At 36.4% G+C, this 113,765-nt stretch overlaps 10 protein-coding genes across 13 annotated transcripts; 5 read left to right on the plus strand and 5 right to left on the minus strand.

Annotated features, from left to right (window-relative positions):
• Positions 1–16,395: 16,395 nt before the first annotated feature.
• On the minus strand, positions 16,396–22,429 carry LOC140860415 (uncharacterized). The gene is made up of 6 exons (XM_073263432.1): positions 22,032–22,429; positions 20,282–21,938; positions 19,276–20,054; positions 18,877–19,180; positions 17,509–18,792; positions 16,396–16,527 (listed from the first exon to the last, which is right to left on the minus strand). The coding sequence occupies exons 1-6, from the start codon at positions 22,427–22,429 to the stop codon at positions 16,396–16,398; spliced, it is 4,554 nt and encodes a 1,517-aa protein (XP_073119533.1).
• Positions 22,430–25,603: 3,174 nt separating this feature from the next.
• Positions 25,604–30,962, plus strand: LOC140894316 (phosphoenolpyruvate carboxylase 1-like). Of its 2 annotated transcripts, XM_073302793.1 has the most exons (11): positions 25,604–26,096; positions 26,134–26,346; positions 26,739–27,130; positions 27,217–27,301; positions 27,567–27,789; positions 27,958–28,061; positions 28,141–28,228; positions 28,419–28,573; positions 28,827–29,825; positions 29,944–30,330; positions 30,437–30,962. In XM_073302793.1, the coding sequence occupies exons 2-11, from the start codon at positions 26,182–26,184 to the stop codon at positions 30,737–30,739; spliced, it is 2,901 nt and encodes a 966-aa protein (XP_073158894.1). In that variant the 5' UTR covers positions 25,604–26,096; positions 26,134–26,181; the 3' UTR covers positions 30,740–30,962. The 2 variants fall into 2 exon arrangements, with proteins under 2 accessions (XP_073158894.1, XP_073158893.1); XM_073302792.1 differs by having other exon boundaries at positions 25,604–26,346.
• A 1,255-nt stretch (positions 30,963–32,217) lies between these two features.
• Positions 32,218–36,034, minus strand: LOC140860156 (ketol-acid reductoisomerase, chloroplastic). The gene is made up of 10 exons (XM_073262994.1): positions 35,664–36,034; positions 35,048–35,140; positions 34,825–34,890; positions 34,594–34,734; positions 34,076–34,303; positions 33,855–33,972; positions 33,619–33,758; positions 33,298–33,465; positions 33,053–33,208; positions 32,218–32,893 (listed from the first exon to the last, which is right to left on the minus strand). The coding sequence occupies exons 1-10, from the start codon at positions 35,973–35,975 to the stop codon at positions 32,525–32,527; spliced, it is 1,791 nt and encodes a 596-aa protein (XP_073119095.1). The 5' UTR covers positions 35,976–36,034; the 3' UTR covers positions 32,218–32,524.
• A 9,125-nt stretch (positions 36,035–45,159) lies between these two features.
• Positions 45,160–47,018, plus strand: LOC140867235 (transcription factor bHLH30-like). Its single transcript, XM_073272310.1, has 2 exons — positions 45,160–45,820; positions 46,364–47,018. The coding sequence occupies exons 1-2, from the start codon at positions 45,560–45,562 to the stop codon at positions 46,841–46,843; spliced, it is 741 nt and encodes a 246-aa protein (XP_073128411.1). The 5' UTR covers positions 45,160–45,559; the 3' UTR covers positions 46,844–47,018.
• Positions 47,019–47,571: 553 nt separating this feature from the next.
• LOC140867846 (ABC transporter G family member 10-like) lies at positions 47,572–49,389 on the minus strand. Its single transcript, XM_073272895.1, has one exon. The coding sequence runs from the start codon at positions 49,387–49,389 to the stop codon at positions 47,572–47,574; it is 1,818 nt and encodes a 605-aa protein (XP_073128996.1).
• A 7,414-nt stretch (positions 49,390–56,803) lies between these two features.
• Positions 56,804–61,230, plus strand: LOC140864153 (uncharacterized). 3 transcript variants are annotated; one of them, XM_073268101.1, is made up of 7 exons: positions 56,804–56,960; positions 58,493–58,632; positions 59,372–60,017; positions 60,092–60,196; positions 60,297–60,401; positions 60,614–60,777; positions 60,852–61,230. In XM_073268101.1, exons 2-7 carry the CDS (start codon positions 58,546–58,548, stop codon positions 61,026–61,028), a joined length of 1,284 nt encoding a protein of 427 aa, XP_073124202.1. In that variant the 5' UTR covers positions 56,804–56,960; positions 58,493–58,545; the 3' UTR covers positions 61,029–61,230. The 3 variants fall into 3 exon arrangements, with proteins under 3 accessions (XP_073124202.1, XP_073124205.1, XP_073124203.1); XM_073268102.1 differs by lacking the exon at positions 56,804–56,960 and adding an exon at positions 57,147–57,258; XM_073268104.1 differs by lacking the exon at positions 60,092–60,196.
• Positions 61,231–66,294: 5,064 nt separating this feature from the next.
• LOC140863968 (protein trichome birefringence-like 39) lies at positions 66,295–70,361 on the plus strand. The gene is made up of 5 exons (XM_073267791.1): positions 66,295–66,688; positions 66,814–66,985; positions 69,113–69,288; positions 69,591–69,749; positions 69,915–70,361. Exons 1-5 carry the CDS (start codon positions 66,396–66,398, stop codon positions 70,201–70,203), a joined length of 1,089 nt encoding a protein of 362 aa, XP_073123892.1. The 5' UTR covers positions 66,295–66,395; the 3' UTR covers positions 70,204–70,361.
• A 403-nt stretch (positions 70,362–70,764) lies between these two features.
• On the plus strand, positions 70,765–72,535 carry LOC140864583 (uncharacterized). The gene is made up of 2 exons (XM_073268860.1): positions 70,765–72,088; positions 72,192–72,535. The coding sequence occupies exons 1-2, from the start codon at positions 70,814–70,816 to the stop codon at positions 72,444–72,446; spliced, it is 1,530 nt and encodes a 509-aa protein (XP_073124961.1). The 5' UTR covers positions 70,765–70,813; the 3' UTR covers positions 72,447–72,535.
• Positions 72,536–72,664: 129 nt separating this feature from the next.
• Positions 72,665–73,400, minus strand: LOC140864584 (signaling peptide TAXIMIN 1). Its single transcript, XM_073268861.1, has 2 exons — positions 73,090–73,400; positions 72,665–72,967 (listed from the first exon to the last, which is right to left on the minus strand). The coding sequence occupies exons 1-2, from the start codon at positions 73,194–73,196 to the stop codon at positions 72,844–72,846; spliced, it is 231 nt and encodes a 76-aa protein (XP_073124962.1). The 5' UTR covers positions 73,197–73,400; the 3' UTR covers positions 72,665–72,843.
• Positions 73,401–74,513: 1,113 nt separating this feature from the next.
• Positions 74,514–77,186, minus strand: LOC140864667 (uncharacterized). Its single transcript, XM_073268959.1, has 7 exons — positions 76,732–77,186; positions 75,980–76,221; positions 75,802–75,898; positions 75,385–75,568; positions 75,095–75,176; positions 74,920–74,974; positions 74,514–74,821 (listed from the first exon to the last, which is right to left on the minus strand). Exons 1-7 carry the CDS (start codon positions 77,125–77,127, stop codon positions 74,753–74,755), a joined length of 1,125 nt encoding a protein of 374 aa, XP_073125060.1. The 5' UTR covers positions 77,128–77,186; the 3' UTR covers positions 74,514–74,752.
• Positions 77,187–113,765: the final 36,579 nt, after the last annotated feature.

Here is a 113,765-nt window from a genome sequence, read left to right on the forward strand (position 1 = left end):
TTTGTATTCCTTTGTTAACTGTTAACCTAAGAGAGAACATTTATACAAGTGAATGTGATAGAAGGTTAAAGATATTAAATTTTTTTTTAAAAAAAATCATCACATATCACGATATTTAAGTTTAGTTAAAAAAATCATCAACATATCACGATATTTAAGTTTAGTTAATGATATTTATAATAGACAAACATTCCCATGAGACGGTCTCACGGGTTAATTATGTGAGACGGGTCTCCTATTGGGGTCACCCATTAAAAAGTACTATTTTTTATGCAAAAATATTACTTATTATTGTAAATATGGGTACGATTGACCCGTCTCACGTATGAGACGGTCTCATAAGAGTGTTACTCTTCATAATATAGATATTTAAAAAATGATGATTACTTTCAAGACTTGTAAAAATTCGATGATCAATTTGGGATGTATTTGAACTAAAAAACATAATGTAGTATTTTTTTTTTTTTATGATGGACAGATGAGGGGGACACTTGGTGATAAAAATAATGAGTGTTGGAAAAAAAAAGTTAAATGTCAGTTCTTTAAGGGTGGGGGGCTGCTCTTCTCAATTGAAAGTTGCCCTTTCTGCATCTTATCATTGCTTGTAAAGAGACCGCATTTGGTACAAAATCCTATATTTTTAAAAGTAATAATAATAAAATTGCAAGTTTTACCTCTAAAAAAAAAATTAATAAAAGGTGCTTAAGAAGACTACTTGTCTATTATTTTTTTTTTGAATCAGCCGACTTCAACTATGGCACAAATTGTACTAAAAAAAAACTATGGCACAAATTTTACACAATATTGAATTGTAATTTTCAAAAATAAAACATCAATTTTCATTAAAAAAAAAGATAATTATACTAATAGCCAAATGTTTTGCTAGTGACGAGAGAACACACAATCACCTTTTGATACATACTGACTAAAATTTCGTATTAATGTATTAGCCTACAAATCATGTTATCCGATTCGATTATATTAAACAAATCACGTATGACACATTGGTCGGTTACTGATAATTCCAACTTTTTTGGTTTGTGTTAAATGTTAGTATATGATTTTATATTATTCGTCAGACAAACTAAATGATCACAAATTTTTACAATTGGACAAGGCCCAAATTATCGTACTAACCCAAAAAGTGAATCTGGGCCGTGGATAGGAAAGTATATTGTTCCAGTTCACTTATTGGGTTTTATAGCCTATGAAAAAAAGACTCATATAGCTCAAGATTATCTAACCTAGCTCCACTACTAATATATTATTCTGCCGTTTTTAAATACTAAAATAAAAAAAAAAACTAAGCTTGATTTCCCCGCAAATATTAGACCTATTAAATATTATTTAGTTTAAATAAATATTAATTAATTCACCATACAATAATCATATTTTGTTTACATTTGTTCGGTTTTTCAGTTGCCCATCGCTTGAATCGCTTCCATACTTTACGCAGACTATATATTTTTTTGGAATGATCAGTTTTTTTCTTTTTCTTTTTAAATGTTGCAAAAACTTATTAATTATAATAGGTATTGATATACCTCAATAAAGTGATCTTCTTGGATGAGCTGAAGAAGCTCCTCCAAATAAAAGATGAACTGCTGCTGACCTGAAACCACTAACAAGAGTGTTAAGGGGGGCCGGAAGGTGTTCCGGAGTATCCCCTCCGACGCTCAAGTCAGATGCTAGGATAGCGAAAATATAGAGAGTGATGTGTGCACACGAGTGAAAAATTAGGATTCAAATAATGAAAGTGAACCTGGTATTTATAGGAGAGGGCTTCGGGTTTAGCGCCTACTTTCCTTATCAAGAATCCGCGAATCCCGGGATCACAATCCCGAATATTTAGGCTGAGATCTCGCCCGAATCTTATCTGACAAAGGAAATAACAATACACTTAATCTGAGCTGAACAGTCATCATGAGGATGCTATACTGCTGCTCTCCCTGAGGTTATATGGAAAAGGGGTGAGTGAGTTATTGCTGAACCCCTGAACTCCACCTGAACATTGATCCTAACATCTTAGCTAGCTCATCAAGGTTATTCAACCCCTCTACTAAGCTAACTCCCTACTGACATCGGGGCTGAGATGAACTCCAGAGCTCCCAACCCGAGTTGGAGAGGATGGTGAAGGAATTTGTCTGAGCTCCCGAGCTGAGCTCCCGAGCCGAGCTGGAGGTAATGGTGGAGGAGCTTGGCTGAGCTCCCGAGCTGAGCTGGACATTACAATGGGAGAGCTTGGCCGAGCTCCCGAGTTCCCAAACTCCCGACCCGAGCTGACCCCCCAGACGATTCTGGCTAGCTAAGGATTGATCTTTACCTTAGGGTCATCTATGAGCTGAGGTGATTTTCTCTTCCGGGTATCACAAGTCCCTCCCATAAAAGTCGAATTGAGGTTAAAGACTCGAAATTCGTTTTTATCTGAGATGACCCTAAATGGATGCCGAGCTAAGGTGCCTGGGTGAGGTTACCCTCGACTGTACTGAGCTGAGGCACATGAGTGAGGACAACTGTAATTCTAATAACACGTGTCATCATGTAACGGTAACTTTTCAAATTTCAGAAAATTCGAGCCGTCCATCTTCCAAAAAATCAACGGCCTGGATTCATTTGCTCCTTCTATAAATAGGTCTTGACTGTGAAAATTTATTTTCACCTTTTCCCTCACTTTGCTTCTCTTAATTTTCTTTCAGATTCCCTTTTCCGAGCTCCCGTGTTTTCTTGATTCTTCTGTTACCGAGCTCCCCGCCTAAGTATCCTTGTAAGTAATGGCCTCCTCCTCCCGAGCTAACTCTGGAAGCTCGGATGATATATTCCGAGAGGTGGATCGATTTGATTCCCTCGCACTTACCCCCGCAGGAGAGCCTACAGGCCAGGACCCTGCTCACCCCTCAACCTCGGCTCGGGATGATGACCTGGGCAATGACCCAGAAGCCTCTGTGGTGCCGTGGTTTGAGCAGTATCCCTCCGAGCTAGATGCCTCGGATGAGGAAAAGATAAGAGCTTTATCCCACGCCCCGAAGACTTATGAATTCATCATTCCTGACCCCACAGACCGAGCTAACCACCCTCCTCCAGGGTATTATACTTTTTATTTAGATCAGCTGGAGGCAGGTCTTAGATTTCCCCTCCCCTTACTTTTCCAACAGCTCAGCCGATACTATGAGCTTCACCTAGAACAGTTCACCCCCAACTCCTTCCGAACTCTCTGTAGTTTTGTAGTTCTTTTTAGGACTCTGGGCTTCGAAGTTAACTGTTTTACCATTTGTAACTTCTTGCTGCTCAAATGTTCTGAGGAGGGCCCCTTTTATTTTTCCTGCCGCCCCAACTGTAAATTTTTTAAGGGTTCTCCCAGCTCCAATAAAAATTGGAAAAATACTTTCTTTTTTGCATGTCCCTCCGACGATTGGGACATATGTTCATCTTGGAGGGATGTTCTCCCACTCCTACCTGTTCCCGCCCCGGGCTTCCGTCAAGGGGAATTGTTTACTGGAGCCCAAAGGGCTATAGGGGGAAGGTGCTTTGATGTCTCTGCCCTTTTGGCAGAGGACCTGCTCAGCCACCATGGGCTCAGCTCGGCAGATGTTTCTGTTCGAGGAAACTTAGGTACGGCCCTTCCCCCGCCCATGCTCCGCTTTACTAATGTTATGCTCTCTCATTTTCTGTCCTGACCTTCCCTATGTCTCGTGCAGAAAAAAGGGTTATGGATTCAGCCATGAAGAGAATGTTGGAAAAGAAGAAAGCAACTGCCCCATCAGGGGGCCGGGCTGAAGGGAGCTCAGCCAAGTCTAAAGCCCCTTCACCATGGGCCATTAGCAAGCCTGAGCCTTCTGCCACCCAGTCCAAAGGCTCGAAAAGGCGGGCACCGTCAAGCCCTCACCCTGAGGTAGTGGAGCTGTACTCAGGGAAATCTTCTATTCCGGAGGTGGCACCCCTTCATCAGTTTACGGCGGAGAAGCCTCAGACTCCCGTGGTCCGGTGCAGGACCAATTTCTTCGAAATGTACCACGATGCCCTGCGTATTGTGGGGGTCGGGCCTACTCCAACGGCTGGGTCAGTCCTCCGGGATATGATCTCCCAGGCTGACGCCGATTATGTGAAAAGCCTTGGATGGGCTGAGCTGATGCAACGTTCTAACACTGCCTCAGCTGAGGTAACCTTCCCTTATCCATTACTTTATGTTCCTCTTTTATATTCTCTTTTAATTGTTCTTTTCCTTTCCTAGGCTGCTGTCCTGAACGCCGAGATGTCCCTCCGAGCTTCCATGACTCGAAAGCAGCTTTCTAAGGATGCCCGAGGTTATGAAGCTCATTTTGCTGAGCTTAACCAGTTAGCGGAGGACGCGAAGCTTGGTTATGAGAAGGAGGTGGCCAATCTCCGAGCCCAGATGTAGGAAATGAGGATGGGCTTCCAAGCTGAATGGCTGAAGCATCAAAGTGACTTCTGGGTCTCCGAGGTGCAGAAGGAGAATCTTCAGAACGAACTCAAGGGGTCCCATGATCAACTTGCTCAGGCCCTTCAAGAACTGGAAGAGTCCCAAGCTGAGCTGTCCAAGGGAGCTGAGGGCTTCAAGGAGGCATTCTTGAAGTCCGATGAATATATGGATGAGGTGGCTGCCCAAGCCTATGGTTACCTGGCCAAAGGGTTCGACGGCTGCACTCAGCAGTTCAGGGCAGCAGGCTATCCTCCTGAAGGGACCCCTGTGGACTTCCTGGACCTAGACGGGTTTGCCCTCTCCCTTACCTCAGCAGAGGCAGCAAAAGAGGATGGGGGCGTAGATGAACAGGGTGAGGATGAGGGCGAGGGAGAGAATGAAAGTTAGTTTAGGGTTTTTGTGGATGTAAACATTTAAATTTTTGCCTTCTCACGCCAGTTTATTTGCTTTACATTTTCCTTAGTCTTCATAATTCAAACTGACCTCCTTAAATTCCCCGATGAGCTGAGATATTCTCCCTAAGGAAAGCGTAATAAATATTAAAAATAAAACCAACAATCGACGGTGAACTGAGCTGAGCTCCCTAAGAGGAGGTAAGATTAACTTTTCAAAATAGGCTCACCCGAAGGTGAGCTGAGCTGAGCTCCTTAAAGGGAGGTGAGATTATCATTTAAAAATAAACTAACACCCGGAGGCATCGAACTGAGCTGCGCTCCCCAAGGAGAGCAAAGTACGAATTCAAAAATAAACTAACATCCGGAGGCGTTGAACTGGGTTGAGCTCCTTAAGGGGAGCAAAGTACTTGTTTAAAAATAAACTAACACTCGGAGGCGTTGAACATAGCTGAGCTCCCTAAGGGGAGCAAAGTACTTATTTAAAAATAAACTAACACCCGGGGGCGTTAAATAGAGCTGAGCTCCCTAAGGGGAGCAAAGTACTTGTTTAAAAATAAACTAACACCCGGAGGCGTTGAACAGAGCTGAGCTCCCTAAGGGGAGCAAAATACTTGTTTAAAAATAAACTAACACCCGGAGGCGTTGAACAGAGCTGAGCTTCCTAAGGGGAGCAAAGTACTTGTTTAAAAATAAACTAACACCCGGAGGCGTTGAACAGAGGTGAGCTCCCTAAGGGGAGCAAAGTACTTGTTTAAAAATAAACTAACACTCGGAGGCGTTGAACAGAGCTGAGCTCCCTAAGGGGAGCAAAGTACATGTTTAAAAATAAACTAACACCCAGAGGCGTTGAACAGAGCTGAAATCAAAGTGTCGTAACTGAACTGAGCCCAAAAATCAGGGTCGAGGTGACTAGACTAAGGTAGAGAGCTGAGCCAAAGTCAGGGGCCTAAGAGGCATGACTAAGGTGATGAGCTGAACCAAAGTCAGGTGCCTAAAAGGCGTGACTAAGGCGATGAGCTAAACCAAAGTCAGGGGCCTAAGAGACGTGACTAAGGTAATGAGCTGAACCAAAGTCAGGGGCCTAAGAGGCGTGACTAAGGTGATGAGCTGAACCAAAGTCAGGGGCATAAGAGGCGTGACTAAGGTGATGAGCTGAACCAAAGTCAGAGGCCTAAGAGGCATGACTAAGGTGATGAGCTGAACCAAAGTCAGGGGCCTAAGAGGCATGACTAAGGTAATGAGCTGAACCAAAGTCAGGAGCCTAAGAGGCGTGACTAAGGGAATGAGCTTAACCAGAGTCAGGGGCCTAAAAGGCGTGACTGAGGTGATAAGCCGAACCAAAGTCAGGGGCCTAAGAGGCGTGACTAAGGTGATGAGTTGAACCAAAGTCAGGGGCCTAAGAGGCGTGACTAAGGTGATGAGCTGAACCAAAGTCAGGGGCCTAAGAGGCGTGACTAAGGTGATGAGCTAAACCAAAGTCAGGGGCCTAAGAGGCGTGACTAAGGTAATGAGCTGAACCAAAGTCAGGGGCCTAAGAGGCGTGACTAAGGTAATGAGCTTAACCAGAGTCAGGGGCCTAAAAGGCGTGACTGAGGTGATGAGCTAAACCAAAGTCAGGGGCCTAAGAGGCGTGACTAAGGTGATGAGCTGAACCAAATACAGGGGCCTAAGAGGCGTGACTAAGGTGATGAGCTGAACCAAAGTCAGGGGCCTAAGAGGCGTGACTAAGGTGATGAGCTGAACCAAAGTCAGGGGCCTAAGAGGCGTGACCAAGGTGATGAGCTGAACCAAAGTCAGGGGCCTAAGAGGCGTGACTGAGGTGATGAGCTGAGCCAAAGTCAGGGGCCTAAGAGGCGTGACTAAGGTAATGAGCTGAACCAAATTCAGGGGCCTAAGAGGCGTGACTAAGGGAATGAGCTTAACCAGAGTCAGGGGCCTAAAAGGCGTGACTGAGGTAATGAGCTGAACCAAATTCAGGGGTCTAAGAGGCGTGACTAAGGTGATGAGCTGAACCAAAGTCAGGGGCCTAAGAGGCGTGACTAAGGTGATGAGCTGAACCAAAGTCAGGGGATTAAGAGGCGTGTCTAAGGTGATGAGCTGAACCAAAGTCAGGGGCCTAAGAGGCGTGACCAAGGTGATAAGCTGAACCAAAGTCAGGGGCTTAAGAGGCGTGACTGAGGTGATGAGCTGAGGCATGTCTACATCAATATTTTCAAAAGAGCAACTGCTTATAGATAAAAGTAACATGTAGCCTGCATGAATTACAACTGAAAGGAAAATTGTTCTTGCAACATTTAAGAATAATATTTGCGTAAATTGTAAGCACTCCAAGGTCTCTTCAGCATCTTCCCCTTTGAATCTTCCAAGTAGTAAGCATCCGAACTGAGCCTGAAACGACCCTAACTCTATAATTAATAAATAAATATGCGAAATTTTTTTTTTTATACTTACTAAATAAAATATGTACATAAATGCCCATACATATATGCACTGAATAAAAAGATTTAAAAATAAATAAATAAATAAATAAACAATTAAATACTTAAATAAAAATGCATTCTTTAAAATAAATAAATATCTGAGTCAAACATTTACTTAAAAATACTGCATAAATAAAATGATTAAAATTTGCATGCACTGACAATATTCAATAAAATATTCAAAACTCACAACCACTGAAAAATAATATAAAATGTGTAACGTGCTGACATAATCAAAAACATGCATGTGACTCAGACATCTATCACGGTCACGGGGTCACTGCATGCCCGCTCATACATCCTCGCCTCCGGTGGGTACAACCTCATCCTCAACGTACTCACCTGCACCATACCAGTGTAGTGAGCCTAGAGGCCCAACATGCTAACATAACAAGGGTTTAAAATAATTTAAAACAATTAAATACTAATACATACATATACATGAATGAACATGCTTGAAAATTTCATAACATAACATAACTTAACTTAAATAACATAATACATAAACATTGTTGAGCAATTTATTTTCTAACATCGCATGGTTGTATCCGTAGTGTAACCTTAAATCATACATTAAATACTGATCAGCGTGGAAACCAACGTACGTGACGGTGACGAATCACCTCTTAAATTGGCAGTAAACTTCCCTTCAATAGTTCACATATGGGGACGAATCCCCCTTAAATTGTCACACTACTTCAACTTCCAACATAAAATATTTTATTATTGTTCAACCTTAAACATTTAATTATGCATAAAATTATTTCATGAATGCATGTACTTAATTAAAATGTGTGTCCTTCATATATATTTAATTTAAATTTCTTACTAACATATACATATTAAAATAACTTCAATGCATAAAAATAATTAAATATATAATCAGGACACATGCAATTTTTTCATGGATTGTCTTGGACTGCTGGCCCTATAAACTCAAGCCCATTTACTAAAATCTGGCCCATTAACACTGAGACTGACCCAATAACATACTTAAGCCCAATAAAAATTATTCTAAGTTCAATTAAATAATTAAAGCTCATTAAAGCATTCTAAGCCCAATAACAACTTAAACTGGCCCAATGGGCCCAAAAGCCCAAAGACTGGCCCACTAACTTTTATGAGCTCAAAAGCCCATAAAATTTATGGACTAACTTAATTAAAATTTTAAAAACCCAAATAAAATTATTTGGGAGTCCAAATAATTTTATTTCTAATTAATTGGCCCAAAAACCAATTAATTCATAAAATATTTTTAAAATAAAAAAACTCAAGCCCGGCTCACCAAACCTGGACCCGGACTCACTTAACCCGACCCACGACCCACTGACTTGACCCGGACCCAAGAACCCGACCCGGACCCAGCCCTAACCCTAAACCCGAACTCACCCTCTCCTCTTCTCCTCGGCCGCCGCGTGCAGCAGCCCTTCTAGGGCTGCTGCCGCCCTGCTCCGGCCACCCCTGGCCAGAGCCCCACCGCCCAGACGTAGCCCACGTCTGGGCGGTTCGAACCTAGCCACCGAACCACTCCCATGCAGACCACCAACCATCAGCCGAGCCCCCTTCCCCTAGAACCCTAATCTGCGCACATGGAGAGCAGCCCGACCTTTGTTGCTTTCCTGGGCTCGTTTGGCTCGAACCACTCGAGCCATTCGAGTCCAGGCCACACCAACACCCCCTTCTAGACCCTCGGCCAGAATCTAGACACAACCAAGAGCAGAAAACGTGAACATGAACAAGCAAATCACACGGCCAAGCTCGATCTCCACGATAGCCGAAGAAATTTTCTGAAAATCTTTAAAAGTTATGATGCATACCTCATACACACACTATAATAACCGATAGGTACAAAAAAATTCAGAAGAAAACATGTCTTTCACCGAAAACGAAGAGAAAAACGAGCGTGGGACGATTCCGGGACGACGGGGGCGATGAAAACCGACTTGGACCTTCAAAACCGAGGCTATGGTGACTTCTTTGGGGTCTGCTCGATGAAGAAGATGAATGGAAGGGAGGGAGGCGGCTAAGAGGGTAATCGGTTAAGGGTTTGGGGTAGATTAGGTTAGAGTTTTTATTTTAATAAAAATAGGTTTTTAGGATAATTAAAATACATAAATAAGGGTTTTTAAATTCAAAATATATAACTTAAAACTCTAACTAACAATTAAAATCTGATAATAATTTACAAATCCCGAAATACATAATTAAGGGAATTTTAAAAATACTAAAAAGTCAATATTTTGGCTTATTTTGAATAAAAATGGACTCCTAAAATTATATAAAATTAAATAATAAAAATTTTGAGATAATAAAAATCAAAATAATATTTTAGGGCTCTAAAAAGGCTCATGAAATTTATTGGCTAGAAAGTTGTCATCTCGTCCGTCCACGGTCCCGTCTACGCGATAAAATAATTAAAATATTAAAAATCATAAAAATCGCTAATTATGGGTTAAATGCTTAAAAATGAATTTAAATCATGCACAAATAATTCACATAATTATTTAACCCATAAATCTAAAATTTAAATAATTAAATTTCCTAATTATGCATGCGGATTTACGTATTTAAAAATACTGGGTGTTACAATTCTCCCCCCTTTAAATTGAATTTCGTCCTCGAAATTAAAGTACTTACCCGAACAACTCCGGGTAGCGAGTCCTCATGTCTGCCTCGGTCTCCCAAGTATCTTCCTCCTCCGAGTGATTCAGCCACTGGACTCTGACCATCGGTATGACCCGCGTCCTAAGCCTCTGCTCCTCCCTTGCCAAGATCTGCACTGGCCTCTCCTCATACACTAGATCTGGTGGCAACTGTAAGGGCTCGAAATCCAACACATGCGACGGATTGGAGACATATCTCCGAAGCATGGATACATGAAAAACGTTGTGCACTGCCGCTAGCCCCGGTGGTAGAGCTAAGCGGTAGGCCAACGTGCCAACTCTCTCCAAGATCTCGAATGGCCCTATATACCTCGGATTAAGCTTGCCTTTCCGGCCAAAACGCACTACTCCCTTCATAGGTGACACCTTCAGGAATACGTGATCACCTACAGCGAATTCCAAATCTCTTCGTCTGACATCTGCATAACTCTTCTGCCGACTCTGAGCAGTCCTCATCCGATCTCGAATCTGAGTCACCATGTCAGCTGTCTGCTGCACAATCTCAAGACCCAGCAAAATCCGCTCACCAATCTCATCCCAATGCACAGGAGATCTACATCTCCTCCCATACAATGCTGCATCCCATACAATGCTGCATAAGGAGCCATACCTATAAACGACTGATAACTATTGTTATAGGTAAACTCCACTAATGGCAGTCTAGTCTCCCAAGAGCCCCGAAAATCAATGACACAAGCTCTCAGAAGATCCTCGAGAACCTGGATCACTCTCTCAGACTGACCATCTGTCTGGGGATGAAATGCTGTACTGAACAAAAGCCTCGTCCCCAAAGCTGTGTGCAGACTCTTCCAAAACGCAGATGTGAATCTCGGATCTCTGTCTGACACAATAGACACTGATATGCCATGCAGTCTAACAATCTCTTTGATGTAAAGCTCTGCATACTGTGTCAAAGTATAAGTAGTCCTCACCGGCAAGAAATGAGCTGACTTGGTGAGTCTATCCACAATCACCCAAATCGTTGTGCAACCTCTGGCACTCCTCGGTAAGCCAACCACAAAGTCCATCGTAATATTCTCCCATTTCCATTCCGGAATAGGAAGAGGTCTAAGAAGTCCTGCTGGACGCTGATGCTCTGCCTTGACTTGCTGACAAGTCAAGCACTCTGACACCACTCTCCCGATGTCACTCTTCATCCCGGGCCACCAATACAATAGCTGCAAATCTTTGTACATCTTCGTACTTCCGGGGTGAATGGAGTACGGAGATGTGTGAGCCTCTGCTAAAATCTCAGCTCTCAACTGATCGACGTTCGGTACCCACATCCTACCACGGTACTGAACGATACCATCCTCCACTGTATACAAGAGGTTACCTCTAGCCTCATCTCTCTGTCTCCATCGCTGCAGCTCCTCATCAGTAGACTGTCCCTCCCTAATCCGATCTCGCAGAACTGGCTGCACCGTCAACACTGACAAGCTTGGTGCACGACCACTCGGATAACACTCCAAGCCAAATCTCTGAATCTTGCTCTGTAGTGGTAACTGTACGGTCAAACATGATACCACTGACGACTTCCGACTCAAAGCATCGGCCACTACATTAGCTTTACCCGGATGGTAGCTAATGTCACAGTCATAGTCCTTCACCAACTCCAACCATCTGCGCTGTCTCATGTTCAACTCCTTCTGTGTGAAGAAGTACTTGAGACTCTTGTGGTCTGTGAAAATCTTGCACTTCTCGCCATACAGATAGTGCCTCCAGATTTTCAAAGCGAAGACCACTGCGGCCAACTCCAAGTCATGTGTCGGGTAGTTCTGCTCATGAATCTTCAGCTGCCTCGACGCATACGCAATAACCTTACCACACTACATAAGCACTGTGCCTAAACCTAGTTTAGATGTGTCGGTGTACACCACTAACTCCTCGTGTGGTACTGTCATCGCTAACACTGGTGCAGTAGTGAGTGCTTCCTTCAGCTGATCGAAGCTCCTCTGACAGTCTGAACTCCAGATAAACTTCGCATTCTTCTTGGTCAAGGAAGTCAAGGGTACTGCAATAGAGAAAAAACCCTTGATGAACTTCCTATAATATCCTGCCAAACCCAAGAAACTGCGAATCTCTGAAGCATTCTTCGGAATACCCCAATTCTGCACTGCCTCAACCTTAGACTGATCAACTGCAATCCCATCTCTCGAAATAATGTGGCCAAGAAATGCCACCTGCTCAAGCCAAAACTCGCACTTGCTAAACTTGGCATACAACCGATGCTCCCTCAAAGTCTGCAAGGCTGTATAAAGATGCTGTCTATGCTCCTCGATGCTCCTAGAATAGATCAAAATATCATCAATAAAGACTATGATGAACTGATCTAAATACGGCTGAAAGACTCGGTTCATGAGATCCATGAAAACCGCTGGAGCATTGGTCATCCCAAATGGCATCACTAAGAACTCGTAATGCCCATATCGTGTCCTGAAAGCAGTCTTGGACACATTTGTATCTCTGACACGCAACTGATGATAACCAGATCGCAGATCGATCTTGGAGAACACTGAAGCTCCCTGCAACTGGTCAAATAAATCATCTATCCTCGGCAGTGGATACTTTTTATTCACTGTGACCCTGTTGAGCTCTCGGTAATCGATCCACAGTCTCATACTGCCATCCTTCTTCTTCACAAATAACAGCGGAGCTCCCCACGGAGAAAAGCTAGGACGAACAAAACCTTTCTCTAACAACTCCTGAATCTGCTCCTTCAACTCTTTCATCTCGGTAGGAGCAAGTCTGTATGGTGCCTTAGAGATAGGCACGGTGTCTGGCACTAAGTCGATGCTGAACTCCACCTCTCTCACTGGTGGAATTCCTGCAACATCCTCCGGAAAGACATCCGGAAAGTCACGAACCACCTCTATCTCCGATAATGATCTGCTAGATGGATCTGAAGTCGTGACGATACTCGCTAAAAACCCCTGGCAACCCCGTCTCAACAACTTCCTCGCCTGAATATGAGATATCACTTGAGGAATATCATTGCTCTGAGATGCATGAAAAGTGAACGGGTCGCCTACTGTAGGTCTCACTGACACTGATCTCCGACAAAAATCAATCGAAGCTCCATTGACTGTCAACCAGTCCATGCCCAAAATCAAATCGAATCCACTCAATGACAAAACTACTACATCTGCTCGAATGGAGTGTCCCTGCAGCTCCAACTCCAGTCCTCGAATAACCTTCGAGGTAGAAATAATCTGCTCTGACGGCATAGTAACATCATACCCACTGTCACTACTCTCAGGTGTGATGCCTACCCGCCTGATAAACTCCAGGGAGAAAAACGAATGCGTAGCCCCTGAATCTAGCAACGCAAACGTGGAGTTGCCTCCAACTAGAATTCTCCCTGCACGCAAAAAATTCCCAACAGTTTCATACCACTACTAAATTTTTGCCAACGAGTCACTACTAATTCTTAATTCTAATCACAAGTAAAACATGCTTCCTATTCTAACATGCAGTTAAATAACCCAAATAACAACAAATTCCAAATTAAAGACTAAATTTTTAACCAAAGGAAAGTTATTAAAATGCTAGGGATAAGATATACCGGTGATCAAGGAGGTGTCTGGATCTACCTCCTCGGCCTGCATCACAAACACCCTACCAGCGGTATTCTTCTTCCTCGGGCAGTTAGCTATCTGATGCCCTGGCTCCCTACAGTGGTAGCAAACTCCTGCTCCCAATAGACAAGGTCCCGGATGCATTTTCTGGCACTTCGGGCAAGTAGGATAAGCTATGGCATTAGGGGCCCCGCCCCTCTGCTGCTGTGGCCTCTGCTGCTGATTCGGGCCCTTAGCCGGCCCTGTAAACTGCTTCTTCGCAGGAGGCTGCGAAGATGGTCGCTGATACCCAGCCTGATACTGCCTCTTCCCTTGCTGCTCTCTCTGAATCTCTCTCCGACCCTCCTCGGAACGCAAGGCTCTACTGACTGCAGACTCATAAGTAAGGACGTCTGCCATGCGAACATCATGCTTGATATCCGCCTTCAAACCCTCCACAAACTGCCTCAACTTCTCTGGTGGACTATCTGAAATCAGAGGCACAAAGTGACAGCCCCTCTCGAACTATCTCACATAATCAACCACTGTCTTGTCCCCCTGACGGAGACTCATAAACTCTCGGATCATGCAACTGCGCACATCCTCAGTGAAGTACTTGGCGTAGAAGATACGCCTAAACTCTGCCCAGGTCAGTGTAGGAAGGTGAACTCCCCTGGCTGCACCCTCCCACCAGAGCGCTGCATCGCCCCTCAGCATGTACGTCGCACAGTTTACCCTGTCGGTGTCTGTGATCCCCATATAAGCAAAGATGGACTCCAGAGAGCGAATCCATCCCTCCGCCACCAAAGGATCGGTGGTACCAACAAACTCCTTGGGTCCCTTCTTCTGGAACCTCTCAGCAACGTCCTCCTCATGGGACAACCTGGGACGAGTAGCCTGCTGCTCTAACAGAGCAGTAATCCCTGCCATCATATTCGCATTGGCCTGCTCCAATGCTGCTAGAGGGTTCTGCGGAGGTGGAGGTGGAGGTGTAGGTGGAGATCCCCCACGTCTGTTCATCGGTCTAGGAGGCATTCTGCACCACCACATATTTCTTTACGTAAATCGCCATGCATAACTAAGTTGTTTAAAATTAATGCTAACTTAAATTCTAAAAATTAAATCATGCTATAAACACTTAAAACTTACAGACCGGTAGCGTGGATTTCTGAGCTCGCATAGCAGTAATGACCCCTCCAAAAACCGTGCTCTGATACCAACTGAAACGACCCTAACTCTATAATTAATAAATAAATATGCGGAATTTTTTTTTTTTTATACTTACTAAATAAAATATGTACATATATGCCCATACATATATGCACTGAATAAAAAGATTTAAAAATAAATAAATAAATAAACAATTAAATACTTAAATAAAAATGCATTCTTTAAAATAAATAAATATTTGAGTCAAACATTTACTTAAAAATACTGCATAAATAAAATGATTAAAATTTGCATGCACTGACAATATTCAATAAAATATTCAAAACTCACAACCACTGAAAAATAATATAAAATGTGTAACGTGCTGACATAATCAAAAACATGCATGTGACTCAGAAATCTATCATGGTCACGGGGTCACTGCATGCCCGCTCATACATCCTCGCCTCCGGTGGGTACAACCTCATCCTCAACGTACTCACCTGCACCATACCAGTGTAGTGAGCCTAGAGGCCCAACATGCTAACATATAACAAGGGTTTAAAATAATTTAAAACAATTAAATACTAATACATACATATACATGAATGAGCATGCTTGAAAATTTCATAACATAACATAACTTAACTTAAATAACATAATACATAAACATTGTTGAGCAATTTATTTTCTAACATCGCATGGTTGTATCCGTAGTGTAACCTTAAATCATACATTAAATACTGATCAGCGTGGAAACCAACGTACGTGGCGGTGACGAATCACCTCTTAAATTGGCAGTAAACTGCCCTTCAATAGTTCACATATGGGGATGAATCCCCCTTAAATTGTCACACTACTTCAACTTCCAACATAAAATATTTTATTATTGCTCAACCTTAAACATTTAATTATGCATAAAATTATTTCATGAATGCATGTACTTAATTAAAATGTGTGTCCTTCATATATATTTAATTTAAATTTCTTACTAACATATACATATTAAAATAACTTCAATGCATAAAAATAATTAAATATATAATCAGGACACATGCAATTTTTTCATGGATTGTCCTGGACTGCTGGCCCTATAAACTCAAGCCCATTTACTTAAATCTGGCCCATTAATACTGAGACTGGCCCAATAAAAATTATTCTAAGCCCAATTAAATAATTAAAGCCCATTAAAGCATTCTAGGCCCAATAACAACTTAAACTGGCCCAATGGGACCAAAAGCCCAAAGACTGGCCCACTAACTTTTATGGGCTCAAAAGCCCATAAAATTTATGGACTAACTTAATTAAAATTTTAAAAACCCAAATAAAATTATTTGGGAGTCCAAATAATTTTATTTCTAATTAATTGGCTCAAAAACCAATTAATTCATAAAATATTTTAAAAATAAAAAGACTCGAGCCCGGCCCACCAAACCCGGACCCGGACTCACTTAACCCGACCCACGACCCACTGACTTGACCCGGACCCAAGAACCCGACCCGGACCCAGCCCTAACCCTAAACCCGAACTCACCCTCTCCTCTCCTCCTCGGCCGCCGCGTGCAGCAGCCCTTCTAGGGCTGCTGCCGCCCTGCTCCGGCCACCCCTGGCCGGAGCCCTGTCGCCCAGACGTAGCCCACGTCTGGGCGGTTTGAACCTAGCCACCGAACCACTCCCATGCAGACCACCAACCATCAGCCGAGCCCCCTTCCCCTAGAACCCTAATCTGCGCACATGGAGAGCAGCCCGACCTTTGTGGCTTTCCTGGGCTCTTTTGGCTCGAACCACTCGAGCCATTCGAGTCCAGGCCACACCAACACCCCCTTCTAGACCCTCGGCCAGCAGCTAGACACAACCAAGAGCAGAAAACGTGAACATGAACAAGCAAATCACACGGCCAAGCTCGATCTCCACGATAGCCGAAGAAATTTTCTGAAAATATTTAAAAGTTATGATGCATACCTCATACACACACTATAATAACCGATAGGTACAAAAAAATTCAGAAGAAAACATGCCTTTCACCGAAAACGAAGAGAAAAACGAGCGTGGGACGATTCCAGGACGACGGGGGCGATGACAACCGACTTGGACCTTCAAAACCGAGGCTATGGTGACTTCTTTGGGGTCTGCTCGATGAAGAAGATGAATGGAAGGGAGGGAGGCGGCTAAGAGGGTAATCGGTTAAGGGTTTGGGGTAGATTAGGTTAGAGTTTTTATTTTAATAAAAATAGGTTTTTAGGATAATTAAAATACATAAATAAGGGTTTTTAAATTCAAAATATATAACTTAAAACTCTAACTAACAATTAAAATCTGATAATAAATTTACAAATCCCGAAATACATAATTAAGGGAATTTTAAAAATACTAAAAAGTCAATATTTTGGCTTATTTTGAATAAAAATGAACTTCTAAAATTATATAAAATTAAATACTAAAAATTTTGAGATAATAAAACTCAATATAATATTTTAGGGCTCTAAAAAGGCTCATGAAATTTATTGGCTAGAAAGTTGTCATCTTGTCCGTCCACGGTCCCGTCTACGCGATAAAATAATTAAAATACTAAAAATCATAAAAATCGCTAATTATGGGTTAAATGCTTAAAAATGAATTTAAATCATGCACAAATAATTCACATAATTATTTAACCCATAAATCTAAAATTTAAATAATTAAATTTCCTAATTATGCATGCGGATTTACGTATTTAAAAATACCGGGTGTTACAGAGCCTCATCACCACCTTGTACGGTCCTTCCCATTTAGGATCGAGCTTCCCTATAGCCCCCTCCTGAACTTTTCTCAGCACCAAATCCCTACCTGGAAGCCCTTCCTGCGCACCCAACGATTATAGGATCGAGCTACCCTGTTCTTGTATGCCTTCATTCTGATGGCAGCAGCTTCTCTCTTCTCCTCCATAAAGTCTAAGTCTTCCATTCTCTTTTCTCCATTCTTCTCATCGTAGAAAATGATCCGAGCTGACTCTTCTCCAATTTCTGCTGGCAAGACCGCTTCATTTCCATAAACCAGACTAAATGGAGTCTCTCCTGTCCCAATTTTGGGTGTGGTACGATATGACCATAACACACTAGGGAGTTCCTCCACCCAATTTCCTTGGGCTTTTCCTAATCGGGTCTTCAAGCTTTGCACCAAAGATCTGTTAGTGACCTCCACCTGACCATTGCTTTGAGGATAATGGACAGATGTGAAGTGTTGTTGAATTTTCATCTCTTTGCACCAAGCTTGCACCCAGGCTCCCTGAAACTGCCTCCCATTGTCGGATATAATCTTCTGCGGTACTCCAAACCTACACACAATATTCTTCCACAGAAATTTCATAACTTCTCCTTCAGTAATTCGTGCCAAGGCCTCCGCCTCCACCCATTTAGAGAAGTAATCTATAGCGACCAACAATAATTTCTTCTGAGCTGGGGCTTGAGGGAAAGGACCCACAATATCCATTCCCCACTGATCGAAAGGACACGTTGCCACGATTCCTTTCATTAACGCCGCTGGCTGATGCTGAAGTCTGCTATGTCGTTGACAACTGTCACAAGAAGTCACCAAAGCTATGACACCTTTCAAAATAGTAGGCCAAAAATATCCTGCTAAAAGAACCTTACGGGCTAGAGAATAAGATCCCAAGTGATTGCCACAACACCCCTCGTGTATCTCCTTCAGGACATAATGAGCTTTCTTAAGACCCAAACACTTGAGAAGAGGTCCAGAAAATGACTTCTTATAAAGAACTCCCTCCACCATCACAAAGCGAAGACTCCTCTGTTTCAACCAATATGCCTTCTTTGGATCCTTTGGTAACTCGTCCTTCTCCATGTATTCCAAGAGCTCTTTTCTCCAGTCACTCTCTTCCGGAGCTAATGGTGTGAGCTCCGTAGAAGGTGTTAATTCCACTTGTACGACTACCTCTCTGTTTTTCCAGTTATGAAGTGAGCTAGCCATCTTGGCCAGAACATCCGCCTTTTCGTTGCTCTCTCTAGGGATCTGCTCAAACATTACCTCATCAAAGAGGCCCCGAGCTTCCTCTATTGCCTTCATGTACTCTTTTAACTTCTCACTTTTCACCTCGTAAGACCCATTCACTTGCTAAGCTACCAATTGCAAATCAGAATAGAGATGTATCCGGGCTGCCCCAACTTGCTTAGCTGCCCGAAGGCCAATTAACACGACCTCATATTCTGCCTCATTATTGGAAGCTCGAAAATCCAACCTGACTGCCAATCGGATCTCATCTCCCTGAGGGGATATCAGAAGCACCCCCACTCCACATCCTTCGCTGTTAGAAGAACCATCAACATACACTTTCCATAAGCCCTGCCCTTCCACATGTTTTGTTTCGGCTAAAAAATCAGCCAATGCTTGAGCTTTAATCGCTGCTCTTGGTTCATACTGAATATCATACTCACTGAGTTCAGTAGTCCACTTTACCAATCGTCCCGAAATTTCAGCGTGAGTTAATATCCTTCCCATGGGACTATTGGTTAACACCACAATAGGATGTGATAGAAAATAAGGTCTGAGCTTTCGGGCCGTCATAACACAAGTGCCAACTTCTCGACCTCTTAATACCGGAGCTCAGCACCCTTGAGAGCATGTAAGAAAAAGTAGATATGATGTTGAGCCGCTCCCTCCTGCCTAATGAGTACCGAACTGACCGCCCCCTCCAAAGCTGAGAGGTAGATGTATAACGGTTCACCCGGAACTGCCTTAGCCAATACAATAAGTTCGGCTAAATAATTTTTTAAGTCCTCGAACGCCTTCCCACATTCAGCATCCCACTCAAACTTCTTAGCTTTCCGAAGAACCTTAAAGAAAGGTAAACTTCTATGAGCTGATCTGGATATGAACCGAGATAGAGCTGCTATCCTTCCTGCCAACCTCTGAACTTCTTGCAGATTTCGAGGATGAGACATGGATTGGATAGCTTGCACTTTCTCGGGGTTAGCTTCAATCCCTCTCTCAGTCACCATATATCCCAAAAACTTGCCTCCTCTTACTCCAAACACACATTTTTCAGGATTGAGCTTTATTCCGTAGGACCTGAGCGTGGCAAAGGTCTCCCTCAAGTCGGTCATCAAACCTGCATCATCCTGGGATTTTACCAGGATATCATCCACATAAACCTCCACATTTCGGCCAATCTGGGAAGCAAACACCCTATCCATGAGCCTCTGATAAGTATCCCCTGCATTTTTCAAACCAAAAGGCATCACTCTGTAACAGAAAGTTCCATGAGAGGTAGTGAAACTTACTTTATCCTGATCTTCCTCTGCCAATGGAATTTGATGGTACCCTTGATAGGCATCCATGAAACACAAATACTGATGACCTGCCGTAGAATCAACCAACTGATCAATTCGAGGTAGTGGATAGCAATCTTTTGGGCATGCCTTATTTAAGTCCCGAAAATCAACACACATCCTCCATTTGCCTGAACTCTTAGGGACAAGGACCACATTTGACAACCAAGTAGGGAACTGAACTTCCCTAATATGACCTGCCTTAAGGAGTTCATTCACCTCTTTCTTAATAACCTTATCCTTTTCAGGCCCAAGTGTCTCCTTTTCTGTTTTACCTGCTTCGCTCCCGCGAAAATGTTGAGCCGATGAACCATAACGTCTGCACTAACCCCTGTGAGCTCTGAAACAGACCAAGCAAAAACATCTTTGTTCTCCTTCAAGCAATCAATCAAGCTTTGCCTCATTGAAGAACTGAGATCAGCGGCTAACTTCACCATCTGAGCTCCAGGACTTAGCTCTACTTTCTCATGATCTTCTTCAGAAATTAAAAATACCTTTTGACCCAACACCCTTGGTGCTCGGCCTATCAAAACCATTCCTACTTCCCTCCTACTTCTCTTTGCATCAACCTTCACTTCATTCACATAACACAAACGTGCTACCTTTTGATCACCCCTAACAACCCCCACTTCTTTTCCACTTGGGAACTTCAATTTCTGGTGGTAGGTGGAAGCCACAGCTCGGAAATCACTCAGGGCAGGGCGTCCCAATATTCCATTGAAAGAAGATGGGGCATCCACCACTGTAAAGCAAGTCATTTTGTTTACTCTCTGCTCTCCACTCCCAAGGGACAAGGGGAGCACTATCTGTCCCAACGGTTGCAGAGCATGACCCGTGAACCCATACAACTCTGTGGTGATTGGATCCAACTCAAATCCTTCCAATTTCATTTGGTCCAGAGTTTCTTTAAAGATAATTTTTACTGAACTCCCAGTATCCACAAAGATACGAGCCACGTCATAATTGGCTATAGTCAAGGTGACCAGTAGGGGATCATTATGAGGTAGCACCACATCCTTTAAATCTTTCCTTCCAAAACTGATGTTCGGATCAGTGGGACAGCTGAGCTGAGAATTTACCTCAAAATTTTCCAACCTACGCCCGTGAGCTTTGCGAGCCCTTCCCGAATCTTCATCCGTACTACCCCCTGAGATCATATGGATAACACCCCAATTGGGATGATTTGCAATTTTCTGCACCCTATCTCCTTGACCGTTTTGAGGAGCTCTTCCGTGATGATCACCTTGATTCTCTCTAACTTCATTCCTTTGATTCCTCCATTGGGGAGCTCGGCCTTGGCGAGGAGGATTTGCCCTTCGAGTCAGCTCAGCTCTTATTGGAGGGTCATCATACATGATCCTTTGAACCTCCTCACCTAGCCTCTGACAATCATTGGTGATATGCTCATACTCCTGATAAAAATCGCAAAACTTGTCAGATGGCGGTAACCGCGGGCCTTTCTCAGCATTACGAGGCCTCACAAGTGCTCGCCTATCCTCACATACTTGCATTGCCTTCTCCAATATTACCGAGAGTGGTACATAGGGGTAGGGTCCTTTGACCCTGTTCATCTCTTCTGCAACCCTCTTCCTTCCTCCTTCTGTCTTCCCCTCTGCCTTTGCTCCCACCTTGGCACTGGGCTTACTCCCAGACGTTCCTTCCTGTCTCCTCTGCCTCTGTGCATCCTCCAAATTCACGTACTTCTCAGCTCGACTAAGGAGCTCATCATAAGTCAAAGGAGGCTTCTTGACCAAGGATCTGAAAAACTCTCCTCCTCTCAACCCTTGAGTGAAAGAGTTGACCAAGGTGTCAGCAGTGGCAGCAGGTACTTCCAGAGCTGCTGTATTGAAGCGCTGAACATACTCCCGCAACGGTTCCACCTCAGATTGCTTCATATTGAACAAATTGAGAGAAGTCTTCAAATATCTCTTGCTACTCGCATATTGGTGTAGAAAAGCTGAGCTGAAGTCATTGAAACTCTGAATACTACCAGGCTGTAAAAGGTTGAACCATTGCTAGGCTGACCTTACCAGAGTAGTGAGGAAGACCCGACATTTAATTGCATCTGAATATCTATGCAACAAGGCTGCATTTTCAAATCTCCCCAAATGTTCCTCCGGATCTGAGCTCCTGTCATATTCCCCTAAAGTAGGCTGCTTAAAATTTGCAGGGAGTTCTTCATCTAGAATAGCCCGAGCAAAAGGACTTTCCCTCTGTATAGGCCCAGGCCGACCTCCGACTTGCCGACCTAGTCTCCTGATCTCTTCCCACACCGCATCCATTGGGTTTGGCTGACCCACGGGAGGAGGTGGTGGATTTTGACCCATGGCCGCTTGCACCGTTTGAGTGATGAACTGGCTGAGCTGATCTACAGTCATATCCGCCACATTTCCTCTTCCCCTTCCTCTTCCTCTTCCTGCCATATCTACATCTTAGCTTGAATTTCTCACGGACGGCGCCAATTGATATACCTCAATAAAGTGATCTCCTTGGATGAGCTGAAGAAGCTCCTCCAAATAAAATATGAACTGCTGTTGACCTGAAACCACTAAAACAAGAGTGTTAAGGGGGGCCGGAAGGTGTTCCGGCGTATCCCCTCCGACGCTCAAGTCAGATGCTAGGATAGCGAAAATATAGAGAGTGGTGTGTGCACACGAGTGAAAAATTAGGATCCAAATAATGAAAGTGAACCTGGTATTTATAGGAGAGGGCTCCGGGTTTAGCGCCTACTTTCCTTATCAAGAATCCGCGAATTCCGGGATCACAATCCCGAATATTTAGGCTGAGATCTGGCCCGAATCTTATGTGCCAAAGGAAATAACAATACACTTAATCTGAGCTGAACAGTCATCATAAGGATGCTATACTGCTGCTCTCCCTGAGGTTATATGGAAAAGGGGTGAGTGAGTTACTGTTGAACCCCTGAACTCCACCTGAACATTGATCCTAACATCTTAGCTAGCTCATCAAGGTTATTCAACCCCTCTACTAAGCTAACTCCCTACTGACATCGAGACTGAGATGAACTCCAGAGCTCCCAACCCGAGTTGGAGAGGATGGTGAAGGAATTTGTCTGAGCTCCCGAGCTCCCAAGCTGAGCTCCCGAGCCGAGCTGGAGGTAATGGTGGAGGAGCTTGGCTGAGCTCCTGAGCTGAGCTGGACATTACAATGGGAGAGCTTGGTCGAGCTCCCGAGTTCCCAAACTCCCGACCCGAGCTGACCCTCCAGACGATTCTGGCTAGCTAAGGATTGATCTTTACCTTATGGTCATCTATGAGCTGAGGTGATTTCCTCTTCCGGGTATCAGGTACGAAAGTGTTATGTAAGAACACTCAATAATACTTTTTAAATGGTTCACCGTTTTCTCCGTTGCTATGCAAGAAATTAAGAATGTGTATTATTGCACCTTTATAGAATAATAATAATAATTTCGTAGCATGGTTAAAGTCGATATTTATCTTATAAATTTCATATATTCGAATGAATTTTTGTTGTTTAAATTAGTAATATTAAAAATTTCAAATGTTTATATAGTATTCCACGATATTTATGATATATTTCAAATCCATCTAAAAATTATGACATTTGAATTTCATTTTACTTTATATAGATTTGATATCTTTCCCATTTTTTTTGTTGTTGAGATGTTCATATCAACAATTTTTTTTAAAAAAAATACAAGTGGGGCGTTAGCTCAGCTGACTGTCACAAAACGACATCTTCTCGCGCATTCCGGAAGATTCTAAAACATGGTGCTAGGTAAAGGTTGTGCATATTTTAGAAGTTTCTACATTATTTATGACATAGACTTATATAGAACTATCTAGAATACACTTGTACATATGCACTTGCATAGAATCATGTAGAAGGAAACATCTAGAGTTGTGTAGAAGCTAGAAACTTATGGAGAATTAATCTCCACCGTCGAATCAAAACGATCTTGATCATTCATTGTAGGAAGCCACCATTATAACAGGGTGGATCCATCATTTGTAACTTACCAAGTTTGAAAGCAATACAAAGCATTCTCCAAGCTCTCTTGTGTTCTTACTCAAACACTTACACACACTTGCGCAACAAAGGCTACCTTGCTAGTACTCGCGAGGGGCGTAGTCAAGTAGCAAAGGCCGCACGTGATCTTAGAAGGGCTAAGTTCGTGACATGACGCTCATGATACCCTGCACACTAGTGTGCATGTTATCAAATATGTTATTTTATATACATGATGTGTAAATAATTAGTGCATAGATTTATTATTTGATCTATTGTTTTATTACTAACAATTAAATTATAATCGAAATTCATGAATTTGAATGCATTACATCAAAGCGCAACCTAAGATAAAACTATATGATTATGTTTTCATGCAAAGGGGATATCCGACGATTTCCTTAGAAAAATAAGGAAAATAGTTGTCCGTACAATTGCAGTAGTCATGAGACGGTTTCAAATGAGTTATAGTGTAATTAATTGGTCTACTCCATATGGTATCCCTCCTACCGACACAAATCAAATGAACATCATTCCTAGATACACTTTTATTAATTAATTTTTAATTAATTGATAAATCTTAAGAAAAAGCACGATTATACTATAACTTAATTTACAATAAAATCTAAAATTATTAGAAGAATTAGTCATTTTGCATGACTTTATCTTTTCACAGTCATTATATATATTTTTATTTATCAAAATGATATAAATTTTGTGACTTTTGATATTTTTTTTATTTACAAAAATGCCACTAAGTAAAATTGATGTGTTTTTACGTTTTATCGATGGTTTATTATGAAAACACTATATCTTTGTATATTTTAAATTTTAATTTTAACGTTTATTTTTTTGTCTTCTTTGCTTAAAAACATGACTTTATGCGTGCACGGGAATACTACTCTATTATTGGATCATTGGATGTATTATAAAAATTAATCATCGAAATACATGCGTTGCGTGTGTAATATAATCGTAAATCCGAAGCGACCACAAATGTATAGATTGAGAGAAAAATATTTACAAACTTACCTGTTCAGTATCTGAGCATGAGAATTTTGGGAAGAGAAACCATGAGTTGAGTAGAAAGAGAGAAAACATGGGGCAGTTTTCTTGAGACGTGAAGTAGAAGAAATGAATAAAATACTAAAGAAAATAGAAAATTAATTGTGAAGAAAAAAGGGTAAAATTAGAAGAAAATATGGTGTCCTTACACCATTATATAAAATAGTAAAAATATGAATTTTTTAAGTCGACAATAAGGATAATATATTAATTAAATATCGAATAATTTGAATTAAACAACTAGATAAGGATTTGCAAATATCGTGCTACATTTTTTGATAGAACGAAGATGTGAGAAATTTCTTATTATCCAATATATGAGATTTGAAACCTCACTCAATGTGATTTCCTTAAAAAACTAAAATACAAAATAGTCGCAACAGCATGTTATTGTCTGTTGAATATCTTATCGGAGAAAAGACATGTTGATTCACACACGCTAAATATTTTAGAAATTTCAAGAATCAATCTTCCCCTTCGTAAAAACTAATAAAAAACACAAGGCATATGATGCTTCTAGCCACAGTTCCAAAAAAAAAATGGGGAATAGTAGTTATAGATTCTTCTTTAATCCTTAATCTACGGAATTCAAATTACCGTAAAAAAAATGTTAATATCCAAATTTTAGTCAGATTCCTTAAACCATGGCATATTCCTAGTATAACACAATAGCAGACTCCTGATCATACACAAATATAGAAGAATTAGAATATGAGTCCTATTACAACAAAAAAAAATATCTTTCTCCTATAAAATTACCCAAAAAACAAACACAATCCGTGTCTAATCATCTTTCTTTTTTGTCTCTCGCGTTGCACGTTATTTCTTGAATTCTGCTTTTCTGTTTAGTTTTTGGCTTCTAGGATCGTCTTTTGTTTGTTCTTCGACCGATTTAAAGAACCATTTTTACCCGTGATTTGATTTGGTTAGCTAAAGCCTCCGAAAATCTCGTGTGCCTTTTGTTTATCTTTTTCCTAGAACTGTTGTGAAAGGTCTCGAACACTGAGGATAAGGGGAAAAAGAGAGAAAGAAAAGAAAAGGGCCACCTTTTTTCTGTTTTCTTTTTTTCTTTTACCAATATTTGGAGGGGTATTTATAGTGGGTTTGGGAGAGAAGAAAAATGAGCACGAAGCTAGAAAAAATGGCATCAATTGATGCACAGTTAAGGCTATTGGCACCTGCGAAGGTTTCAGAGGATGATAAGCTGGTGGAGTATGATGCTCTGCTTTTGGATCATTTTCTTGATATTCTTCAAGGCTTGCATGGGGAGGAGATCAGAGAGAAGGTGCGGAATTTTATTTATTTATTATTATTATTTTTTTCTAAATTTATTTTTTTCTTTTATTTTTCATGATTTTTCAATCGTGGGGTCTGCGCGAACTTGTGTTTTGACTGTGAAATCTTGTCTGATTTGGTGATGTTACTTTTTGATAATTTTATATATGTTTGACCTATTGGAATTCTATAGATGTGTATATGGACAATTCTATTTGACTTGTCGAGTTTATGCTTTTGGTTGTTGCTCTCTTTTGCTTAGCCCATGATTAGCCAAGATAGATTTATACTTCAAAACTAAAAGTTTTTAATTTTATAATCCAACATTCTTAAAGTTCTTGTGCCGTATGACAATTGAATCTGTTATAGAACTCACAGTTACAATGTTAAAATATGGACTAGGTCCAAGAATGTTACGAGATTTCTGCGGATTATATGGCGAAAAGTGATCCAATGAAACTTGAAGAACTAGGGAGAGTTCTAACTGGATTGGATGCTGGGGACTCTATTGTGCTGGCAAAATCTTTTGCTAACATGTTGAATTTAGCCAATCTTGCCGAGGAGGTTCAGATTGCATACAGACGCCGGATCAAGTTAAAAAAGAAGGACTTGTCTGCTGAGGCCTCGGCACCCACTGAATCAAACCTCGAAGAGACTATACAACGGCTTGTGGGACAACTGGGGAAGTCGCCTGAGGAAGTTTTCAATGCGTTGAAGAACCAAACTATAGATTTAGTGTTGACGGCGCATCCTACTCAGTCTGTCCGTAGATCTTTGCTTCAAAAACACGCGAGGTTTGTATTGTTCGGCTTTTTTTAATGTAACCAAGGCTTGTGAGATTGAATAGGACTTATCTTTAATCTACTTGTATATTTTCCAGGATTCGGAATTGTTTAACTCAGCTAAATGCCAAGGATATTACTCCCGACGATAAGCAGGAGCTTGATGAGGCCTTGCAAAGAGAGGTGTGCTTTCAGGATATTCATTGTCTTTTTGTTAGTCGATATCACTGATTTTTCTGTTTTTATCATTTTTGTTTCATTGTCACAACTGGTAAAACGAAGTTCAGATTTTCTTGGTAAATACTTATCATTGAGCTTATAAACAAATGTTTTTATAAGATTAATTAAAGTAAGGACATGCTGTGAAAATATATGAGATTGCCTTTTTGTTAACGATTTTTTTTTGGTCTATTATGCAATTTTCTTAATATATATCTGGTCCATGCAGATTCAAGCTGCATTTCGAACAGATGAAATTAGGAGAAATCCTCCGGCCCCCCAAGATGAGACGAGAGCAGGATTAAGTTACTTTCATGAAACGATTTGGAAGGGAGTGCCAAAATTCTTACGGCGTGTGGATACTGCTTTGAAAAATATCGGAATAAATGAACGTGTTCCCTACAATGCTCCTCTTATCCAGTTCTCTTCCTGGATGGGTGGGGATCGTGATGGTATTTCCTTCTTTAATTGCATTTTAATAGCTGTTGGGATACTTTTTTGCAACTTCTTTTGGTTGCTTGATAATTTGATAGAACAAGATTTTTTCATTTTGCAATATTTCTATCTCGATTTAATTATTTTATGCGATTGGAGCTGAGATGTGTTGTGTCTGATGGCAGGAAATCCAAGGGTAACTCCTGAAGTTACAAGAGATGTATGTTTGCTGGCTAGAATGATGGCTGCAAATTTGTACTTCTCGCAGATAGAGGATCTCATGTTCGAGGTAAGAAAGTGAATTTTTCTGGCATTCGGGATTTTCTTGCAAAATAGTCTTGCTTAGTAATGTATATATTCACTGGCAGCTTTCCATGTGGCGCTGCAACGAAGAACTCGGTGCACGCGCAGATAAACTGCAAAGATCATCAAAGAGAGATTCAAAACATTACATTGGTATGTGAAAATATGTTCAATTTTATTTTGAGTATCCTTAATTCCCGTGAATCAATTTTATCTGCTGTAGTACTCATTGTTGGTAGTGTCGTGATACAATCAGGGTGATCATTTGTCTTCATATGTTCCAAAAATGTCAAATTTTTATGTTATTTTTCTCATTTTGTTTCACTCCCCAATTTGTTGACAGAGTTTTGGAAAAAAATTCCACCAAATGAGCCGTATCGTGTTATCCTTGGTGATGTGAGGGACAAGCTCTATAATACGCGTGAACATGCTCGTCAATTACTATCAGATGGAACCTCTGATATTCATGTGGAATCAACCTTCACCAATGTTGAAGAGGTCTGTACATCTCGAACACTCTCTTTTGTCACTTTCTTCTTCTTGACTCGTAGTAAGTTCCGGGTACTGCACTAAAAAAGTTGCAGTTTCGCATGATGTAGAGTAGTCCATGAAATTCCATTAAATTCCCTGGAGTGAAACATGGGTGTAGTTTTTTGAAAAATGGAACTTCATTCTTGTTCTTTGTTGTATTTCCTTTTGGTATTTGATCTTGGTACGTGAATGAAATAACAAAACTTTTATCCTTGATTAGTTTCTGGAGCCTCTGGAGCTTTGCTATAGATCTCTTTGTGATAGTGGCGATCGACCGATTGCTGATGGGAGTCTTCTTGATTTTCTGAGACAAGTGTGCACATTTGGGCTTTCACTGGTTAGACTTGATATCAGGCAAGAGTCAGATAGGCACACGGATGTTTTAGATGCAATTACCACGCACCTACAAGTTGGATCCTACAAGGAATGGTTGGAGGAGAAAAGACAAGAATGGCTATTATCTGAACTTAGAAGCAAGCGGCCGTTGTTCGGGTATGATCTTCCCAAAACTGAGGAAATTGCTGATGTTTTGGAGACATTTAAAGTCATTGCTGAGCTCCCCCCTGATAATTTCGGTGCGTACATAATTTCAATGGCGACTGCCCCATCTGATGTGCTAGCTGTGGAGCTTTTGCAACATGCGTTGCATGTCCAAAACCCATTAAGGGTCGTTCCGTTGTTTGAAAAGCTTGCCGATCTTGAAGCTGCACCTGCTGCGATGGCTCGACTTTTCTCGATAGATTGGTACCGTAATAGGATCAAGGGGAAACAAGAAGTCATGATTGGATACTCGGACTCAGGAAAGGATGCAGGACGCCTTTCTGCAGCATGGCAACTATACAAGGCCCAAGAAGAACTTGTGAGCGTAGCCAAACAATATGGAGTGAAGCTCACCATGTTCCATGGAAGAGGTGGCACAGTTGGAAGAGGAGGAGGTCCGACACATCTTGCCATTTTGTCGCAGCCACCAGACACTATTAATGGATCTCTGCGTGTCACTGTTCAAGGGGAAGTAATCGAAAGATCATTTGCAGAGGAGCATTTATGTTTCCGGACTCTTCAACGTTTTACTGCAGCTACACTGGAGCACGGAATGCACGCCCCTATTGCGCCTAAGCCAGAATGGCGATCCCTCATGGAGGAGATGGCTGTCGTTGCCACAAAAGAGTATCGGTCTGTGGTTTTCCAAGAACCTCGATTCGTTGAATACTTTCGCCATGTGAGTATCTCGTTGCTTTGTCATATATCGTGTTCATCTTCTGTGAGTTGCCTTTTCCTTGTACTCTCTGATTCTTGTTTTCCTAATGATCTTTTGTTTCCATTTCTGAATATTACAGGCAACGCCTGAATTGGAGTATGGCAGGATGAACATCGGGAGCCGTCCATCAAAAAGAAAGCCTAGTGGTGGAATAGAGTCACTCCGAGCAATCCCATGGATATTTGCATGGACACAAACAAGATTTCATCTCCCAGTGTGGCTCGGGTTCGGGTCTGCGTTGAAGCACGTAATTGACAAGCACTCAAGGAATCTTCAAGTGCTTAAGGATATGTACAAAGAATGGCCTTTCTTCAGAGTGACTATCGATTTGATCGAAATGGTGCTGGCCAAGGGAGACCCAAGAATCGCCGCATTGTATGACAAACTCTTGGTTTCAGAAGATCTGTGGCCATTCGGGGAGCAGTTGCGTGCCAACTATGAAGCTACTAAACTCTTGATTCTTCAAGTAAGTCCCTTCAATTCACGTTTCTTCAACTATTAAGCATTATCTAGTAGCATTATGTCATTTGAAATGCATTTCTGATCTGCCAACTCGTTCATGTTCTCCTCAGGTTGCTGGGCATACCGAACTTCTTCAAGGAGACCCTTACTTGAGGCAACGACTGAGGCTTCGGGAGCCATACATCACTGTCCTCAATGTCTGCCAAATTTACACTCTGAAGCGAGTTCGCGACCCAAGTTACAACGTAGAAGTTGGCCGGCACCTGTCGAAAGAGATCACAGAGGTGAAAACAAGCAAGCCAGCTTCAGAATTAGTTAAGCTTAACCCAAAGAGCGAATACGCGCCAGGTTTGGAGGACACTCTCATCTTGACGATGAAAGGTATCGCAGCAGGATTGCAGAACACTGGTTAGAAGCACCGTGAACGACACGTATTAGCGTCCCTTGTATGTGATGTTAGGCTAGTTAATCATAGCAAACTATGTAGCTGATAAGAAGCGTATATGGAAGTTGAGACTTACATGTACTTGAAATTGTGAATTTTCAGTATTTCTAAGTTCTAGGTTTTAAAAATGTGTCTTTATAACTATTCGACATCAGTTGAGATAAATAAAACTATGTCACGCTGCGTTTGGTACCCAAGATTAAACAGGATTGTGGGTAAGTTTTCGCATTATCCTGTTTGGTAGCTTTTTTGTTAAATCAGCTTAATCTACCCAAAAAAGGAATAAGGTGTATTAAAGTATGTTAAATAAATCTCACTTTAGTATTACTCGTCTATTTTTGGTAAAAAAAAAAAACTTTAAACCATTATTTTCTTAAAAATCAAACCAAGAACAATACTATTTTTATTACAAATTACCAATTTTTTTTTATCGTATTTTTTATCATTCATTTACTAATTATTCAATAATCCTATCATTTGAACTAAACACTGCGTCGGTAATGATCTATCGAATACATTTTTAATTAAAAAAAATGATTTTTGACTCTTACTATAAAATAATGTTGTTGGTATTGTATTTGTCTCTCTTTTATATATAAAATATTATAGTGAATTTAAAGATAACCAGTTTTTTTTTCTGTGTCGTACTGAAAACTTTAGAGATGTGAAACAAAAGATTTTATTTTGGTTTTTCGTTAATGCTGTTGAGTTTATTGAATTAATTTTAAAGTGCAACAAACGTACGTAGACTACTCAAATAAATGTTTTATCGAGGTTAAATATTTTTTTTATTATTGAAAATATATGTTTATACCTTTTCTTGTAAACTTAATTATTATTTTAAGAAAAATAATGCTAGAGGTACAACATATATCGTGTACAACGATATTTACAATAAATATATCGTAAGATTTTATTATTATGTCGCAATATTTTACATTCAATTTATCATAGATTTTGATAAATGAAATTTTTGTATTGATTTTTTTGTGTTGTACAAATTGATATATAAATTTGGTTGTAGCATTGCACATTTTAAAAATACACAATCTAAAAGTATCCATGTCATAAGATGAGAAAAAAGAAGGTTAAAATAGCAAGAGACGGTATTTTATACATGGGTCGACCAGCCTAATAAAAAGCCTAGCCAAATATCATATGATGTGCCACTACCTATATACATGTATTAAAATATATTAGTACATATTGTAATGTTGTAATTTTTTATTTGTGCGTTAATATTGATTAAAACAATAATTTCGAAAAATAATGCTTTCGAATAACATAGCTATCAACAAAGAATACTAGAACCGCTACGAGTTCTTACGTCACAAAAAAATAAATAATAAATAAATAAATACTAGAACCCTTCGTACTCGACACTAGTTTTTTTTGAACTTGTGAGTTGTGATTGACTCATCTTACTTGATTATTGAACAATCAAAATTTAAGACGTACTGTACTTTGTTGTGAACTCTCAGAAACAAACTTCCAAACGTTGATAGGAACACTTATTTCATACATAATAATTACCATACCTAAAGATCAACCAAACTTACTAACGTCAACAACACATAACTCACCAAAACTTCAGAACACAAACCCGTCCACAGAAAACGATGAAATCATAGCATACTACTAGTACACAGCTTAATGACTCGAAAGTTACCAGTTTCAAGAAAAGTAGCCGCCCGGAACAGTGCATTTCTTAAGATCTAACAGCACCACGAACATGGAGAACACTTCGAAACCTTCAGTTGCTCGACTGACGAAGCTCCGGACGAACAAAGTCAGCATCTGGGGGTACTGAAATGTCCACTGTAGGTCGCAACGAGGCACATACTTCAATGGCTCCATGCACTGGATCTGACAGGAAGTTGCTAATGAGATCCTGATTGATGGGTGCCCCGTTGTCAACTGCAACCATTGCCTGCTGAGTAAGAATGTAATCGAATCTGGGTGCCCACTTCCTTGATCCCAGCCTTGCTGTGGTTGAGCAGTTGTCAACCATGAATGAAACCCCTCGAGCATGCATGAATGGGTTCAATGAATCCACGGCCTCGATCACACTCTCGTTTATGATCTCTGAGTAGGAGTGTCCCTTCTTCCTCAGAATCTCGATCTGGAATTAACACAAAGCAAAGTCAAGAAACTCATTATTTACGGAGTCAATCAACATATATGTTGTTCTTGCACAAAAAGCAGCAACCAATTTTGCTGGATCGATAAGTTAAATACGAGTGAAGTTCCCAAAAGAAAAAAATAACACACACACACAAACCTGTGCCATCATCAATGCAACAAAGACACCTGCGGTGAAAGGATACAGGGGTCCCAAGTCTCCTGGTGGACGAACGGCTCGTACACGTTCACCAACTTTCCACATACGTGTTTGGTCAATCTTGCCCATTGGGAAAGAGGGTAAACCATCCTTCTCCTGTGAGATATAGAGATATACGTAAACGTTAGGAACAGAAATGCAAATGATAATTGCACTTTGTCATAGCAGATGCTAGACCAACATACATAGAATCGCCGCCCAGCCAAGACAACACTCCTTATCTCACTGCCACTGGCTACGTCTTCATAGCACTCGTACAAGATGTCCATGCAGGGATAAAATGAGGCACTGTACGCACGCTCAAAGTCTCTTTTGTCATCTTCACTCAATGAATTGTAGACAGCTAGCATGCCCTGTGACAAGACACATTATCTAAATTCAAATGGCAGAAAACGAACAAAAATTCCAAGAAAATGGAACAGTCCATGGAGGCTGTAAACCTAAAATCAAACTGGAAAAAATTGGAAGGGTATAGTACAAAAGAACCTATATGTCCTTAACCTGACCTTTGTTGATATGGTCCTAGACACAGTTCCAGTAATGCACTCCACTGTATTCTTGTAAGCAAGATCCTCACTCATCCCATTCTCGGTGTAACGTCTGAACAAGGTTTCCACAACACCATGCACAGCACCAAGTAAAATGCCTATCAATCAAACGATTAAATCAGGAATCATTAAGTCTCACAGGAATTAATCAAGACAATCATACAGTGGCATGGTGAAAGGTTAAATCCTCTGACCTCGCTCCCCAAAAATGTCACTCTTGTACTCCTGCTCCAGCGTCGTTGCGAAAGTAAAAGGCGAACCAAGGGCAATAGACCATCCAAGGGCAACATCTGTAGCTCTTCCATCCACATCCTTCAGAAGCAAAGGTCATCAGCATCCACAAAACAAGAAATGAAAACCAAAACATGCCAGAAACCCACCAGTCCACACCCAAAAAACAGAGAGATGTACACACCTGGTGGACAGCGAAACTTGAATTTATACCAGCACCATTAATTTCCTTCCCTTGCACATACAACCTCCTGACAGAGGGTCCCATTCCCTTGGGGCACACAGCTATCACGCTAATGTTTTTAGGAAAATCAAGGCCCATTGACTGCAAATGACCCAAAAGGAATCCATGGGAAAGTCCAAGTATGCTTTTTGGTTTCATGTGGGAGAGCACTTTCTCATAATTATCAGCCTGCCATGAGAATGAAAAAGGAATGCAAAATCTCATATCAAACAAAGGATAAGTAGCAGAAAACATCTCGATTTATAATTTGTGTTGAAACAAAGTATTTCTAAGCTATCACAATGATGCCAGATGGATATTTCACTTTTTTCGCCTATGTTGTATGCGTAAGAATTCTTCTTGCACCACATAAATCAGTCATGTGCCTAAAGTTGCTTTAATACATTGAAGGTGAATATGCACAGAACTACGGAGCACAAAACCAAACCCTGACGTAAGAAAGAAAGGTCATTCAATACCTGGGCAGCATCTGATATCAATAGGAGCACCAAATCACTTCCAGACACAGTCTCCCAAATGTCTCCTAAGGTTCCATTTTCTTCAGTGAATCCAGCAGCACGGGCCTCATCAAATGAACGAGAACCCTTCCTTAATCCAATCTGCAAACAAACCCAATTAATATATCATACAAGACAAAAGTTCTAGTCTTTATTCATAAGCAATAATTACGAAAACGATAAAGATGCTACCTTGACCACTATATCGGACTTCACATCAGCAAGGGAATCTCTTAGATTCTGAGCTTGAGCTGGTCCCTGGAGAAATTGAAAGAACTACCATCGTAAGAACATAGAAGAAACCAAACCAACTATATAATTGAGTTGGCAGTCAGAAGACGATCTGAACTAAAATACTTATGTTACAGAAATGCAACCAATAAATCCCTATTACAACAGTAGCAAAGCAGTGTACCTGTGAACCCCAACCAATCACTCCAATCTGTTTTATACCCTTGAATGCATCCGGCAACAACTTGAACAAATTTCTCCCTCCTCTGACAATGTACTACGTATTGAAATGGACAATGTCAAACTAGCTTCACCAAACACATACTCAAGTTATGCTGTAAATAAATCTAAAATATTGAACCTTGCTACATCATAATACATATTTAAAGTAATCTAAAACACCGGAAAAACAACAAAAAACTTAGCAGGTACGCCAATAAAAAAAATTGAAGGCTAATCAGCTAATATCATGATTTTTCTCGGGTTTTTATGCCGTTAAAACTTTTGCCAAGGTTGGTGCAATTAGCGAACAACTTTGTAAAGATAAACAGCAAATGAAAAATAAATAAATAACACCATAGTCGATGACTCAATATATATGTAAATAAGGATAAATTATACCAAAAATATGATTTAATTCATCTAAAAGAAAAGCAAAGTCTTCTCACACCTCGAAAACCTTCCACCACGTTTCACAATCTTTTGAAAGCAGAAAGAGCAAACACGTAAACAAAAATTACATCAAAAAGAAAAATCCAAAACCCATTGTTAAGGTAATTTATACTTTTCGACACACAAACCTCATCGTGACCAGCGAGGTTGATTTTCTCCTTGGTGAAAACTGAGGAGTCGAAATCGAGAGAAGCAGGGGTTTTGAGGGGGGAAACCGAGACCATCCGAGCCGACATAGCCGATCCGGCGGCTGAAGCCTCGCCTACGGAAGCGGCGGCGGCGGCTCGGAGTGGCTTGAGGGACGGGGATGACGATGAAAGGAAGCTCAAGGACGTAGACGATAGCTTGGATGGCCCATTCGGAGATCCGTAGGGAGAGGAGGAGGAGGAGGAGGTGGTGGTTGTGGTGGTGGAAAAGCAGGTAGACGCCGCCGCCGCCATGAGTCACCGAGTTCAGAGTATACGGAGAGAACAGAAGAAGAAAAAAGGGCCACTGAAATGTGATATTGTTAAGCTGCCTATTTTAACCTATCTCTGATCCTTCCATTTTCGCCTTCTGAATTTTATTTTATTTTCTATATTCTTTATTTAATTATACTTTAAATCAGATTATCTTTTTTATTTATTTTCGGATTCGATTATCTTTTTTATTTATATAATAATTTTGGGTTTTTATAATTATCTTTTTTATTTACGTAATTTTGGGTTTTTTTATTTAATTTCTGATTTTATTATCTTTATAATATTTTACGAAATAATAGAAATGAAAATGTAAAAATTTAAATGATACAGCTATGAATGATTTTGATGTTTAGAGAGGTTGGTGGAATTTTAATGCTTTGGGTAGGCTGAGGCTGAGGCTATTTAAATCTGTTTTTTGTTTTTGTTTTTCGTTTTCCACAATAAACATACGAAAAAGGAAATGCAAACATATCTGAAAACACTTATTTCTTAAAGAGCGATAAATAAGAATAGGATCACCGAATTCATGGTTTTAGCAAAACATTTCTCTCTTTTACTTTAGTTCAAATAAAAATACACTTTTTTATATCTCATGTATCTTTTTGCTGCGTAAAATGATTTTTTTTTAAAAAAAATAATTTGATTTAAAAGATATTACGCAAATATGAGATTAATTAAGTTAACTGTAAAAATATCAGAATAATTTAGAGTACTGATAGCAGTTATTGGATGGAAATGGAAGACTCGATTGTAAATTGTAGCCTGTAGGCGCCAAACCAAGGAACTCGATTTTAATAATCTATATTATATTATTAAACTTGAGATAATTTACTGTCATTATTCGTCATCATCATGTCAAATTTATCATAAATCAATTTAATATTTTTTTGATAACTCTTTAATTAAGAAAATGTTATATTCTTTTAATGGATATTTATATATGGTAATGTCATTTTTTGTATTTTTATTTAATCTTTTTTTTATTTTCATTAAAAAAATGATTTATATAAAGACGCGTACATCTAAGTACTAGTTTATTATAATACCCATGTAATCTGGTTTCATTTAATTTTTATTTAATCTTTTGTTAAGTAAGATAAGGGAGTGTTTGCAATAGATTGTGCTTTTGTAGAAGTAATTAATTTATAGATTATAAAAAAGTTAAGAAAAATCAAAAGTTGATAGTGTTTGAAAACAAATGTGAAAATCTAAAAATCAAATTTTGGTAGTGTTTGATAAATAAGTTATTAGAGTGATTTTAACAATGACTTTCTTATTATAATTACTTTTGGAAAATCATAATCACCACATGACTAGCTTTTATATTTCAATTAAGTTAAATATAAGCTAACACATAATCTAGGTTTAAAAAACACATAAAAATATTTTTTTTAAGTCAAAAACTAATAAACATTTTTTTTTAGTGACTGCAAAAACTTTTTAAGATAAAATTGATAGTTGATGGACAGGGACTAGGGAGTAAAATTGGGCTTGGGGCAGAAAATGATGGTGGTTACTGGTTACAAGTGGCTTTCTAACAAGACGTCTAATTGTCCAAATCCAGCAGCTATCCATTACATCTTTATAATGGGCTTTCCCCAAAATGCTCATTTGTCGACTACATAATAAAATGCGAGTTACCTAAAAAGCTACGTATTTATATATTTATATTACTAGTAAAAGTTACGTGTGTTGCACGTGAGAATATTTTTTATTATCGATAAATATTGTTGAATAAATGAGTTGCGATGAGAAGAGATAAATATGCAATTAGTTAATAATCTTCATGATATTTTAGTAAATATTAAATTCAATGTAATATGATATTTACAACATTTTTTATAAAATGAGTATGAAGAATCTTTGTTTAAAAATTTTATATATTACAAATCTAATTAAATTTATAGACGTTATTGTAAATAATGGTTGTAACAAATACTATAATTTTGTATAAATTAGACATTGAGAAAAATATATAATTTGATTTCAAGAAATATTTAATAAATAAAATTTAATAAAAAAATATAACAAAAAATACATAGTGTTGAAAAATTATTTTACCACTACTGATTTTGAGAAAATAATAATAATACATATAATGCATTCTAAACTTTAAATTAAATTACAACGTTTTTTTCTTTCTTCACATAACCATTTTTTCTTCTTTCACGATTTTTTCGTTTGTCATCCATAATTTATTCTTAAAAAAATAATTTTCTCATCTTCTTCGATAATAATTCTTGTGATCATGTTTTTTCTATCAATTATTTTTATTTTTATATCTTTATTATTTGATTCTTTTGTTGGATCATGCTGAAATAATTCTTTGCAAGGCTATAAATAATTTCATTGTCTCCAACCTCCATTCTTGTGTTATTATCTTCGATTATTTGTAAGTCAATATCGTTAATAATCAATGTGTTATTGGACGGTTTTTCTATTTTTAATTTCATGCTAAGTTGTTCGAAATATACTATTGCAATAATTTTTGTTGCTAAATTTTTGCTTGAATTTTGAATGTTTTTTATTTAAAATGTTAACATTTCTTCTTGTATTTCAACCGTCTTATTCATTTTGAGAATAAATGTATATTTTTTTTATTTAGTGTCTCTAAAATCTTGTAATATATTGAAGTGATGTTGTCCTATAAATAAAGAAGATTTTATTAATAATTTGTAACAATATACAGGACCGAGCGCTTGCTGCTTTACCAAAAGTTATAACTGGCGGTAATAGTGCAACTCAAATCTTTTAAACCGCACATCAGTCAAGCGTCATGATTCGATTGTTTTACCCAGCAAAGACAATTATTGCACTCAACAATCTTCATTGAACTCCTTGTAATCAATGAGAATCAAACTCATAACCTTAGCTCTGATACCAATTGTAGGACCGATCGCTTATCACTTTATCAAAGCTTATAATTTCAATGTTCATCACTTACAGTCATCGTTAATTCGTTATTCTATAGCTATATATATTAACAGTTTAAAATAATATATTATCAACAACTCGTGTTAGCCTATAAATATAATGTTTAATATAGTTTTATTTTTGGCTCAATATTGATATTGATTCTTATGCAATTATTAACTCGAGTTTTCATCATTTGGTTGATTAATATTGAGCAAATATGACATGTTTGGTACCATGTATTTGTTTTATTTTCTTTCTTATGTATGTATGCTCTGAATCGATATGATTTATTATGTATTTGCTAATAAGTGAGATATGTTAATCAAATTAAATAAAATATTCATTTTGCATGTTCTAATTTATGTGTTAATTACTTGTTTTACTCGAATATTGATTTATGTTTATATAATAATAATAATAATAATAATAATAATAATATATAATGCATTCTAAACCCTAATTTAAATTATTAATAAATATTTTTTCCTCTATATGTTGAATTTTTATCTCTTTCACAATTTTTTTTTCAATTTATCATGCATTATTTTTCTCTATGAAAGTTAATATTCATATCATATTTATTAATAGAAATTTATATAGTGGGTCTAGCCAAACACGAAAACCCATCCGAACCTGTTTGTGAATACGTTTGGGCGAGTCTAAACTCGTCTCTTCGGGGCGGGTTTAATACAAAGCTAAGTTTAGACCCGTTCCATTATCATTCATTTATTAAAGTGTTGTCGTTCTTTAAATAAAATATATTTTATAATAATTGGTAATATATATACTATTTGAAAGAAAAACTATTACATGTTTAGTTATTGAATCAATATAATATTTAACACTGCAACTAATAAAAAAATTTGCAATATTTTTGAACAATATAACCCCACGAGTTTCAATATTTCTATCATTATGATCATCATTATTTTATATATATATATATATATATATATATGAGTTATTGATGATGTCTTATTCTAAACTGTTAATATAGATATATATATATATATATATATATATATATATATATATTAACAGTTTAGAATAAGACATCATCAATAACTCATGTAAGCTTATAAATATAGTATTTAATATAGTTTTATTTTGTCACAATGTTGATATTGAAACATATGCAATTATTACAGTTAGTACTTTCTATTGTTTTCTTGATTAATCTTGAGCAATTATAGTTTGTTTCGTATCTTGAATTCGTCTTATTTTCTAACTCATGTATGTATGCTTTCAAGCAATGTTATTTAGTTTGTATTTGTTAATAAGTGAGATAAGTTAATTAAATTAATTATTTATTTTGTAATTTCTTATATTTTGTGTTGATTATTTATTTTGTGTCTATTGATTTATGGAAAACAAATGTAATATGGATAATGCATTCTAAACCTTAATTTAAATTATTGCGCAATTATTTTTTCCGTTTATATTTTGAATTTTTCTCTCACTTTTTTTTTTTATATTTACCATAGGATTTTTATTTCTCTATGAAAGAATCAATTATTAACTTGAGTTCCCATCATTTGGTTGATTAATATTGAGCAAGTATTATGTTTGGTACCATGCATTTTTTTAATTTTATTTCTTATGTGTGTATGCTCTGAATCGATATGATTTATTATGCATTTGCTAATAAGTGAGATATATTAATCAAATTAAAATAAAATATTTATTTTGTAATGTTTTAATTTATGTGTTAATTACTTGTTTTACGAGTATTGATTTACGTAATAATAATAATAATAATAATAATAATAATAATAATAATGTGTTCTAAAACTTAATTTAAATTATTAATAAATATTTTTTCCTCTATATGTTGAATTTTTTTTATCTATTTCACGATTTTTTTTCTATTTATCATGCACTATTTTTTTTCTATGAAAAAATCAATATTCTTATCATCTTTATTAATATCAATTTCTATGGTTTGGCTCGGACCTGTTTGTGAACACGTTTGGGCGAGTCTAAACTCGTCTCTCCGGGACAGGTTTAATACAAGACTAAGTTTAGATCTGATCCATATCATCATTTTATTGAAGTGTTGTCGTTCTTTAAATAAAGTATATTTTATAATAATTAATAATATATATCATATTTGAAAGAAAAATTATTACATGTTTAGTTATGGAATCAATATATATATTCTTTAACATTGCAACTAATAAAAAAAATTTACAATATTTTCGAACAATGTAACCCTCGAGTTTCAACATTTTTATCATTTATGGTCATCATTATTTTATATCTACATTAACAGTTTAGAATAAGACATTATCGATAACTCATATAAGCTTATAAATATAGTATTTAATGTAGTTTTACCTTGTCACAATGTTGATATTGAAACCTATGAAATTATTACAGCTAGTTTTTATATTATTTTCTTGATTATTCTTGAGCAATTATGGTCTATTTTTTTATCATGAATTCGTCTTATTTTCTAACTCATGTATGTATTATTTCAAAATATTATTTATTTTTTATTTGTTAATAAGTGAGATAAATTAATTAAATTAAATATTTATTTTATAATTTCTTACCTTATGTGTTGATTATTTATTTTGTGACTATTGATTTATGAAAAACACATGTAATATAGATAATGCATTCTAAATCTTAATTTAAATTATTGCGCAATTATTTTTTTCTTTTATATTTTGAATTTTTTTCTCTCACTTTTTTTTTCCATTTACCATCCATTTTTACTTCTCTATGAAAGAATCAATATACACATCATATTAATAGAATTTTTGTAATTATGTCTTTTTCCATCAATCATTTACATTTTTATATCGTTATTATTTTTTTTTCGTTGGACATAATTTTTTTTATTACTAAAAATTTTTAGTTACAAAAATAACAATAATTTCATCGTTCCCAACTACATTCTGATATGTATAGTCTTATATTACTTGTATGTCAATATCTTTAATGATTGATGTAATTTTTGGACATCCTCTTTTTCTTTTAATTTATTGTTTTTCAAATTTTAATTATCTCATTTTGCTTTCAATATTTTTGTTGCTGAAATTTTTGATTGAATTTTAAATGTCATTAATTAAAAACGTTTACATTTCATCTTTTAATTCAATTTTTTTTTTCTATTTTGAGAGTGAATGCATGTTCTTATTTAATTTGATATATTTAATATTCCTTAATTAATTGCAAGACTATCTCATAATTTTTTTTAATGGTTTTAGCTTTTATGAGGAGGAAAATTAGTTAACTTTTTTTTTAATTTCAACTTATATATATATATATATCTATCTGTGTGTGTGTGTTGGTGTGTTTTTTATTTATTATTTTAGATTAAAACTTGAGTCTACTTGAATTGATTTATTTCAACATGAGTGTGTAATTTAATTAACATATATATATATATATATAATAAAGTATTTTGGCATTTCAATTTTTTTGAAAACTGAATCCTTATCTAATGCACACACTTTGAATTTTGACCTTATCATAAAGAAAATAAAAAATAAAGTATTTTGGTATTTTAATTTTTTTGAAAACTAAATCCTTATCTAATATGCACACACTTTGTCAATTTTGACCTTATCATAATAATCAATTTTACATATAATATATACTTTGTCAATTTTGACCTTATCATAATAATTAATTTTACATATAATATAAATATTGATTTACGTTTATGCTCTAACTAAAATGTTGTTTTTACTTTTATAACCCTATATATTTTTATATGGTTTTTCTTATAGTATAAATAAAAGGACAAAGTTGTTATTTTACAATTGTAAAACTTTGACCTTTTATTCACACTTTTATAATAGAAGAGAAGATAGAAGATATATATATATATATATATATATATAATATAATATAATATAATAATTAATAATATAATATAAAATCCGAAAAAAAATTCTCAAAAAAATTTACATTTGTTGCAACTTACGGTGAAATACAAACTTATTAGAAAATTATAAAATATTTAAAAATTTGTTTTAAGGATAAATATGTGTTTGAACTACTATTCTATAAAAAACATTTTAATATTTTAAAATTAGTGTTGTTCATCCTTGTTTTTCATATTTCTATTTTAAAAACATCTAAAAACACCTCTCAAGTGTTCTTTGAAAAAATATTTTACAAAAATTTTATTCAAACACATATTTTAAGTTTTTTCACTTATAAAACATTAAAAACGTTTCTAAATTACATGTTCAAACGGAACCTAATAATTATTTGGTTGGTTTTTTTTTAACGAATCCATTTTATCGATCGTCTCCATGATCACGTGGTGTTAAAATTTGTAAAATAAACCCACGTACCCCCTCCTATTACAGTCCACATCCAAAATGAGTCCATCCATATTGCATAAACACCCTTTGCTTTACCCAAAAAAAATAAAAATCATTAATTGTTTCATTCACAAAAATCATACTAGATATAACATTGATTTATCACTCATTCAATTATCTCATTTTACGAACCAAATGTGGCCTAAAAATTTATTCGTTCATCATACTGAATGAAAAATTTATACGATGACAAATTATAATTATCGATACTTGGCCAATGTATATTACTCACGCATCTTAGAAGTAGTCAGTTTTGTTTTATATATATATATATATATATATATATATACACACGATGAAATCATCATGCATACTTGAACCTAATTTGTGAGCATAGAACCCGACATGTCACATTTCAATCTATATATTTTAAAATACGTAAATAATCAACTTCGAGGTTGACTCTTTTTTGCCATATAGTATTTGGTTAGGTAATTTATAGGTTTTCTTGTCCTCCGTATAATAATTAATCTCCATTTGGAAATATATGAATTAATCGACTTACGGGGTGGGGTTTCTTAGTACCTATTTGTGAGTAATATAATATATATTTAGTTGAGAGAAAATAGCTTCTTTTTTTTTATTAACTTTTTGCAATATTGGTTTCCGTCTATAAAGTTTTTAATTCGATTTTGATAAATTATTTATAAAATTTCTACTATTTTGGTTCAAACTGACATGACATAAAAAAAATAACATAAGAATCATTGACTTGTCAAATGACACGTTAGAAAGTGAGACCAAAATAATCGATAACTAAAAGTTAATGTATTAAAATCAAACACTGAAAATTTCATGGATCATACCCTAAAATAAGATATATTAACAACAACAAAAATTTCTCGATTGGTTAGACATATATATATATATATATATATATATATCAACACGGCGTGAAAGAAATTTATGATATATATATAACGTCCTATTTGTTTGCATATATATATATATATTATAGTTTGATATAATAGTTTTTTCCTATGGATATTTCATGAACACTTTTGAGATGTTTGCGCGAACATGTAGAAATAATTTAAATTTGAGGTGAAGTTCCACGAAATGTTCACATGAATATCTAACGGTTAGCCTAATTCATCTAGTTATACTCAGATAATATAACTCCATGTACACACAAATATATGTATATTTATATATATCAGTTTGAATGATGCCAAGTCAAATTATTGCAATGAGCATACTGTCCAATTAAACTTCAAGTCAATTGGAATCCTATGTGAGATGAGGTCACATTCACTAGTAAGTAGTAATCAATAAATTAAATTGGCAAATTATTTCGGATAGACGTCCGATTGACGAAGAGGAGTCAGCTGATTAATCATTTGTTAAATGAGTGCAGTTGACCATTTGGCTGTCTATCTTCTTTATATCAACTCATTTTAATTCAACGAGGGATTCCAATTTCCAAATCGAACGAATTCGGCCATTTGAACTACTTTGTTTTAAACTTGAAATGAAATTAGAATAATTTTAAAATTACTACCTAAACAATATTCATATGAATATAAAAAAAGAAAATTGTTATGCTGAGTGTAACGCAGCTAGAATGTATATTTCACAAGACTCGTAAAGCAATAAAAACAGCGGAAATTATTCTGGAAATTATATTTTTAATAAAAATATATTTGCATGAAATATATTTCATGCAAATTAAATATTATATAAATTTGGTATAGGGAGGGGTAATAGAAAATGACAGGTTCGAACAAGACGGCTTTGTATATTGATTGTTCTGGTGAAGTTGAATTTGGAGTTGGTAAAGAAATTACTGTATTTCTTGAAAGTTGATGAGCTGCCTAACTTTTGAAGAGAAATCCTTTAAATAGTTTGTATGCGCGCAAGCTTTTCTCCCAAGAACATGGCCTACAAGGACTCCAAAGGGCGCATAGAGTTAATGCAGCCTTCAAAAAGTAGCAGTCTGCGGGGACCCAAGTAAGGGATTCTAGTTGACATTTGAGTGGAAAATTTGCATCCATCATCTGTATTATTGTGCTTTTATAACGAAATCTTCGATTTGGTTTCCAAAAGATTTCGCCAGTATCCGATTTTATGAACAAAAGATCCAGCACAATTACCACGACTGATATGTATATAGTCGCGCTCCACTCGCCGACACACTTCTCATATCTATCATTGGTTTGTCCCATCAGGGAATTGAATTTGTAGAAGAGGACAAGCTCGGAAATCCCATTTCATGAATTCTCACCTCTTGTAATCTGGCCCAAGATTCCTTTTTTTACCTTTGCCTCGCAAACGGCTGTGATTTTTGATTAATTAATAAAAACGATGGATTTTTGCGACAACTTTGATGGTTTTTCTGACAGCTGTTTTGGGTTTCAAGAGTTTTCAAAAGAGGGGTCATCATTGGCTTTGGATGGTAAAAGAGGAGAGCTTGTGAAGGCTCTGGTTAAGCCTGGACGAAAGGTGAACGGTGCGGAGAAGGCATTGTTAGCTTTGAGGAACCATAGTGACGCTGAAAGGAGGAGAAGGGAAAGAATAAATGGTCATTTGTCCACTCTAAGGGGTTTAATTCCTGGCACAGCTAAGGTACATCAATTCTATATTCTTCCATTTTGATTTTTATTTGTGAAGTTTTCATTTATGTAGTTGTTTATCACTTCAACATATTATCAGCAGACCTCTTTGTAAGGAATTTATAGCTTCAAGGAGCTGGAGTTTTTGTGGTTAATATCAGTATTATCTCACAAATGTTGCCTAAGAACATTTTAAAAGTCACCGTATATTAAGAGAGTGTTTTGCACTTGTTGATATCATGATAGGCTGATAGGATTGAGAGAGAGCAGGTATCTACTTGTTATCATAATGAGATTACATATTCATGAACTATGGATGTCAAACATAAAAAAGGAGGAATATGCTATGTTCTTTTGTTTTATGAGGCGAAAGAGATGGAGGAAGGGATTAAAAGGCATGATGATCTAAATCATTCACCATTTTCAACTTTCAAACACACCCTTCTTTATCTTTTTCAAAATTTTTGATTTGCTTATTTCGTTTATATTTATATGATCAGTTCAATAGAATATTATTTTGTTGAATTGGTTCGATCATTTGCGCTTTCTTTGGCAGATGGACAAAGCAGCATTACTTGCCGAAGTAATCAATCGAGTAAAGGAACTAAGAGACCATGTAACTGAAGTTACCAAAGGTACGCTCGTGCCAACAGACATGGATGAATTGAAAGTAGAGCAAGAAGGCGAGAACGATGAAAATTCCTTTTCTATCCGAGCATCCCTATGTTGTGATTTCAAAACTGAGCTTCTCTCCGACATAAAAGAAGCCATTGAAGCTCTCCCTTTAAAAACAGTAAGAGCAGAGATTGCTACCTTGGGAAGTAGAATGGTGAATGTCTTTGTGATTTCTGGATGCGACGCTGATGAGGAAGGATCCCAATTTCTTGTCGATTCTGTTCGCAAGGCTTTGAGGTCTGTGCTTGATAAATTTTATGCATCAGAAGAATTCGCAACAAACAATACTATGTCTGGTAAAAGGAGGAGAGTTTCATTGTTCAGTTCTTTGAACTCAACTTCTTACGGAGATATATGGTGATATGATGGTTTTAATATAGGTTCTTCTGTTCGTTTTTTTTTTTTAAATTATGCTTTGGTGAAATAGTTGGGAATTTGTAATCTGCTGGCATAAGCCTTGGCATGCATATCTTCTGCTTTTTTGTGGAAAGGGATGTGCATGCCTCGTCTTATGCCTACTTTTATAGTGATATATATGTTGCACTCTGTAAGTATTTCTTGTTTTTAAATGTCATCTTTATAGTGAATTCTGCTGATGCTAATGTCGAGCTCTTTTTCCTGCTGTGCTTTATATAACGTTGTTTTTTGATCAAAACGGTGTAACCCAAGCGAGGAAGCCTGAATCCACTAGATTGAAGTAACCTGCCAAAATAGATCATATACGTCCATCCTCGTTCTTGTCGAGTGTTGTTGGCTTGTGATGTGTAATGTAGAAGTAGTTGGAAAATCTTTAAAATTTGTTCTTTTCGTTCATGTATGCCCGACGTTGTCTGCGTATCCATGCAACCGGTGAATTCTAGAGAAAACACGAAAATACAATAAAATTCTGTTGATGTAGTTTTAAGACAATGAAATGAGACGAGCATAAATGAATCCGAGTTGTATCTCTCTATCTTAAAGCATCACTGCTAATGTTTCTGGGATTCTCTTAAAGAGCAAACCATGCACTAGTCATAGCAAAATGATTTTGTGCTTGTTGCATACTGACAAGTAAACATGAACTTAAAAAAAAAAAGGACTTGAAAGTACTTAACTTGTGGGCTTGTAGGACCTGTACCAAAGAATCAGAAAACCTACGAATCTGTAACCAAAAATGAAACACAGCATCATGCCCAAATTATTCCATTTCTGCGACTCCTTCAAACCTTGCCTCATCAAGAATTGATCCCCATAAATTATACACTGGCCTTCTATTATGTCTAAGCACCTCAGCTTCCCCTGTTCTCCTCCATACTCATTGATCATAAAGCATTCAAATGGATACTTGAACAGGCTCAGGTACTGCATGAATTTCCAATACTTTGGTATTGCATCCTTTGATAAAAAGTATCCCGAGAACAGGAAAAATGACCCCATAATACCTGAGACCAGAGACATTCCCATGATGAAATTTGGCACCAATGCGCTGAAGCACGCTACAAAAGAGTTCGACATCAAGACAACCATCCAAACCACTAGAAAGAAGTAGAGGAATCCATCAAGTTCTCGCCTCAACCCAACGAGCCAATACACGGGAGTTGCGTAGAGAATAGAGACTAATAGCAGGAACTGGAAATACACCATGGTGTTTGCTATGATGTAAGAAGATACTCTGTATGCTCCTCTTGAAGTCTCTCTCATTAGAATTCTTTTTTCTAGCAAGAAAATCGGAAGTGCTTCTGTTGTTGATGACATCAAGAATGTAAGACTAAAGGCAAAGAATCCCAATTGGTTTTGCACCTTCGTTTTCTTGGAGGCACCGAAGGCATCGATGAAAATCGTCCCTAACACGATTCCCGCCAGTGACGCTTGAATCGTCCTTGCTGCGAAAAGCTGCGTGGTTCTTAAAATGTTCTTTGAGAATCTCTGGCTGAGAATCAGCACCTCTTTGAAAGGGGAATTGCAGTAAGACATTCGATTTCCTTCCGTAGTATTGGAGATACAATCACTTTCGTCCTGCATTTCATATGGTTTGACGTCATTTTCTTCTTGTTTTAGGCTTCCAATCATATCAACTGCAAATTCAAGCACATTGACATGCCGAGGGATGAAATGGCCCGCGGAGTTAAACCGTTCCTCTAGGAGATGTAAAGAACCATCATGAAGAACCAAGCCATCGGACAACAGAATAACTTTCTCGAACAATTCAAGAATACGAAATCCAGGTTGATGGATGGTTAGTATTATGGTCTTATGTTGGTTCTTGGCCATGGATTTGAGAAGCATCATGACATGAAGTGCAGAGGCCGAGTCGAGCCCTGAAGTAGGCTCATCAAGCAGAAGAACCGCAGGGTTATGCACTAAATCAACCCCAATCGACACTCTACGCTTCTCACCCCCCGAAATCCCACGGCTCGATTCACTCCCAACTCGCACACCAGCAATGTGCTCCAGTCCCAGTTCCTTCAGCAGCCTTTGGACTCGAGTCCTGACCTTATCAGCACCCGCTTTCAGCCTCAGACGTGCACTGTATGTTAGCGTCTCCTCAACCGTCAGGAGTGGAAAGAGAGCTTCATTTTGAGTCACATAACCCGACACTCGACGAAAATGTTCCACGTCCATAGGCAGGTCATTGACAAGAACCTGACCTGATACCCTGAGCGGGACGACTATCATCCCGGCCAGGATTTCGAGCAACGTGGTTTTTCCAGCTCCACTTGGACCAGTAATCGCTGTAAGTTCTCCCGGTTTGGCTTCGCAATTTACGTTCTTCAAAACGTGCTTAGCATTGCAGCTTGAGCCCTCTTTCCACCCAAGCCAATTACCATATCTTGGAAACAAGGTGAATGACAAATTTTTAGTCCTTATTTTATAGTGACTAGTTTCTTGGTGAACAGAATATGGTTTCTTCACAGGCAGCAACTCCATAGCCGAAACTGAAAAGGTCAAAGAAAATGTATATGAAGGGATCAATATGGGCTAAATCTCGAAACTAGCTAGCGTTTATTTACACCATCAAGTCACAAAGGTGATGATATATATATACATATAGTGATCATCACATGCATCAATATTCACGCATGTATTTATTTCGTGTTGAATTAAAAGAAATGCATGTGAGAGTTAATTTCACGTTGTGGCAGCCATTGTTGTCGACTCTTGTAGGCTCCTACATGGAAGAAACAAAAAGAAAGGTGCCGTCATATTTGATATCTACGAGGAGCTGAAGTGGATCCATGCAACCTCCATGTTCACGTTTTTTTGGGAGTTTTGAGATATCTTCCCTAATTTGTATGTCACTTGAAGAATTCAAGTGTACTGTAGGCCCACACTTTTGCAGAAGGAAAATTCTTTCTTGCAAAAACACAAGAAAAGTGTCACCATTATTGTTGAGTTGAGTGGCATTATTGTTGTGATATATAATTGTTGACGGTTTCAAAAGTTGTAATAGTAAAGTGTTTTTCATGTGTGCTTAAACAAAACAAACTCAAGTACAGGTAATGAGATCCTATATTAAGGGTAATATCCATATCATGGGTCCAATGGTTCGTATTTTTATACATTGGCGTAATTAATGATATATTGTTGACCTGAAAAATCATGGAACATTAGATCTATCATCTATCATTGAGGTAATACCATATGCTAGGTTGAACTCTACTATCAAGTACTTACGTATATATAATTGAAGGGTACTGATGCTACATGTACACTATTACATATTAGATTATATATTGTACTTGAAATTATATAATCATCTTTAATGTATTTTTGAAAGAGTTTTTTCAAACAAAATGAATAGATTAATTTTGTAAATTCAAATACAATATGTAACCCAGTGCGTCCATGTATATGTAGCATTGTCCACCGCAATGAACTTGTATCCTTGGCACGTTATAACAGCATTATAATGTTGAACGACGAATGTTAAATCAAATCAGAGTAAATTTGACATTGAATAAAATAACATATCACGTATAACACTAAAGATCGTTTGAAATTTAATGATATAGTATAGATTAGTGATATTGTACGAGCAAAATAATCGTATATATATATATATATAATCTATTGATTTTTTAGATATCAAAATAAATAAATAATATCGATGCTAAACGAAATAACATAATAGGAAAATTTGAAATACATACATGCCAATATATTAATATACTAATAATAATATTACAGGTTTTATCTGTCAAAAAAAATACTAATAATAATAATAATAGTAATATAATAAATACTAGTCGCATCTGTACACGCGTTACGTGTGTGATTAAAATATAAATATTATTTATTTATACATATAATACTTTTTTGTTTCAAACAAATTTAATTTGAAAAAAAAAATGAAGACACAAAAATGGAGAAAATCATGGACAAATAAAATTTAAAATGAAGATATAGATTTTATTCCTTTTTTTAAGGATATTTAGATGTTTTCGTCTTAGACTTAACCAAATTAATTTTAATTCGATTACTATTCTTAAATAATAAAATATAAATATGATTTATTTTATACATATAATACTTTTTTGTTTCAAACCAATTTAAATTTGAAAAAAAAAAAGATGAAGGTACAAAATTGGAGAAAATCACGGACAAATAAAATTTAAAATATAGATAGAGATTTTATTTCATTTTTAATGGTATTTTAGATATTTTGTATTTGGCTTCACCAGATTAATTTTAATTCGATTACTAAGTGATGCTCATCTGTAGAGCTGTCAAACGAGCCAACCCATGGCGGGGCGGGTCGGCCCACCAAAAACCCATATTTTGGCGGGTTGATGGCGGGCCGACCCACCATCCTGGCGGGCTGAAAATCCTCAACCCAACCCAACCCAAGTTGAGTTGCGGGTTAGGCGGACTGGCCCGCGGGTTGGCTCATAACAAATAAAAATAAATAAAAATTATTATAATTAATTATAAATATCATTTCATAAATAAATATTAATAGAAACATATTAATAAAAATTTTAATTATTGATTTTATGTGTGTAAATTTTATATAAAGTAATTAATACAAAAAAAAATTCACAAATTTTATTAAAAAATACATATATCACAATAAAAATAAAAATAAATTATTAATTCTACAGGCTCGCGGACCGCGGGGCCTAGGCGGGTTGGCCCATCTAGACCCACCTTTTGTTGGGTTGAAAAAATTTCAACCCAACCCACTTAAATTATGTGGCGGGCCGGGACGACCCGACGGGCCTAACCCAAATTGACGGTTTTACTCATCTATAATAATATAGTAAGATTAATTAATGTTAATCACTATAAGGACATTTAGGGAGTATTTGCAATAGATTGTGCTTTGTAAAAGTGATTAATTTATAGATTATAAAAATTTAAAGAAAAATCAAAATTTGGTAGTGTTTGAAAACAAATGTGAAAATCTAAAAATCAAAGTTTGGTAGTGTTTGATAAATAAGTGATTAGAGTGATTTTAACAATGACCTTTTTATTAGAATTACTTTTGGAGAATCATAATCACCACATGACTAGCTTTTGGATTTCAATTAAGTTAAGCATAAGCTAACACATAATCTAGGTTTAAAAAACACACAAAAATAATTTTTTTAAGCCAAAAGCTAACAATCACTTTTTTTTAGTAATTGCAAACACTTCACATTGAGCCCCGCTTCATTCATGTCCAAATTGACAGATAATTATTTGTTTTCGTTAATAACTACTGAACATGTATTTTTGGTCTGCAATAAAAATAACTAATTAATTAAACTGGTTTAATATTGGATAAATCTTTTATTTTCTCAAACATATATATTTCATAAATAGATAATATTAGGGCAAAAGGTGGGGCTTAACTTGGTTATGTTTTCGAAAGTTTGTTTTTAAAAGTGGATGATTTTGGTAGTGATTCCGTGTGATTTGAGAAATTGTTTTGAAAGAATCTGTGTTAGACTGTTGGTAAGTTATGTCGACGAATGCATGTGATTGCTGAATGTTATATTATTTAGGGTATTAAAGAAGATATTTTTAATTTTATTAAATATTTTTAGGTCAATTTTATCAATTTATTTTAGATGCAATTATGTCATATAAAAATTTAGGGGAAGTATTTTGCTCATAGGACTTGACCTTTTTTCATTTTTAATCCGGTAAGTTTTCAAGTAATTATTACAATATGAATCTTGTAAGTTGGAATTCATTCTCAATTTTATTTTTCACTGGAATACTGACGTAATTTATGATTTCACCTTATTAATTTTTGGTATCACGTCATCATTTCGATGAAAAATGATTAAAATTAAAAATATGTATCAACTTACATGATTAAAACAATAATTTGAAAACTTATAGAACTAAAAATAGAAAATAATCAAGTTATGTGACCATAATTGTAATTGTCCAATAATTTATCGTGTAAGTGATGTCACAATTTATATTTAGATATTTTAATGATATATATATATATATATATATATATTAAAGCTTCAAAATAAAATTACTGAATTAAAAATTAATGTACTATTAGAATATTTTTTTTGGATTTATTAAATTTTAAAATAATGATTATGTTGGAAAAAAATATGAAGTTTTATATCTTTGTAAAAAGGAAGGAGAACATGGTTTATGCTTGTTTATATATATTTCGGGAGACTACAAATATTTTCCGAATGCTGACAAACCTCACCCAATCTTTTGAAAATGTGTTCGCAAATGAAATAAATGTTTGGTAATAAAAAATTGAGAAAAAAAAAACTATATAGTTTACTGCATGGTCAAAAGACTCAAATCCTGTAAGTTTATACGTGGTAGGTAATTTTATATTATTATTATATTTTAAAGAAAACTGAAGTTACACTATTACCTCATTTAAATATATTAATTTATTATCTTTATATTATATATACATATTCATCGTTGATTCACAATCCAAACAACATCGTACCAATTATATAGAAAATGTTTTTTTAAAAAAAGTTCAAATCAATTTTTGAAAGCAATCTCAAACATTACCTAAATTTTCTTATGCGGGTTGTTTTTTGACAACATTATAGTAATGGAGCCCAATCTCGTGCATTCGGGACGTGATAAAAATGGGCCTCAAGAAATGTCATAATTTGCTCTTAAAAAAAAATCGTTTGGAAGTTAGATTTCAAACTATTTATCTCGTACGTCTACCAGCTACATACTCAATGCGATCGCTTGAATGGGGTGCATGGTGGCCTTGTATATATAATTTATCTTATTTGAATTGATAAAAACATAAGATATTATATTAATTGAGAATGGATATCCAGAAGATACAATTTATATTACTAACTAATATTTCATATATACTAGCATGAACTCAACCGATCAATACTACGTACATCGGAAGCATAGTAAATATTCCGACTTGGAAAGTTGTGGAAAAAAAAATTAAAATCAAAATGAACGAGATCAATCCTATGCCCTTCCTTTTATTATAAACAGTCAAATTATTGAAATTAATTCGGAGTAATTTAAATATGAGCGAAGAAATAAACAGATGATTTCAAATGGATCCAATTTCATTTTGCAAGTGTTTCAAGTCTATTATGTTGTTACATAAAGCTATACAATGATAAAAGAGGAAAAATTATATCAAAAGCTTCCCTACAAATTATATGTATGATCAATTTATATATATGTATAGCCCTAATGATTGAAAAAAAATAATCAAAAGCTTCCATAATAAACATTATTATAAGTTTCACAAAATGAACATTACAATATATGATCTATTTGTAGCCCTAGTTCAAATGTTTCACACACCTAATTAAAATGTCAACATATTCATAGCCCTAGTTCAAATGTCACAATCATGTCTCAAATCTTAAAATACCAAAAATACATAGTAAAATCTAAGACACCACACTCGAAAATACATAGTATCCGAAAACTCCACGACCCCGAAGACTTCGGCGCTGAAATCGAATGAAAGGATGTACATATGCGATCGCAGACTTGCCAACCAATGGCATCGTCCATTGAACAAAACTTGGTAACAAGGGCCATGGATCAAGCTCGAGATTTCGTCGTCGGTTTCCCTCCAAGATTCGGTGGTCAGGTTATATATTCGAGCTCGGAAACGCCGGCGAGGGTTGATACAATCTATCTCGCCATATTCTCCCAATCTCTCGAGGCTCACCACTTTGTACTGATGGGTCTTTGGATCGAACCCGAATCCCACTTTCCCGTAAAAGGGCTTCGATGCATCGAAAGGGCGAGGGGGGATTCGTTTGAGTTCACGTAGAGCCGGGTTTAAAAGGAAGTAATTTTCGTGATCCGATGTGATGCAGATCAAGCCATTGCAAGAAGACTGCAAGATACTGTCGGAAACCACGAGATTCAAGCCGGGGATCTCGAGAGTCGTCTCTGCGTGTTTGATGAGTATGATTTCGTCTCTTTTTAACTAGTAATTGAGATGATGTGAAAATAGCTTTTTTGGTTTTATATGTTTGTCGCTTTGCGATTTCAGTCCTTTATATTTTAAGATTTCAGTTTTAGTCCGCTATCTTCATTTTTTTTTGACAATTTTAGTCATTTTTCTCACGTGGCGCTGATGTGGCACCAATTCAGTGCTGATGTGGAACTGACGTGTACAGTGTCACGTAAGCATTTTTGAATAAAAAGGACCAAAATTGCCAAAAATTAGAACATATAGGACTAAAACTGAAATGTGAAAACATAGAAGACCAAAATCGCAAAGAGACAAACATATATGACTAAATTTGCAATTTTTTCTTGCGATGCATGTTGATGAATCCCGGGCTTCTTATCAAATCGCACCAGTGTTTGGAGACACATCTGAATCGAACCAAGGATTTCACGGGCAAATTCAGAAGAATCCGGATCAGTAAATCTTCAGGCAAATCCGCCATTGCTTCTTTGGGAGAAGTTTAGAGCAATAGGGTTTAATTTGAATGTGGAGACGAAAGTTTGTGGAGATGTAATTAATAGGATCCACCTGCGTTATTAATACCATCTCTTTCTGTTGCACATTTATTGATATTCACTTTGCATTTTACTTACTAACATCGTTTACACAGTGCTCATCGAAATATAACAACAATATTAATTTATCGTCTTTTTCTGTTGCACAAAACCTCACTAACATGACTTGCAAAGTACCGTGTTAGTTAGGATTTATTCAGTGCACATCGAATACATGCTATCGTGTTAGTCAATGATTTATCGAGTGCACATTGGAAGACAGGTTCTATCTCATAAAAAAACAATATATATTAATACCACCTCATAAAGGAAACCTAAAAAATAAATAAATAGCAATATCAATATTAATAGCAATGATGATGATGATTATTATTAATACTGATATTAATAATGTAATAATAGTATTAATGATGATTATTGTGATCGTTATTATTAAAACATAAGTCAAAACATGTTCATTAGTTTATCCTTTTTGGTCCAAAGACAAATTTATTGTCTGTTATTTCTAATTTTGAATATGCGTGGAAGTTTACTTTTACAAAAAAATTGAATGCGTACTATGTATATATGTGTATAAATTAGTATTTTGTGTAGCTAGAAAATATGGAGATTATATTAAAATATTTAAAATTGCATATCATAAATTCGGATAATTAGATTTTTCCATGAATATATCATTAGTCCAAGTATTTACTCTATACATCACCTAATATTTATTCTACATACTATCGGGCGTAATCTAATATTTCTATACTATTTATATTATATTAGTAAGTTTGAGACACATAGATTAATTGAATCTGGTCATGGTTTATTTTTTGATTAAAAAATATAATTTTTTTAAAATTACAAGATATTCTATTTTTTAATAATGAAACTATCCATGTCAAAAAAAAATCATTAAATTAACAACTTTTTATTATATTTGTGTCTTATTTATATCTATCATATCTTAACAAAATACTTCTTTATATTTATTTAAACTTATATTTTATATAATATCTCAAATTTTAAAAAATACTTGATACATTAATGCTTAATATTTTTATTTTCTTATTTCGATTTAACTCGAAATCGTTGTATAACCATACACATTGAACAAACCCTATACAATAAATTTACTTAAAAAATGGTCAATCCTTCATTTATAATTATTCCATCCCTCGAACATCCCTCGAGAACAAAAAGATATTGGATATTCTACAAAATAGGCTAATATTTTATCTTATTTTAATTTATTTGGCTAAAGACAATGTTTACATGGTCAATTTACGAAAAATAAGAAAGAGTTAAGGAATATAAGACGAAGCAACGAGTCAAAGCTAATTCTGGTACACGTGTCAAGATCGCATGCCAAAATCCAACAGGATGCACTCCACCTCTACGTCTCTCTCTTCCTTCTACTCAACCCCTTCACAATCTCTCTCTATCTTCATTCTATTTTATTTTTTTAAATTTATTTTTTTTTCCATTTTGTTCTTAATAATTATTTATCCTATGTTCATCATGCTTTTCTGCTTTTGAGGTTATTTTTCCTTCATCAGTTCGTAAGTTCTGCTGCTTTACCTTTTGCTGATTATGTTTTAAAATTTTCTTGTTGACTTGTATGCTTTTGATCGTCCGTTTACATATATGAAAGTGAGCTCTTCGCGTGTTTTTTGAGCTTTTCGTCTTGCTTATTAAATTTTTTGAGTTGGGTTTTTTTTTTTTTTTTTGTTGGGTTCGGTGGAGTGAAAATTTGGTTTTCGTGAAAAGTATGAAAATTGGGGTGCTGGCTTGGAGTATGGTGTTGTTTTCTGATCGATGGTTGACTTATGGGTTCGGATTACTTCTGCTTGAACTTTGGTATGATTACGGTTTAGGCTAGGTTAAAAACCTTAATTTGGGAAATAGAGGAAGAGTTAATGGCCTTTTCTGTATGGAAGTTTTATACTGTGTCAATCAAAGTTGAATTGTGAAAGCGAGAATATATTCCAATGACAGGAAAAGGGTTCTTAAAAAGTTCCCTTTTTGAATGGGAATTTTCGTCTGGGAGTGATTGTGTTTCGATGGTATGTAGGGATTTCTGAGTTTATACTCAACCTATTTGCCAAGGATTCTTGTCCAGAGTGTTCGGGTTATGTTTCTCATGTTTTAGTTTGCAGTTTCAAAAAAGTATAATCTTTCTCTTGGAATGTCTTGTTGTTCGTTTATGCGCCTATTGCAATAATTTTGCAGGAATATTTTCCACCATTGTTTTTATTTTTAATGAGAATTGCGATATTGATTTGCCGGGAATTTAGTTTTTCGTCTTTCTTAATCTGCATATTGGTGATTCTTTTCTTTTCTTTTTTTGTTTGCATTCTGGTTGATTTTCGCCTCTCCATTTTCTTCTTAGTAAAAGAGATCATGCAAGAGTGAATTTATGTTTAATCAGTTTGCTGAAAATAATTTTTGATTGGGTCTGGCGGAGTTAATACCATGTCACGTCATTTTTTCTGTTTGCACGCGAATGGCTTCTTGACACAATTTATACTCTTTTGTCCGATTAATTAAATTTTAAGATCGTTTGGGTCGAAACCAATTACATTTGATTTTGCGATCCAATCACGACAAAACATTTACCCTCTTCCTTAATTGTCAAAGGTCTGTATTTATTGAGCTTACTATAATTTCAAGTCCTTATCTGATGCCCAATCTTTGTTCTATAATAGTATTTGGAAAGTAGTTATCATGTCTTACAGTTGAATTCAATTAAAAAAACGTGATTAACTACGAACACAATGGGTAACTCATCCTTGTTTTGCATCAACAAAAGAGATGATTAACTAACTGAGCAGAAAACAATTAGCACCTTGTCTAAAAGAATATGCTTACTGGATATATCTATTGTGAGTTACTGTTTTACTTTTTTTATGCTCTGCTGTCCTACGAGTTACAAATTGTCCATCCTTCTTCTTTCTTTTTCCCCTAGCATCTGTATTATGTTGTTGAAAATTTGTTAAGATAATGATATGTATCTGCATTAGTGTTGAGTTTTCATATTTTTGCTGGAAATTGCAACAGACTATAATAGCTGATAGTTGTCAAATTCTTGCAGGTGAGTGCTGATAATCTTTGAACTTTGACTTTTACTTTGAAAATTGTTTCGCTATGGATTTCAAAGGTGTAGCCTGGGCTGGTGAAGTATACCAGAAATTTGAGGCTATGTGTTTGGAGGTAGAAGAGGTTATGTACCAGGTAAGTACTCCCGTTTCATCTTCTATCCTGTTGATTGTTATGTCCTAGATATAAAAGTTCTTGTCGGTGGTTCTGTTTAGTTCCTTCATATAGTTTCCTTTGTTTTTTCTAAAATGTCATATATACTTGATATCGAATTATGAGTTTATGATTTTGCTGTGAGGTTCATGGCAATTGCCTTCAAATGATCTTACGTGTCAAATTGCTTATGTCTAGACACTAGATGCATTGTCCTTCCACTAAATATAAATTGACTGAAAGTATTTTTCTTTGGATGCAGGTTGATTCTATATTGTACTTTTATCCTTGATCTGACAGATCTTTTGATTATCCAACAGTATTGATTTTTGTACAAAATAATTTAACCTGGGATTATGAAATTAATTTCGTTAAATTTACGATGTTGCTGTGGATATACTACATTGCACCTCTTTTGACATAATTACTTCTACTTTAAAAGTAGTTTTCAATAAATAAGCAGAACTACATCCGCCCATGAATAATGTGTCTACAAGTGGTTCTTTTTTCCCCTAGTATTTGATCATTATGCAAACACACACCTATTTCATTATATTTTGTTTGTGTTACCATAAAGCTGCATCTTTTTTATGCACAGCTGCAACTGTGTCTAGATATTAATTGCTTTTTTTTTTTAATTTTGCTTCTGCTTCAAATTCTCAATAAATATTGCTATTATGATATTTGATCGGACTGGAACTCTTTTTATCATTTTTTACAGGATACTGTCAAATATGTGGAAAATCAGGCACAGAAAGTCGGTGCGAGTGTAAAGAAATTCTACTCAGAAGTAATGCAAGATCTACTGCCACCATCTTGTGTAGATCCTGTGAAAGTTGCTGCTGGAGACTTATCTGTGAACCCTTATGCTCACACTGATCTTAGTAAGAAGCCAAAATCGTGCTTATTTGACGGCCCGAGAGAGCTAAAGAAGATAAAAATTGAAGATGAAATCATCTCTGATACAGTTTTGCCTCCTCTCTGCTCTGGAGTTTTGGTTCAGAATACATCCTCTGATTTGTGTTCTTCAAAAAGTAAGAAATTGGGAGTATACCGACGTCCCATTGGAATCAAAAGGATTTCACAGCTTGATCGGCCTTCAAAAGTAGCGAGTCCAGCAACTTCTTTGTTGGGACTTGGTAGCAGTGAGAGTGCATCACGTGGTGGTAGCGGAAGTCATATGAAGGCCTCCGTCGACATGACTTTAAAATCATCCTCAGACTCTGTCGAAAGATGTGATCCTGAACAAGTAAAAGAAAGTTCGACTTCTTCTGATGCTAAAATCAAGTCCTCTGTTGTGGACAAACTTATATCAGCTGGATCCGCTAGGCAGCAGAAAGACGAGTCCGAGTGTACCTCATCTCTTGGTACTTTGTCCTCATTTACATGTGATTTCTATGTTAAATCCTTCTTTCATGTACGGTGTATCGTTCCTTGGCAGGCACATCTGTGAACGGCACTTTAATTTCTCAAACGGGCTTGAATAATACAACTAATGACTGCAACACTGAATCAGTGGGCGAAAAAGTCACGACATCTGTTGAAGGCATAAAACACTTACATATATCAGAGAATGGCTAACTTCTATTATTGTGGTATTAGGGAAAGAACGCATGTTAATTCAACCTTTGATTTTATTGTTTCAGACACAACCATAAAGAATCACTTGTTTTTCGAGCCATCTCCAGATACAAGGATTAGTACTTGCAATCTTGGGTTTCCCGTCGAGGAAGTTGTGCTGTCTAACGAAGGTATGTGAATCTAATCATTCAGAGATGGGTATCATTATCTATATCTTTGACGTTCTCTACTGGTAGACAGAGCATTTAGAATCGACGACTAGTTTTATAACAGAGTTCAGATTCTTGGTAGCTAAATTGTAGCATTTCTGCTAGCAAAGTTGGTAGGTAGAACTTCTTATAAGGTAATTCTTTTACTGGAGTACTTTCTACCACGTGTTTAGATAACTTTGACATAGAAGTGATCCAGAATGAAGAAGTTGCTGAACCAAGCGCTGAAACTTTCGAGGCTTTTGAAGGGTCGAACTTGGCGGAAACATGCGTTTTCGTTGAAGGTGGCAATCTCGATTTCGTTTCACTAGGAAACAAAAAACACAAGTCGTACAAGGTCTCCTCCTCTCTGCCTGCACTGTTAGTTTCCTTTTCAATGAATGCGTGTTTGACAATCTTGATTTTTCGCAGAAAAAGATCCGCGACGTCCTTTCATCGAAACTGAGGTCGACGAAGAAAGAAGGGCATAAGGATTTTGGTGGGAAGCAAAATCCAGAGGAGACGATTCATGCTCTTTCTATGGAATCTGACCGGAAACAAAAGATGGCGGATCACGATTCTTTGGAATCTGAGTGGGAGCTCCTGTAGAAACATAAGTATCTGTAAGGTAATTAAGCTCTCTGTTTACTATTACTGAAGACAATGCCTATTATTGTGTCAATAACCGGCCTGCGTTGTAAGTAATGTCGCAATCTAACAACATCGAACATATATATGATCATGAGACGAGCAAGCTTATCCCGTTCGAAATCATCAACCACCATAATATGTAAAGGCTGTTTATATTTGATGATTGATGTGTATGTTTCCTTCCCAGTCGTCGCAATATATTTTGCAGGGGAGGACGTAATAGAATTTGAGGTCTACATACAAATTACTTTTGGTAGGTTTTTTTTTTTGACATTGGGGGTGGGGGTTGTAGGGTCTTGAACTCAAGACCTCTCCCATTTTTGGGAGGTTGATGCCACTTAGGCTAGAAGCCTTGGGCAATTACTTTTAGTAGGTTATATACACGCATCGTGTGTATATATTTACTAGTATTAAATAAAAAATCGGTTTTTATGATTTTTTTATTAAATAAAAATAAAATTATTTTTTAAATTTGAGAAAGGTGTATTTTTATATGTAAAAAAAATATAAGAAAAACTTTTTGAAAATCATAAAATTTTAAATTTTAGTTTCCACTGCTTTTAAAATAACAATACCTATATATATATATATAAATATAGACTGGACATGAATACGATGCGCGTCACATAAAATTTATATGTTAAAACATTTTCTTGTTGTCTAGAAAAAAAAAATCAAATTGTCTTTTTAAAATTTTTTTTTATTAGTGATATGATCATTTAAAAATTTTAAAATATAAATACGGATTAAAAAATTATTTTATTGAGGTATGGTAGCTAGAAATTTTCTTAATGCTACCAACTTAGTGCTACCAGAAGCCAAGCCATTCCTTTATTTATCAAAGATGCTGTATTAAGGGACTCTTTCACTTCTTAATGAAATGGTGTTTAGTTCAAAAAAAAAAAATTATGGTGAGGATTGTATTTTTTTTTTTTTTTTTGAAGATTCTACATTTGTACGTTCTACGGTAGAAGAAAACGAAGGAAGCATTTTTTTTTTAAAAAAAAAAAAAAGAAAGGAAAGGAAAAAAAAGGGGAGAGACTATTAAATTGCTCTCGCCTAGACTTTTCTTTCTTTTTTTTTTTTTAAAACCATAACATTCATAAATCACAAAACGAAGTCACGAAGTATAACCTTAAAAAACCAAGCAGGTATAACCAAGGTTCTAAAAAACATGAAGCGTGAGAGCCAAACTTTAAGCTTTTTAAGCGTATATTTAAGCGTAAAAAGGCGTTTTTAATTTAAATTATAACTTTAGTCATATCACAAAATTAACGGAGTAAATAATGAATAAATATAATAAGTTCAAGTGTTATGCATTAATTTTTTGTGATATTCTAATTCAATTTATTTCATCATTTATTTCATATCACGTGTCATCGAACATAAACTAAATTAATTGGTCTAATCCCTCAATATGTATTGTATTCACATCATCGCTACACTTAGTCATACAATATTGTACATTTCTAATATTGCTAACACTCACTAGTAAAATCGCTACTTTATGAATTATTTTCGTCTTATTAGTCGATTTTGGTTTTAGAAAAGTCAAATTTGCGTATTTAATGACACTTTACATAGTCAACTTATGTCTGACCGCTTTTTTACCGTTTTTGGACGAAACGAAGCGTGTTGGAGAAATTTCAAGCTTAAGCGAGACTTAATCAAGCTTCTTGAATATTACGTTCGTTTGTATTATAAATAACTAGTATAATTACACACACGTGTTGCGTGTGTATAAAATAATATAATATATTTAGTATTATATGTTATATACAAATAATATTTTTTTCCAATAATTTTTAAAATTATTATTTTTTCGGTTTCTAATATAAAAGTAAATTTAAAAGTTACTTATCATTTTATACTATCTATAATGCCATAATGGTTAGTTGAGAAAAATATAAAAAAATATATAAATAAAATCAAAATTTTTTATTTATATTGTGTAAGGACAGTTTTGAAAAAAAAAGTTGGTGTCCTCACTTTAATTTCCTCAATTATTATATATATGGTATAAATAATAAATTTAAAAAAATGAAGGTCATTCCATATCGTATCAGCAGTTATTTATTTATTTATTATTATTAATTTATTTTTTTATTTCAAAAAATTTCAAGATTTTCAATTGCTTTCAAAAGTTAACATAAACATTAAATGAGGTGCAAGCCCATATATATATAATAGGGGTGTCAATTCGGGTGAGTCGGGTGGGTTCGGGTCGGGTTGACAAAAATAATTCTAAAAAAATCGTCAACCCGAACCCGGCCCAACCCAAAAATTTCCAACCTGAACCCGAACCCGAACCCGACTAACCCGCCTAACCCGATAAACCCTAACCAACTTGATTTTATTTTTTCATTTTTAACAAAATAATTAAATAAAAATTCAAAACACATAATAATAATATTAATATTTAATTTAATCCTATAATTACAAAATCTAAGCTTATATCTTTCTATATTATAATAGCTCCATGTCTTAGAATAACTGTTTGGTTTTTTATATGTTAGGACTGAATTACCCATAAGCCACTTTCACCCATTTTCTCCCCCCAATCCCCCCACTGCACGTTATATTTGCTTCTTATATATTTTTAAAAAAATCAAATATTTAAAAATAAAATTTAAAGATACGTATGTTACACACGCAAAGCATGTGCCAGATGGCTAGTATAATTTAAATTTGAACTTTTAGTTAAAGAAAATTTAAAGTATACTTATTACAAAAAATAAAAAAATAATTTTAAAAAATAAAAATTATACAAAATAAACATTAAATGACGAAAATCTATTATATCAATATACAATAATTTTTTTTCAAACATACAACGTATAAAATTAAAATGTAATAAATCTATCTTAATTTTATATAAATGATATTTTTCAGGTCGACTCATATCGAGTTAATGGATTGGGTTAAGTTTTGACACCCCTAATATATATGATTGTGCTCTAATTTACTTTAGTATAACAAGAAAGCTATACCTAAGTGACACTCCATGTCTCCACCCAATTTCAGTATTATTTTTGCCTATTACATCCATTTGTGTGGATTTTTCTTTTAAACCACCAAAAATAAAAAAATCTCAATAGATAATATAAATGTAAATTTTTTTTTAAAATTCAATATACTAATAATAATAAAAGTTCAAGAATAATGGAATAGAAATCTCGAATGCAAACTAAACGTGGAAGTCTATGATCAAATTTGCTTGGAATAGATGATCAATTTGTATTAATTAAAGTTAGGTGGGCGTAACCAATTTCTTTTAGGGTTTCTATATTCCATTATCATTATACTAATAATTGACACATATGAGGTGACAAAAGTATAATTCCAAATTACAATTATGTTATGAAAGTGAAATATAATATGCTTCCTCTCACTCGAAGAAATTTAATCCGATCCACACCACGCAAGTGGGCTATTGTCTTTCCATTAAATCAATATCTCATTATAACATATGAATTGAATTATTCATATCTTAATCAAAAAAATTTAATTAAATTATCCATATTCAATACGAGATCTTAATCAAAATCCTTGAAAGATTTGGTATCTTTTTTGGAAGGCATTTAAAAAAAAATAAAAAACGTTCGAGAAAAATAGGCGTAAACTTTCCTGTAATTTAGGGGGATTTTTGCGTTTTGCGCCTATTTCATGTAAAAAAAAAAATTAATAAAATGTAATTAAAAAAATAAATAAAAGGGGGAAATACGCCTCGTATACTGAGAATTAGGTGGGGGAGTGAAGTGTATGTTTTGGATTCTAATTCTCCTCCATATATAAAGGTTTACCGAAGTTTCTAAAGTGGTAGACCCTACAATAAACAAACCTTATCGATATTGGAAATGCCAAACATGTCACTATTTATTATTTATATATAAACTTCATTTATTAACTATTATTTTTGTAATAAAATGACGATATACTCATATGGTTAAACTATTATTTTATCCATGATAATAAATGTGATTTTAAATCAAGATCATTTAGATTCTGAAGTTTCGTTTTTGTCCATACTGGACAAAATAAATAAATATAGTGTTTATTATTGAAGCATTTTCTAAATAGTACTACTCAGAAATGAATGGTTTTACTCAAAGTTGTAAATATTATTGTTAATTTATAGATTTTAATAAAATATTGTGTATTTAAAGTTAACTACAAATTAAATTTTATAAATGTTTAACGAGCATGCGAAGGTCATATGGAATGGCACATGGAAGATGGTAAGATCCACCACAAGATGTCTGCCATTTTCGATTTATGAAACTACAAACCAAGTCGATTATTCATGTTCTATTGTCCCATTCGTTGACTATACCAAACATATGTCATTTTAACATACAACTATACTTAGTAAATATATTAAGAATTGACATGAAATTAATTTATAGCTGATTTATTTAGATACACCATGGTTTATTTTTTTTTAAAAAAAAAATAATTGATTTCAATTTGGTCTCAATCCGATCCATTCCGATTTCAGAATTTGACACTTGTATATATCTAATCAATTTCCGTTTTGGATTGGGTTGCACTTCTAATCCGAAACTAATCTGATATCACTTGTATAAATAATTCGTTTTTTTTTCCATTTAAAATCACTAAATCAATAAACTATTATTTATTTGACATAAATTAATACTCGTCAATGTGACTCAAGAGATAAAAGTCTATATCCACACGTTAAAATCTACTCATGCGTTTTTTTTTAAAAAAAAAACACTACAAATATTTTTCTACTCTATAATTTAAAATTATAACAAAATGATTACAAATGCTTGCAATACAAATTGTCCGTAATTTAAATATTACCTTAACATTAATATTATTACTAAAAAAAATTAACTCTAATATTGTAAAGAGAAAATATTTTTTTTGGTCTATTAACTTGTTCAATTTTTTATTTTGGTCAATTAACTTTTCAAATTTTGTTTTTAGTACACTAACTTATAGTTTTCGGGTATTTTGGTCCAACTACTGAGTGACATCGAAAAATGCTGATGTGATATCGGAAAGTGATGACGTAACACCGAAAAATGATGACATGTCTAATTGTCACATCAGCAATTGGATTAAAATCACTGAAAATTAAAAGTCAATGCACCAAAACAAAAAAGTAGACAAGTTATTAGATAAAAAAAACATTTACCCTATCTTAAATAATAATATTTATACAAGCATGCGATTCTTGCATAAAGTTACTAGTATCAGTATGTATATATATATTCCCCTGTTCCACATCGCCTTTAAAGTTTAAGCAAATATATATAGTTCAAATTTGAAGCCACAACTTCAAATTTAAGATTCGACATGGTCTTGTTTCTACTAAAAGCCCTGTTGGTAGCAGCTTTCTTGTTTCCACATGAGACAGCGGCGGAGCAATACCTCAACACCACCACCACCTCCGCCGCCGGAGTGGGCAGAAAGCTGGCCGGAGGGTGCAACATATTCCAGGGAAAATGGGTTTACGATGCCTCCTATCCTCTCTATGACTTCTCCACTTGTCCATTTATAGACGACGAATTCAACTGCCTCAAGTACAAGAGACCTGATCGCGCCTACCTCAAATATAGATGGCAGCCCTTCTCCTGCAACTTACCCAAGTACGTATAATAATAATTCTATATAACAAAGGACTTTTGCTTTGTTTTTTTTTTTAAATATATTTTGCCATGTTCTTGAATTCATGTGGTGAATAAATAAATGAGTTGAATGTAATGAATTTCAGTTTTAATGGGGTGAGTTTCTTGGAGAAATGGAGGGGGAAGAAGATCATGTTTGTTGGGGATTCACTGAGCTTCAATATGTGGCAGTCTTTGAGTTGCATGATTCATTCATGGCTACCTAATGCTAAGACATCACTCATCAGAAGAGAAGCCCTCACTCAGCTCACTTTTCTGGTAAGTTTTGATTCTGATATATGCTAACTTTTTTGTATTATATTTTCAGATCTTTCTCATAATTTGGATGGATTCATTGCATTTATTAGATCATGATTTAGTACTAATTAACTTATTCATTCAGACAATCAAAATTCAAAAACAGGGGTTTATATAAGTCAGTGGTGTAGTTAACGGAACGCATCGAAAGATAGCGGCTGCGGGTTCCCAAGTCAAAAAAAAAAAAATTAAAAATTCCAACTCCGTAATAATAAAATAAAACGAGGGTTCGGGTGATTGCGAACCTAACTGGACATCACAATTACAAACCAGTATGTAGAAGAATAGTTATGAATCAATAGAAAATATATAATATTATGTTTCCAAAAATGAGAGATCCTTTATATCCTCTTTTGCTTATTCTTTGCTACTTTAGAGAACATTTATCTTCTTAGGGGTGGTAGGGGGTAAGAAAAAATCTTTCTGTTATCCACTGGTCCACTTACAGTCGAAATACCTTTTCAGATTGAATCAAATTATCCAAAAAAAAAAAAATAAAGAAAGAAAGAAAGAAAATATTAATGACTTAGCTTTTGAATAGTGCATGCATGTGTTTTACTTTTGGTTCTCTTTAGAACCTTTTGGCATGGTAAAGTTACCAACTTGTATTATGAATATGATGTTGCTTTTTGATTCCTTCAATCATGGTATCATAACTTGCAAGAAACATAATCATAAAGTAACACAAAAAATAATACCCATCATTAGGTGAAAACTCATGATTAATTCTGAAATCGAGTCTGAATTTATTGGTGACCTGTGATATTCTGACTTTTGTCTCAAGGGAGTACCAAAGGGATGATAATTGGATTACTGCCGAATTAATGGGGGTTGTGTGCCTTTATCGGGTGATAAATAATTATTTCTGCAACTACGATTTGAAATTTCTTGCCACTTTTAGCACCCTTTTGAATTTTGATTTAAAGTTTTTTAACCACAAAATAAATTAGCCGCAAAAAAATATGGTAATTTAGTTTTATATGAAAAGGTAAGATTTAAGCTGTCTATGCACCTGCTGTGGCATAAATTAATTCCTCAGGTGGGGACAAATTGTGTAATTCAAAAAATTATATATCGTTTTAGATTATCGTATGATTAAATTTATATAACATAAAATAGTACTCGGGGGAGTGTGATTTGAGACGCCAATTTTGACTTTAGATTGATAAATTATTTTTTTTTTCAAAGACTGGCCTTCGTCAGTGATCGTTGGAAAAACCGTGCATGATTCATCAAGCCATCAAAGGAAACGTAATATGAACCACTTACTAAAATAAATATAAAAAAGACTTTAGGGGTTCAATCAATCAACTATGTTGTAGGTTTTCTACATAGGAAGACAACCGAGCACTTACATTAAGTCCAATAATTGTTGATACATTTTTGTCACACGGGGAAAATGAGATCAAATATCGTATGGAAACAAAAATCCCACAAGTTAGGCAAATATTTGCAATCTTCTTGTTGTGCATTGATAAACCTTTTAATTAACGTAATAGCATGCAAATCAAACTAATTAGTCAAATAAACTATATTAAACAAGTCGATATTAATAAAAAAAATCGAACTTTTGATCATTAACCAAATACTCACCAATCCTACGTACCAACCACTTGGAGGATAACATATTGGCTTTATTGTCATATGTACATCTATATTTCCCGCTCCTATCCATTAGTTGGTCTAGTTATCTCGTGAATGGTCCATTACATTTGTACTATAAACCCAATATTTAATATTGAACTTACCACAGACGAGCTAAATCACGAGAGCAACACGTGGTTAGGATGTAGGAGCGGGAAAGCCGAGCCACGAAGCTAGCTAGGGACCGATACGTGGAGTGGGGGTTTGGTCCAAATTAGAATGAATTTGACTATGGGACACGTTGATTGAATTTTGGAAGTATTAATACATTAATGGTCCATACCCCTCTCTCTGTTTAGTGTTTCGTCTTGCTTTTGGGTGTTCACTGAAAAAGACAATTAATGCTACCTAATTCTCTCGATCCGAATTTAATATATTAATTAATTTCAAATTTCGTTTCATATTAACATCTTATGTATGGACTAGATTTAAATTTATATACAGGATTATGGGGTAAATCTGCTAATTTATCGGACTCAATACCTAGTAGACTTGGAGAGCCAACAAGTGGGTCTTGTTCTGAAGCTTGATTCGATTAAAAATGGCGACGCATGGAGAGGTATGGACGTTTTGATTTTCAACTCCTGGCATTGGTGGACTCACACCGGAAGTTCTCAGCCGTAAGATCTTATCATTGCGTTGTATGCATATATAAAGTGTTCGTCTGTTTGCGATTTTAGTTATCTATGTTATTAAATTACATTTTGTATACGTCTTCTTTAATATGTGCAATTTTATTCTCTTTTAGTGCTTGAAGAAGACTACACTGACCCAACTCGTAAAAGCAGCACATATATTCTTAATTACCGATGAATATGTTGTATAAAAGCATAAATAGCCAACTAGTTAATATTTGTGCATTTCTTTAATGTACACTTGGTTTGGGCAACAAATATATAAAGTTTGCTCTTGAATATTGCAGATGGGATTATATGGAAGAGGGAGGGAAATATGTCAAAGATATGAACCGTTTGATTGCGTATTATAAAGGGATGACAACTTGGGCAAGATGGATCAACAAAAACATTGATCCTTCTAAAACCAAAGTCTTCTTCCAGGGAATTTCCCCCGTGCATTATGTGTGAGCATTCCTCTCTCAAAATGACTCGCAAAATCATGTATATTTGAGAAATTTCGATGCTAGCATATGAACAGTGAAAGTAGTACTCCCACATCAACGACCCATTTATTTTTTACGCTTGAGTGAATCTGGATCACATAGATAACGAAAGTCGAAAAATTGCAGGGGAAAGGATTGGAACGAGCCATCGAAGACGTGTGTAGGGCAAACACAACCATTTTTCGGGGTAAAATACCCAGCAGGAACCCCGATGGCTGCAGTAGTATTGAACAAAGTGCTGAGCCGAATCAAGAAACCTGTGTATTTACTCGATATTACACTACTGTCGCAGTATCGAAAAGACGCGCACCCCGTTTACTATGGGCTGCACAATGGCTTGGATTGCAGCCACTGGTGCGTGCCTGGATTGCCGGATACTTGGAATCTGCTGCTCTACACTGCCCTCTTCACTTGAACACATCGTATTATTGTTCATTAAGTGGAAATTTTTATCACAGGGATTTTATTTTTCTCATTTACATTTTTCATGTGTTTTGTGTTGTAATAATCTCTGAATTAATTTGGTTTTGCCCGAGTCGTCACATGAAATCATTGATATGAATAGTTGGCTTTCGGATATGGAATGGTTGATCTTACCTAGAAATTCATGTCGGATAATACCAATGTGATAAAACATTGAGTTACTGACCGAGCCATGATTACTCAAGCATATTGATACTTAATTGTAATTTGAATTCTATTAACTGAGTTTAATTTAATAAGATGATGTTCAATATGTAACGGTTCAGCTGCTTAAACGTGGATGGATGAAAATATATATAAATAAAATAATAGTTGGACTTACATAAAAAAATTAAATTAAATTTACCCTTTAATGCTACCCCATAGAATCAGGGTTGAGGATAAAATTATTTACCATCGTGGGATAGGAACATGGAAACCCATGCTTCAATCATTGGGGCACGTGTCATTAATAAAGGACATTTTGATTGCTGACTCAGTTTCGTTGCTTAATATGTCAACACCTGTCAATCTACTGTTTAATTTTATCAAAGCAACCGCCAATGTTCATCCCCTTCCTTCGCTTTATAAAGCAGCAACAGTCTTTTCTCCATTCACCACTCGCAAGAAAAACTACGCAAAAAGCAAAGATAATATTTGATCGTTTGACTTTGACTATGGCTTCGGAGCAAGTGAGAAGGGAAAATGTCGCCGATAAGCGCAACACGGAGGTGGAGAAGGTTGTGGTTCCAAAAATGAGAACCCATTTCGAGTCTCTTGCTGAGAAGGCCAAATCGCCGCAAGGGTCTCCGGGTTCTGTTGGATCAGCGGGAAAAGTGCACCAGTACGAGACTCTTCCTGTTGGAGTTGAGGAAACCAAGGTTGAAGAAGGCAAGAAATGGGGACGTGAAAGGAGGGATTGGGAAGATGTGGAAAGGGAAGGAGAAGGGAGACAAGAGCCGTCGTTGGAGGATATCTCGCAATTGAGGGCTACGGCTCAGCAGAATTCCATGGAGGCGATCAGGGCCGCGGAGGAGCGATATGAGATGGCTAAGGAATCAGGGGCCGCGGCTGTGCAGAAGACCAAAGAATCGGCAATTCAAGGAAAGGACAATGCTCTTCAAGGAATTCAGAGGGGAGGTCAGTATATTGCGGACCAGAGTAGAGCTTTGAAGGACACTTCATTCGAAAAGGGCCAGCAGGCCAAGGATTACACCGCGCAGAGGGCAGTGGAGGCAAAGGATTCTGTCTCAGCAAAAGGTGGTGCTTTGAAGGACACTGCAATCGAAAAGGGCCAGCAGGCTAAGGATTATACAGTGGAAAAGATGGTGGGAGCAAAGGATACTGTTGCCTCGACGGGCCAGTCTGCTGCTGGATACACCGCTGATAAAGCCAAGATGGCAAAAGATACGACAATGGATACCACTAGAAATGTTGCAAGCTATGTTGGAGACAGAGCAGTGGCTGCGAAAGACGCTACAATGGAAGGTGGAAAAGGTGCTGCAGGATATGTTGGGAAAGTAGCCGCAGAGGCAAAGGATCAGACCGTTGCGGCTGGTTGGGGAGCAACCCATTATACTCTGGAGAAGGTGGCGGATGCCACCAAAGCAGTGGCTGGTGTAACATCTAGCGTGGCAGGGTACACAGGGGAGAAAACGGTGGCTGCTAAGGATAAGGTTGTTGGTGCTGGACAGACAGTGATGGACTATGCTGCGGAGAAACTGGCGGCTGCTAAGGAGACGGTGGTGACAAGTGAAGACAAAGCGGCAGAGTATGCTGGTGGAAAGAAGGTAGATGCCCAGAAAGATTTGGAAGAAAAGAAAGCCTCGCACGAGATGGTAAACCAGTTTCTCTATTCTAACTTGATGCATTTGAGTTTTTCATTGTTATTATTCATTTATTTGTGTGTATGATGCTTAATTGACGTTTGGTTTCACATAGGGAGAGAGGGGAGAAAGGGAAGCGCCAACAGAAAAGTTCTTTCATGGGGGAGCTGAAGATGAACAAATGCCAAGGCCGAGGAACGGCGGTGGCGGTGGCGTCTTTCAGGCCATTGGCGAAACTTTAATGGAAATTGGGCAGACAACTAAGGACCTACTTGTCGGCCAGTACCCAATGCAAGCTCTGGAACAGAAGGATCGTGGATCCAAGGATAGAGAAGGTGAGCCATATCGTGGAGCTGGAGAAGAGATTTAGATCAAGAGTCCTCCTTTCGGATGCTTTTGGTGTTGGTGTAAAATAACGTGCTGCTGAATAGTGAATAATCTCGTTTTGTATAAAGCATAGCGTCCAAAGTTTGGTTCTTTTGTTGATCAAGAAATGTTTCAAGTTAATTTCAAAGAATAATGAAGAATCCATGATTGTTCTCCTCTCTCTCTCTCTCTCTCTCTCGAAAAACAAGAAAGTACAGGAAAGACCAACAAATTATGCACGCATATACCATTTCAAGGGGGAAGAATACAAGTAGAAAATCGAATACTGTCACTAGAACAAACAGATGATCGGCTAAAAAAATCAACAGAATAAACAAGAAATCAATAATAAGAAGAGGATCCAGGTATAAGGAAAAAAAAGAAAAAAAACGAAAAACCTATCAGCAAGGGATTTTAGAAGTGAACCACTCCATCACATGAATGGGAGCTTTGATGAGCTCCAGCGCCAGCTCCACCAGCAACGTCACGCACAGGCAACACGGGCATATGCAGCTCAAAGTCAACCTATTTTCACGATCAACACACCAAATCCCGCATCAATAAATATAATTTGGTATTTACAAAACAAAAACAGAGCATGATACAGTTGATTATCAAAGAAATTTTCGGAACGAATGGACTCTCACCCGACAATCCAGACGAGTATACCGACGAGGGAGACGAGCAGGGAAAGAAACGCAAAGGGCAGACCCAATAAGAAGCCCAAAGGCCTGCAATCCCCATTGCAGCACATACTATGATCTTCTGGAGAGACGACAACTGAATTTCAAATTCCTTCCTGGCTTTTTGTTCTTAGTTCTTGATATTCCCATGGGGGAATTGAGGGGGCTTATATATTGGGAATGTGTTCTCGTTTTTGGTCATCTGTCGTATGCGTAAGAGCGATAATAAGAGGCCACGTTCAATGGCTTATCAATCACGCAACACTGAAAAATTTCATGTTACATTAACATGATGACATATCTAAGATTTAAAATTTTAATCTTGCATATAAATTTTCGACATCATGTGTACTGAATAAATTGTTCATATTTTTAGAGAGCGTAACATCTAAACACTTATTAAGTATTCATTCGAACAATTTATTTATATGAATCTAATTTCTCAAGTCTAAATATTATTTTTAAGTCTATTATAAAATATAGTTATAGCTAAAATTAAAAGCGTGTACTAATTAAAAACCTCAAATTAAAATTTATAATAAGTAAAAATAAAATAAAACTAAAGAGTCAACAGATGATGCTCGAGTCCCGATGGGCATAACATATATATTTTGAACAGCTCACCACATGTGATCACATTTAATTGTTATACATCGCCATTATTATCCAAACCTTACTTCTTCGTGTCAGCTTGGGGGCTGTTCCTCTGAATCATACATTGAATTCTATTAGTTTAACAGATGGACACGTAAATTGCATTTTTACATGGGAAAGAATTATATTTTTTAGGGCAAAATATCATTCAAGACGTAGACTAAAATTTTGAATGGTTCTCTATTGGGAAAGATGTATGGCTTAAGAAATTTGACTTTGTTGTTCCTAATCCTAATTTCCGTCTATGTAACAGATAAGGATTCAAGTACGATGATGATAAATAAGACAACTTGATTTAGATTATTTGAGTTATATATCATTACCAACTCTAATTTCAAAAGAATAATGGATTTGATAAAGTACGTACACATATTCAATCTTACACGACACTTTATCATTATTTTTTGAGAAAACTGTTTTTTCGTCATTTATATTTATTTTTTTATGATTTTTTTATTGAATTTCATTTTTAGTTTGTCATATTTGTTTTTGTTTTTGTAATTTTATTATTTTTTTGGCTTAACATTGACATAAAACCAACGCAGCATGTGACAATGACGTGTACGATATCACATCTATAAAAAAAAATAACTAAAATTGTCGAAAATTAAAATTACAAAACTAAAATCTGAAATAAGATAAACATACGAAATCAAAATTACAAAATAACAAAACTTCAACATATACCTTCGTCTTTTATAATTTTTTTTTTTATTGAGAGATATATCATTGAGTTCAAATTATTGATGTTGCAACTTGCAACCTCCCGTTGGTTTAGTCTTCTTCCAAAATAAGCGACGCCATTCTGCTTACTTGTAACATGTATCAGATAAATCCACAAAAAAAAAAAAAATAACACATAAAAATAAAAATTACGAGATCCTAGTAATATTTACATCACGTGCAAAAATAAACTTGAAATGCAGACAATCCATTCTTGCAATTTCAGAGTCCAATCCATCACAATCATTGTTCATATCTCTCTGTCCAAACTTGAATTTCTTTGTTCCATAGAAATTATGCAAGAAAGCCTGTCGTATACCTGCAATAATGTTTCGATAACTAAGGAATCACATGCTAGCCAAAGTTTGAAAAAGACCATCGAAAAATTGTTTCTTACTCCAGCTAAGAATGGCATACCTCAGAAAGCTTGCTGTTTTCCTCCACTTTCGTCGCAGTGGATGGCGGATCATACCTAGAAAACACGGTAACATTGTTAGTCTGTTGGATTTTTTTAAGTTCAGCAGTACTTGAAGAACCCAGAGATATTTTCCCAACTCATAGATATAGTTCATCCAAGTGTATTAATGTTTACCATTCCTGTGGAATACCGGCTTCCTCACGTGCTGAATGGTTGAAAGGACCTTTTAGCTCCACGTTATATTCATCCAGAATTTCTGTTAGATGATCGAGAGGAAGTTAACGAGAATGCCCTCAACATCTCTTGTTTTGCCACAAATAAGTGGCGAGTGCAATTGACTGTCTTTTGATAACGGATGAATCCATCAAGATTCATATAAAACCATCGATAACTATTACGACTCACCGGGTGAGGTATACCACAGAAAGTCCAGAATAAATAGTGTTTAGGGAGAATAGATGAACCTTTGAAAGTTGAGCAAGGGACGCGACCCATTCTTTCGCAGACTGAAACGAACCAATAAACACCTACTGCTACATGTGCGACTTCTTCATCCGCTATCTTTGCAACAATGTCTGAGGTCCTGTGATCTCCGAAGCCTATCAGCTTTTTGAAAAGTCGAGGCCCAGCATCTAGTCCTCTAGCCTCCTACAATGGAAACAAAACACTTGTTTATAAGTAAACAAAGGTAAGAATATTTGCTTCACTGTTTTAGCAAGTATCGACTATGAACAACATAAGTCAGCTGTAAAAGTTAGTTCTTTCAAGCACTAGCAAACTACTCCATGAAATTAAAACAGGCAGAATATTTATCAAGTGATTAAGCAAACCCATGTTATTGTTTCAGTTTTAACGATGCCGTTGAGGAACTACGAGAGAACCTGAACCAATGGAATCACTGCAAGCCGTGCAGTAACATCACCCGATGATTTCTCACACTCCCTCCATAGAAAACTATGTGCAGGCATGTCACCATAGCTACTCGAAGAAAGGGAAAATATAATCAAAGTTTAGTGAAATAACCAGAATCCTGATTTCCTGAGTTTGATTCATCACTACCTGAATCCAAGTTCTGCCAGTCTCTGTACACACCATGTGAAATGCCGGCTCTCGTCGTCAGCCACATGAGCAAAATCAGCAAAGAACCCTTCTCCAAGAAGCTCCATGAATGGAGAAAATCGAACAACAGTATCCCATGCCAAATCAATAGCATTTAGCTCCACATGAGCAAGATTATGAAGCATATATGCATTAAGAGGCAAACCCGAGCTTTTGGGGGGAGGAATTTCTTTAGGGGAAACCTGAATGAAAAACGTCCATCAATGGATGAAAGGAATGAGTGTGCCACCATATGCAAACCAAACACTTTATAGAAGCCAATCACATTTCAAATTACCAATCATTTGCGCAAGCACTGACCAAGTCAACATTAGCACTAAAAACATGAAACAAAAGAATTAAAGCAAAAGAATGATTATTGTGAATTATAACTGAAACTCTAAACTGGTTGGGAGTAAAATACGATTTGAAACCGCCCAAGTTAAATAATTTATGAACACTACCACAAGCTTAAAAAATAATACTATATTGGTGTGACTATAAAGGGTTTTAAGGATCCGAGAAATAGATGAATCAGCCACTCTCTGGGACCAATCTATAGTTCTGAAGCATCAATTCAAGTAGTACATGTAATGTCAAAAACAAAGGAATCCAGCAAGTGAAGCTAAACAACAACTTAGCCCCAAAAAAATAAAATTTTTAAAACATGGCATTTATTACAACAAGAAATAACAATGGAACAAAACAACTACCAGAAGTGGTCTTGAAGGACGGGCAGGCGCGAGGGGTGCATCGGAAACTCCAACGGGAAGACCCTTTTCTCTCCATTTCGCATAAGCCAAATGAGAAAGCTTAGCTTTCAGAAGGGGATTAGCAGTGGAAAGAACCGCCGCACCCATTTCCGCTAACGAAGCACATGAATCGATAGCGGGAAAAGAACGAGAGGCGGTTTCAGTTTCATGGGGTTCTTGAATTGGACCATTGGACCCCCAATAGCGGTGATCGTTGAGTGGGCTGCGCCGCCAGTGGTGGAGGCCGGACCACTGAGGGTGGCTGCGTAGTGGTGGGTATTCGATCCAAGTGGAAGAGGAGATGGCGCGGAAGAATTTGAGGGGTGGATTGATTTTTGGAGACACTATCAACTGCATTGCTCTCAGCTGAAGCGACCTCCTGCAAATTTGAGGTGTAGATTTAATTTGTATTGGAAATATAACATACGAAAAAATATATATAAATTTTGAAAGAGGTGAATATAAAATATCATACTTCTCTAAAATAATAATAATAAATTATTATTCCAAAACAAAACAACTATCGACATCTTCAGATTCAATTGATTTTAATATTTGTCCGATTTAATCATCATGAGAATATCTCACATGTATTAATCTATCTATATCTGTATATATCTATATCTATATTTATATCTATATCTACACCTATATAAAAGAGTGAATAAAAAATCAAAGTTTTACCATTATAAAATAACAACGTTTTTCTTTATTTATATTATATGTAAAATCATATAAAAATATATAGAGTTATAAAAATAAAAACAACACTTTAATTATAGGACATAAACGTAAATCAATATTATATTATATGTAAAATAGATTATTATGATAAGGTCAAAATATGACATAACTTAGAAAAAAATATTTGTTTTTACATAAAAAATATTAAATTTTACCTATACATAAAAATTATTGATCACAAAAGATATATATGTTAACGTAGCAGACAATGAGGTGATGTTTTTGATTTATTTTAATTATTAAAAATAAAATCAAGTATTAATTATGAGTTTTAATTTTTATTCTGAAAACATGTTTTCATAAATCACTTGAAAGCATCCGAAATAAATGTATATATTATCTAATTTGTTTTATGGATTGGTCTATAGAATTCATATCTTCAATTTATTTATCTTTAATTTATTCTTCCTGTTTATTACAAGTCTTTTATGTGAATTATTAGGTTGATGCATTTGATTTCGAACTAGAAATTTGATTGATAAATTTTAAATGTTGGGACGACCCCTCCCACCAAATGGTGGATAGCGGTAAGTTGCGGGCCACCCATATCTAAATCTGTCAAATTACACGTGAGTTCATCGGGTTGGTCATTCTCGCTACCTAAATTAGGTGAGCGGTCTAGGTCGATTCGCTCCGCCTAATGATAGATTTTGACAAATCATGAGTTTGTTAGGGGTGGGGAAAAATATCGAATTTTCGATATATCGAGGCTATCGTATCGAAAAAAATACTGAATTTACCGAATATTTCGGTACGGTAACGATACCGAATTTTTCGGTACGGTAACGGTATGAAATTTGAAAATTTAAAAATATATATATTTTTAAACAATAAATTTTCAAAATTTTAAAAATATAAGTTGTTTTTCGGTATAAATCGGTATATACCGATACCGTACCGAAATCTCGGTATACCATAAAATTTCAGTATAATTGGTATGCTAGTTATAGATATCGAAATTTTTGGTATATCGAAAATCGGTATATCGAAATTTTTGGTACGGTATCGATATAAAATATTCTTATATCGTAATTTTCGGTACGGTATATGGTATGCATTTTTCGATTTGGTACGGTATGGTATGGTACGGTATGTCACCCCTAAAGTCTGTCTCCTGTTAGTCCGTTTTGATATGAGTATAAAAATCATCAGATTGATGAATTTGATTTAGAGTAGGATATTTGATTTATGAATTTCAAATAACACTTATATTAGGTGTATTCATAATCTATTATAATGATTAGTTAAGAAATTTCAAATCGATGGATTTGAAAATCCTTCATCTCAAATCCATCAATTGAAGAGCAAATAATTCTAAAAACATATATTAATTGATAATCAACAAGGTCAATTTACAACAATCAGCTCCAAGATTTCTTTATACCAACTTTTATAGAACAAATTGGGACATTGGAAAGAGAGGAGGCACGGTACTATTTACGATGTACCACGTATGCACCAATGACCATCATACTAGAAGCGGTGATTGGGGTGAATCGGCGGACAATCGAGTTCAGAGTTGAGTCCAATCGGCTCTGGGTTGAGATAACTAGGATCACGATCGGGGTGAATCGGGGGATGATCGAGTTCAAAGTTGAGTCCAATCAACTCAGGGTTGAGATAACTAGGATCTCGGGGTGAATCAGTAACACCCGGTATTTTTAAATACGTAAATCCGCATGCATAATTAGGATATTTAATTATTTAAATTTATGATTTATGGGTTAAATAATTATGTGAACTATTTGTGCATGATTTAATTTATTTTTAAGCATTTAACCCATAATTAGTGATTTGTATGATTTTTAGTATTTTAATTATTTGATCGCGTAGACGGGACCATGGACGGACGAGATGACGACTTTCCACCCAAATTATTTTATGAGCCTTTTTAGAGCCTTAAAATATTATTTTGAGTTTTATTATCTCAAAATTTTAAGTATTTAATTTTATATAATTTTAGGAGTCCATTTTTATTCAAAATTAGCCAAAATATTGACTTTTTAGTATTTTTAAAATTCCTTTAATTCAATATTTCGGGATTTTCATATGTTTAACTTAATATTTCAGATTTCAACTTTTAATTAGAGTTTTTAAATTTTATATTTTATATTTAAACCTTTTTAATTATCTTAAAACCTATTTTAAATCAAAACCTAAACCTAATCTACCCCAAACCCCTTTAGCCGATCCCTCAACCCCTCCATCAGCCGCCACCCTCATAAATCTTCATCTTCTCCACCGAGCAAGCTCCAAGAACACCATAGCCTCGGTTTTTGAAGGTTCAAGTCGGTTGTCATCGCCCCGTCGTCCCGGACTCGTCGCCTTCTCGTTTTCTCTACTACTTCGGTGAAAGGCATGATTTTCTTCTTGTTTTTAACATCATATCAGTATGTATTATGTAGGTTAATGTAGGCATCGAAATTCCTTTAGTAATTTTTCAGAAAATCCATTCGGTTGTTCATGGTTTGCGCATCGTTCATGTATTTCATAAGCATGCTCACGTTTTTTCCTCTCCATGCTTGGTTCGGCTGATGGCTAGGGTTCCAGGGGTGTGTGTACGTGGTCTGGGTTCGGGTGGCTCGAGTGGTTCGAGCCAAACGAGCCCAGGTTGTCACCATGTTCAGCCGAGTGCTTGGCCGAAGCAGTTTAGGGTTTGGGAATTGGAGGCTTCGGGCTCGGTTATGGGAATGCATGGGGCTCGAACCATGGCATGGTTCGAACCGGCACGACCCTGGGGAGGTCCTGCCGGCGGCGCTTCGGCCGGTCGTGGCCGGAGCAGGGCGGCAGCAGGCGATGAAGGCCTGCTGCCCGAGCCCTCGGCGGCCGAGAGGGTAAGAATAGGTAAGGGTTCGGGTTCTAGGGTTTGAGGCATGGTCCGGGTCGGGTCAGGGGTCCGGGTCGGGTCAGTAAGTTAGTGGGTCGGGTTAAGTGAGTCCGGGTCCGGGTTAGGTGGGCCGGGCTCGAGTCTTTTTATTTTTAAAATATTTTATGAAATAATGGGTTTTTGAGTCAATTTAATTGAAATAAAATTATTTGGACTCCCAAATAATTTTATTTGGACTTTTAAAATTTTAATTAAGTTAGTCCATTAATTTTATGGGCTTTTGGGCCCATAAAATTTAATGGGCCAGTCTTTGGGTTTTTGGGCCCAATGGGCCAGTTTAAGTGTTATTGGGCTTAGTGTAATTTTAATGGGCTTAATTAATTTAATTGGGCTTAAATTAATTAATTGGGCTTAAAGTTTAAGATATTGGGCTTAAGTATGTTAATGGGCCAGATTTAAGTTAATGGGCTTGAGTGTAAGGCCAGCAGTCCAGGACCATCCATGAGAAAAATTGCATGTGTCCTGATTATATATTCAATTATTTTTATGCATTTAAGTTATTTTAATATTTATATGTTAGTAAGAAAATTAAATTAAATATATATGAAGGACACACAATTTATTTAAGTACATGCATTCATGAAATCAATTTTTATGCTATGATTGAAGTTCTATGGTTGAGCAAATAAAATATTTTAGGTGGAAATTGAAGTAGTATGGCCATTTATGTATGGGCAGTGAAACGACCCTAACTCTATAATAAATAAATATGCGGAATTTTTTTTTTTTTTATTTACTTACTAAATAAAATATGTACATATATGCCCATACATATATGCACAGAATAAAAATATTTAAAATGAATAAACAATTAAATACTTAAATAAAAATGCATTCTTAAAAATATAATAAATATCTGAGTCAAACATTAATTAAAAATATACTGCATAAGTAAATAAAAGTTTGCATGCACTGAAAAAATTAAATAAATATTCTAGACCCTCAATCACTGAAAATAATAAAAATGTATCATGCTGACAAGAACAATCACATGCATAGCGACTCAGAATATTTCACGGTCACGGGGCCACTGCATGCATGCTCATACGTCCTCGCCTCCGGTGGGTACAATGTCATCCTCAACGTACTCACCTGCACCATACCAGTGTAGTGAGCCTAGAGGCCCAACATGCTAACATAACAAGGGTTTAAAATAATTTAAACCAATTTAATACTAATACATACATATACATGAATGAGCATGCTTAAAAATTACATAACATAACTTAATTAAATAAACATAATACATAACATAATACATAACATTATTGAGCAATTTATTTTCTAACATAGCATGGTTGTATCCGTAGTGTAACCTTAAATCATACATTAAATACTGATCAGCGTGGAAACCTACGTACGTGGCCGGTGACGAATCACCTCTTAAATTGGCAGTAAACTGCCCTTCAATCATATGGGGACGAATCCCCCTTAAATTGTCACACTACTTCAACTTTCAACATAAAATATTTTTATTGCTCAACTTAAACATTAAATCATGTATAAAATATTATTTCATGAATGCATGTACTTGAATAAAATGTGTGTCCATCATATATTTAATTTAATTTCTTACTAACATATAAATATTAAAATAACTTAAATGCATATAAATAATTAAATATATATTCAGGACACATGCAAATTTTCTCATGGATGGTCCTGGACTGCTGGCCCTAACACTCAAGCCCATTAACTTAAAACTGGCCCAATAACATACTTAAGCCCATTATTTCAAACTTTAAGCCCAAATAATTATTCTAAGCCCAATTAAATTAAGAAAGCCCATTAAAATTACACTAAGCCCAATAACACTTAAACTGGCCCATTGGGCCCAAAAACCCAAAGACTGGCCCATTAAATTTTATGGGCCCAAAAGTCCATAAAATAAATGGACTAACTTAATTAAAATTTTAAAAGTCCAAATAAAATTATTTGGGAGTCCAAATAATTTTATTTCAATTTATTTGACCCAAAAACACATAAATTCGTAAAATACTTTAAAAATAAAAAAACTCGAGCCCGGCCCACCAAACTCGGACCCGAACTCACTAACCCGACCCACTACCTAACCGCCCCGACCCGGACCCAAGACCCGACCCGGAACCACTCCCAAAGCCCCAACTCAATCACCCTCTTCCCTGCACTGCTGCGGCCACGAGCAGTTGCAAAGAACGCCGGCTGCCGCCATGCTCCGGCCACCCACCGGCCGGAGCACCACCCCTAGGACTTAGCTCACATCCAGACCTTTCCAACAAGCCAAGAACCAGCCCAAACCGTCGACTATGGAGTGAGAACGAAGCCCTGCAACCCGGCCCTTCTGCACTGTCGCGCAGACCCGAGCAGCTGCGGGAAAACCCTTCGTCCTCGAAGCTCCGACCACGAAAGCCCATGCAACCTTCTGCAAAAACTTAGAAAACTCAAATGGGGTTCTAACCCAACCGGCCTTACCCTAAACCGTGGTCTGAGGAAGGAGAACGAAGCTCCCTTCCTTGAAACCCTGTTCTGCGCACTTGGAGAGGCAGAAACGAACCAGCTCAATTTCTGGGCTCTTTTGGCTCGAACCGTCCGAGCCAATCGAGCCTAGACTCTCCCTAGACATCCTAGGGACCCTGTCCAGCAGCCTAGACACACCCATGGCTAAGAAACATGAGCATGACAATCAAACTCACACTACAAGCCATAAATTTCATGATGGCCGAAACTTTTCTGAAAATTTTTGAAAGTTTTTTGATGCATACACAATACCCACATATTATACTGATATGGCACGAAATTAAGAGAAGGAATCATGCCTTTCACCGAAGATGACGAGAAAACACGAGCGTGGGGCGGTTCCGGGACGACGGGACGATGACTCGGCTTGAAAACCACACGAATTGAGGCTATGGAGTCCTTGGAGAATGCTATCTGATGAAGAATATGGAGAATGGAGGGGAGGTAGGCGGCTGATGCTAGGAGAATGGCGTAGGGTTTGGGGATTATTTTAGGTAGATAATGGTTTAATAATTAAAATAGGAAGATAATAACATAATTAAAATAATCCCAACTTTAAAAATAATAATACTAACATAAATATTATAAAATCTCGAAATAATAATTTTAGGGAATTTTAAAGATAATAAAAAGTCAATATTTTGGCTTAATTTGAATAAAAATGGACTCCTAAAATTAAATAAAATTAAATACTTAAAATTTTGAGATAATAAAACTCAAAATAATATTTTAAGGCTCTAAAAAGGCTCATAAAATAATTTGGGTGGAAAGTTGTCATCTCGTCCGTCCACGGTCCCGTCTACGCGATCAAATAATTAAAATACTAAAAATCATAAAAATTACTAATTATGGGTTAAATGCTTAAAAAAATAAATTAAATCATGCACAAATAATTCACATAATTATTTAACCCATAAATCATAAATTTAAATAATTAAATATCTTAATTATGCAGGCGGATTTATGTAATTAAAAATACCGGGTGTTACAGGCAGTTTCTGCCATTTATGTATGGGTGGTTCGCCACCAGCCTCGTACGATGGTTTCTTAGACTGATCAGTCGCACTATAAGTATGGGTCACACTTACGGATAGAACCATTCGATGTTAAGAAAATAAGTGCTCAACAACTCAAGTATGTATGATATTATGTATGTTATGTATAATTCAGTGATTTCTCTAAGTAACATTTATGTTATTATTTTTAAGGCATGCTCATGCATTTATAGTATAAGTATTATGTATGAAAGTGTATTAAATTATTTTAAACCCTTGTTAGTATGCATGTTGGGCCTCTAGGCTCACTACACTGATATGGTGCAGGTGAGTATATAGAGGAGCAGGTTACCCCTACCGGTGGTGAGGACGTATGAGCAGTGCTGCAGTAGCCCCGTGACCGTGATAGATTCTGAGTCTCTCTGCATGGTGTTATTTTTGTCAGCATGATACAGTTTATATTATTTTACAGCAGTTGGGAGTTTCGAATATTTTACTAAATATTTTCAGTGCATGCACACTTTTTTTTATTTATTTTATTTATGCAATATCTTTTTAATTATAGGGTTGACTCAGATATTTATTTAATTTAAAGAATGCAATTTTCTTAAGTATTTAATTATTGATTTATTTAGTCATGTATTTACTTTAAATATTTTATTCTGTGCATATATGTATGGGCATATATGTACACATTTTATTTAGTAGTATAAAAAAAAAAAAATTCCGCATATTTATTATAGAGTTAGGGTCGTTTCAGTTGGTATCAGAGCACGGTCCTTGGAGGGGTCACTACTGCTATGCTAGCTCAGAAATCCACGCTACCGGTCTGTAAGTTTTAATGTTTATAGTATGATTTAATTTCTAGAATTTAAAGTTAGCCTTAATTTTAAACACTTAGTTATGCATGGCGATTTACGTAAATAAATATGTGGTGGTGCAGAATGCCTCCCAGACAAGTGAACCGACGTGGGAGGCCTCCACATCCACCTCCACCTCCACCGCCACCTCAGCAGCACCCCATGACAGCACTGGAGCAGGCCAGTGCCACGATGATGGCGGGTATTACTGCTCTGTTGGAGCAGCAGGCTGCCCGTCCCAGACTGTCCCATGAGGAGGACGTCGCAGAGAGGTTCCAGAAGAAGGGGCCTAAGGAGTTTTTGGGGACCACCGATCCTTTGGTGGCTGAGGGATGGATTCGCTCTCTTGAGTCCATCTTCGACTATATGGGGATCACAGACATCGACAGGGTGAGCTGTGCGACGTACATGATGCGAGGCGATGCAGCCCTTTGGTGGGAGGGTGCAGTTAGAGGGGTCCATTTACCTACACTGACGTGGGCCGAGTTCAGGCGTATCTTCTACGCCAAGTACTTCACTGAGGATGTGCGCAGTCGCATGATCCGGGAGTTCATGAGTCTCCGTCAGGGGGACAGGTCTGTTGTGGAGTACGTGAGCCAGTTTGAGAGGGGCTGTCACTTTGTGCCCATGATTGCTGATAGTCCGCAGGAGAAGCTGCGGCAGTTTGTGGAGGGCCTGAAGGCTGAGATCAGGCATGACGTGCGTATGGCAGACGTCTTTACATATGAGGCTGCATTCAGCAGGGCCTTGCGTTCCGAGGAGGGACGGAGAGAGATACAGAGAGAGCAGCAGGGTAAGAGGCAGTTTCTGCAGACAGGGTATCAGCGACCATCTTCGCAGCCACCTGCAAAGAAGCAGTCTACAGGGCCATCTAAGGGCCCGAATCAGCAGAGGCCTCAGGGGAAGCCACAACAGCAGACTAGGGGCGGGGCCCCTACTCCAGGGAGATATCCAGTATGTCCGAAGTGTCAGAAGATGCATTCCGGGAAGTGTCTTATGGGAGCAGGAGTCTGCTATCGTTGCAAAGAGCCGGGGCATCAGATTGCCAACTGCCCGCAGAGACAGAACGTCAGTGGGCGAGTATATGTGATGCAGGCAGAGGAGGCTGACCCAGATACCTCCTTGATCACCGGTATACCTAACCCCTAGACCTTTTTCAATTCTTTGCTTTTGTTTAATTGCGATTATATCATAATGCCTGTTACATGAGTTTAACTATCAGCATGCTAGAATAAGAATATTGTTTCTTTGTGATTAGAATTAAGGATTTGTAGTGTTTTAACCTTGGGAGCATAGTGGTATGAATTGTTGGGAATCTTCTGCGTGCAGGGAGAATTCTAGTTGGAGGCAACTCTACGTTTGCGTTGCTAGATTCAGGAGCCACGCATTCGTTTATCTCCCGAGATTTTATCAGACGGATAGGCATTTCACCGGAGGTTGTAGACAGTGGTTACGATGTTACCATGCCATCCGGACAGATTATCACTACCACTAGTGTCATCAGGGATCTGGAATTGGAGCTGCAGGGGCACTCCATTCGAGCAGATCTAGTGGTTCTTCCATTGACTGGGTTTGACTTGATTTTGGGTATGGACTGGCTATCAGTTAATGGAGCTTCGATTGATTTCCGACGTAGGACAGTGTCAGTGAAGCCAGCAGGAGGTGAGATGTTTACTTTCTTTGCATCTAAGTCTAGCAGTATTCCTCAGATGATATCACTTGTTCGTGCGAGGAAACTGTTGCGCCATGGATGTCAGGGTTTTCTTGCTAGTGTGGTCACTACCTCAGATGTTTCTAGCAGATCTTTATCAGACATAGAGGTGGTACGTGACTATCCAGATGTTTTTCCTGACGATGTTGCAGGAGTTCCACCAGTGAGAGAGGTGGAGTTCAGTATTGAGTTGTTGCCGGATACTGTGCCTATCTCTAAGGCACCATATCGACTTGCTCCTACAGAGATGAGAGAGTTGAAGGAGCAGATTCAGGAGCTGTTGGAGAAGGGCTTTGTTCGTCCTAGCTTTTCTCCATGGGGAGCTCCAGTGTTGTTTGTGAAGAAGAAGGACGGCAGCATGAGATTGTGCATTGACTACCGAGAGCTCAACAGAGTCACAGTGAAGAATAAGTATCCACTACCGAGGATAGGGGATTTATTCGATCAGTTGCAGGGAGCTTCGGTATTCTCCAAGATCGATTTGCGATCTGGTTACCATCAGCTGAGAGTCAGAGATTCAGACGTGTCTAAGACTGCCTTTAGGACACGATATGGGCACTATGAGTTCTTGGTGATGCCCTTTGGGTTGACCAATGCTCCAGCAGTTTTTATGGATCTCATGCATCGTGTCTTCCAGCCGTATCTAGATCAGTTTGTCATTGTATTCATTGATGACATATTGATCTACTCGAGGAGCATTGAGGAGCATATACTGAAACGACCCTAACTCTATAATGAATATGCGGAATTTTTTTTTTTTATACTACTAAATAAAATGTGTACATATATGCCCATACATATATGCACAGAATAAAATATTTAAAATAAATACATGACTAAATAAATCAATAATTAAATACTTAAGAAAATTGCATTCTTTAAATTAAATAAATATCTGAGTCAACCCTATAATTAAAAAGATATTGCATAAATAAAATAAATAAAAAAAAGTGTGCATGCACTGAAAATATTTAGTAAAATATTCGAAACTCCCAACTGCTGTAAAATAATATAAACTGTATCATGCTGACAAAAATAACACCATGCAGAGAGACTCAGAATCTATCACGGTCACGGGGCTACTGCAGCACTGCTCATACGTCTTCACCACCGGTAGGGGTAACCTGCTCCTCTATATACTCACCTGCACCATATCAGTGTAGTGAGCCTAGAGGCCCAACATGCATACTAACAAGGGTTTAAAATAATTTAATACACTTTCATACATAATACTTATACTATAAATGCATGAGCATGCCTTAAAAATAATAACATAAATGTTACTTAGAGAAATCACTGAATTATACATAACATACATAATATCATACATACTTGAGTTGTTGAGCACTTATTTTCTTAACATCGAATGGTTCTATCCGTAAGTGTGACCCATACTTATAGTGCGACTGATCAGTCTAAGAAACCATCGTACGAGGCTGGTGGCGAACCACCCATACATAAATGGCAGAAACTGCCCATACATAAATGGCCACACTACTTCAATTTCCACCTAAAATATTTTATTTGCTCAACCATAGAACTTCAATCATAGCATAAAAATTGATTTCATGAATGCATGTACTTAAATAAATTGTGTGTCCTTCATATATATTTAATTTAATTTTCTTACTAACATATAAATATTAAAATAACTTAAATGCATAAAAATAATTGAATATATAATCAGGACACATGCAATTTTTCTCATGGATGGTCCTGGACTGCTGGCCTTACAGTCAAGCCCATTAACTTAAATCTGGCCCATTAACATACTTAAGCCCAATATCTTAAACTTTAAGCCCAATTAATTAATCTAAGCCCAATTAAATTAATTAAGCCCATTAAAATTACACTAAGCCCAATAACACTTAAACTGGCCCATTGGGCCCAAAAACCCAAAGACTGGCCCATTAACTTTTATGGGCCCAAAAGCCCATAAAATTAATGGACTAACTTAATTAAAATTTTAAAAGTCCAAATAAAATTATTTGGGAGTCCAAATAATTTTATTTCAATTAAATTGACTCAAAAACCCATTATTTCATAAAATATTTTAAAAATAAAAAGACTCGAGCCCGGCCCACCTAACCCGAACCCGGACTCACTTAACCCGACCCACTAACTTACTGACCCGACCCGGACCCCTGACCCGACCCGGACCATGCCTCAAACCCTAGAACCCGAACCCTTACCTATTCTTACCCTCTCGGCCGCCGAGGGCTCGGGCAGCAGGCCTTCATCGCCTGCTGCCGCCCTGCTCCGACCACGACCGGCCGGAGCGCCGCCGGCAGGACCTCCCCAGGGTCCTGCCGGTTCGAACCATGCCATTGTTCGAGCCCCATGCATTCCCATAACCGATCCCGAAGCCTCCAATTCCCAAACCCTAAACTGCTTCGGCCAAGCACTCGGCTGAACATGGTGACAACCTGGGCTCGTTTGGCTCGAACCACTCGAGCCACCCGAACCCAGACCACGTACACACACCCCTGGAACCCTAGCCATCAGCCGAACCAAGCATGGAGAGGAAAAAACGTGAGCATGCTTATGAAATACATGAACGATGCGCAAACCATGAACAACCGAATGGATTTTCTGAAAAATTACTAAAGGAATTTCGATGCCTACATTAACCTACATAATACATACTGATATGATGTTAAAAACAAGAAGAAAATCATGCCTTTCACCGAAGTAGTAGAGAAAACGAGAAGGCGACGAGTCCGGGACGACGGGGCGATGACAACCGACTTGAACCTTCAAAAACCAAGGCTATGGTGTTCTTGGAGCTTGCTCGGTGGAGAAGATGAAGATTTATGAGGGTGGCGGCTGATGGAGGGGTTGAGGGATCGGCTAAAGGGGTTTGGGGTAGATTAGGTTTAGGTTTTGATTTAAAATAGGTTTTAAGATAATTAAAAAGGTTTAAATATAAAATATAAAATTTAAAAACTCTAATTAAAAGTTGAAATCTGAAATATTAAGTTAAACATATGAAAATCCCGAAATATTGAATTAAAGGAATTTTAAAAATACTAAAAAGTCAATATTTTGGCTAATTTTGAATAAAAATGGACTCCTAAAATTATATAAAATTAAATACTTAAAATTTTGAGATAATAAAACTCAAAATAATATTTTAAGGCTCTAAAAAGGCTCATAAAATAATTTGGGTGGAAAGTCGTCATCTCGTCCGTCCATGGTCCCGTCTACGCGATCAAATAATTAAAATACTAAAAATCATACAAATCACTAATTATGGGTTAAATGCTTAAAAATAAATTAAATCATGCACAAATAGTTCACATAATTATTTAACCCATAAATCATAAATTTAAATAATTAAATATCCTAATTATGCATGCGGATTTACGTATTTAAAAATACCGGGTGTTACAATTCTCCCCCCCTTAAATTGAATTTCGTCCTCGAAATTAAAGTACTTACCCGAACAACTCCGGGTAGCGAGTCCTCATATCCTCCTCGGTCTCCCAAGTAGCTTCCTCCTCCGAGTGATTCAGCCATTGGACTCTGACCATCGGTATGACCCGCGTCCTAAGCCTCCGCTCCTCTCTAGCCAAGATCCGCACTGGTCTCTCCTCGTACACAAGATCTGGTGGCAACTGTAAGGGCTCGAAATCCAACACATGCGACGGGTTGGAGACATATCTCCGAAGCATGGATACATGGAAAACGTTGTGCACTGCCGCTAGCCCTGGAGGTAGAGCTAAACGATAGGCCAACGTGCCAACTCGCTCCAAGATCTCGAATGGCCCTATATATCTCGGATTAAGCTTGCCTCTCCGTCCAAAACGCGCTACTCCCTTCATAGGTGACACCTTCAAGAATACGTGATCACCTACTGCGAACTCCAAATCGCGTCGTCTGGCATCTGCATAACTCTTCTGCCGACTCTGCGCAGTCCTCATCCTATCTCGAATCTGCGTCACAATGTCAGCTGTCTGCTGCACAATCTCCGGACCCAACAAAATCCGCTCACCAACCTCATCCCAATGCACTGGAGATCTGCATCTCCTCCCATAAAGTGCTGCATATGGAGCCATACCTATAGACGACTGAAAGCTGTTGTTATAGGTAAACTCCACTAATGACAGTCTAGTCTCCCAAGATCCTCGAAAATCGATGACACAAGCTCTCAGAAGATCCTCGAGAATCTGGATCACTCTCTCGGACTGACCATCTGTCTGGGGATGAAATGTTGTACTAAACAAAAGCCTCGTCCCCAAAGCTGTGTGCAGACTCTTTCAAAACGCAGATGTGAATCTCGGATCTCTGTCTGACACAATAGACACTGGTATGCCATGCAGTCTAACAATCTCTCTGATGTAAAGCTCTGCATACTGTGTCAAAGTATAAGTAGTCTTCACCGGCAAGAAATGAGCTGACTTGGTGAGTCTATCTACAATCACCCAAATCGCTGTGCAACCTCTGGCACTCCTCGGTAAGCCAACCACAAAGTCCATCGTAATATTCTCCCATTTCCATTCCAGAATAGGAAGAGGTCTAAGAAGTCCTGCTGGACGCTGATGCTCTGCTTTGACTTGCTGACAAGTCAAGCACTCTGACACCACTCTCCCGATGTCACTCTTCATCCCAGGCCACCAATACAATAACTGCAAGTCTCGGTACATCTTCGTACTTCCGGGGTGAATGGAGTACGGAGATGCATGAGCCTCTGCTAGAATCTCGGCTCTCAACTGATCAACGTTCGGTACCCACATCCTCCCACGGTACTGAACGATGCCATCCTCCACTGTATACAAGAGATTACCTCTAGCCTCATCTCTCTGTCTCCATCGTTGTAACTCCTCATCAGTAGACTGTCCCTCTCTAATCCGATCTCGCAGAACTGGCTGCACCGTCAACACTGACAAGCTCGGTGCATGGCCACACGGATAACACTCCAAGCCAAATCTCTGAATCTCGCCCTGTAGTGGTAACTGTAAGGTCAAACATGATACCACTGACGACTTCCGACTCAAAGCATCGGCCACTACATTAGCTTTACCCGGATGGTAGCTAATGTCACAGTCATAGTCCTTCACCAACTCCAACCATCTGCGCTGTCTCATGTTCAACTCCTTCTGTGTGAAGAAGTACTTGAGACTCTTGTGGTCTGTGAAAATCTTGCACTTCTCGCCATACAGATAGTGCCTCCAGATTTTCAAAGCGAATACCACTGCTGCTAACTCCAAGTCATGCGTCGGATAATTCTTCTCATGAATCTTCAGCTGTCTCGACGCATACGCAATAACCTTACCACACTGCATAAGCACTGCACCTAAACCTAGTTTAGACGCGTCGGTGTACACCACTAACTCCTCGTGTGGTACTGTCATCGCTAACACTGGTGCTGAAGTAAGTGCATCCTTCAGTTGATCAAAACTCCTCTGACAATCTGGACTCCAAATATACTTCGCGTTCTTCTTGGTTAAGGAAGTCAAGGGTACTGCAATAGAGGAAAAACCCTTGATGAACTTCCTATAGTATCCTGCTAAACCCAAGAAGCTGCGAATCTCCGAAGCATTCTTTGGAATCCCCCAATCCCTCACTGCCTGCACCTTGGACTGATCCACTGCAATCCCATCCCTAGAAATAATGTGGCCTAGAAACGCCACCTGCTCCAACCAAAACTCACACTTACTGAACTTTGCAAACAGTCGATGCTCCCTCAAAGTCTGCAAGGCTGTATGCAAATGTTGTATATGCTCCTCAATGCTCCTCGAGTAGATCAATATGTCATCAATGAATACAATGACAAACTGATCTAGATACGGCTGGAAGACACGATGCATGAGATCCATAAAAACTGCTGGAGCATTGGTCAACCCAAAGGGCATCACCAAGAACTCATAGTGCCCATATCGTGTCCTAAAGGCAGTCTTAGACACGTCTGAATCTCTGACTCTCAGCTGATGGTAACCAGATCGCAAATCGATCTTGGAGAATACCGAAGCTCCCTGCAACTGATCGAATAAATCCTCTATCCTCGGTAGTGGATACTTATTCTTCACTGTGACTCTGTTGAGCTCTCGGTAGTCAATGCACAATCTCATGCTGCCGTCCTTCTTCTTCACAAACAACACTGGAGCTCCCCATGGAGAAAAGCTAGGACGAACAAAGCCCTTCTCCAACAGCTCCTGAATCTGCTCCTTCAACTCTCTCATCTCTGTAGGAGCAAGTCGATATGGTGCCTTAGAGATAGGCACAGTATCCGGCAACAACTCAATACTGAACTCCACCTCTCTCACTGGTGGAACTCCTGCAACATCGTCAGGAAAAACATCTGGATAGTCACGTACCACCTCTATGTCTGATAAAGATCTACTAGAAACATCTGAGGTAGTGACCACACTAGCAAGAAAACCCTGACATCCATGGCGCAACAGTTTCCTCGCACGAACAAGTGATATAATCTGAGGAATACTGCTAGACTGAGATGCAAAGAAAGTAAACATCTCACCTCCTGCTGGGAGAATTCTAGTTGGAGGCAACTCTACGTTTGCGTTGCTAGATTCAGGAGCCACGCATTCGTTTATCTCCCGAGATTTTATCAGACGGATAGGCATTTCACCGGAGGTTGTAGACAGTGGTTACGATGTTACCATGCCATCCGGACAGATTATCACTACCACTAGTGTCATCAGGGATCTGGAATTGGAGCTGCAGGGGCACTCCATTCGAGCAGATCTAGTGGTTCTTCCATTGACTGGGTTTGACTTGATTTTGGGTATGGACTGGCTATCAGTTAATGGAGCTTCGATTGATTTCCGACGTAGGACAGTGTCAGTGAAGCCAGCAGGAGGTGAGATGTTTACTTTCTTTGCATCTCAGTCTAGCAGTATTCCTCAGATGATATCACTTGTTCGTGCGAGGAAACTGTTGCGCCATGGATGTCAGGGTTTTCTTGCTAGTGTGGTCACTACCTCAGATGTTTCTAGCAGATCTTTATCAGACATAGAGGTGGTACGTGACTATCCAGATGTTTTTCCTGAAGATGTTGCAGGAGTTCCACCAGTGAGAGAGGTGGAGTTCAGTATTGAGTTGTTGCCGGATACTGTGCCTATCTCTAAGGCACCATATCGACTTGCTCCTACAGAGATGAGAGAGTTGAAGGAGCAGATTCAGGAGCTGTTGGAGAAGGGCTTTGTTCGTCCTAGCTTTTCTCCATGGGGAGCTCCAGTGTTGTTTGTGAAGAAGAAGGACGGCAGCATGAGATTGTGCATTGACTACCGAGAGCTCAACAGAGTCACAGTGAAGAATAAGTATCCACTACCGAGGATAGAGGATTTATTCGATCAGTTGCAGGGAGCTTCGGTATTCTCCAAGATCGATTTGCGATCTGGTTACCATCAGCTGAGAGTCAGAGATTCAGCCGTGTCTAAGACTGCCTTTAGGACACGATATGGGCACTATGAGTTCTTGGTGATGCCCTTTGGGTTGACCAATGCTCCAGCAGTTTTTATGGATCTCATGCATCGTGTCTTCCAGCCGTATCTAGATCAGTTTGTCATTGTATTCATTGATGACATATTGATCTACTCGAGGAGCATTGAGGAGCATATACAACATTTGCATACAGCCTTGCAGACTTTGAGGGAGCATCGACTGTTTGCAAAGTTCAGTAAGTGTGAGTTTTGGTTGGAGCAGGTGGCGTTTCTAGGCCACATTATTTCTAGGGATGGGATTGCAGTGGATCAGTCCAAGGTGCAGGCAGTGAGGGATTGGGGGATTCCAAAGAATGCTTCGGAGATTCGCAGCTTCTTGGGTTTAGCAGGATACTATAGGAAGTTCATCAAGGGTTTTTCCTCTATTGCAGTACCCTTGACTTCCTTAACCAAGAAGAACGCGAAGTATATTTGGAGTCCAGATTGTCAGAGGAGTTTTGATCAACTGAAGGATGCACTTACTTCAGCACCAGTGTTAGCGATGACAGTACCACACGAGGAGTTAGTGGTGTACACCGACGCGTCTAAACTAGGTTTAGGTGCAGTGCTTATGCAGTGTGGTAAGGTTATTGCGTATGCGTCGAGACAGCTGAAGATTCATGAGAAGAATTATCCGACGCATGACTTGGAGTTAGCAGCAGTGGTATTCGCTTTGAAAATCTGGAGGCACTATCTGTATGGCGAGAAGTGCAAGATTTTCACAGACCACAAGAGTCTCAAGTACTTCTTCACACAGAAGGAGTTGAACATGAGACAGCGCAGATGGTTGGAGTTGGTGAAGGACTATGACTGTGACATTAGCTACCATCCGGGTAAAGCTAATGTAGTGGCCGATGCTTTGAGTCGGAAGTCGTCAGTGGTATCATGTTTGACCTTACAGTTACCACTACAGGGCGAGATTCAGAGATTTGGCTTGGAGTGTTATCCGTGTGGCCATGCACCGAGCTTGTCAGTGTTGACGGTGCAGCCAGTTCTGCGAGATCGGATTAGAGAGGGACAGTCTACTGATGAGGAGTTACAACGATGGAGACAGAGAGATGAGGCTAGAGGTAATCTCTTGTATACAGTGGAGGATGGCATCGTTCAGTACCGTGGGAGGATGTGGGTACCGAACGTTGATCAGTTGAGAGCCGAGATTCTAGCAGAGGCTCATGCATCTCCGTACTCCATTCACCCCGGAAGTACGAAGATGTACCGAGACTTGCAGTTATTGTATTGGTGGCCTGGGATGAAGAGTGACATCGGGAGAGTGGTGTCAGAGTGCTTGACTTGTCAGCAAGTCAAAGCAGAGCATCAGCGTCCAGCAGGACTTCTTAGACCTCTTCCTATTCTGGAATGGAAATGGGAGAATATTACGATGGACTTTGTGGTTGGCTTACCGAGGAGTGCCAGAGGTTGCACAGCGATTTGGGTGATTGTAGATAGACTCACCAAGTCAGCTCATTTCTTGCCGGTGAAGACTACTTATACTTTGACACAGTATGCAGAGCTTTACATCAGAGAGATTGTTAGACTGCATGGCATACCAGTGTCTATTGTGTCAGACAGAGATCCGAGATTCACATCTGCGTTTTGAAAGAGTCTGCACACAGCTTTGGGGACGAGGCTTTTGTTTAGTACAACATTTCATCCCCAGACAGATGGTCAGTCCGAGAGAGTGATCCAGATTCTCGAGGATCTTCTGAGAGCTTGTGTCATCGATTTTCGAGGATCTTGGGAGACTAGACTGCCATTAGTGGAGTTTACCTATAACAACAGCTTTCAGTCGTCTATAGGTATGGCTCCATATGCAGCACTTTATGGGAGGAGATGCAGATCTCCAGTGCATTGGGATGAGGTTGGTGAGCGGATTTTGTTGGGTCCGGAGATTGTGCAGCAGACAGCTGACATTGTGACGCAGATTCGAGATAGGATGAGGACTGCGCAGAGTCGGCAGAAGAGTTATGCAGATGCCAGACGACGCGATTTGGAGTTCGCAGTAGGTGATCACGTATTCTTGAAGGTGTCACCTATGAAGGGAGTAGCGCGTTTTGGACGGAGAGGCAAACTTAATCCGAGATATATAGGGCCATTCGAGATCTTGGAGCGAGTTGGCACGTTGGCCTATCGTTTAGCTCTACCTCCAGGGCTAGCGGCAGTGCACAACGTTTTCCATGTATCCATGCTTCGGAGATATGTCTCCAACCCGTCGCATGTGTTGGATTTCGAGCCCTTACAGTTGCCACCAGATCTTGTGTACGAGGAGAGACCAGTGCGGATCTTGGCTAGAGAGGAGCGGAGGCTTAGGACGCGGGTCATACCGATGGTCAGAGTCCAATGGCTGAATCACTCGGAGGAGGAAGCTACTTGGGAGACCGAGGAGGATATGAGGACTCGCTACCCGGAGTTGTTCGGGTAAGTACTTTAATTTCGAGGACGAAATTCAATTTAAGGGGGGAGAATTGTAACACCCGGTATTTTTAAATACGTAAATCCGCATGCATAATTAGGATATTTAATTATTTAAATTTATGATTTATGGGTTAAATAATTATGTGAACTATTTGTGCATGATTTAATTTATTTTTAAGCATTTAACCCATAATTAGTGATTTGTATGATTTTTAGTATTTTAATTATTTGATCGCGTAGACGGGACCATGGACGGACGAGATGACGACTTTCCACCCAAATTATTTTATGAGCCTTTTTAGAGCCTTAAAATATTATTTTGAGTTTTATTATCTCAAAATTTTAAGTATTTAATTTTATATAATTTTAGGAGTCCATTTTTATTCAAAATTAGCCAAAATATTGACTTTTTAGTATTTTTAAAATTCCTTTAATTCAATATTTCGGGATTTTCATATGTTTAACTTAATATTTCAGATTTCAACTTTTAATTAGAGTTTTTAAATTTTATATTTTATATTTAAACCTTTTTAATTATCTTAAAACCTATTTTAAATCAAAACCTAAACCTAATCTACCCCAAACCCCTTTAGCCGATCCCTCAACCCCTCCATCAGCCGCCACCCTCATAAATCTTCATCTTCTCCACCGAGCAAGCTCCAAGAACACCATAGCCTCGGTTTTTGAAGGTTCAAGTCGGTTGTCATCGCCCCGTCGTCCCGGACTCGTCGCCTTCTCGTTTTCTCTACTACTTCGGTGAAAGGCATGATTTTCTTCTTGTTTTTAACATCATATCAGTATGTATTATGTAGGTTAATGTAGGCATCGAAATTCCTTTAGTAATTTTTCAGAAAATCCATTCGGTTGTTCATGGTTTGCGCATCGTTCATGTATTTCATAAGCATGCTCACGTTTTTTCCTCTCCATGCTTGGTTCGGCTGATGGCTAGGGTTCCAGGGGTGTGTGTACGTGGTCTGGGTTCGGGTGGCTCGAGTGGTTCGAGCCAAACGAGCCCAGGTTGTCACCATGTTCAGCCGAGTGCTTGGCCGAAGCAGTTTAGGGTTTGGGAATTGGAGGCTTCGGGCTCGGTTATGGGAATGCATGGGGCTCGAACCATGGCATGGTTCGAACCGGCAGGACCCTGGGGAGGTCCTGCCGGCGGCGCTCCGGCCGGTCGTGGCCGGAGCAGGGCGGCAGCAGGCGATGAAGGCCTGCTGCCCGAGCCCTCGGCGGCCGAGAGGGTAAGAATAGGTAAGGGTTCGGGTTCTAGGGTTTGAGGCATGGTCCGGGTCGGGTCAGGGGTCCGGGTCGGGTCAGTAAGTTAGTGGGTCGGGTTAAGTGAGTCCGGGTCCGGGTTAGGTGGGCCGGGCTCGAGTCTTTTTATTTTTAAAATATTTTATGAAATAATGGGTTTTTGAGTCAATTTATTTGAAATAAAATTATTTGGACTCCCAAATAATTTTATTTGGACTTTTAAAATTTTAATTAAGTTAGTCCATTAATTTTATGGGCTTTTGGGCCCATAAAATTTAATGGGCCAGTCTTTGGGTTTTTGGGCCCAATGGGCCAGTTTAAGTGTTATTGGGCTTAGTGTAATTTTAATGGGCTTAATTAATTTAATTGGGCTTAGATTAATTAATTGGGCTTAAAGTTTAAGATATTGGGCTTAAGTATGTTAATGGGCCAGATTTAAGTTAATGGGCTTGAGTGTAAGGCCAGCAGTCCAGGACCATCCATGAGAAAAATTGCATGTGTCCTGATTATATATTCAATTATTTTTATGCATTTAAGTTATTTTAATATTTATATGTTAGTAAGAAAATTAAATTAAATATATATGAAGGACACATAATTTATTTAAGTACATGCATTCATGAAATCAATTTTTATGCTATGATTGAAGTTCTATGGTTGAGCAAATAAAATATTTTAGGTGGAAATTGAAGTAGTGTGGCCATTTATGTATGGGCAGTTTCTGCCATTTATGTATGGGTGGTTCGCCACCAGCCTCGTACGATGGTTTCTTAGACTGATCAGTCGCACTATAAGTATGGGTCACACTTACGGATAGAACCATTCGATGTTAAGAAAATAAGTGCTCAACAACTCAAGTATGTATGATATTATGTATGTTATGTATAATTCAGTGATTTCTCTAAGTAACATTTATGTTATTATTTTTAAGGCATGCTCATGCATTTATAGTATAAGTATTATGTATGAAAGTGTATTAAATTATTTTAAACCCTTGTTAGTATGCATGTTGGGCCTCTAGGCTCACTACACTGATATGGTGCAGGTGAGTATATAGAGGAGCAGGTTACCCCTACCGGTGGTGAGGACGTATGAGCAGTGCTGCAGTAGCCCCGTGACCGTGATAGATTCTGAGTCTCTCTGCATGGTGTTATTTTTGTCAGCATGATACAGTTTATATTATTTTACAGCAGTTGGGAGTTTCGAATATTTTACTAAATATTTTCAGTGCATGCACACTTTTTTTTATTTATTTTATTTATGCAATATCTTTTTAATTATAGGGTTGACTCAGATATTTATTTAATTTAAAGAATGCAATTTTCTTAAGTATTTAATTATTGATTTATTTAGTCATGTATTTATTTTAAATATTTTATTCTGTGCATATATGTATGGGCATATATGTACACATTTTATTTAGTAGTATAAAAAAAAAAATTTCCGCATATTTATTATAGAGTTAGGGTCGTTTCAGAATCGGCGGACGATCGAGTTCAGAATTGTGTCTAATCGGCTTCTGGTTGAGATAACTAGGATCGCGTTCGGAGGGTACTGCTTTCAATAACTTAATTTTTTTACTTCATTCACATGTGAGATTGTTTTGACATTCGAGAAGTAAAATCGAAGTTTATGAAAAGGTTGTTGATTATCAACGAGTTCATTGTACAATAGGACATGAGATGACAAATTTATGGAAAGTGCGCAAAACAACATGAAGAACATTACAAACCCTTTGATTGTGGTCGAAGTAGCCATTTGATTTGCAATGGAGATTAGACAAGAAAAAGTATTGAAGGTGATGAAATTCTAAGCACGAGTGAACATAGATTTTATATACGAACCATGTTGAATGAGATCATAGGATCTTGAACATAATGGATTCTTTATAAAGTAATTTAATTTGTAGATTGCATGAAATGAATGAATCATGCATATTACATTATCTTGTTGACTTTTGAGTTTTGATTGCAAATGAAAATGAATGTGTTGAACAATTAAGCTTTGCAAGTTCGAAAATGGGATTTGAAGGAATTGAAAATGGGGGATAGATTAATATGCCTTACTTTCTTGAAATATTTGAAAAAAAAATTCAATAAACAAACACAAGGCAGTATTTTGTTGAAAAAATCTATAATTCATAAATATATATCGCAACAAAAATTTATGCAAAAGCAAAAGTGTAATCTCAAACATAATCCTAAATACGGAAGTCTCAATTAACCAAAACACCGCAAAATCAAAGTAAGTTTCGTACAAGTTCCGCATGCATCCATCTTTCCTCGAGTACGTTTTTCCATATTATTCAAACAATGTCATTAAATTATGATTATGAAATATAAATCTCCTTTGTTCATTTCATGTACTTACGCAACTTAGATTTTTATTTTTGCTTTTGTCACTTTCCATCAGCTTTTTTGTTCTTCTCTATTACTGAACAAATTCAAATCCTAGTTTGTTATTATTATTATTATTATTATTATTATTATTATTATTATTATTATTATTATTATTATTATTATTATTATTATTATTATTATTGTGTTCATTCGATCCAATATTATGTGACAAATATTAAATTTGAACTACACATATAAATTGATTGAAGAGTCTCACAAAAGATATACATTTTAAAATAGCTCAATGAAATGATGTTTATGATTTATTTTAGTTATTAAAAATAAAGTCTGGTATTAATTATGAGTTGTAATTTTTATTCTGAAAACATATTTTCATAAATCTCTTGAAAGCTTCCAAAATAAATGCATATATTATCTAATTTGTTTTCTAGATTGGTCTATAGAGTATAGAGTGCGTTCATATGTTCCATTTTGCCCTCTATAATTTATTATTCATGTTTATTACAAGTCATTATGTGAATCATTATATTGGTGCATTTGATTTCGAATGAGATTTTATTGATAGATTTCAAATGACGGACCGATCTCTCTCGTCAAATGGTGGATAGCGATGAGTTGCGGGCCCCCCAAAACCAAATCTGTCTGTCAAATTACACATGAGTCCATCGGGATGACCATCCCATCACCAAAAATAGGTGAGCACGCAGACCGACCCGCGCCGCCTAATGGTGAATTGCCACGAATCGTGAGCCGGTCGTCCGCTAGTTCGTTTTGACATCTTTATTAGGTGAATCCGTCACAATCATAAGTTTTATAAAAAAGTGAAATTAATGAATTTGTAATACATATATCAAATCCATCGATTTAAGTGCAAATTATTCTAAACATACATATTAACTTATTATCGGCCAAGTCAATTTACGGACTTAAAACCAACTTTTATTGAACAAACTGGGACATTGGAAGGATATGGTATGTATACTATTTTATGATCTTACATACATGCATGCACCAACGACCATTACACTAGAAACGTGGCGGGGGTAGAGCCAACACCGAGTCGTGACTCGTGATGGTGAGGATCGGGTCCGGAGGGTACTTCTCTCAACAACCTTTCGACTCCATTTTTATGAGCCATTGTTTTAACATCTGAGAAATTGAACCCGAGTTTGCGAAGAAGTTGTTGGCTACTCATGGGTTCTTTGTGCAAGAGGACTCGAGAGGACAAATTCATGGGAAATGCGCAAAACAACATGAAGAATGTCACAAACACTTTGATTGTGGTCGAAGTAGCCATTTTTACTTGCAATCGTCGAGGCAAAATGAAGTATTGAAGTTGGTGGAAATTCTTATGAAAGAAGACCTTGTTTGATGGGGAATATATAGGGAGCTTTAATTCATTTAATAGGAATTAGAAAAGGATTCCTTTAATATGTACGTAATTTGTTATATTAATTAATTTTTGTTATGTGTATTTAGATTTGATTTTTTTCATAATCTTTATGTGATCTTGTTGACGTTTTGACTGCCAATTATGGACATTTTTTCTTTTTTTCTTTGTTTTTTCTTTTATTTTTGAGTTTGAGAGATTGTCATAATTGGGTCTCGAACTCGAGAATTCATCCCATATTAGGGATTTTTGGTGTCAGATGAGTTACACATCATCGGCTATAAGCGTGTTCTTTTGAATGCCTTGGAAGCTTTCCAATTTCGATAATTTTATACCGCAAATGTGTGTACTTAAAAAGTTAGTTTCTTTTAACTCAAAAAAAAGTTAGTTTCTTCAAATTTATTCGTAAATAGCTTTTATTTGACCATTCTCGATTGGTTGGGATATTCGATCGTTAAGCAATCTCCAAGTGGGATAGGCGAAACAATCCCCATATTTGATCAAGTTGAATATTCGAATAACAAAAAATGTATCTAATATAATCCCATTTTTTGAGAAAATTTTAAAAAAAAAATTCAGATAATATTGACAATAATTTGCATGCAGTTAATTTGGTACAAAATCACATAATATGACAACGAGTCAAAGTTTGCATTTTTGTTGACCCAATCTACGATTCATAATTACACATTTCACCCCCAAAAAATGCAAAAGGATAATTCCGAACATAAGAAAAAATTAAAGCAAAAGTTATTGTCTAGAACTGTCAAAATGGGTTGACTTGTCCCACCTCACTATATAAACTGGTTAGGTTGACAAATTTTCAATTCGCCTAAATGGTGGGTCGTCCCGTCACATCAAGTGGTGGGTTGCAGGTCCACCCGCCAAATATAACTAAATATTATTTAGTCGACCCCTCTCGCACCACCAAATAGACAGGTTAGGTTGATAATTCTACAATCCACCTAAATAGCGGGAAATAGTGGGCCGCCCTATCCCACAAACTGGCGGGTTTAGGTGGGTAGTGAATTCCGTCCGTTTTGACAACTCTACTCTTGTCAACGGGTCTTACGAGTCATTTTTGTAAGACTGTCACCCATTAAAAAATATTATTTTTTATGTCAAAAATATTTTTTTTATTATAAATATATATTTAATTAACTCGTTTCATTGTTAAAGATCCCTCAAACATCTTACAAGAAACTTACTAAAAAAATTAATGCTTGAAATATCCAGTATAAACCAACAAAAACCATAAAATTAAAGTAAGTTTCATATAAATGTAATAATATCAAAATTATAAATGAAAAATTATATTATAATAAATAATTATCATATTTTTTGTATAAAATAATAGGGATATTTTTTTTTGAAAGGAAATAATAGGGATATTACTTCATACAAATATATATCAATAGATAGATTAAACATATATCAATCGATAGATTATATATTCAAATATAATGTCACAAAAATATTTTATAAATAGATAATAAAATTATATTTTTTTATCTATCTACAATATAGTATATAATAATAAAACCATAATTCAATAAATAAATCATATGCACAATTTAAATATATTTTAACATATTCATAAAAATCTAACAAAATAATTATATTTTTAGTTTTATTTAAATTTAGATTAATGGGTAAGTCGAAAAACCATGACACTTATTAGAGATGTTCAAATCAAGTGTTGAAACTTTCGGCCATTGAGATCAGCAAATTGGAAAAATGGAGATTGTCTAGATGCATGATGTATCACTCTTCGAAATACATTTAATGTAATGATTATATATTTTATAACAAAACATTTAGCTAAATAGATCGCATAGTTCTTGAAAAAGAATTGATATGAATATTCGTTAATTACGTAATGTCTGTGATTTATTAATTAATTATTAAAAGAGTTAATCAAGTATTGATTATGAATTTTAATTGATATATTCTGAAAACACATTTTCATAGATCTTTCAAAAGCATCCCAAATAAAAGCATATATTATCTGATTTTATTTTATTTTTTTATGGATTGTTCTACAGAGTTCATTCATATGTTTGATTTTGCCATCTTTATATTATTTTTTTTTCTTTTTTGATATGAATGTCAATATAAATCACTAGATTAATAAATTTTATTTAGAGTAAGATATTTGATTTATGGATTTGAAATGACGTTTATATTAGATGTATTCGTAATCTATTATAATGACTAGTTGAGAAATCCGAAATTAATAGATTTGAAAATCCCTCGTCTCAAATCCATCCATTCAAGTGAAAATAATTAGAAAATTATATATTAATTTATAATCAACAAGGTCAATTTACTTACAATCAACTCCAAGATTTCTTTAAATCAACTTTTATGGAACAAATTGGGACATTGGAAAGAGAGGAGACACGGTACTATTTACGATGTACCACACATGCACCAATGACCATTACACTAGAAGCGGCTATCGAGGTGAATCGACAGATGATCGAGTTCAGAGTTAAGTTCAATCGGCTACGGGTTGAGATAACTAGGATCGCGATCGGGGTGAATCGACGGATGATCGTGTTCAAAGTTGAGTCCAATCGGCTTTGGATTGAGATATCTAATTGGCAGGTGATCGAGTTTAAAGTTGAGTCCAAACTGCTCCGGGTTGAGATAACTAGGATCGCGATTGGGGTGAACCGGCGGACGATCGAGTTCAGAGTTGAGTCCAATCGGCTCCGGGTTTAGATAACTAGGATCGTGATTGGGGTTAATCGGCGGGCGATCGAGTTCAGAGTTGAGTCCAAACGGTTCCGGGTTGAGAAAACTAGGATCTTGATTGGGGTGAATCAGCGGACGATCGAGTTCAGAGTTGAGTCCAATTGGCACTGGGTTGAGATATATAATCGGCAGGCGATCGAGTTTAGAGTTGAGTCCAAACTGCTCTGGGTTGAGATAACTAGGATCGCGATTAGGTTGAATCGGCGGACGATCGAGTTCAGAGTTGAGTCCAATCGGCTCCGGGTTGAGATAACTAGGATCGCGATTGGGGTGAATCGGCGGGCGATCGAGTTCAGAGTTGAGTCCAAACGGTTCCGCGTTGAGATAACTAGGATCTTGATTGGGGTGAATCGGCGGACGATCGAGTTTAAAGTTCAGTCCAATCGGCTCCGGGTTAAGATAACTAGGATCACGATTTGGGTGAATCGACGGGTGATCGAGTTCAAAGTTGAGTCCAAATGGCTCCGGGATGAGATAACTAGGATCGCGATTGGGGTGAATCGGCGGACGATCGAGTTCATAGTTTAGTCCAATCGGCTCCGGATTGAGATAACGAGGATGGCGATCGGGGTGAATCGGCGGACGATCGAGTTCAGAGTTGAGTTCAATCGGCTCCGGGTTGAGATAACTAGGATCGCCTCCGAAAGGTACTTCTTTCAATAACGTTTTAACTTCATTCACACGTGAGATTGTGTTTGACATTCGATGAATCAAATCTAAGTTTATGAAAGGGTTGTTGATTATCCACGAGTTCCTTGTTCAATAGGACACGAGAAGACAAATTTATGGGAAGTGAGCAAAACAACATGAAGAACATTACAAACCCTTTGATTGTGGTCGAAGTAGCCATTTTGATTTGCAATGGAGCTAAGACAAGATAGAGTATTGAAGTTGATGGAATTCTAAGCAAGAGTCAACAGAGATTTATATACGAACCATATATGTTGAATGAGAATATAAAGAGTTCCTTAAAAAGTAACTTTATTTGGAGATTACATGAAATGAATGAATCATATTTCGTGATCTTGTTACCTTTTGAGTTTTGATTACAAATGAAAATGAATTGCGTTGAACAATTAAGCTTTGCAAGTACGACAATGAGATGTGGAGGAATTGAAAATGGGGGATCGATTATGCCTTACTTAAAGTTACTTTCTTGAAATATTGGACAAAAAAATTCAATAAACAAACATAAGGCAGTACCTTTGTTGACAAAACCTATAATTCGTAAATATATATTGCACCAAAAATATATGCAAAAGTGTAATCCCAAACGTAATCTTAAATACAGTCTCAAAGCACCAGCTTTCTTGTTCTTTTTCTATTATTGGACAATTTTAGATCCTACTTTGTGATTATCATTGTGTTCATCAATCCATTCGGTTTACACAGTTTTATTTTGGTTCTTAGCTTAGAAATATACGTTCTTATATCTAAACCGTTCGACTTCTGTTCAATTTATTCAGAACTCTCTCAATTAGTGCAATCTATAAATCAATTAAATTGCTACATAGATAGGCAATACCAATGTAAAATAAAATACCATGAGGCAAGAACAACGAAATGGCTATCTAAAGTGGCATCTCAAGATCTTGGAGCCAGACTCGTATACTTTACTCGGAGCAGCTAAATATTTCTTTCGATTATTCAGCAAAAACCCAGATATTAAAACGGAGGATTGTATTTGTAGGATGAAATCCCTTGTAAGGGGCGATGAATCCAAGTAAAAGTGAGTAATGTCCATCAAAGGAATCCTGCACTCACGGGTCTTTTCGATGCAAGATTGTATGTTTTGAGCATCTGGGATGCGTTTATTTGGAGGAAATGGAGGGGTATTCTCTTTGTCGTCGGATTCCAAGATTGAAACTTTCACCTCTTTCATCACTTTCGGCAAACGAAATAGATCGGTGGCAAAAGAAAATGGTGTAATTGGGAGGTATTTGTAGCAAGGGTGAAAACATATTTTGGAGGGAGGGATATGATTTGGGTTTTTGAAGTTGGCCATTTTTCATTTTGCGGTTTCTTTCAAATTTTGTTGATATATTTTGGGCAGGTGAAGTTTGAGCATGAGGGAACATTGAAAATTGGCGCTCCACTAACTTCAAACAACATACATATTACATATAATAGTAGTAATAGATGTATAATAAAAGTTTTTAAAATATTGGGGAAACTTTTAATTCTTGTCTTGCACTTATGTTTCCTACTATGATCCCTATTTATCATTTATGACTCGAAAATCTAATTTAATTACATATTTTATTATATAAGTAAAAAACAATGGTTTGGATTGGAGTATTTGAAAGAATGATTTGAAATTATTCTATATAATATTTATCCAAACAGGTTAAGAAATTGAAATTTATGGATTCAAACACAAGCAATATAAACAACGTTGCTTAATTTTCAAAATTCCCAGCCCATGCTCTTCAAAAAAAAAAATTCCCAGCCCGTGATTAAGGCACTGAAAATAGAGAAGCAAAAGTGAACGGCCCAGTCCATGAATCTCGGACCAACAATCAATTTCCCAAAAGGCCCGGCCTATGTTTTCTTTACTTTCAAATTTTTTTTATTTATTTTTTTATTATACAACCTAATTTCTTGAGATAGACAAGATAATAGATTTATATATTTGTATTTTCAAAGATAGCTTCTAACATAATTCCGATGCCGATGTAAATATATATAGAAATTTTGAGTGACGTATATGTAATGAGAAATTGATTTTTTGGTATTGTAATGACAAGAAAAGACTGAATCATTTTATTTCCTTTTTTTCTGTAATAATAAACATTTATGGGAAAATGTTAATTGAGATTATATCTATATTTAAAGTGGTCTGAAATTTGGTCGCTCCTGTCAGCTTTTCTTTAGATTTTTGCCAACCTGAAAACTATCATTGGTTTCGCCTCGATCAGCTCCATAAGATCAAATGATAACAAGGAAAAATCATATATTGGTGTTTATATATAATTTTTTTAAAAAATATTTTGGTTCAGTACATCTCTCATTTAAAATTTTAGTTTTTTATATATCAAATTCTAACTATATACATCCATATTTATGTGTTTTTTGCTATTACGATCCTTGTTTCGACGTAAGGTCGATATAACATTCCCGTGGTCTTCTGTACTTTGTGAAATACTGAAATCCACTTTACAAGCTAATAATGATTAAATTATGACTCCACATACAAATTTAATTTTTTGAATATATATATATCTATACCTATTTATTTATTAATTAAGTAAGAAAGCCTTAAAAAAACTAACAATGATCTCTTGGTATGACACCTTAATTTTTAAATTTCAAATCATTTGAAAAAAAAAGTTAGAAATGATTAATATAATTTATTATCTTTTAACTACTCCTTATGATAATATTTTAACCCAAAAATCATTCATTTTTTGTTTTCATAAATTTATTAGATTTTTTTTTCAAAATTAATTTTAATAAAAAAAATTAATTTTTTTGTCACACACAATGGGTGTGTGCAAATACGCTCGTACATATTATGTATTATAAGTTTGGTGATGAAATCATGATTAAAAAGGGTAAAATAAAATAAAAAGTAAACTAAAGAATGTGTATGGATGGATGGACCACAGTGATTGATTGGCGTTTGCTTCATTCTATTGCTTTCTCACGCACGCGAGTTGTACCATTTTGAAGGCGTGTGAACGTACAAGTATTTCAATTATATCACGCACTTATAATTTTGAATTTTATTTTTGGAAAATTCATCTTAAATTCAAGCCACCCGACGTGCGAGCTAGGGTATAAATTTATTTAGTAAATAGAGGTATAAGCGGGTTGGTAAGGTTTGAGGTGACGTGAGAATAAATTTCTCAGTATTGCGAATTCGATCCTCGTGTGGGGCATATTTTATGCTCAAATATTATGGGGTATGCTATAGGGGTAAGTCATGTTGCTCTTTTCCTCAAGTCCTTGTCGCTCATACACATCTCTTGATTTTACCTCGCATGAGCCAATGAACCTCTGACTCATGTAAAATGGTATCCCTTTCGAGAACAATTGACTCATGTGAGATGATATCCCTTTCGAGAACAACTTTTTAATAAGGTATAAATTTATTTAACAATTGTTGTATCTCACTTGTGACGAAATAATTCTCTATCGAGGAAATATATTAAACCATAATTAAAAAAACAAATATAAATTTTATATTGCATGCATGTCAGGCAAGCCATGATGTATACGCAGGAGACAAATTTTACATAATTACATAAATAAACAAAAAAAGAAAATAGAAAGGAGAACTGTTTCAAATTATATACGTTTGATGTTCTAATTAAAACGTGAGATCATGAAGAACGTTCAGAAAGTTGGAGGCGTTAAAGTTAATTTTTTGGGAAGATCGTATATAATGCATGTTTTTATTAATCAATACGGATCATTTCACCTAATAATTAAAATCTTAAATTCTTCAACTAAAAATATTGATCAGACAAAAAACAAAAACTAAAAAATGAATCACTTCATATAATACAAATAGAATAAAAATCCTCAAACTAATTAAAAAGGCTTAAATAATTTATTTTTGTCGCAAAAAAATATAAATTATAATTTAAAATACTATCAAATTAATTAAAGGAATAATTATGGTTGTGTCAAGGAAAATCAATCCAAGAACCGAACAAACAAATTACAAGATTCTACGATCTGAGAGACCAAAAACTTGATTACCATTTCAAATATTCAAGAAAATAATTGAAAATTAACAAAAAAGGGATTATTTTATTTTTTAGGAGTTTTTTTTTACGCAAAGAAATGATGAGATCAAAAGTGACAAAAATTGACTACCATTTCAAATATTCAAGAAAATAATCGAAAATTTCACCTAATTTTTTAAAACCAAAAAAAACTAATAATGATAATGATGATGATAAAATTGAGGTCATATATATATATATATATATATATAATTACATATTTACAAAATAATGTCTCCATTTATCCAATTTCATCAGATCCAGGGTGTGATAGGGTTCTGAAGGATGAACCCCGTTCATCTTCGGCGCAAGAGCGCTCGATCAGTGAGCTATTACGCACTCTTTCAAGGGTGGCTGCTTCTAGGCAAACCTCCTGGCTGTCTCTGCACCCCTACCTCCTTTATCACTGAGCGATCATTTAGGGGCCTTAGCTGGTGATCTTGATTTCATCTGTTTATTCAGGCAAGTCACAGTCGAAACTCGACGAAAGGACTTCTGTTAGAACTCCTTATATATATATATATATATATACTTTTGTTATGTTGTTCATCTACCATGCCCACTTTCGTGTCCATCATTGAGGTGACACTCAACTATTGGATGTACAATTCATTACATCCAATAATTGAGTGACACATCATTGGTGGGAACGGTGAGTTGACAACATATCAAAATTGTATATATAAGTTCGTCACTTTTAAAGGTTATTTGTGTTACAAATGCCGAACTAAAATCACTGGCTTGTATACAACTTGATCTGCGATTTCTACAGCTTGTGAGTTGATGAAATCATGTGAGAAGTTATAAAGAAGTAGATCAAATTAATTTCAATTGCATTAATGCACACTCAGAATTAATGGATCGAATTTATATAGATGCATAATATGTCGTCGTTGTGTACAGTAGGTGTGGTGGCTAAAAATGACTGGAGCTGTGTATAATAAATAAAAAAGGTTGCAAGTTGTTGGGAAGAAAGGGACATGTTAACATTTTGTGTTGCAGTGTGAGTCATAAATTGCATGATTTTGCAGAATAAAATTCAGTGGACATTGGATCTAACGACGTTACATAATTCATACTTTTCAAGGATTTTAAATTCAACTGTCAGAAACCCTACATCCCCCGTCAGATATTATAATATGCAATATCCTTTTCCTTGTAAGATTGCATTCACACACTTTCATTCATATATGCACATCCATAAAATTCACCTCCCACATATGTCAACACTTTCAGAGTCGAATAGTACTGTCACATATGGTTTCTTCTATATACATTGTACACACGACTATTTTACATTAGAAAGCCATGCATTAGTAATGCGGATTATGATTTTAAATTTTAGAATCCTTTAATTTGTTGAATCAAGCTACAAATTAATATGAAATTAATCCATAATTAATATATATATATATAAATTTGGCCAGGTGGCCATATTTGTGGCCGGCTGTAGATATCATTGTCAAGAAAAATAATGATAAGGGTCCAACTTTTGTTTTTGTAATATTAATATATACCCAAAAAAAAAAAAAAAGGTGTGGGGGGAGGGGGATGTATGGATATATTCAGATTACCACAAATTAAAATTTGCTTCAGATCTAGTATTTTAAATTTTTAATTCTTTTCCTTGGGAAACTTGATATATAATCAAGAGAAAATTATTTTTTTAGTCCAGTATGTTTGTCACTTTGCGATTTTAATCATTTATATTTTTAAATTTCAGTTTTAGTCTGCTATCTTTATTTTTTTTGGCAATTTTAGTCATTTATCTGATGTGGCACTGGTGTGACATCAATTCAGTGTTGATGTGGAGCTGATGTTTATAGTGTCACGTAAGCATTTTCGAAATAAAATGACTGAAATTGCCAAAAATTAAAATATGAAAATATAGAAAACGAAAATCGTAAAGTGACAAACATAAAGAACTAAAATTGCAGTTTTCCATATGTTTAAGTTTGAATTGTTTTTTAGTACTGATGCTCACGGCGCCTTTGGGGCTGCTACGAAATTCCAAATTAGATACACGTGATTTTTTTTATTTTGTTCTTTATTAATGGGAAAAAAATTAGATCCAGACAAGAAGATCGATCGGAGTATATTTATAAATGGCTAATGAAATAGTATTCTCTTCTTATTAATGAATTTTATTTAACTAGCTATAGCATGACTAGTTGCAAGTATAAAAAAATCCGATCTTTTCTATAATAAAATAAAATGTAGTGTAATTCATATTTTGAGAAATTAAATACGTTGGATATGTAATTATCGATTAATAATTAAGAAGAAATTTTTTTTTATAATAACTTGTCTCGTTTATAATTTTGGTTTGTAACTTCCCAATTAAGATCTCATGATTTTCTTGTCACGTGAGATTAAAAGATTTCTCTTTGTTTTTCTTTCGTGATTTAGATTTTTATGGCATTAAAAACGTTTTTTTATATAATATGACATGTATTTTTTTTTGAAAGAATATGACATGTAATTTTTTTTAATATATGAATTGGATTTTAAGTTTTTTTTTTGAAATATATTGATTTATTGGCTACGTAGAGTGGTAGGAAAAATTATCGAAATTTTTTTATATACATACTGAGGTTATCATACAGAAAATATCGAATTTGCCACAAAAATTGAATATTTCAGTACGGTATATGATTTCGGTACTGTACACAAACCCTAGCTATGTCATTTTTAATAGACACAGTCTAATCAAAATTTTTCCAAAAAAATTGAATATTTAAGTGATTGATAGAGCAAAATAGCCACTTTTTAGTAGATGAAAAACAAAGATGACTTATTTGATCAAAAACCTTATTTTTTCCATAACTAAAACTAATAATTGAATAAGACATGCACAAATAGTGGCGGAAATAGCTGATGGGTAAGGGTAAAATCAGGTTGCAAAACATGCTCGAAAGTGAAAGCACGACTCCTTTCATGCTTTTCTTTTACATCTAAATAAAGCGTGCGTTAAAGGGAAAAGGAATTTCGAGCTTTTGACTATGTATGTAGATATTTTTTAGTCACATATATATACGTATACATATTTTTTAAGGGCTCTAAACATTTGTTAGAATAGTACTAATTGGAGGTTAATTATAATAACATCAACAATAATTTGTGTTGGCCAGTGGCATACTGACATTATCAGAATCAACAAAAGCACTTCCTTTTTCATTTTTCTTGAGCGATCAAAAGATATTCCATTTTAAAGTAACCAAGTATAAACTTCGATTTTTTTCAATTAAAAGTCAATATATAGATTATAGATAGACTCTATCTTGCGCGTACATATATATGTTGGTTTGTTAGTTGTGTCTCACATTGGTTGGGTAAATATCCTGAGAGTTCTATATATAGACAAAGATAAACCTTCTCCCTTGAGCTAGTTTTTGGGCTGAGTTAGGTCTAGGACCGGGATACCGAACCAAAATATCGACTTTTCGGGATACCGTACCGAAATTTTTTCGATTTTTAGACATTTTTTTGGTATGTAGAATTTTTTTCCTTTATCTATACGGTATTAATATGGATTTTTTTCATACCAAAATTTCGAAATTTCGATATCGATATCGATATCTGTATGAATTTTTTTCATACCAATATTTTAGATACGGTATACCTAAAAACCCACCCCTAGTTAAGTCTAAGTCAAATTTCTTAACATTGCATCAGAGTCCGGGCCCACCGTATATATTGGACCCCCATAGTTGGATCATCCGTCCCATGGTTGGGTCGTCCGTTAATGTCTCCACGTATTCATTTCGGAGCGTGAGAGAGGTGTGTTGGTGTTAATTTTGTCCCATATCGGTTGGGTAAATATACTGAGAGTCATATAGACAAGGCCCCCCTTGAGCTAGCTTCTGGGGTAATTTAATTAGGTCCAAGTTCAATTTCTTAACATAGCTTCAGTCTTCAGAGCCCGAGCCCGCCGTATGTATTGGACCTCCATAGTTGGGTCACCCGTCCCATAGTTGGGTTGACCGCTAATATCTCCATGCTTTCATTCCTAAGCGTGAGTGGGTGTGTTGGTGTGTTAGTTGTGTCTCATATCCTGAGAAATTCAATTTATAGATAAAGACAAGCCTCCCCGTTGAGTTAGATTCAAATCCAATTTTTTAACAATATATATAAAATATATATATATTATAAAATAAAATTTGTGTAGAGGTGACATTCTATGGAAAATAATAATTAATGTTTATCAAATCATTATTTTCTTTAATTATTTGTGTACAAGAATTATTGTATAGCGTAAAGTGATTTACATATTTATTAGATACCTAAACTTTATTATTTTTTGAAGGCTAGTAAATTAAATGTGACTGTGTTAGAGGTAGTAATTAATTAAGGCCTGGAAAATGTACATAGAGCATGTTTATATTTATAATGGTTCGAGTGTACAGGAAATTAAACTCTTGTTTTCTCATCTAAGTTTCAGTACATTAAACTTTAATCTAAATTAAGAATTTCGTCAATTTACTAAAAATAAAAAAACCATATTTATTTATTTTTTAAAAAAGGTCTTCTTTGATTTTTTTTAAAAATATATTAAAAAAACGCCGTATGTATTTTAAGATCACCAAAAATAGCTAGATGCTAAAATTAAATTTAAATTTATGTGACTACGTAAGTGAAAACATTTAATTTGTAAGTAACTAGCTAAGCAAAATTATGCGCCCGCTTTTTTATTCAATTTATTTATATAGCTATAATGGTTATTACTACTATAATGATGTAGGCATTTAACAAGATTACATCGTATGAATCTCATGTGCCAAGTAACATTAATTAAGCAATTATATACAGTTAGTTCCGAGGATATTTAATTTCACCAAAGTTATTATGGTTTTTTCACGCCACCTTGCTCTATTTTATGTCGTATATATTTTCTGCTATATAAATACATATTAGTGTAATTTGCCCGTAATTTTCACTGTTTGACAAACAT

Source organism: Henckelia pumila, chromosome 4, assembly GCF_033568475.1.
Source record: "Henckelia pumila isolate YLH828 chromosome 4, ASM3356847v2, whole genome shotgun sequence".
Lineage (NCBI taxonomy): Eukaryota > Viridiplantae > Streptophyta > Magnoliopsida > Lamiales > Gesneriaceae > Henckelia > Henckelia pumila.

Coding starts and splice junctions, on each gene's coding strand:
- LOC140864667 (XM_073268959.1), bottom strand. CDS start 77,127: ATGCAGTTGATAGTGTCTCCAAAAATCAATCCACCCCTCAAATTCTTC. Junction 76,222..76,731: donor GTCCTTCAAGACCACTTCTG/GTAGTTGTTTTG, acceptor TTTTTCATTCAG/GTTTCCCCTAAAGAAATTCC. Junction 75,177..75,384: donor CCCTTGCTCAACTTTCAAAG/GTTCATCTATTC, acceptor ATCATCTAACAG/AAATTCTGGATGAATATAAC.
- LOC140864583 (XM_073268860.1), top strand. CDS start 70,814: ATGTTCATCCCCTTCCTTCGCTTTATAAAGCAGCAACAGTCTTTTCTC. Junction 72,089..72,191: donor AGAAAGCCTCGCACGAGATG/GTAAACCAGTTT, acceptor GGTTTCACATAG/GGAGAGAGGGGAGAAAGGGA.
- LOC140864584 (XM_073268861.1), bottom strand. CDS start 73,196: ATGTGCTGCAATGGGGATTGCAGGCCTTTGGGCTTCTTATTGGGTCTG. Junction 72,968..73,089: donor ATACTCGTCTGGATTGTCGG/GTGAGAGTCCAT, acceptor TCGTGAAAATAG/GTTGACTTTGAGCTGCATAT.
- LOC140867235 (XM_073272310.1), top strand. CDS start 45,560: ATGGATTTTTGCGACAACTTTGATGGTTTTTCTGACAGCTGTTTTGGG. Junction 45,821..46,363: donor TAATTCCTGGCACAGCTAAG/GTACATCAATTC, acceptor TTTCTTTGGCAG/ATGGACAAAGCAGCATTACT.
- LOC140860415 (XM_073263432.1), bottom strand. CDS start 22,429: ATGGCAGGAAGAGGAAGAGGAAGGGGAAGAGGAAATGTGGCGGATATG. Junction 21,939..22,031: donor TTCCTCACTACTCTGGTAAG/GTCAGCCTAGCA, acceptor ATATGCGAGTAG/CAAGAGATATTTGAAGACTT. Junction 16,528..17,508: donor TGCGCAGGAAGGGCTTCCAG/GTAGGGATTTGG, acceptor GGTTGTGTCTAG/CTGCTGGCCGAGGGTCTAGA.
- LOC140863968 (XM_073267791.1), top strand. CDS start 66,396: ATGGTCTTGTTTCTACTAAAAGCCCTGTTGGTAGCAGCTTTCTTGTTT. Junction 66,689..66,813: donor TTCTCCTGCAACTTACCCAA/GTACGTATAATA, acceptor AATGAATTTCAG/TTTTAATGGGGTGAGTTTCT. Junction 66,986..69,112: donor TCACTCAGCTCACTTTTCTG/GTAAGTTTTGAT, acceptor ATTTATATACAG/GATTATGGGGTAAATCTGCT.
- LOC140860156 (XM_073262994.1), bottom strand. CDS start 35,975: ATGGCGGCGGCGGCGTCTACCTGCTTTTCCACCACCACAACCACCACC. Junction 34,891..35,047: donor TGATTGGTTGGGGTTCACAG/GTACACTGCTTT, acceptor CAATTTCTCCAG/GGACCAGCTCAAGCTCAGAA. Junction 33,209..33,297: donor TGGCTGGGCGGCGATTCTAT/GTATGTTGGTCT, acceptor TATATCTCACAG/GAGAAGGATGGTTTACCCTC.
- LOC140867846 (XM_073272895.1), bottom strand. CDS start 49,389: ATGGAGTTGCTGCCTGTGAAGAAACCATATTCTGTTCACCAAGAAACT.
- LOC140894316 (XM_073302792.1), top strand. CDS start 26,182: ATGAGCACGAAGCTAGAAAAAATGGCATCAATTGATGCACAGTTAAGG. Junction 26,347..26,738: donor GGGAGGAGATCAGAGAGAAG/GTGCGGAATTTT, acceptor AATATGGACTAG/GTCCAAGAATGTTACGAGAT. Junction 27,302..27,566: donor ATGAGGCCTTGCAAAGAGAG/GTGTGCTTTCAG, acceptor TGGTCCATGCAG/ATTCAAGCTGCATTTCGAAC.
- LOC140864153 (XM_073268101.1), top strand. CDS start 58,546: ATGGATTTCAAAGGTGTAGCCTGGGCTGGTGAAGTATACCAGAAATTT. Junction 60,018..60,091: donor CGAGTGTACCTCATCTCTTG/GTACTTTGTCCT, acceptor GTTCCTTGGCAG/GCACATCTGTGAACGGCACT. Junction 60,402..60,613: donor AGTTGTGCTGTCTAACGAAG/GTATGTGAATCT, acceptor CCACGTGTTTAG/ATAACTTTGACATAGAAGTG.